At 41.1% G+C, this 144,179-nt stretch overlaps 5 protein-coding genes and 1 long non-coding RNA gene across 6 annotated transcripts in view; 2 read left to right on the forward strand and 4 right to left on the reverse strand.

The window, feature by feature from the left end:
• Positions 1 to 683: 683 nt before the first annotated feature.
• On the reverse strand, positions 684 to 23,639 carry RRAGC (Ras related GTP binding C). Its single transcript, XM_049878862.1, has 7 exons — positions 23,318 to 23,639; positions 20,950 to 21,153; positions 19,782 to 19,981; positions 18,146 to 18,260; positions 15,866 to 16,008; positions 11,247 to 11,395; positions 684 to 2,219 (listed from the first exon to the last, which is right to left on the reverse strand). The coding sequence occupies exons 1-7, from the start codon at positions 23,552 to 23,554 to the stop codon at positions 2,068 to 2,070; spliced, it is 1,200 nt and encodes a 399-aa protein (XP_049734819.1). The 5' UTR covers positions 23,555 to 23,639; the 3' UTR covers positions 684 to 2,067.
• A 155-nt stretch (positions 23,640 to 23,794) lies between these two features.
• LOC126072937 (uncharacterized) lies at positions 23,795 to 55,226 on the forward strand. The gene is made up of 3 exons (XR_007516609.1): positions 23,795 to 24,140; positions 52,095 to 52,230; positions 54,832 to 55,226. It is a non-coding gene; the product is annotated as an uncharacterized LOC126072937 (long non-coding RNA).
• On the reverse strand, positions 26,015 to 36,128 carry MYCBP (MYC binding protein). Its single transcript, XM_049878869.1, has 5 exons — positions 36,021 to 36,128; positions 35,753 to 35,825; positions 31,194 to 31,242; positions 30,692 to 30,821; positions 26,015 to 29,272 (listed from the first exon to the last, which is right to left on the reverse strand). Exons 1-5 carry the CDS (start codon positions 36,102 to 36,104, stop codon positions 29,228 to 29,230), a joined length of 381 nt encoding a protein of 126 aa, XP_049734826.1. The 5' UTR covers positions 36,105 to 36,128; the 3' UTR covers positions 26,015 to 29,227.
• GJA9 (gap junction protein alpha 9) lies at positions 37,727 to 39,456 on the reverse strand. The gene has a single exon (XM_049878859.1). It carries the CDS (start codon positions 39,251 to 39,253, stop codon positions 37,727 to 37,729), a length of 1,527 nt encoding a protein of 508 aa, XP_049734816.1. The 5' UTR covers positions 39,254 to 39,456.
• Positions 41,512 to 107,964, reverse strand: RHBDL2 (rhomboid like 2). The gene is made up of 8 exons (XM_049878863.1): positions 107,844 to 107,964; positions 83,439 to 83,705; positions 80,050 to 80,198; positions 75,895 to 76,007; positions 59,265 to 59,365; positions 55,846 to 55,906; positions 48,564 to 48,625; positions 41,512 to 45,832 (listed from the first exon to the last, which is right to left on the reverse strand). The coding sequence occupies exons 2-8, from the start codon at positions 83,682 to 83,684 to the stop codon at positions 45,653 to 45,655; spliced, it is 912 nt and encodes a 303-aa protein (XP_049734820.1). The 5' UTR covers positions 83,685 to 83,705; positions 107,844 to 107,964; the 3' UTR covers positions 41,512 to 45,652.
• A 31,206-nt stretch (positions 107,965 to 139,170) lies between these two features.
• AKIRIN1 (akirin 1) overlaps positions 139,171 to 144,179 on the forward strand; it is an 18,952-nt gene continuing 13,943 nt past the window's right edge. Inside the window, exon 1 of the mRNA XM_049878868.1 lies at positions 139,171 to 139,518. Coding sequence (XP_049734825.1) covers positions 139,296 to 139,518 — 223 coding nt within the window. The 5' untranslated portion in view covers positions 139,171 to 139,295. The remainder of the gene's footprint in view (positions 139,519 to 144,179) is intronic.

Genomic DNA, 144,179 nt, shown 5'->3' on the forward strand with positions numbered 1-144,179 from the left:
GTGACCCTGAACTTGCAAAATTGGTGTCTGAAGCGAGGGCAGCCTTGTGGAGGACTGTCCCCTTGGTCTGCACATTTGGCAAACTCATTGCAGTAGTCCAATTATGAGATTAAAAATCTTCCAACCTCCACCTACCTCCCCTATTTCAAAAAACTAGTGTATACTTTTCTCCAGTTTAGATCTAACCTAACTGTATAAGGCTTTATACAGATCAACATTGATTTAACTGACATTTAAGGGTCAACAAGGAGTATCAGGAACTAAAAGCAACAAAAAACAAGCTGGAATTGGTATACTTTTATATGGTATTCTACTTAGTTCATCTACTTAATGCCTTCTTAGCTTGGGTATAATGCATCAGTTATGCAAGACCTTTGATATTCCCCCAGCATGAGTGAGATTTGTTGGTATGAAACATCACAACCAAAAATAACATTTTACCTGGGCCTAGACCTCCTACCCTAAAGCAGAAATCAGCCAGAGGGGATGCCTGGACACCAGGCCATGAAATTCCTAAACCAAGAAAGAACTTTTAAGTCCTGAAACATAAGGAATTCTAGCTATATGAGGCAGCAAAAAGAAGGCGGAGGGGGGAACAGATGAGAAAATGATAGGGTGCGGCAATCCAAAGTTCCATCACCCCACCCACCCACACCTTAGGCAAATAGAAAAACTGGTTTTGGAGTAAATACATTTATTGATACCCATTTTATATAGTTCAAGGAAATAATCTATAAATATAAAAGCATTTTTCTTTTGGATATCACCATGGTCCATGTAAATACTCAACAGTCAGGATCATCTGCGGGAAGCACTCCAAGTCACACTGTTAGATTTACAGACCTGAATATACATATTTCATAAAACAGTGGCACTTATGTACTCAAGGGGTCCAGTGGCTTTGGAATATATGACTATTAGGCATGTGGAGTAAAAATAATGTGTAAATTTAAATCAACGGAAAGGGTATCAACCATCAACAAAAAAGAAACAATTAAGAATTAATATCCTAGGCAAAGAAAGTACCACAGTTGACACTTGGTGTCAGAATACTGGAGACAGTATGTGAAACAACACATGTTGTGGCACCATGTGCTCGCTCCAACTCCCAGTGGACAGTTTCACCAGTGCCTTAGGGTCATTCATGGTCAACAAAACAGCAATTCTGAAGGAATCTCAATAGCTTAGAATAAAAGGTATACAGCGGCTGATGACAAGATTAAAGAAGAGTGATCTATATTTCAATGACATAAGGAGTTTCTCCCCTAGAAGGAGAAAACCGGAGTGGGAGGATTCTTTTTAACTTCCTGTTACATTGATAATGATCATTTATCCAACGCAACAGAAAAAACCCGGATAGGAGGTACCCAAAAACACAGGTCCAAGATTTTCTTCAGTTTCGGAGTTTTTTCCTTAACATTTCCAAAGGAACTAACGCAGCCACTGTTGAGCCTTGCCTTCCAGCTGATGCAGCATAAAATTTTCTCTCATTTCTTCAGTAACGAATACAGGAATGTCTTTTGCTGCAGCCAGACTACCTGTCTTCTGAGTTAGCAAGCAAATGCATTTAAAAGGTCTTAGGTGTGCAATGTCCAAAATTGAAATCTGAGAGGCAGTGTTAGAACTTAAGCGAGGCAGGAATTTTAAAGACTACTCAAATGAAAACCTAAGTGAAGCATATAAAAATTCAGTTTTTTCTATTATTCTCAACTGGTAATTGATGGTGACATTCCCTGGCAAAGGTAGGTAACCGGTGTCATCTCCAAGTCCAAAAGAGCCCAACTAGTAAAGCAGGACCCAAAAGAGGGGAAAGACACACTTGAGTTCTGTGGTCTCTAGAATTCTTTTCTGCCATGTAAGAAAAAAAAAAAAGAGAGAGATAGTAGCTTCAGTTGTACACCACCGGTTGAAGGGGGTTTCCATCCAAATGAGAAACTCTACCCCTTGTCTCTAGTGGGACAGGCACCAGGTTCCCACAAGCGGCAGCTCCCTTGTGCTGTAGCACGTGACATCTGACCCTGGAGTGAAGAGCAAGCTGGCACAGAGCCCCAACCACTGGGGTTCAGGCTAGATGGCATTTCGTGGTGTGCCATTGTGTGTCAACGTTTTCAGGCTGGGCGCACTGGTCTGGTGGCCACAGCTCCTGTGAGAAGTCACGCCCACCTCAAAAACTTCATGAATAGCTTTTCGGAAACAGTGGAAGTTGTAGTCTATTAAACCTGTAAGGGAGAAAAAGATCAGGCATCCTGAATGTCAACTGTGGAATTATATATAAGAAACATGTGGTGACAGAAAAAAATTGATGTGTCTACAAAAAAAGATACACCCAATTGAGGAACTCTCTATGTTGGACACACGATAAAGCATATACTCAACATTAGCGACACTGGTTGCTGGGAACTGGCAGGGGACATGGTAGACAATAGGGCAGGAAAGGTGATTAGACAATAACATACACCACTAGATTTCTGCGTATACGCTCTCATACTATTCATTTAATTGTTAACAAACAGCATGTATTACTATCACAATTACAAAAAAGTTGGCAGCAATGACCAGCAGGTAGAAATCGCTAGAACGATCATGTTCATGTATCCACAGAAAAAGACTGGAGAGACTCAGGCAGAAAAACAGAGTCCAGGTATTTTCAGGTCAGGCCCATAAAGGGAAAAGGCCCTGGCAGTGGAGGGTCTCTCAGAGTCAGCATTGTGTCACAGGGTTCTAAGGCGGCATCTGGGGCCTCCAAGATCTGGTGTCTGGGGCCACTGCCCAGAACACACTGAAACAGAAGGATGTCAACAAACTGGGGCCCTGGAAAACCAAAATGGCCCAAGCATTGTTATTGCTTTTGATACTATTTAACAGATGAGGAATTTTTTAAATTTAAACACACTTCTGTATAAACACAAATCATAACAGAATCAACTATCACTAAAAACTTAAGTTTCAGTATGTTTATCTAGTAAAAAAAAAAAAATTCTTTTTTTTTTCTAAACAAACTCCTACTATCTGGACATCTCAACTCCTGGGGGGAAAACGTTCAGGGTAAGAACAGGTAACACATGAATGATTCTTCAGAACCTAGAAATGGATACAAATAAGAGAGGCCCATCTGAATGATGTTACAATTTATCAGAGTTACCTAGTGTTGAGAAGGATTGAAAAACTAGAATCACTCAAGGGGAAAGTAAAACTAAAAAGCCACTTTCCTCCCTGTGGCATCCTTCCGGAACAGTAACTTAGGCACAGGAGTTGGAAGAGGAGATTGGCTTCTTTCTAGCCTGGAGGAAGAGTGCTAGGGCATTCTGGACTGGCAAATCACGCCCCGCCTTTCACTCTGTTCTTGAATCAAGGTGCAGGTATGCTTGATAAGTGAAGGATGAACTGAATAGGTGAGCAGGTTGATAAAGAGCCTATCGAATGGTCAGTTCTGGGTCAAGCGATGGTGGGGTTAGCATAACTATGGGAATGAGCTGAAAATCCAACTCAATTTAAATATGTATACATAATACTTTTATCATCTTTCGGGGAAGAGCGAAGAGGCTTTTCTCTTCCCCCTGCATACCACCAACTACACACACATACACAAGTCTCCCGATCTTTGTTCATTCTCACACTTGACTATCAGCAAAAGCATTCTCCAGACTCAAGTCCTAAACACCCAAAATAAAAATACAATGTTCCTACTTGTTCAAATCCTTGGGGATGTAATGAGGACTTCTGTCCACTCTAAATATTGGCTGTAGTTCTAAAGTAGCACATAAAAATCATTTCCACATACAGGGCATTCCCACAGAGGGAACAGGAAAGCTACCTAAAACTACTCACAACATGGATACTACCTGCCTTATTATCACCAACATCTTTCTTCCTGCCACTTACCACCTATTGTTCAGAATCAAAAAGTTGCTGTCTCCAAAAATGCATCAAAATAGACACCAGAAGAGAAAAAAGAAAGAAATGTTTTAGACTTCCTTCCTTATACTTATTTTATAATTCAATATTGTTTTTACTCTGAATTGTTTGGGGGTGGGGGCCACCTTAATCTTTTCAGTGCTTAGTACAAAAAGTTTTAAATGCACCCTGGCTCCATAAGGAAATACAGACTAACTTCAGTAATTAATCCAAGTAAAGCAATAAGGAAATGTCTTAGTTATCTAGTGCTGCTATAATAGAAATACCAGAAGTGGATGGCATTAACAAAGAGAAATTTATTCTCTCATAGTCTAGGAGGCTAGAAGTCCTAATTCAGGGACACCAGTTTCAGGGAAGCCTGTCTATCAGTTCTGGGGGAAGATCCTTGTCATCAATCTTCCTCTGGTCTAGGAGCTTCTCAGCACAGGAACCCTAGGTCCAAATGACACACTTTGAGCCCAGCGCTGCTTTCTTGGTGGTATGAGGTCCCCCTGACTCTCTGTTTGCTTCTCTTTTTTATATCTCAAAAGAGACTCACTGAAGATACAGACTAATCTTGTAGATCGAGTTCTGCCTCATTAACGTAACTGCCTCTAATCCTCCCTTATTAACATCACAGAAGTAGGATTTACAACACATAGGATAATCGCATCGGATGACAAAATAGTGGACAATCACACAATACCAGGGATCATGACCTAGCCCCCCAGATATTTTGGGGGGACACAATCCAATCCATCATAAGTGCTTACAGGGTGCAAGGCACTGTCCTAGGTTCTGAGGATATGGCAGGGAACAAGATAGCAAAGTCCTTGCCTTCTGACCTGGAACTAAGCCGTTCACGGAGACAACCTTTCAGCCAAATAATAAGCCCAAAAAAACCAAACCCGCTGCTGTTGAGCAGATTCTCACTCATAGCAACCCCACAGGACGAAGCAGAGCCGCCCCATAAGGTTCCCAAGGAGCAGCTGGTAGATTCGAACTGCTGACCTTTTGGTTAGCAGCCAAACGCTTAACCACTGGTGTCACCAGGGCTCCAAACAATAAACAGGCCCATAAAATAACAACACTTGAAAGGAACGTTCTAATGCCCTTAGAACAATTATACAAGATCAAAAGGGCAAAATCTGCCCAAAAACAAAGATGAGAGGGCAGAAGGAAAAGAAAATCAGGACGAAAGGAAATGGGGAACCCAGGGTAGAATTGGGGAGAGTGCTGGCACATTGAGGGGAATGCAATCAATGTCATGGAACACTTTATGTACAAACTATCAAATGGGAAACTAATTTGCTCTGTAAACTTTTATCTAAAACACAAAAAAAATTAAAAAAAAAAAATCATCTCCCAGCCTTCTTTGAAGTTAAGTCTGGCCACGTGACCAATTCTGACCCCTGAGATAAGTGCAAGTGTTGGGGGTCTTCTGTGAGGTCTTCTTCAAAGGAAGAGGATGTACTCTCTCCTCCACCCCTGTCCCTTCTTAATGCTCACAACATGGATGAGATGGCTGGAGCCCGAGGAGAGTCATTTGATCATGCATTGACGTCAAGACTAGAAGCCAGTGCTAAGAGTGACAGAGCAGAAAGAGAAACCCTATGTCCTCAAAGAAACTGGAAAGCTGCGTTAACTGTCCCAGACTTCTTTGATGTGAGATAGAAATAAACTTCCACTGTTATTTAGGTTCGCAGCCAAATCTAATCCAACTGGTAGACACTGCTTGAAATTTTTTAACTAGTTCAGGTGGTGTTGCAGTTAAGAGCTCATCTACTAGGCAAAAGGTCGGCAGTTTCAATCCACCATCTGCTCTTTGGGGGCCCTACAGGGCAGCTCTACCCTGTCCTATAGGGTCGCTATGATTCAGAATAGACTTAATGGCAACCGATTTGATTTCTTTTGTTTGTTTTTCTGCAGGGGGAGGGCCATTCAACTAGAGAGCAGCCTCCTCAGTCGTAACAGCTGGACATCATATACCCATCACAACATTCTGCTAGACCACAAATGTGCAATTTGACTGTCACCCTTGGCCGAATTAACATCTCTGGCATCTAAGTTTTCAAATCACTCAATTCACATTCAGGCCAAAACAAAATATTAAAATACATTGTCTGGCCCTGCTTGAACATGGTGTGATTTTCAAAAATTTATATTTGGTTTGACAAAAATCAGTAAGTCCTTATGGAACAGTACTACACAAAGGCAACGATGGGTCAAAATAAGCAGCACATATGGTTTATCCCTTTAAGGAGATGCTCCTACCCACCAAACTCACTGCCAGTGAGTCGATTCTGACTCACAGTGACCCTCTAGACAGGGTAGAACTAACCCCACAGGGTTTTCAAGGCTGTAAATCTTTACAGACTCAGACTATTATCTTTCTCCTGTGAAGCAGCTGGTGGATCTGAACCACTGACCTTTCAGTTAGCAGATGAGCGCTTAACCATTCCACCACCACTGCTCCTTAAGGAGATGCTAGCTGGGGCATAAACCAACACACCAGAAACAAGTCAGAAACCACTTAATGTCAAATTGACTACAAATGAGAAAGAAGCCCAGCGAAGGGAGAGCCAAGTACAGGACAAATGTATCCAATGGAAGTTTCATGGATGAGGCAGAACTCTGGGATACAGGCAAGATTTGCCCAGACAGGAAAGAGGAGCAAAATTGACTTGACAATGAGAACACAGCACAGGTGGGGGTAGGAAAAACACTGGCCTCACTGGAGCACGGCTTGGAACCAGTTCTTTCTGGCTGAAACGTCTGCCAAGAAGGGGCATTTCTAACAAGTTCCCAGGCGATGCTAAATGCTGCCGATTAAGGACCAATTCTGAGAACCAGCAGTACAGCAGTGGTTCTCAAATTTTATTATACATACAAATCACCTGGAGATCTTGTTAAATGTAGATTCTGATTCAGTACGTCTGGGGTGGAAACGCAAATTCTCTGCAGAGGTTCACACCAGAAGGCACCAGTTCAAAAGCAAAGACTGAAGAGAGAAGCATGGAAGAATTCGCAGTAGGAAGCACTGAGAATCTAGTCTGAGTAACTAGGTTAGAGCCAGATTAAAGTGGTCCTTAATAGTCAGGAAAAAAACAAACTATAAAGAAAAAGTTTTGACAAATTCAACTACACTAAAATTAACTTCTATGAAAACTATGAAATAAAACTGACTATTAGGGAAACATGAACACTGACCAGAAATAATTGCTCATTTTTTTCAAGCTTATTAATGGTAATATTATTTTTGCACTGGGCAAATCTGCTGCAAAAGACCTCCTTAAAGTATTAAAAAGCAAAGATGTCACCTTGAGGATTAAGATGCATCTGACCCAAGCCATGGTATTTTCAACCTCCTCATACGCAAACGAAAGCTGAACAATGAATAAGGAAGAATGAAGGAGAATTGACACCTTTGAGTTATGGTGTTGGCAAAGTATACTGAATATACCATGGACTGCCAGAAGAGCTAACAACTCTGTCTAGGAAGAAGTACAGCCAGAATGCTCCTTAAAAGCAAGGATGGTGAGACTTTGTCTCACATGCTTTGGACAGATTATCAGGACGGACTGGTCCCTAGAGAAGGACATCATGCTTGGTAGAGGGTCAGCAAAAGAGGACCCTCAGCAAGATCTACTGACACAGTGGCTGCAACAATGAGCTCAAACACAGCAACGACTGTGAAGATGGCACAGGACTGGGCAGTGTTTTGTTCTGTTGTACACAGGGTCGCTATGAGTCGTTATGCTTTTAAAAGAGCACCATTTTCTAGAGATACCTATGAAAATCTGCATAGACAAAATGATTTGCTTCAAAATAATACAACAGGCAAAGAGGAATAGAGATGAAATAAGATTGGCTATGACTTAGGTAATCGTTAAATCTAGGTGATGGGTACAAAGGGGTTCATTACACATTTTCTCTACCTTTTTAAAAATATATATTTGACAGTTTCCACAATAAAAGGTTAGAAAGTAATCTATGAGAGAGTGAGCACACATGAAACCAGAGTGAACATGTTAATGACTGCTGAAGCTGGGAGGCAGGTATGTGGACAGTCATTGCGTTGATCTCCCTATACTTTGGTACGTATCTAAAAATTTTCCTAAAAGTCTAAAAAATTTCAAAAAGATTAGAATGAAGAAAAATAAAGAACTCCTAAGAATCAGTAGGATACCCTGGTGGCATAGTGGTTAAGTGCTACTGCGGATGCTAACCAAGACGTCAACAGTTCAAATCCACCAGACGCTCTTTGGAAACTCTATGGGGCAGTTCTACTCTGTCCTATAGAGTCGCTATGATTCGGAATCGACTTGAGAGCAGTGGGCAGTGGGTTAGGAATCAGCAAGAAAAAGATAAAGGTCTATGAACAGGTAAATTACCAAAGAAATCTGAACAGTCATGAAAAGATGCTTGCCCTGACTAGTAGTTAAAGAAGTAAAACTTAAAACCAAATGAAATAACGTTTCACACCTACCAGACTGACAAGAATTAAATGATCTGATAACATCAAGCATTATCAAAGACGTGGTGTGACAAGAACTCTCTCATCCAGTGCTGCTAGGGGTGAAAACAGTAAGCCGCTCTGAAAGCCGTCTGGCAGCATCTGATAAAGTTGAAAACGTATATACGCTATAACCCAGAAATTCCACTCCGGAATACATACCCTAGAGAAAAGTCTCCGCATGTGCAAAGGCAGACTTGTTCACGAATATTCGCTGCAGAACTACTGTTAATTAAAAAAAAGAATCTAAATGTCCAGCAACAAGAAAATAAGCTGTGGAACATTCAACCAATAGAATACTGCATGGCAGCGAAAACGGATGAACTAGAGCTACATGTTCTCAATATGGGTAAGTCTCAAGACCATCTTTGAATGGGAGGAAACAAGCAAGTTGCAGAAAACTTGATTTTGATACCGTTTATATAAAGATACATGACACTTTATATAAAGATATACAATACCCTCGTGGTGCAAAAGAGCTATGGCTGCTAACCAAAAGGTCAGCAGTTCAAATTCACCAGCCACTCCTTGGAAACCCTATGGGACAGTTCTACTCTGTCCTGTAGGGTCACTATGAGTATGAATCAACTTGACGGCAACAGGTTTGGTTTAGGTTTATACGATACTCTACACTGCTCAGGGATAGATATAAAGAGAATAAATTGTGCATGGGAAAAATAAAACACTAAATTCAGCATAGCGTGAAAGAAGGGATTTCAACTGAGAGAAATACACAGAGGACTTCAACTCTATTTGTAACGTTCTATTTCTTGAGCTCGAAAGTGAATACATTTTCGTTTCATCTACAATATTCTGTATACCTGAAATATTCCACTAAGAACTCAGGCAGATGAGAAACTAATTTGCTCTTTAAACCTTCATCTAAAACGCTATATACATATATAAAAATTCAGGCAGAAGAGCTAGGACTTGTTACAGTAAATAACAGAGAGCTACCACAAATCCTTTAGTGATTAAATAACATGATAAAACTAATTTGCTGAAAACCAGTCTGCCTCTGAAATAAAAAATGATACATACTAGACCCTCAATATATACTTGCTGCTACAGAACCAAGTCTACATGAACAACGACATCACATACCTTGAGACTGGATGAACTAGATGATGCCTGGCTACCACTACTGACTGTTCCAACCAGGCACTCAATTAGAATGGGATACAATAGAATGGAGGAAAAATGTGGAACAAAACTCAAATTCCTAAAAAAAAAGGCCAAACTTACTGAACTGGTAGAGACTAGATAAACCCCCTAGACTATCACCCTGAGATCTCTTTAAACTTGGAACTCAAACCACTCCCAGAGGTCACCTTTCAGTCAAAAGACAGACTGGCCCATAAAATAAATAATATCACCCATGAGTACTGTGCACCTCAAAATAATCATCTAAATGAAACCAAATGGTAAACAGTTACCCTAGACCAAACATGAGAAGCCAAGGAGGGGCAGGGAAGGTAGATTAATGGAAACAGAAAAACCAGAATGGAAATAATGAGAATGCTGATATTGTGAAAAATGTGAGCAATGTCACTGAACAATATGTATAGAAATTGTTAAATGAGAACCTAATTTCCTGTGTAAACTTTCACAAAAAACACAATAAAATTATTATCTTTTAATATGTATATATATACTTGCTGAATGCCTGTATAGTATCAAGTAGGAAGTTATTGCAATACCACAGGCCTAGAGAGAAGATGACCTAGACTGGAGCCACTGACAGTAGAAATGGAAAGGAAACCAAAAAAATAGTTCCAAGGGCCCCTTCAGCAATTAACAGGATTACTTGACTATAAGCCATCTCAGCTTGGACACACAAAAAATGGGATCACTAGAGAGAGAAGCAGGTGAGCCAGGAGGGTCATGAAATAGTAAAATAATTAATCAGTTTTTGACACTATGGACAAGACAACAAAACATCTAAGTGAGGATGCTGTACTAATAACTCCAAACATGAGACTGGCACACAGGCCCAAAAGCTGGAAATGTGAATTTTTCTATCAGTCTAATAGAGAAGATTAGCCAAAGCCATGGATTGAATATGCTGACCAGGAGAATGAGAATTAGTAAAGAAGTGAGCAGAAAGATTTGGCTCTGAAGAACACTCATGACTGAGAAAAAGAAAAACAGAAGAGGTGGCCAAAGAAACAAACAAAAAAACACTGAAGGTTCAGCTTTAGGGAAGCAAAGGGAAAAGAAAGCTTCAAGAAAGGAAGAACTGATAGGGTCCCCTGCCTCACAAGACTCAAGGGGTTGTGGAATGAGAAACGGCCACTGAATGCAGCCAGAAGGTAACCTGGTAACCTCTCAAAAAAGGTTCAGTAGATTGGTTCAGAAGGAACCAAAACTGCAGGTGTTAAACAGGTAATGAAAGGATCTGAAGTAAGAAAAACCAGCTGCCACTATGTCGATTCCAACTCATGGCGACCCCATGTGTGCAGAGTAGAACTGCTCCACAGGGTTTTCAAGACTGTGACCTTTTGGATGCAGGTTGCCAGGCCTACCTTCTAAGGTGCCTCTGGGTGGGTTCGAACCACCAATCTGTCAGTTAATAGTCGAGCACACAACTGTTTTTGCCACCCAGGAATTCCTCTGAAGTAAGAGAGGCCAAAATAAAAAAACTTAATTAAGAAAAAAAAAAAAAAGGACAAAAGAAAGAAAGAGTCTGGACTATACAAGGGAAGGGGTAAAAGTAGTTAGAATTTTTTTTTTTTCAAGTAACCATGTGTCTAACACTGCGGTATTATTGCCTGTAGTGTTCAAGGGCCTAAAAAATTATGACAAATTATATAATAATTTTTTTTAATGCCGTTACCTTTTCTTTCAAAGCTTTCTTCTCTAAGAATGCAGACCAGTGCCAAAAATTTAGTCACTTCCTTTAAATAAAGGACAGTTGTATTATTCAGCTTGATAATTGCCATAGATTCTTTGTCATAAGCACTTCCACTTCCATCTTCCTTTAACCTATTTTAAAAGAAAATATTTTTCATTTTAAGTTTCCCAGCTAAGCATTTTGTTACACTTAACTTGCATCTAAACACGTCTTACTACCCAGTTTCCCAAATGAAAAATGAAAAATACCGGCTTAAATCCATTGGAACAGAAGTTGTCGTTTAGGTATAGGGCTGCCAAACAGAGTCTCAGGGATTCACGGTAAAGGCAACAATAGCAAACGACTCCTTACGTATCCTTTCCTACTACAGATAATCAGGCATTTAGGGAAAAAAAGTGAAAACATATGTAGCTCTTAACCAGGGAAATGACAGCATTTCCAACATTCTGCCAGACGGGGCTACTAACCCTCTTAGATCACATTTTGTAGGCCCAGCTGAGGCCTCCTTTCTTTACTTCCTTCAGGTCACAGGTCCCTCTGTGACCTACTATCGCCTAAGTGAGATGCTGCAAGGCATAGTCTATATGCCAGATCCATTGCGTATTTTCTCAGAAAACACATTTTTGCTTCTTCACAAAAGCTGGAAAATTCTTAGACCACGCAAGAACAGTCCCAGCTAGAGACCAGTAGGAACTATGCTGAAATCACCTTTTAAGAGATAACGCACTCTGAGAGTTATTTCTGATGTACTCTTAGTAAAAGTATAAAGGTTAGACTTTTACTAAGAGTACATCAGAAATAACTATTGTTAGGAATAAAAAGTTGTCAGAATTGCCTTTTAAATTCCTTAAAACCCATTGCCGTCGAGTCAATCTCGACTCATAGCAACCCTATAGGACAGAGCAGAACTGACCTGTATGGTTTCCAAGGCTGTAATCTCTATAGAACCAGACTGCCACATCTTTCTGCCAAGGAGCAGCTGGTGGGTTTGAACTGCCAACCTTTTGGTTAGCAGCCAAGCACTTAACTTTTAAATTCCCCTACTCCCAGCAAGAAATACATGGGTTTTGGTGGAGTGGGGGAGGCCAGGATGTTAGCAGTAGTAGTCTTTGGTAGTGAAACAATGGCTTTTTTTTTCCTATTTTCATTTTTCTACATTTTCCTTTTTTTTTTTTTAAATGAATGTGGGTGGGGAGCTCATTTTGAAAACTATTCTCAACCTCCTTACACGTAGTTTGATCCTCACAGCAACCCTGAGAGTAGGAATTATTACTATAGCTCCATTTGTTGTTGTTGTTAGGTGCCGTGGAGTCAGTTCCGACTTATAGTGACCCTATGCACAACAGGAGGAAACACTGCCCTGTCCTGAGCCATCCTTACAATAGTTGTTATGCTTGAGCTCATTGTTGCAGTCACTGTGTCAATCCACCTTGTTGAGAGTCTTCCTCTTTTCTGCTGACCCTGTACTTTGCCAAGCATGATGTCCTTCTCCAGGGACTGATCCCTCCTGACAACACGTCCGAAGTATGTACCATGCAGTCTCACCATCCTTGCTTCTAAGGAGCATTCTGGTTGTGCTTCTTCTAAGACAGATTTGTTCGTTCTTTTGGCAGTCCATGGTATATTCAATATTCTTCGCCAGCACCACAATTCAGAGGCATCAATTCTTCTTCAGTCTTCCTTACTCACTGTCCAGCTTTCACATGCATATGATGTGCTTGAAAATACCATGGCTTGGGTCAGGGGCATCTTAGTCTTCAAGGTGACATCTTTGCTCTTCAACACTTTAAAGAGGTCCTTTGCAGCAGATTTACCCAATGCAATGTGTCTTTTGATTTCCTGACTGCTGTTTCCATGGCTGTTGATTGTGGATACAAGCCCCATTTAACCATTTTAAATCCTTTCTGGAACAAGTCAAAGTATAAGCTAAAAAAATATAAGAGGACTATACCCATTTCAAAGATGTAAAAACAGAAGTTCAATAAAAGCAAAGTAATTCCCTCAAGATCTCACACCCTGCCAAAGTCAGACTCAAACTTTCTAAAGTTGATTTGGTAAGGCTGAGTGGTAGGGAAGGAGGTGTCATCTGCTTTGAGTATGAAAGAAAACTACTTCCTTCTGACTGGAGAAGAGGAAGTTATAAGTGCTATGTGTTCTCAGCCTATAGTTAAAACTCCCCAAGTAGATCCTTGATTCTCTAAGCCAGTGCTCATAGCCAGCAGCTGTAAAGCTTCTAATGTTGAGCCAGCATATGACCTTGAATTGCACACTAACATAAGAAATATGAAAAGTGCATTCTAATTAAAGTTTGGACATTAAATTTGATTTCTCTGTGATTAACAAAATTAGGAATTAAAATATGCTAAGGACCTTAAAAAGCTTGCTCAGAAAGCCTTTCAACTGTAATATTTGCTTTCTATGTTTTAATAATTTTTAAGACTATTAGGAAAACGTACTTTTCTAAACCTCAGCCAAAATATGCCTGACCCAGTGCCGTCGAGTCGATTCTGACTCATAGCGACCCTATACAACAGAGCAGAACTGCCCCATAGAGTTTCCAAGGAGCGCCTGGTGGATTTGAACTGCTGACCCTTTGGTTAGCAGCTGTAGCACTTAACAACTACACCACCAGGGTTTCCCACAATATATGCCCAGGCACCACCATACTTAGTGGTAACCTGTTTCCGTCAATTCGAATCCGACTCACAGTGACCCCACAGTAGCATACACTAATGGCTGCCACCAAGGCAAAATGGAGTATAACATAGTATAACGAGGGACAAAATTTAACCTGGTAAGTCCTGAAACTATAAATCGAAGCATCTGTAGCAAATATTATGGGACAAAAAGTATACCAGTATCAACAAGAGATACCTTCTCTTTCTGTGACCCTGTGATACTCCACACTTTCATCCTGTTTACTAGGACACATGGAATACAGAAGGCTTCAAATCTTCCCTCATACTAATCTGTACTGACATGATCTGCAAATAAACAAGGGCCTAAAATACGAAAATTGCCATTAGTGAAAAAGAAGTATAAAAACTAAAAGAAATAGAGTCTATTAATGATATTAATGGTATTAAAGAATCCTTATACTTACAAAGTGAGTCTTACAGGGTCTGAAGGCTACTTCATGTATTAAATTAGAATTGCTGAAGTTATATGTAGTCTTTACTACATGTGATTATAAGGATCAAGTAAAAAGCAAATCAAACACACAAAAGTGCTTGCACAGATTACGTTAAGAAAAATGAAATAATGGACTTTTTTTCTTCCTTTTTATAATGTGCTTTATAATATATAATGTATCTTATAATATAAGAAAATGAAAATAAATTTTAGAACTAAATTTGGCTTTTTTAATTATAAAAAAGTTTGTAAGATTGTTTCTTTTAAAGAAAATGCAAATATTCTATTCATCCATTTTGTCAAATTAAGAATAGGGTACAGGAAACTTTACTGAATTATATAAAACAAAGACTATGTCTCACTTTCATTTTAGAAAAATTAAACCAAAAACAAAAACCCAAACCTGTTGCCATCGAGTTGCTTCCAACTCACAGCGACCCTGGAGGACAGAATCAAACTGCCCCATAGAGTTTCCAAGGAGCACCTGGTGGATCTGAACCGCCAACCTTTTGGTCAGCAGCCATAGCTCTTAACCACTATACCACCAGGGTTTCCATTAAACCAAAAAGGAGCATATAATCACAAAAGTGAAAACTGAATAGACAGAAGTGGAAGACAGGAAGAGATAGATAAAGAACAGGTAAGACATACCCATTCTCCTACTCAGAGGCAGCTAGAGAAAAAAACACTGACAAATCTGGCAGAGACCAAGGTGAAGTGTAGGGACAGACAGATCAAAGAGGTGAAACTTAGGGACAGACAGATGAAAGAGGTGAAACCATGAGGAAAGTAATGGCAGAGGACACAGGTATTAGAAGGCAAAGGAAAGCAGCTTGGGGATCCTAATGCTAAGGTATTAGGGGAATCAGGACTATTAGGGGATACAGAGGGCATTGCCTTTTGAAATGCCAGTAATTCTCCCAAGCTCTGGACTATTCTACAAAATCACTTGTTTGCTGGTGTTTATACATTTCTGCATAGAGTTTCAATAAATTACATAAAGGAAGAGCTTACATTTTAGAGACTTATTTTTGAACCTTAGATGTATAGATCAAATTTGTAACTTGTTTCCTTGCTTAAGATTAAGGACCCCTCCTTCCACAAAATCTGAAGATTAAATTAGGAATCAGTACTTACTTTGTTACACAAACCATTTTAAGTATCTATTTTCTTGCTTACTTGTTTGTTTTTGTTTTTTTATTTAGAAGGCACACTGCAAACCCCCTAAATACCATAATGGAGGGGAAGAATTTTCAGTGATAAATAAGCCCAGCACTAATACTTTTCAACTGCTCTTATCTATTCTCTCTGAAGGAGTTACATCCAGGAGCCCAACTAAGGAGAAATCACGCTCCCAACTGAAGCACTATGGTCAGGACAAGGCCACTTTATATAATCCTTGCCCCAACAAATTTGGCTTACAGTTTTCCATTTGTCTGAGATCTCACAGAAGTATGTATACAACTTACCCATATATACAAGATACATCAATTACAACATCAATCATGTCACAGCAAAGTTCATAAGACTGCATATCCACAGGAGAACTGTCTGTTGCAATGTAGATTTTGCTGACAACATCGAAAAGAAAAGCTTTCTCGATACCTGAATTCTTGGAAAAACAAAATTAGTGAAGTGTTCAGTTCTTTTAAGAATCATAACATGAAATTTCTCAAGGATCTTGAATCAATGAATAACATCCAAAGTCATTTTTAATTATACAATCCAATACCAAAAAACAAATGGTACTTGGTTGAGACATTTCTATTATCCAAAGAATGAAAGTGGAATTACTTCTCTGCTCTGATTTACTGACAGATGTAATTCCACCAAATTTATTTTTTCCTCCTATTTTATTTTGTTGTTGAGAATATACACAGCAAAATATACACCAGTTCAATAGTTTCTACATGTACCATTTAGTGACACTGATGACATTCTTTGAGTCATACAACCGTTCTCATCCTCCTCTTGAGTTGTTCCTCCCCCATTAATATAAACTCACTGTCCCCTAAGGTTCCCATCTAATCTTTCAAGTGGCTGTTATCGATTTGGTCCCATGTATATAGTTCTTAAAAAAGCTTAAGGCCCAAGGCAGACATCTTTTACTTATTAAGCTAAACTATTTTTGGTTTTAAGATGACTTCAGGGTATATTTTTGGTTTCAGGTTTAAAGATTATCTCAGGGCAATAGTTTCAGGGGTTCATCCAGCTTCCATGGCACCATAAAATCTGGAGAATTTGTAATTCTGTTCTGCACTTCTCCCCCTTTCATCAGGATTCTTCCAAAGAATCTACGATCAAAATGTTCAGTAATGGTAGCCGGACACCATCCAGTTCTTCTGGTCTCCTGGCAAAGGAGGCAGTTGTTCATGGAGGCAATTAGCCACACATTCCACATCCTCTTTCAATTCCTAAGGCTCCTTCTTCCTGTTGCTCCAGCTGAATAGAGACCAACTGGAGTGCCTTGGGTGGCCACTAACAAGCTCTGAAGCCCCCAGGCACTGCACAACAAACTAAGAGGCAGAACAGAAGCACTAAATATGGTATCATGCCAATTCACTAGGATGTTCCATGTAATCATGACCCTAAGCCTCCAAACCAAGAAGCCAAATCCTATAAGGTTTTTGGTTGTATATAAGCAGCCTCAGCAGCTACTTTTTTTCCTTTTTCTGTCATTGTTGTAAATCTATCTATCACCCAACTTTGCCAATCTGACTTTTTACAGGTGTACAACTTACTGACAGTAATTGGCTGTGCAACCCCACCCTCAATCAATGCAATATTTCCATCACTTTTAACCCCCATTTCCCCCTCCCTCCCGCCCCTGGTGGCCACTAATAAACTTTGTACTCTACACATTTGCCTTCTCTTGTCTTTTTACATAAGTGAAATTATTCCTTCTATTTAAATGAATTGCTTTCTAAGACATCACCAAAAAACTTTTAAAATTTTTCTCCAAAAATCAAGCCATGCTACATTTTCAATCATCTTTTCTTTTTAAAATAATCCATCTCTAATTTGAATGACCTTGCCACTAGAAAGGCTTTATATGGCAATTAGCAAAACATAAAGAGTTACAGCTCAACGTCAACATCTACCATAACTCAAAAGCCCAAAAGAGTCTACTTGGGAATAACCACACACTGAATCCTTTTTCAAAGCAATTTTTGGAAAATATAACCACCAAATTTTAAATTTATCGGACGGATGTCTTTTTTATTAAGCTGAATCCTCAAAACAAGAATGTAAAATATGATACAAGATTAAATTTAGCAAAGAAAGAAAAGATCAATTTTTCAACATGACCTCCAATAAGGCAGAGATTCCACCCACTGCTGTCGAGTCAATTCCGACTCATAGCAACCCTACAGGACAGAGTAGAACTGCCCCACAGAGTTTCCAAGGAGTGCCTGGTGGATTCGAACTGCCGACCCTTTGGTTAGCAGCCATAGCACTTAACCACTATGCCACCAGCGACCCTATAGGCAGAGATTAGGCTGAGTCGAATTCCCAAAACCCAGTTTTTCCAGTTACTACTTTCCCTTTAGGAGACAAATGTCAGGGAGATGTTTTCTAGTTAAGAAAACATGAGAAAATTTTTCATCAGTTAATTTTAAGACACAGTGAATACTAAGGAAAGAATTCAGAAAATAATAATTCTGAGCATTTTTTTAAGAACTTGACACCACAAACATATTCAATGGAAATGGAATCAAAAGCTATAACGAATTAAACGGCTCACTTACTGATATAAAGATATTTAATAGGTTTTCCAAGGTCGGCAGCTGTGGAATGAGTTTCTGTACCACCTTACTAAAGGCTTCAAATATTGAATGGTCATAGATACTAGTCAAATAAAAGCTGAAAAACACAACACAGTTTGATTTATTTGAAAAATACCTTTAGTTTAAAAACAACTATAATAATACATAAAATTTTAGGTTTTACAACACTTGACTTCAGTAAATTCAAATAAAGCCTCTTTATCTTGTCCACTATTCCCATCATTCAAGATGACAAAGGCCATTTCCCACCCGGCTTGTGGCTACCCATCCCTTCACTGCATTCCAACTGATGGCAACTGAGATGGTACCTAGGCACACATTTTCAGTTGCAGAAGTTTGACTATTTATCAAAGCCTTTGAAAACAGATCAGAAAAGCTTGGTTTTTCAAGTACATAACTGAACAGAGGCCAAAAATAAAAACCAGGAGAAAGCTCAGAAGAGATGCAAGACATTCATTACATAAGAATATAATTCAGATCTCTACTAAAATGTTACCTCCTCGAAGAGTTCTTTCCAGACCACCCAATCTAAAACAGTCTCCCTTTTCCCCAATTAATTTTTCTTTATAGCACTGATAAATACTTAAATACACAGTGTAACTTAGAATTACATTATATATTTATTCACCAAGTATTTTTCTTATGTCTCCCGCATCAGAATGTAAGCTCCATGAGCACAGAGATTCTATGAGTCTTGCTCATACCTGTAAGCCCGCTGCCCTAAGCAGTGCTAAATAAGCAAATGACTATAACTAATGCTTATAAAATTGATAAGACATATTAAGGTAGATGGGAGCTGATGCCCTATAGAGAATGGAATGCAAGTCTGGAAGCCTAAAACAATATGCAGTGGAGAAGTAACATCTGTGGTTTTAACAAAAGATATACCTGAGAGAGACCTTTAACAATACAAACAGCATGAACAACTCTACCTGCTTTTTTACTCAGTCAGTATGCATACTTTTCAGTACATATTTTACATAGCTGTATCCATTATACATTTATGTGCACATATTACAAAATCAGAAACACGGAATTGTGTATACCACACTTTCAAGGCAATTTTAAGATAACTTTCAAGGAGCTCACTTAAGAACCCGACCGCACGCAAGACAGGGCTTTATTCTAGATGGTAGAACGCTGAAACACGTAAGACCAAGATAACCCCCACAGGTATGAGGGAGAAAGAAGTATTTTAGTGTTTCCTTTAGGCAAAAAAGTTAGCAAAGTAAGAAGGGCCTACAGGACTTGTCAGGCATGGAAGTGGGTGGAAGCAGGAAGAACTCACAAGGCTTTAGGGTGCACAGGACATTTAAATAAGTCAAGCTTCTAGAAAATGGAAGCTGAACGGAGCCTAATCCGTAGGCCTGCTAAGACATCATAAAAGCTTGATGCAAAATTCTCCTGAGGTTAACAAGGCATAGAGACCTGTAGGGAATAAGGGAAAAGAATGGTGTGTACCAATGGGGTAGGATGCCCTGGAAAGGCACACAGATATGGGGTGAAGAGGATCAGGAGGATCCCCGTGAGTACTGGGGAACAGTGTTAGTAATGACACATTTTTCAGGGCTCTCGTATCAAACACACATGTTGTTACCTAAGATGGAGTTTTTCTAGCCCAGCATCTGCAAGGTCATCATTGGCCCTTTGATGAATGTCCCTCTGTGTTTCTATTTTGTGATCATCAGACAGACCATCAACTTTGTGAATAAAAACCTCAAAATTCATGTCTGGGTTAACTTTGTAGGCTTTAGAAACAGTAATGTGAAGTCTTGTTAAAGCCTCCATGTAGTCATCCTGTAAGTCAGAACAAAATAGTTTTTAAAAAGAAATCTTACAACAGGAATGTGTTAAGTAAGCCTCAAACCACCCTTTCCCCAACTACAGCAAACATATTATCCTAAGCATACACAAGCACTCAAACATTCTAATACATTAACTTATACCAATTAACAGCTCTTCAATTTCTCAATCACCAAATTAAATGACTGTAATTTTTAAGACTGATAATATAAAAAGAAAATGGGTATTTCTTCACAACAGAATTTTTTTCAAGTAATCCCAGCTCTGCCATTTATTAGGTATGTGACTTTGAACAAGTTGCTATGATCTCAGTTTACTCATCTGTAAAACTGGAATTACAGTACCAACTTCACAGTATTGTGAAGATCCAGTTAAATTAGATCATATATGTGAAAGCACCCATTACAGAGCCTGTCACTCAGAAAGCTTCCCTAACTAATGTTTAAGTTTATAAAAGGCATGCTTCTTAAGGACAGGGGCCATGTCCCATTCATCTGGGTACCTACTACATCCTAGGCCCTCAATAAATGCCTGTTGGGCTAAACAAAATTTGGGCAATTAAAGAAACTATTTAATATTTACTGACTCCATTCTCATATTCCTCCTTATATTATGGGCACTGATGGGATCTTTTCAGTGAATGATGTCACTACAATACCAGTTAATAACGTTCAGCAACAGCTACTATTCACCAATAAACGTGGAAAGCCAACGTTGGCTGCTTATTAATGAGGACTCTAGGATGTAAACCACATCTCCTAATCATCCGATATTTTATACTTGCACAACGGGCTTCCTGCTCCCAAAGCACCTCTGCAATTACACCCCTCTTGGCTGTTAGGGAATCTACTGGCAAAGAAATAAGCTTCAAGGAGCACATGATAAAGAAGATAAACATTTTCCTTTGTTTCTACATCTTTTGCCACCAAGGAAGAAAAGTAAGCATCATTATTCCTAGCTACCTGCGCATCAATGACATATATCAATGCTCCCGTTCCCCTGAAGATCATCTCATAATCAAAGGTTGGGTCAAAAAAGTCCATTTGCCCAGGAAAATCCCAGATCTGGAAATTCACAAAGGAGCTGTTGGAGATGTCGTCTTTATAAATCTTGTTGGTACTTTCCAAAAAGAGGGTCTCATTGGGTGACATTTTATGAAACACCACCTGTCAAAAGATAAAAAAAAAGACTTTTATTACTTTCTTAAACTTCAGTATCTAAAGTTTAAAATTCTACCCTTGGTTAACAAGATAATTTAAAGAATGATTCCACAGCAAAAATTTTAAAGGAGATAAAAACTTAATAGTGTACCCATTGCTACTCTCACCATCCTTTTAATTGTGACAGGAACGAACACACCAAATTACATTCTATTAAATCCATTTGGAACTGAAACTTATCTGCATTTTCTCTGCAATATATTCTGTATTTACCAACTTCACTGCCTGTCTGTTTTTTGTTAACCTGTATTAATTTTGTCAAAATCTGTTTTAAGATTATAAAAGCTTTATAGCTAAAGCTTAAGAAATTTCATTCATCCAAAAAATAGTCAAAATGGAAACTAACCTGGAATCTGCCCTCACTGAGTTTGCAGCCTTTTGGAAGAAATAAAACAAGGACAGTACTATAATAGCAGGTAGGAAGTGATAAATGTCAAGGCGCAGGGAAAGGAGGGGCACTTTGGGAGCTCACAGAGAAAAGGCAGTGACCATAAGAAGTAAACTATTAAAATCGATTGTTAAGAAACACAATAATCACAACCCATACAATCCTAACATAAAAGTAATTTTATTTGCTGAAAAAGAAAAATAGACAGTTACTCCCAATTTTAGCCAGTGACTAACAGAATTAAATTAAAATCAGTTTTCTAAAAACTTACCACAAATACACCTACATCTTACTGTAAAGGTGAAAAGCAAGGTAAATAGAACACAGTAGTAGCAGTCCAACAAATAAAGAACCAAAAACCAAACCCATCACCGTCAAGTCAATTTTGACTCATGGCGACCCTACAGGACAGAGTAGAACTGCCCCATAGGGTTTCCAAGGCTGTAATCTTTATGGAAGCAGACTGCCACGTCTTTTTCCTGCTAAGCGGCTGGTGGGTTTGAACCACCAACCTTTTGTAAACAGCCTGGCGCTTAACTATTGTGCCACCATGGCTCCTCAAACACAAAAGAGGGCTACTTTTCTAAAACATCGTACCTACGAAATATCACTCAGAGATATATTTTGGAAAGACTTTTGCAAATGAATGGAAAGGGTAAAAGACCAAGTGTCTAACAAGACTAGTTTTACTACCAGGTCACTCCATGTGTAATGGGGGTGGGCTGATGGAGGTCCAACTTGCCTCTATTTCCCCCTTACTAAAAAGTATACAGCCCTCCCTTCTTTCTTGACAGACTCACGTGGAAACAAATGGACTGAAGAACATCTGCAAAATATTCTCAAAGTCTCAAAAGATTTGTTTTTTAACAACACACACAGCGGGAATCACCTGCAGTTACCTTTCACCAGGCCACAAGTACTAAAACGGGTATACCAAAGCTAAACCAAATCCACCCTGAGTGGATTCCGACTCACAGCAACCCACAGGACACACAGAACTGCCCCATAGGGTCTGCAAGGCTGTAAACCTTTACGGAAACCGACTGCCGCATCGGCCCCCCTCCCCCGCAGGGCGGCTGGTGGGTTCGAACCGCTGACCATTCGTTTGCAGCCGAGCGCTTAACCACTGCGCCACCCAGGCTCCTTATAATAAGTATAATAGTACCCAATTCCCAATAAAGTCACAGTAAAGTCTTCTTCATACTAGTAGTAGACCAAGCACTACTGTGACCGGTGACTTTGTCACAACTCTTCCCGACGCTGCTCCCTGGGGGGGCTCAGCTGGGGATCCTTGCACACCCAGGTCACCTGAAGTGAGAGGAACAACAAAAAAAAAAGGGTGGCCGGGGAAGGAGTCCATGAAGTTCTGCAAGTTGGATCTGGAGAGTACATCTCAGTTTCGTAAATGACACAGGGTCTGGGGTCCCAAAAGGCGGAGGTCTCGGGCGGGGCCGCCGGGCACCTGCCTCCCTCCAGCCAGTTTCGCCTTCAGGGACCCACTTCGCCTCAGCTGACTTGGGCGTGTACTCACTCAGAGGTCGGGATCCTCGCACCGGGCCGCGCCTCGGGCTCTGCCCTCCCGAGAGGAGAAGAGAAAGTGCGCTGGGACAGACCTCTAGGCCACCCCCGGCCGCCGACCTCCTCGGGGGCCTCCCCCGCCCGGCGCCCACCTGAGCCCCGGGGAGGGGGAGGGGCGGAGGGGGCCCGCGCGGACCCGCTCACCTTCTGGATGGAAGACTTGCCGCTGCGCCGGAGCCCCATGAGCAGGATCCGCGGCTTGGAGCTGTCAGCGCCCCCCGGGCCACAGCCTCCGCCGGCCCCCGCCCCAACCCCGCCGCCTGCAGCTGCCGCCTCCTCTTCCTCCTCCTCCACACCGTAGCCGAAGTCCTTTGGAAACGAATCCGCTGCGCCGTAACTCCCGGCGAGGGGCGCATCCTCCGTCCCGTACTGCAGGGACATGGTGCTGGAGCCGCCGCCGCCCGCGCCCTGACAGGCCAGGCCGAGCCAGGCCGCCGCCTCCCCTGTCCGCCGCCGCCGCCGCCTCCCCCGGCAGCCGCCAGCACCGTCCGGCCCGCCCCCTAGAGCCGCGCTCTCATAGGCTCCGAGGCGAGGCCCAGCCCCTCATTGGCCGCCAGGGCTGCCACTCGGGAGCAGCAGGGTAGGTGGTGCCGTCACGTGCTCGGAATCACCTGACTGGAAGCGGCGGAGGGGGAGGAGGAGGAGTCACGAGGAGGGTGGCCCCGGCCGGCCGAGCCTCTCGCTCCGGGCTCCCGGCCCTCGGCCCCAGCCCGCGCCTCCGTCCTGCCGGGCCATGCTCTGTGCCCCTCGGCCTTCCCCTGCCTCCGCGCGGGCTCCGGAGATCACCGGAATGGGGACCGCGCTCTGCGCATTTTGAGGGAAGAATTGCGTGGACTCGAGCAAACGTACCCGCCCAACCAGCATGATGCCTGCGATGTCCTGGATACCAAGGGGCACAACACTGGAATCGACTCGGACCCTGCCAGCCCACACGTTGCTCGAAAATTAATAGAGATCGGACCTCTGCGTAAGTAGCCGCGGAACGAGATACGAAGGGGGAAGTTCACAGGTACAGATAAAAATGCTCGGGGAAATCCGGGGTGGAAAGGAGTGCTCGCATTCTAGTGCAACTAAAAAAAGGGTCGCATAACTATGTGTGTATGAATTGTGTATGAGAAACTATCTTGAGCTGTAAACTTTCACTTAAAACACAATTAAAAAAAAAAAAAACAGAGGTCGGGAATTGGCAGTCTATAAAGAGGTAGCGCCAGACCCGGTGTAGGTGGGTGGATATGGTTGGGATAGGCAAAGGGGTGGAGGAGGAGCGAGCTAGATTGAGGGCAAAGCGTCAACCACGGCAGGTTAACTGTGATGCAGACACTTCCTTCTGGTAGGAAAGCAAATGCACCAAGCTAGAACATCTTTCTTTCTAGAGCAAATCGCTGATTGTTGATACTACTGCCGCTTCAAACTCAACACGAACTTCCCCTCCTTCCCAACTAGTCAGTTTCTCCAGTTATTCCATCTTCTGTAACCCCCTTGGAAACCCTGGTGGCATTGTGGTTAACTGCTAGGGCTGCTAGCCACAACGGCAGCAGTTCAAATCCACCAGGCACTCCTTGGAAACTCCATGGGGCAGATCTACTCTGTCCTATAGGGTCACTATGAGTCGGAATCGACTCGAGGGCAACGGGTTTTTTTTTTTTTTATGATGCCCTGTGGATCAGAGGCCAAAGAAATGAATTAATGAAAGCTAAGCTTGTCACCAAATGTGTTTTAACCAAAGCTTGTCACCAAATGTGTTTGAGGAAGCTAGAGAATTTTCAATCTTGTCATGTTCTAGAGTTTAAAATCTGAGAGATCCTCCTCTTAAGTACTGCCCTATATGTTAAAAAAGGGGTAGGGCAAGAGGATTCTGGTCTTCCAATGAGACTGATTTGGCTATGAAGGGAAAGCACGTTAGTGCAGGTTTGGGACTACGTTATATCTAAAAATGGAAGTTAAAGGTAGGACACACCTTTAGAGGCACTTAGTCCAGCCTCTCACCTAAATAAGATTCCACAGTAGTGTCTCTGACTGATAAGACAGGCAGAATACACTTAATTATCCAGGTGATGAAAGCTCACTATCTCACATCTCCACAGTGATAAAGCTTTGTTTAAAAGTTTCTTATTCAACCCAAAAAAAAAAAAAAAAATACTCCCTGGAGCTTATATAAGCCCCATTGGCACAGTGGTTAAGTGCTCGGCTGCTAACCAAAAGGTCAGCAGTTCAAACCCACCAACCACTCCTTAGGAGAAAGATGTGGCAGTCTGCTTCCGTAAAGATGACAGCCTTGGAAACCCTATGGGACAGTTCTCTGTCCTATAGGGTCATTATGAGTTGGAACTGACTGAACGACAATAGATTTGGTTTTTTGTTTTTTGCTTGGGGGGACGCTTATAATGGAACAATACAGGAGCAGTCTTCATCTTTTTCATGGCAGCTCTTCAAATGTTAGATTGCAGTCTTCATCACTCACTAATCTATGTTCCAGGTTAAACGTCCTCAGTTCCTTCAACCATTCCTTCTGTCAGTGTTACATGTACTACAACTTTCTGCAATAGGACGTTCTTTATTTGCACTGTTCAATATGGTAGCCACTTCCCAGTGTGGATTAGCACTTGAAATGTTGCTTGTGTGAATGAGGAACTGAACTTTTATTTAATTGCGACATGGCCAGTGGCTACCATACTGGACAGCACAGCCTTATATTTTCAAAGCCCCTCTCCCTATTGGTCGCTCTCCTTCATATACATTTGAACTTGTCAACATCTATCAAATGTATGACACCTGCAGTACAATACTGCCCAATAACAGGTGACTATTTAGAACCTAGACGGTATTTCTATTAATGCATTCCAAAATGGACTTTTTTTTTAAGTAGCCACAAGTGGTTCACATTGATAATCACTGAAACTAGTACTTTGTCAGCAATTCTAGTGCCCAAACTTGTGTAACTGCTTTTTTGAACCTAAATACAAGACTTGATATCTCAGCCTTTTGATTTAGGCCCAGCAGTTCTTAATCTCCAGGTTGTTGATCATTTTAAAGCTTGTTTCAATGTATCCTACCAACCAGCCCTTCCAACTCTGTGGCACTTACAGATCTGACATTACTGTCTGATCCATACGTAGTCCTTTACATTTTGCAAGGCATTTTTAAATCCATTATGTTTAATTTGATCCTCACAGTAACCTTGTAAGGTAGGCCAGAGATGAAATTCCATTTTACATATAGATAAGCTGAAGCACAGCAGGAACTGAATTTATAGAATGCTTTTTCTTCTCCATTGAGCATCCTCAAGTGTACTGTTTTCATCCAAATCCTTGACATAAATTTTGAAAAGGATGTCCAGAAGCAAGGCTGAACCCAGGAAAGGATTATCCAATAGGCAAGGTAACCACAGTGCTCACCTTGCTTACCAGATCACCTGTAGTCAACAATTTCACATTTTTTCACCACATCAAAGACTCTGCTTCTAGGTATGACTGGCATCTGTCTCTCTCCCAACCCCACAGCACATTCCTACAGAATCAAAGCCTCTTTTCAAATTTACAATCCCTGACAGGGGTGGATGACAAGCAAGGTAAGCATAGGCTTACTTACTACTCTGTAGCAAACAATTTCACTACAGATGATCTGGTAAGCAAGGTAAGCACTGTGCTTACCTTGGCTATGGGATAATCCACCCTTGGCTGATCCTGAACTCTTAAACAGCACTGACTGGTACAGAAGTTTAAGCAGGTCAGTTCCACCTAAGTGTAATTATCCAACCCATATGCTGCCATTCAATTCAAAAACCAAAAAACCAAACCAAACCCAGTGCCCTCGAGTCGATTCCAACTCATAGCGACCCTATAGGACAGAGTAGAACTGCCCCGTAAGAGTTTCCAAGGAGTGCCTGGTGGATTCGAACTGCCAACCCTTTGGTTAGCAGCCGTAGCACTTAACCACTATGCAACCAGGGTTTCCTTCAGTTCAAAGGGATGGTAAAAAAAAAAAAATTACCTGATTTACTGACAGACATAGTACTAATCTCATGGGAAAAAAATCAAATGAGCGTTGACTGCCAAAAATAATTTCTACTTCTGTATCCACAAAGGGAGTGTCATACCAACTGCTTAAAGAAGCCAAATCTCTCTCTCTTTCAAAACTACCATGGGGCCATATTTTATACTTCTTATGGCTCTTAGCACATCCTATCCTATATTGTAATTGCTTATATACATGCCTTTTAACTTTAAGTCATTCGTCTTCATAACACCCAGTGCTGTCAATGTCGGAGGCACTCAAATTAGTAAGACATCGATTCAAGTTAATGTTGTTCCAACAGTATTCGCCACCCCGCAAAAAAACAAAAAGCAAACCTGTGACTAGAAGAGGCACAGATCATTGGCCGCACTCCTGCCAACATGACTGATTAAAAATGCCCTTAAAATTGGTTTGATCACAGTTTCCAGCAGATGCTGAGCCTTTTGCTAGTCAAACCAGCTTTCCTTGGAGTCATTTTGTTTTATATGTTGTGGTTTGACAAAAAAATAGACAGGTTCTCTAACAACTGGGAGAGAATACATGAAATCGGACTTCTTGTTAATGTCAGTCAATCATTGAAGAAAATGAGTGATCAATAAAACAACATCTGGCTGTAGGTCTTCCAAAAGACAAGAAAACAAACAAGTATATAGTGCTTTACCATTTACACATCTTTCACATACATACTCATCTGACCCTCACAACAACCCTGTGAGGTAGGCAGCACAGATATTCTTCTCATTTAACAGATGCAGAAAGTGACTCTCAGAGTGGTTCATTGATATGGCCAAGTTTCTACAGTCAGTAAATGGCTTATGTTAATACAGTCTTTGGCCTGAAATTTCAGCACCCAACATCCCTCCCTCATACTTGCCCTACCTACTTCACAGGTATAGTGAAGATAAAATGAATTCAAAGGCTAGAAAAATACTTTGAGGAAAAAAGCACTATATAATTATACCCCAAAACTATAATCTCCCCCGATATATGGCTCATTCCCCTTCTCATCCCAGCTTAGGCATGAACCCAGAATTTTCTGTTGCCTCTGTTCTCTGCTCACTAACAGCTTTCGTAAGGGTAAAGGACGTTTAAAGTTATAAATTACAGTCAGGGTAACTGCTCTTATAGCAAATTGAAAAATAACACAGAAAGACCAACATGCACGTAGGACCCACTGAAGCACAGAGTGAAGCAAGGCAACATTATCAGATAGGGCATGATTGCATAGAAGAGAAACGTGGTGTCTGACTGGCACACACGATTATCTAAGGCAAAGTGGTGGCAAAGAAGAGTTATTCATTTCGTATTATATAAACAAGAGCAGAGGACTCATGGGAGCCTGTGCAAAAGCATCGTATGTCACACAGATCTCTCCAGCTGCCCACAGGGAATATAAACAACAGCGTCATCTTCATTTAAAGAATGACTATACCCGTGCGCGTGTCCTGAACCTAACCAAGAAATAGCTCCATGCTGAACTTCCTTGATTAAAATCAGGACTTCGAACCTGTTTGTTCTGGCTGAGAATTTGCATTCTAACAAGTTGCCAGGCAATGCTAATGCTATTGGTTAGGGACCAATTCTGAGGACCACTAGTAGAGCAGTGGTTCTCAAAATTTATTATACATAAGAATCCCCTGGGAATCTTGTTAAATGGTAAATTCTGATTCAGTGTATCTGGGGTAGAAATGCGTATCTCAGCAGGGGTTCGAATTGGAACAAACCAGTTCAAAGCTCTGGTTAAAAAACAACTACTACCATCATTCTGAATCAGACTGGCAAACAGAACGTATTTTGGTTATGAAAACTATCTAGATGGCTATATCCGTAGTTTTTTGAGGATATACTTTGGATTCTCCCAAAGAAAGTGATATTGAGTGTTTATTAGTGATTCTAAGTATGTGTTTATAACAAAGTGTGGTAAGTGAATTTAACATATTAAAAGTTTTATATCATCTGTTCAGAAAAGATCATATACTATACAAACTATTCAAGTCATACAAAACCATTTTTCAGTGTCTTTTTCGACTGAGAAGAATCCTATTCAGCACGCTTCTCCTCCTGAGGTGGTTCATATTGAGCAAGCTATGAGGCAAAGAGAGAGGAGTTTAGGTGGATTTTATTCCAAACTGGGTAAAAAAATAGTAAAACAAAATGAGGTAACAATTCAATTATTGAACAAGTTTGTTAATATCACTTTCTATACTTATTTTTTCAAAACCACTCAGTGATTTAAGATTTAATACAATCAACACCGATAAAAGCCCTTTTTATATATAACTTTTAAAATTACTAGGAAACTTAGGGGCATACCAGTTGGGGCAAGGACCAGAAGGCAGGAGGGGACAGGAAAGCTGGTAACAGGGAACCCAAGGTCAAGAAGGGAGACTGTTGACATGTTGTGGGGTTGGTAACCAGTGTCACAAAACAATATGTGTACTGTTTAATGAGAAGCTAGTTAGTTTTGTAAACCTTCATCTAAAGTACAATAAAAAAAAAAAATACTGGGAAACTAAGATTTAACTCCAGTTTATGACTACTGCTCAGATACATCCTATGCAGTAATCTCTATCTTCCCAAAGATTCGAAACTTTTGTGGCTTATAATAAGGAACTTTCGTCCTCTCCACCAAAAATGTACTGAAATTTCCCCGAAAACTTAGAGAAAGGTAACTATGTGACACATATTAATCTAGCCAGTCAAGGAAGAGGAACTAATGCCTTTGACTTAAAAGGTGTCTAAGAGTTAACTGACATTTTTTACATCCTGAATTTTGGATAGTTTGAGATATTGCATTTTCTCATATGCTAAATTGTGGTCCCGAGAGAACACGAGGCTAAGAAAAGATTTGGGTTCTGCCAATTAGCTGTGAGATTTGAGAAGCTCATTTGACTTCATCATGCTTTAGTTTCCTCACCTGTGTACCCCTATGTCCGTTATCTCACAAAGTTGCTGAGGAGATAACAGGCACTGTGAGAAATGCCTAGGATAATGTAAGAATGTGTCATGTGATTCAGAATGTGGTAAAACTTCAAAGATGGAGAGTTAAGTGATATGAAGTTTATGAAGATGCCCAGGGGCACCAGAAAAAAATTAAGTGCAAATAAGTTTATAGAGGTGTATTAACTCAGGGCCACCGCATATGACCATGCAGATTGTATACTAAGCAACTCTAAGAGGAACTATTCACAAAGTAGTGTCTCTGTATTCACCTACTTAAATCAACTGCTTAAGAATCTCAGTTCATTTCCTTATAAGCAGCATTAACCAATATTCTCATCTTTTTGTTGATGCAGGTTCCCAAGAATCTATTCCTTGACCACACTGTGCTAGTCCTATCACAACTGGTCCTTTCTAAAGGGGGCATAAGTTCAGTCTTGCAGTTAATTCAGATTGATATTTACCCTCCCCTTCTTCCCCTACTGTCTGTTTTGGTGAGGTTTTAATTACATAATCATTAAAGGTAAAATGATTTTTAACACGAATGCTTTTTTAGAAGTTTACCTTTGCTTTCAGTTTTTTATTTTCTTCTACAATAGCTTCGTATTTCTCTTTCATTTCTGCCAATTCTAGGCGAAGAAGCTCTATTTCTGGATTTTCTGGGGTTGCAGCTCCTAAGTGATGCTTTAAAAAACTAATACCAATGTTAAGAATTTACTTCTTAAAGTTGAATGAAACTAACAAAATAGCAATTTATCCAGAGATCATCACCCAAAAACTTACTTTCAAATAAGCATTTCTTATTGACTATTGCACGTATCATTGCACATATTAACCCATTGCCATTGAGTCGATTCCAACTCACAGCAACCTGATAAGACAGAGTAGAACTGCCCCAAAGGGTTTCCAAGGAGCAGCTGCTGGATTCGAACTGCCAACCTTTGGTTAGCCGCCGAGCTCTTAACCACTGCACCACCAGGGTTCCATTTCACATATCAGCTATGTGAAAAAAGAAGAGTATCAAAAATAAGGCTCTTTTGTCTGACTTCATATTGGGAAAGGATACTCCAAAGCACTGTTAGGTTTCTCTGGTTCTTCATATAAGGCTACCAACACTGCAAATCAAAAAGCAGAAAAATCAACAAAATCTTAAATTTGATTACATTCCATAACTCAAATGCCCACTACATGCCAAGCACACTGCTAGACACTATCCATACAGTGATGAACAAGGCAGATAAGGTTCCTGCTCTCAATAAATTTAGCCTAGTTCAGAAGATAAACAAGGAACTAGACAAAAAGAGTTCTAAACCACAATGCTGGATTATGGGGTTATGGGAGCACTATGGAGGGCCATGTAAGTTTGGTTGGATTTTGATCCTCAGAACAACAGGCAAATAATTAAACAGGTTTAAGCAGGGCAGTGACAGGATCATGCTTGACTGCAGTGTGGAAGACGGACTGGAATGGGACAAGAATAAAGGCAGGAAGCTCAGTTAAGAGGCTGATGTGGTAATCAAGTTAAAAAAATATATAGTGACCTGTATTAGAGGGATGGAACTAGGTGGATGGATTTGAGAAAAATTTTAGGCGAATCCACGGGTCTGTGGTAAGTATTGGAGAAGCTGTGAATTCAAAAATATTCTTCAAGTACCAAGTTTTATATACAACATGCTAAATAATCACAAACCTTTTACTAGTAATCAACATGGTCAAATCACCATTGACGTATACACTTAGTGGCTTCATATATCCAGGGGTTCATGTCAGCACTACCTTGCTTATGTTCTATTAAACAGATTCCCCGTAGAATCTGCTACTCAGGTAAAAAAAAAAAAATCCCTCTAGACCAGTGGTTAGCCATTTTGTGGGACGTGGAACCCTTGGAATAATCTGATCAAAACCAAGAAAAATCTAATCACACACACAACAAATGTGCCTATTTAGGCCCCCCATTATTAACTCATAAAAATTTAGACAGTATGAAAAAAACAGAGGGAAAACTACTTTTAAACATTGAGTTTTCATAGTTATTCTCCATCTAAATACCCTTAGAACAGTATTTTGTTAGCAGTTGACATTTATAGCACTAATACCCTCTCCTCCCCTCTCCCTTTTCAGCCTCTCACGGTTACAACCAGTAAACCAGTTGCCATCGAGTTGATTCTGGCTCACAGTAGGACTTCGCTCCATAGGGTTTTCAAGGCTGTGACCCTTCAGAAGCAGATTGCCAGGCCCTTCTTCCCAAGCACTTCTGGGTGGGTTCAAACCACCAACCTCTTGGCTAGTACTCAAGTATTTAACCATTTGCACCACCCAAGGGCTCCTTGATAGTTGCAGTACTCTTTAGTTCGTCTATTATTTTTCCTTTAAATTATATGCTCAAACCTGTTTCCTCCTCCATGAATTTCCACTGTCTGTATTGAATCTTAATTTTATAAGACAGATATTAATACTCTACCCTTTCCTCCACATCTTCCCCCACTCCATTTCTTTCAGAGTCTGAATTTTGGCCAATGGTGTTTAAAGAACCTGTTGCAGTCAGTCGTGTCCAACTCAATCAGAGGTGCTTACAAGGTTGATAATTACAGAAGAGAATGTAAATATATAGGGGCCCTTGTGGTGAAACATTTGGAACAGTTAAGCACTCGGCTGCTAACCAAAAGGTTGGCAGTTCAAACCCACCCAGCAGCTCTTCGGGAGAAAGACCTGGTGATCTGCTTCCGTAAAGATTATGGCCAAGAAAGCCCGGTGGGGCAGTTCTGCTCTGTCACATGGGATTGCTATGAATCTAAGTTGATTCAGTGGCACTCAGCAACAACTGTAAATGTTAAGTTTTCTGTGCTCTTCTGTAGATGAAGACGACAAGGAGGACTCTATACCTGGTCATGTTTTCCCTCTTGCCTTAGCAGCCAGAACTTTTGGAAGTTGATGTAGTGCTCAAAATAACTAATCAACTTACGTGCTGCTAAAATGCCTTTTCTTCCAAATGATTTATCATCGAATTTTATGTTTAACCATCCTGTCTGTTATGGATTGAATTATGTCTCCCAAAAATACATGTTGTAAATCCTAACCTCTATGCCTGTGGTTACAATCCCATTTGGGAACAGGTGTGTTTGTTATGTTAATGAGGAAGGATTAGTGTAGGGTGTATCTTGAGTCAATCTCTTGAGATATAAAAGAGATACAAACCAAGCTGATTAGAGAGAGAAGCAAGCAGAAATGGGGGAAGAGAGATATCAAGCCACAAGAAGACTGCCAAGGAGCAGAGGCTTAAAGAGGCAAGGACCTTCCTCTAGAGCGGACAGAGAGAGAAAGCCTTCCCCTAGAGACAGCACCCTGAATTTAAACTTCTAGTCTTCTAAACTGAGAAAATAAATTTGTTTGTTAAAGCCACCCACTTGTGGTATTTCTGTTATAGCAGCACTAGACAACTAAGACACTGTCTTACAGTGTTTTAATGTTATAAGCAATGTCGAATCCTCTTGGAAATAAACTGGATAAAAATTACACATAAAACCTGTACAAAATACCAGTGTTTGGGGTTGAAAATCAAATTTTAGATAGGCCATATCAATGGACACTATGTTAAGTTGCCTGACATTATTTAGGAGACTGGAGATCTAGGGAGATGGAGGGGTTAGATTCCACTGGATGTGAACAAGGGAAAGGAAGCCTCCAGTGGTTTCTGATTTCTTAAAAAGCAAAATCCTTGTATGGCCACAAGGCTGTACATCTGTGCAGTCACCTTCCACAACCATCACTTCTCTTTTACCATTCTATCTTTCACTCACTCTATCCAGCCAGTCTGGCCTCCTTGTTGGAACTCTTGACATGTATTACTTCATTCAGGTCTCTGTTCATACTTCTTGAGAGGCCTTCCCCCACCACCCTGTATGAAATGGCACACACATTCCACCCATCACTCTTCATGCCTTTCTTTACCTTGCTATGTTCTTATTCATAACACTTATCAGCAGCTGACACTATGCATTTATTATCTGTCTCTCCTAACTAGAATATAAACTCCTAAGAGCAGGAACTTTTTTTTCCCACTGCTCTATCCCCAGGTTATTCTGAGTCAAATTCAACTGGAGGGCAGTTGAATATCTGCAGTGCCTGAAACAGAAACTTCAATAAAGTGGTTACTAAATAAATGAAAGAAACGATTTTGTGGAGATTTTCAAGAGGGGGGTGTTGACAGCATTCCAAGCATTTGTGACACTTCCAGAGACAACATAGCGCAACACTTTCACAGACCAAACCTGTTGCTGTGGAGTTGACCCCAACTCGTAGCAACCCTGTAGGACAGAATAGAACTGTCCCATAGGGTTTCCAAGGAGCGAACTGCCGACCTTTTGGTTAGCCGTCGAGCTCTTAACCACTGTGCCACCAGTGTCTCCCCATAATGTTTGCTGAAATTTATTTGCAAAAAGATTGGGAAACTAGCATGTGAGCCCAGGATAGGTAGCAACTCAAAATTTCTAGCCCATGCATGGTAATTAAAAACACTGCTTTCTGCTAAGACTCAGAATTATCTTTCTCCCAGAGTTTTCCCCTAACCTTTGCTTTTGCCCAAGGAACAGTTACCAAATTATTTCTCAAACACTTCCTATTCTTTTCATATGGACCCAGATCCTCATCCCTTCCAGCTCTTCCATTCTATACCTTTGAAAATCCCAGCCAGTGAGTTTAGTGACACATACCAGGCATTCAAATTACTGCTGAGCTAATGAAGTAAGCAGAGTCCCTGAGCGGTGCAAATTGTCAATGGTTGGGGGTTCCAGTCCAATCAGGACACCTCAGAAGACACATCTCCTGATCTACTTTTGAAAAATCAGCCATTGAAAATCCTGTGGAGCACAGTTCTACTCTGACACGTGGGGAGTCAGAATCAACTCGACAGCAACTAGTTGAATGAAGTAAACAGTACCCTATCGTGGAAACCTCCTGTTTCAAGCGCCTTGTCTGCTTAGATTCTGTACGCCTGGACGAAGAGATACAGTGTGAAAGTAAGTTTCCGTTTTTAAGAAGTGAAAACAGTATAACCCATGTTGATGTGCCCTCAAACTCTAAACTTTAATTCTACTTTAATTTTGAAATCTGCACAAAGAATTGATAGAGACTAAGAAATCGGCGTTGAAAAGCCACAACCAAATTGGCTATGAATCGCCTACCATGGGGATTAGGCTCAGCTACTTCATCATAGCTCACTTTAAATCTGCCAATTTTCCCACTTGCCCCTTGGTTCGACGGAAAATGTTTCTCAACAAGATTCTGATACTTCACAAAAACCAAGGCGGGAGGTATCCGGAGTTCGAGGTCTTTTACAATCACGCCCACTGCGGCGCTAGAAGCAAAGCAACGGAAGTTGGAGAGACTTTGCAACAGCTGCAAGAGTTTCACTCCCTGGCCCGGAGAGTGGTAACATGAGCGAGGCTACCCTCACCAGGGCGGCGTCCGGCAGTCGGCGTGTGCTGATCCCCGCGGAACCCCGGAGCCCACCTTGCTGGACCCAGGACGGGTTCCACCTGTTCTCCCTCCTCCACGCCACCGCCCGTCAGGGGCGCAGCGCCACGAGCACGACGAGGGCACGAGGAGCCCTCTCCTAGTTATGCTCACCCTTGGTCAGCGTGTCCAGCACCCCCGACTTCTCCAAGTACCTCCGGAACTGCTCGCGCTTCGAGTCGGCGGCCTGAGAAGACACGGCGGGTCAGTGGCCGAAGCCCACAGGGGCCGGAGGAGGAAGAGGGCGCTGGGAGTCCGGTAACCCCACCTCCGCCTCGCTACTTCAGGCCCCCCAAAATCTGCGCGCGTCCCCACTCCCACCGGTAGCCGACCGGCGGCTGGCTACCGCCCTCACGCCCCCAGCCACGCCGCGCCCCCTCACTTTGTAATGGGCCATAGTGACAGCCGCAGCGGCGTAGCTGGCGCCCGAGACCGTGGCTGGCGGGCTCTGGTCAGCACCGCTCATGCGCGGAAGGGCGCGTGCGCCTGCGCACTTGCGAAACGCGGCGGGGGATCGTCGGGGTGTGGCCTGTTTTCATGGCGACCGGGACGCTCTGAGTTTCCTACAGCGAACTGAGCGGAGGGAGGCTGCGTATGCCCGCCCCTGTCGCTATCAAAGCAGCGCCTCTTCTTCCGGTCCGCACAGCGATTCGGTTGCTTAGCGAGAGACGAGGTTACGGTGACTCCGGACCAGTGTCCGGGTGGGGCTCGAGATGGGCGTGGCGTCCGGGGGCGGTGCCTGCGGAGCCCTCGAGGTTTGGTGCTGGGAGCCGTGGGGGGGGGGGCGCACGGCACCGGGAGTGGGCAGGCTTTTCTCTGTCGGGGTTTTGGAACCCGTGGTAACCTGTGGGCGCGACAGATGCACAGCGACCCTGGGATTTCAGTTGGCTTGAGGGGAGTGGTTAGGATCGTATGCTCTGACGCCTCCTTTACGTTTGGTTTCTCCTTGTTTCTGTGGCTAACTTGATTGGGCCTCTGGAAGGTGAGTAGTAATATGCTAATAATATAGCCAGCAATTTTAATGGCTTACTGTGTGCCAGGCACTGTACTAAACACGTGTTTATTTCAGTCTTCACAACATCCCAGTAAAGGAGGTACTTAGCTCCAGAACTCTCTTTTAATCATGATGCTATATATAGGTGAGCTGGTAAAAGAAAAGCCACCAGTCTTTTTAAGATTTTATTTACTACGTAGGAGCATAATGGTTATTCTCAAGACACATCAGGCTGCAGTCTATAAGGAAACTGAGAAGTCTTAGAGGCAAAGAAAATTTACCCAGTGTTCAGAATTAAAAGATTAATAACTAAAAGGAGCAATTACATTGATCAAGAACAGCCTCCTAAGGCTGTGGTCCTTTCAAGGAGAAAACCTGGTTCCAAACCATTTGGCCTCCATTCGGAACACTGATTTTCCTAAAATCTGTTTTCACACATTCTGATGAGAACCATGCCTGATTTGGTAATTTTAGGTTTTTGAATTTAAACTATCCTTTCACAACTCAGAATTAGAGCTGTTTTTCCCTTCTTGAAGGTCCCTGGGTGGCGTAGTTTGCCCTCAACTGCTAACCTAAAAGTTGGCAATTCGAACCCACCCAGCAGCGGTGCTGTGGAAGAAAAGGCCTGATGATTTCCATTCATAAGACTGAAAACCAAAATTAAACCCGTTGCTATCAAGTCGATTATGTAGTGATCCTAAAGGACACAGTAGAACTGCCCCATTGGGTTTCCAAGGAGCAGCTGGTGGATTCAAACTGCTAGCCTTTTGGTTAGCAGCTGGGCTCTTAACCACTGTACCACCAGGGCGCCTTCATACAACTACAGCTAAGAAAATCCTATTGAACAGTTCTGCTCTGTCCAAGAAAACTCTATTGAACAGTTCTTGTCTGTAACACACGGGGTCACCATGAGTCAGAATCTACTCCTTAGCAACACATTAGGTGGTTTTTTTGTTTCCCTTTTTTAAATGAGTTTACAGTTGTCTTAACAGCTGGTCCTCAGAGCTGTCTTTGTCCCTATATTCTCCCTGCTCCATCCCCACTAGGCCACTTCTGTAATGTAATATGCACAATGTCTAAAAGCCAGAAGCTGTTCATATCTGAAGGTCTGTGGGTGCCCGCCTACCGATGACGTTGTTTGTCAGAGACACTAAATGATTTGAAGGATAAGCACTAGGATTTTTGCAGGTTCTGACAAACTTAGTCTCAAAGGACAACTCTCCCAAAGAGTCAGGAGTGCCTGGAATGTCAAGTGGTTGGGAGTCTCCCTGTAAAGGAGGAAGGGTTCTGATGGTGCCCTCTCCAAACAGGCCCTGGAGGCTACCTTTAGGAGGTAGTCTCTGGTTTTGATCCTCTGTAAAGGGTCTCCATGTAGCACTAAGCCTCTTTGTTTTCCAGTTGCAGTTAGCTGGCAGAGAGAAAACTTTTTGGGGTGACTGTGACACGTGGTTTTCCAAATCTACAGAAACACCTCTAGAGTAATGGCACCTTTCACTGTCTGTGCCAAAGTTTTCTCTTCTTTCCTTTACCTGGTTGTCATCCACATCTTTTCCAGATATTTTATGAGTTCCATCATTATTTGAGCTGATGTGTTGAAGATGACTACCAGTAGTACTAATTGTGTGCATCTCATTAGAAAGTACAGTTTCCTGTTCATCCAAAATGCATTTCTCATTTCCACTATAACTGTCAGGGTCTACCTGCAATGCAGAAGATGAATTGAAACTAGGATACACTGTTTTGTGTGTTTTCTTTTCCACTAACAGGTTATAATCAGGTGCAGAAGGGAGTCCCTTCAGTGAATTTGCAGATACGCTCTTATATTTGGTAGGATTTTGTTTTGATTTGTTTGCAAAGAATTCATTATGTTCATCCTTCAGTTTATATTGTCCCCAAAGCCCTCTTTTAATCTTTTTAAAACCTAGGTGAGCAATTTCTAGAACATTTAAGAAAAGTGAAACAGTGGCTATGGACTGCATAAACAATAGGAATATTGTTTTTTCTGTTGGTCTTGAGATAAAACAATCAATCGTGTTTGGACATGGGTGGCTATGGCATTTAAATAGAGGCTCTAAGTGAAATCCATATAAAAAATACTGTCCAATCATGAACCCAACTTCAACCGCAGAGCGAGTGAAAATGTGTATCACGTAAGTGCAAAGTAACATTCCTCTGAGCGGAGCTTTATTTAGTTTTCTTTGCTCCAACTGACAAAGCTCCTGCTCCAGTCTCCTCCGATGCCCAGTTACTTCAAATTCAACCTCTTCCAGTTCTCTTCTCAACTGAGTTTTCATCTCCTGCCTCTCTTTCTCCAGAACTCTCAGTCGGTACAAAGCATGGCCCATGTAGACCAGAGATGGTGAAGACACAAATATGACCTGTAGAACCCAGTATCTAATGAGGGAGATAGGAAAGGCCTGGTCATAGCATACATTTCTGCAGCCGGGTTGTTCTGTATTGCAGATGAAGCCAGACTGCTCATCATTCCAGACGTCTTCAGCTGCTACACCCAGAACAAGCATTCGAAATATGAACAGGATGGTGAGCCAGATCTTTCCAATCATGGTGGAGTGGATGTGAACTTCCTCCAGAATACCTCCAAGGAAGTTCCAGTCCCCCATGTTTATTTAGTCAGCCATCTTAGGCCTGAACCCCACCAATTAGGAGACAAGTAGATTTCTTCCATTCTAAAGAGAGCGCTGTTCCTTAAAGCAAACCTATGGCCAAAAGATGAATAAAGCATCATTCTTACAGTGTGCTGGTTGCTTACTTTTTCCCTAGATAGCAGTGACAATCTGTTGTTGTTAGTTGCTATAGACTTGGCTCCGACTCATGGCAACCTTATATATGACAGAAAGAAAAGTTGCTCTGTCCTGCACTAATAATGTTACCAGGAATATATTTAAGATAAGCCAGGAATTTAAAATCACTCATGTTTCAACCTAATAATGCAATTAAAAAAAAAAAAAGTGATACCTGGGCGAGGTACGTATACATTCTCTACTAAGAATAGAATTGTAAGATTTTCTGTTAAAAAAAAAAAAAAAGTCTTCTTACTTGGCTGATAGGAAGTTTGTTCTTTGTCTAAGCTGTAGAGTTTTCCTAAAATGACTGGCTTAATCTTACAAACGTATTTACTAAGATTATGTTGTTGTTGTTAGTTGCCATCAGGTCCGTTCCAACTCATGGCAACCTGTGTGTGGAGAGCAGAACTGCCCCACAAGGTTTTCAAGGCTGTGGCCTTTCAGAAGCAGATTGCCAGGCCTTTCTTCCCTGGTGCCTCTGGGTGGGTTTGAACCACTAACCTTTCAGTTAGTAGTCAAGCAGTTAACCAGTTGTGTCACCCAGGGACTATGTTATATAACCAAAGTCAGTGATTTTTAAATCTCATTTATACACAAAGGAAAATGAATTTGATTAATTCAGTAAGAGACAGCATTTAATAAAACCAGAGGAGACAGATCTGGCTCTTGCTGCAGGAATTTTGATTAGTTTTTAAATCCACATTTAAATGTTTAAATTCTGATTTCTTTCTGGCAGATGTTGAGCATTTCCAGAAATCCATTTTAGTAACATTTATGAATATTTATAAAATTCTTATTATACTTTGCAATGAAAATCTTTGGAAAGTTTTACCATGTTAAAACGAATTCCAGAAATTCTAACTATTTTGTTGTAACAGAATGCTATTAGATATTACCTAAAATAAGTGGACCCGGGTGTAGTGGTGGTACTATAGAAATTTTCCTCGTAACAATATTTGATCTACTTAAAACATGTAGCTTTCTATTTTGGAAGGGGCAGTGGGGCAGGTTATAATTTAGCTACGAGGAGGTTCATATTAAAACTGATATCCTAGGCTCTCAAAGAAAAGATGAGAGTGAATGTTTTCATTTAAAAAATAAATGTATGTCCTAGATCCCTTATATAAAGGCAGTATTACACACTCAAACAAAATCCTACAATCGTGTAACTACAAAATTTGTTCATTACAAAAATCCTGCGAAGTAGGTATATTGCTTCCCCATTTGACAGAGGGGGAAACTAAGGCATACTTTAATTAACTTACCCACAGTCACACAGCTGGTGATGGTGGAGCTGGCATTTAAACCCAAGAAGTCTTGTTTTAGAGTCTGCTCTTAACTGTTTAAACTGATACTTTTTCTTTGAGCAAACTTGAAACTTGCATGAAAGACATAATAGATCATCTGTTTTTCTCTTATAAAGTTTAATTATTTGAATAAGAAATGTCAAATAGTGCTATTTTTAGCTTTTAAATGACTGAGTCTAGACTTTTAACTTCTTTGTTAAAGCTTTGTAGAGTTATTAAGACTTGCAAAAGCATCAACCTTCTAAAATTTAGTTGTATTCCTGATATAGAGGAAATTTCTATTTGACTTTATTATGTTAAAAATAGTATACTCTTTGACCCAACAATGCAAGGCACTTTGAAATGTGAGCAAGAATGTTTGTAATAGTCATAAAGTTAAAACATCCAAAATAATTATTAATATAAGAAAGACTGGTTAAATAAATAATGGTACATCCACAGTGTGGTACTATGCAGACAGTAGAAATGATAAATATATACATTTCAGTGAAATTCAAATAATAGAATAGAATGGTCCTCATTTTTGAAAATACATATATTTACATGTAGAGATGCATACAAAAAGTCCAGAAGGTTCACCTAAAGCACAATTAAAAAAAAAAAAAGTCTAGAAGGAAATTAATCAAAATAATTGTATCTCTGGATGGTGGGATTACAATTGATTTAATTTTTATAAGCATTTTTTTATGTATTTTAATTATTTATAATAAGCCTTTGACTTCTATAATCACAAAAGGAAATAAAAGATTGCTCTTTTTGTTGTTGTTTGTTTGCTTTTTCCCTTAAAGGAAAAGAGCATTGTATTTCATAAAAGCAGCAGCAGTATCATTTAGATAGTATTATTTAGAAAATCCTTTCTTTCAAAGCTTTTGTAGCAAAAACATGAAAACTAGCATATATTAATACAGTACTATAGAATGCAAAAGCAAAAGATAAAAACATTTCTAACGACTTTCTTAATTAGCCAAAAGAGAGAGATTAACACAAACCTTTCTTAGTTTAGGTAAATCTGAGAAGCAAATCATGCTTAGGAGAAGTTATATCACGGCCATCTTCAACTTGTTCTCCAAATTTGTCCTTTTGGGCACGTAGAACAGATTGAGTGCAGTTCAGTGCAGTGAGTGAGTCAGCCATCAGCTAAAATCCATTTCTGTTTGCTCATTCTTGCTTCTAGAACGGCAGTGTCCAATAGAACTTTCTGCGATGATGGAAATACTCTGCGTTGTCCAGTCAGGTAGCCACTCACCACATGTCACTATTGAGCCCTTGCAGTGTGCCTTGTGCAACAGAGGAATTGAGTTTTTAATTTTATTTGATTTTAATTAAATTCTGAAGGACTACATGTGCCCAGTGGCTACCTTATTGAACAGCACAGATACAGACTATTTTCAACATTTCTAATAGCACACCCAGTTCTAGAAGACTAGAGATAAAAAATAAAAAATAAAAAATTTTTTTTTTCTTTTTAGGAGCCTCAAATTAAGCTGAATAAATGGTTCTCTATCATTCAGAGATGTCAGATTCAAAATACAAGGAAATACTTGTGTCCTTTTTTTTTAACTGTAATGTCTGCCACCTGGGGCCCCAATAAGCTACCCCTGTTTTTGGTAATGTGAACTATGTTTCTAGTACCATAAATTCAGATTAGGTAACTTCTTAGTCATCAGCCTCATTAGCTGCAGGAATCAATTGGTCATGTCTGATTTCATCGTTAGGTAAATCCTGTTCTTCTGTTTACTTTTGTTATTAACAATTACATTGATATTAAAGGTCTTTCTTCAGAACTTGTGACCTGGTGGGTTGGCATGGCAAGTTCTTCCCTGGGCCTCTTTGCCAACTAATAACTCCTTTTGGATTAAATGCAAACATTTCATCAGGGAAATATGTATGTTGTATATATTCATATTTTTGTATATTATGTATTATGACTATATAAGGAATCCTGGTGGCACAACAGTTAAACACTCAGCTGTTAACCGAAAGGTTGGCAGGTCAAACCCACCCAGCAGCTCTGTGGGAGAAGGACCTGGTAAGCTGCTTCCATAAAGATTACAACCAAGAAAACTTGTGGGGCAGTTCTCCTGTGGCACATGGGGTTGCTATGAGTCAGAATCAACTCGACAGCACCCAATAACAATAACATTATGTGTATGTAAATTATACTATGTAGAATATTTATGAATTACATATAAATTATTAATAACCTTGAAAAATACTCAGCCTCTGTAGTCAGAGAAATACACATTAAAATTGAGGTATTATTTTCTTAATTATCAAAATGCAAAAACTTCAAAGATATATAATACCTTCACTTGGCAAAGGTGTGGGGAAACCGTTATTCTCATATACTGTAGATGAGAATATAAATGGATACAGCTATTTAAATAGCAGTTTAAATCTATAAAATTACCATGGCATTTCTGCTGCTGGGTGCCTGAAATAGTCATACATTCAGCAAACACACTCGAAGGCACACTGCATGTACTAGGATGTTCACGTACTACTGTTGGCAATAGTACAAAATCAGCAATAATTTAAATGTCCAATAGAGAAATAGGTAAATAAACTAAAACCAGTTATCAGCTGCCGTCAAATGTATTCCTACTCATGGTGACCCCATGTGCGTCAGAGTATAACAGCTCCACAGGGTCTTCGGTGGCTGATTTTTCGCAAGTAGATCACTAGGCATTTCTTCCGAGGTGCCTCTAGGTGGACTCAAACCTCCAGCCTTTCAGTTAGCAGCTGAGCACATTGACCGCTTCTACCACATAAGGACTCCAAATAAGCTGTAAACCAAAAAACCAAACCCATTGCCATCGAGTCGATTCTGACTCATAGCAACCCTATAGGATGGAGTAGAACTGCCCCCATAGGGTTTCCAAGGAGCACCTGGTGCATTTAAACTGCTGACCTTTTGGTTAGCAGCCAGGCTCTTAACCACTGCACCACTGGGGTTTCCAAAATAAACTATAGTACATCTAAATCACTCAGCGATTCATGGAATGACGATGTCTAGGAACCAACACAGAAAGATCCTCAAGTCGCAGAACAGTACATGTAAAATGGTCTCATTTATCTTGGTAAAACCTACATTTTATATGTGTATTTATAGATAGAAAAAGGTCTGCAAGAATACACACCGAACTACTGGCAGTGGTTACCTCTAGGAAAAAGCAGGTTTGGGGCAGGAAGGTGAAAGGGGCTTTTTATCTTTTATGTTAAGTTCTTGTTTGAATCTTTGTTTAATGAAGAACATACTCATACTGTATACATTTTTTACACTTAAAAATTATCTAGCAAATCCCAGATCAGTTTTTCTGAAAATGCTAAAATACCACTGTTCTCACTGTAGCTAATTGAATGTATATAATCCTTTCAGAATACAGCAACATGTTTAAATGGGTGTTTAATAAAATATGAGGATGATGAAAAAAGAAAAAAGCTGTATTTCCTGTGTTCAGATGACCTAAACGGCCATTTTGGAAAACAAAATGGCCAGTAGTCTGGGTTCTGCACAGGAAAAAGACAAAGGCTTCTCAGCTTTCAGATATATTTTATCTTTTGTAAATAAATCCTATTTAATGCTAGGAGAGCCACTAGCCACATGAAGGATAAGAGTCTTATAGACAAGAATCCAAAGAGTCCAGGTACATAGTGTGCACGAGAAAGCCAATTACAAGTTCATTGGGATCTTAGACAAACCACTAGAATCTTAAACTAGCAGTTCTGAAAATTCTAAGCCTTCTTCTGTATTTCTTTTTTTTTCATGGTGTACCCACAGAGATGTTTGTCCCTGTACTGTTAATGATGCTCCAATTTTCAGTATTTGGGGAATATAGCATTGCTAGGCCAGTAGAGGAAAGAGTATTTTTTTTTTTTTTTTTAGGCCAGTAGAGGAAAGAGTATAGGTTTTCAGGTCATTACCCAAAAACCCATTGCCATTGAGTCGATTTTGACTCATAGTGACCCTATAGGACAGAGAAGAACTGACTTACAGGGTTTCCATCCAAGGAGCAGCTGATGGATTCATACTGCTGACCTTTTGGTTAGCAGCCAAACACTTAACTACTGCGTCACCAGGGCCCCTTCAGGTCATTACCTACATTTAAATTCTGCCTCATCTTAGACAAGTTACTTGATTTCTTAAGAGTTTCCATGTCCTAGTTTCCGTAAAGATTGTTGTTGTTGTTAGGTGCCGTCGAGTCAGTTCCAACTCATAGCTACCCTCTGTACAACCGAATGAAACACTGATCCTGCGCTATCCTCACAATCGTTGCTGCCCAGGAAATCCTATGGGGCAGTTCTGCTGTGTCATATGGGGCTGCTGTGAGTCAGAATCAACTGGATGGCATCTAACAACAATAGTCTCTAAGATACAGAGTAGTAGTTACCTTTCTGGGTTATGTCTCATCTCTAAGATACAGAGTAGTATCTACCTTTCTGGGTTGTCAAAAAGATCAGCAATAATGTATATAAAGCGCCTGTCACAGTGATCTATCTAAAAGTGATTATCAAGAGCCTGACACAGGCATGGGAAGGTTTAATTACAACATAGTATTCGTGGGTTCTATCAAGCAATGTCTAGAAGGTATCTTCCAGGGAGAACGAGTCTCTTTTATAGAATACATACCTGCATACCGTATGCCTGGAGAAGACCCAATCTCTGGTGTTCACTACCCTCCCTTTCCCTCTTCCATTTCCTTCCCTTTGCTTTCAGAAGCCTCTTCCTTTAGCCCTAAATTTTTTTTTGTATATGGTCCTTGGAACTTACGAGTTCGGTTATGTTTTATCCTCTTTGTAAAATCATTAGCATTTGCTAGAACTTCTTCTATTTCTTGAGTTCTTTATTTTTTGTTTTTTTTTTCCCCCAGATGACTCTTTTTATTAATGGGCTTATATTTGAGATGAATCAGTTTGCTGGTGATAGGAAAATATTGAAAAACACAGCAAATACGAAACAAGCTAAATAAGCAGCAATCGCTATCCAAAACCTTGGATCTTTCAGCAGTGCTGTATCAAAGCAGCTAAACACAGTGTATCCTATGGACATTCCGGCAAATCCACCTGCAATGTGAGCTGCAAAAGACACCTTTGGAGAAAAAGAAAAAATAGAAATTAGTGAAGAAAATGCTAATTGCATATTTCAGTTGCTTCCCTCTTGACTCACACAAATACCATCAGAGCCAAACAAGAGTCTTAAAAGTCTGGAGAACTAAGTAGTAAGGCAAAAGAGAGAAGTCTGTGCACACAGAGAGGTGTTCTAAAACATGCAAAGCCAAAAAAATGTCATTTTCGCCCACTCTCTTGAGTACACAAGATAAGCGAGCCATTGTTGCTTCCTGTTCTTGATCATCATTGCATTTAGAATTGTTCTTTATTAATGCCAACCAAGAGAATAGGAGTTGACTTGTCCAAGGCAAGGTCATGGAAGCTCCACAGCCACTTCCATACTCCCCGAGGAACTGAATTACTGGGCAGAGGGCTGTGGGGACCATGGTCTTGGGAAATATCTAGCTCAATTGGCATAACATAGTTTATAAAGAAAATGTTCTACATTCTGCTTTGATGAGTAGCGTCTTACAAGCTTGTGAGCAGCCATCTAAAATACTCCACTGGTCTCACCCTGTCTGGAGCAAGGGCGAATGAATAAACCAGAGATAAAAGGGAAAGATTAGTCCAGAGGACGAATGGACCACATCTACCGTGGCCTCTACCAGACCGAGTTGAGTACAGCGAGATAGTGCCTGGCTACCACCACTGACTGCTCTGACAGGGATCACAATAGAGGGTCCCAGACAGAGCTGGAGAAAAATGTAGAACAAAATTCTAACTCAAAGACCGAACTTGTTGGCCTGACAGAGACTGGAGAAACCCTAAGAGTATGGCCCCCGGATGCCCTTTTAGCTCAGTAATGAAGTCACTCCTGAGGTTCACCCTTCAGCCAAAAATTAGACAGGCCCATAAAACAAAATGATTCTAAAGGGGTATACTAGCCCAGGGGCAAGGACTAGAAGGCAGGAGGGGACAGGAAAGCTGGTAATAGGGAACCCAAGGTCAAGAAAGGAGAGTGCTGACATGTCATGGGGTTGGTAACCAATGTCACAAAACAACGTGTGTACTAATTGTTTAATGAAAAGCTAGTTCTGTAAACCTTCATCTAAAGTACGATAATAAGAATAAGAAGTAAAATAGGAGTTGAGTTGCCATGAGGGATCTCCATAGGAGTATCATCTGATCCCACATAAATGGCATGTCAGAATCAAAACAAAAGTAATATGTACATACAGATACTCAGCAGAAACTACCAAATTCAAAGACAAATCCCAGCAAAACTAGAAATCTGTGTCAGTTTTCTTTATACACCCACTCCTTATGTACATGGTTAAGTTCCAAAGACCACGTCCTTATGCAAAAATTGGCGTTATGTGAAAATGGAGGATTTTTTTCTTCTCTTTTCAGACCGTCAACTTGTCCAATTTTTTAAATTTAGAAAATACAGTCATTGACATAATAACAACTAAGGTCTACTGTCATCACTGTGATGAGTCCACTCATGGATTATTCCTCTGCAGAAAAGGAGGCTTGAAGGAGACAAAGCTAGATAAAGCTGGGCTGTGTGACTGAAGGGCTCATGGCTTAACCACCTTGCTCCTGTGCTGGGTCAGAGCTTCCCTCACAGAGCCACCTCCAGGGCTCCACTCCCACCCCTGTAAGCCCTGTGTTCACCATCCAGGAGCCTGCTCTGCCCTCCAGACCTGGCAAGTCGCCAAGGCCCAGGGCTTCCTGCAAGAGTGCTGGGAGCCTGGCTGTGCGCCCAGCCCCGCCAAGGCGGAAGCTCCAGGCCCAGTTCGTTCACTTTGAGATGTCAATAAACTCACGTGCATTTCCTTCAAATGCTCCCTCCAATGCCCCTTTCTTTCTCCCCTCCCACCCCACAGCAGTTTTAAGCTGCAGGGCCGCTGGCAGCATGGGAACTGGGAACCCAGAACAGGCACCGGCTAGCTCGGTGCTGCCTGCACGTCCGCCCCGGGCTGTGGCCACAGAGGAGGCCTGCCCTGCGTGGCAGCTAGACTCGGAGCCCTCGTGAGGCAGGAGGGAGTGGAGGCCGTGGGGCAATGCAGAGACCTTCCTGGAAGGAGGGGAGGCTCTTCAGCTGTTGCTGCCATGCCCACTGCCTCCTTAATGCACAAAACAGTCACAGGGTAGATTTTTTTACTATTGTCATAAGGGCAGAATGTCAAATAACAAAATAGTCGATAAATGAGGAGTAGATATAAATTCATCTGGACCCATATTTTCATCACTGTTTTCCAATCTGCTGATTATTCTCTGTGGACAGTGAAACCCTTTCTCTCCTGTTTGGTAAGTTACTAGCGTGGCAGGTGCTGAGAAGTAGAGCCCAGTGTCAGGGCTATAAGAAAATTAAGTGAGAAGAACAATCCAAAAGTCTGATTTTCCTAGGAATTTTCTTAACTTCCAAATGGAAATATGCCCAGAGTAAAATTTTTTAGAGTTTAAAAAAAAAGAAAAAATCACTTGCCATTGAGTAGATTTCATTCAACTCATGGCAACCCCATGTGTCAGAGTAGAACTGTGCTCCACATAGTTTTCAATGGCTGATTTTTCAGAAGGAGATTGCCAGGCCTTTCTTCTAGGGCACCTCTGGGTGGACTCGAACCACCAACCTTTCAGTTAGCAGCCAAGCACATTAACCTTTTACATCACCCAGGAACTCCAAATCACAGAAGATTTGTCCCTATTTGATGACAAATTTTCATTAGAAAACAAACACACACGCACAAAAAAAACAATGAACTCACCGGTGACCCGTTTGCAGGGACAAAGAATCTTCTGTAGAGAGCAAATCCCATATCTGATGCAACTAGAAGGAAAAACAACCTGAAGAATGTTTTTGATTGCTCTCTAATAATAGCTAATATTTATTGAGACTCACTCTGTGCCAGGTGCTGGTCCAACAGTTTTAACAATGTATTAACTCATTAATCCTCATAACAACTCCATGAAATAGGTACTATTGTTATTCCATTTTACAGATGTATTCATCCGACAAGTATTTATTGTTTTTTTATGTGCCAGGCACTATTCTAGGTGGTGGAGATAAAGCAATGAATAGATCAGACAAATAGCCTGGCCTAATGGAGCTAGCTGATGGTGTAGTTGAGGAAGGCAAAGAAATAAGTAAAACATACAGTATGTTAAATGGTGCAAAGTGCTATGGAGAAGATACAAAACTAGGACAGAGAATTGGGAATGCCAGGAGTAGGGCGTCATTTTTAACAGGATGATCCGGGAGGATCTCACTAAGAATATGACATCTGCTGGAGATAAGCAAGAAAAACCCAAACCAAACCAGTTGCCATGGAGTGGATTCCAACTTTTCATTTTTCAGAGGCTGACTTTTCAGAAGTAAATCGCCAGGCCTTTCTTCCAGGCTGCCTCTAGGTGAACTCAAACCTCCAAATTTTGGGCTTGCAGCTGAGCGCATTAACTGTTTGCACCACCCAGGACCTCATATAAGGGAGCAAGCAATGCTGATATTTGAGGTAAGAGTCTTCCAGACAGAGGGAAGAGCAACTGCAAGGTACCTAAGGCAGGAGTGTGCCCGGGGTGTTTGAAGAATACCAGAGCAGTTTCTCTGCCTAGAACAGTGGTTTTCAGAGCATGATCACCCCAAGACCAGCAGCATCAGCATCACCTAGGAACTTAGAGATGAAAATTCTCAAGCCCCACCCCCAAACCTATTGAACCAGAAACTCTGAGGTGGGGTCAGCTTGTTTTAACAAGCCCTCCAGGTAATTCTGGACTGGAGTAAGGGGTGAAATGGTAGGTGATGAGATCAGACAGGTAGCGGGGACAGGTCATGTGGGGACCTTCTGGCCACTATAGGCATTTTGGCTTTTATTCTGCATAGAAGCCTTTGAAGGATTTTGAGCACAGGAGTAACATGATCTGACTTATGTTTTTAAAAAGATCATTCTGGCTGCTCTACAGGAACTAGACTCAAAGGGAGCAAGAATAGGAACAGGGAGACCAGCTAGGATATTATTGCATCAATCCAAATGAGGAATGAGGGTGGCAGCTTATATATAAACCAAGACACAGAGATTAAGTACTTGCCCTAGGCTACACAGCAGAGAGGCAAGGGCAGGATTTAAACTTTAAGTCATCTGGTTGCAAGGGCTAACCACTCTTCATATACCACAGTAACGGCCTCTAACTACTGCCAGGAGCACTGAAGACAGGCCATGAAAGGAAATGAGTCACATGTTCCAGTAGGATGGTGAGAGCCAGAATTCAGGCATTCAAAGAAGCCAGATCTGTGCTGCAAAAGGAGGTTCCGGGGTTCGTGGCCTAGAACTCTGTCCTATGCGTGCAGGCCCCTTGGAAACATCTCATGCAGCCGTGACTTTCCACACCATCCCCCAATTCCCTCTGCTCTACTTAGTGAGCCACAGTATCCTAGTAGAGATAAGGACCTAGTCCTTGCCTTTGGGAAAACAGCATCAGTCCCATGTGCTCTGGCTACTTGACTTGTCAATATTGTATTGATGTTGAAGTCACTGGACAGAAAATGAGGTCGAGGAAGTATTCAATAGTAATTTAATTGTAAATGACTTACACAAAATGTTCAATAAATGTGGCTGTGCCATATTTTAAAACATCACCTGCATTTCCTGGTCCAGTGTACATAGCACACAAATGTAGGACTATGAAAGGAGAAGGAAACCACGGCCAGAGAGCAGGGCTGCCTTACTGGAAGGATTACATTGGTCTAGTCTAGCTGTTCTGCAGTAGGAGGACCTCTCTCAGAAACACTTTGTAACCATGAACACGTCAGTTCCTCTCTTACTTCTCTCTTATCTTGTCTCCCTCCTAAGGATCTCTGCCTGGCTCTTTCTGCTTCCTAGGAGAGCTTGCTTCTCAGTTGTTGCAGCCTCTAGACTGAGAAACAACCTCCCATCTCAAAAGAAGCCCTTATTCCAATAAACCAAATCATTTTCCTCACTAAAAATCTGAGGCCCCCATTACTTGGTTGAGCTTAAAGGTAGCAAGCTTTAATACATACCAAAATAATATAGTGAGTTTTAAACTTTTTTTTCATAATAATGGATATTATTATATAATAAAAGCTATAAAGAAATGGATTTTTAAATTGTCCATTATCCCACCCCATTTTGGCATAGTTCCTTCCATCAGCCCTTTCCTGTGTGTTTTTAAACATTACTCAGATATTACTATATATAAAATTTTCAACATAGCATTATATGTAAGGCATTTTTTTCCTCAGATCAGTAAAAATGCTCTTTGGAAACATTAAAAAAAAAAAAAGGCTCTTCTTTTATGACAGTTACCTTTATGCAGATTTTTTTAAAGAATGAAAATGTGAGATTTCCTACCTTTTTCCAAAGGGAAGCTCAGTTACTTAATTAGAAAATAACATCCAACAAATAATGCTTTGGTGAAAGAAGGTCCTTAAGGCTAATTGTCCTTCAGAATTAAGAACAATATTTACCATTTAAAAAAGAAAAAAAAAACTACATTTTTCCAAGGAAAAGTGGTTAAAATAAAAATATAATTGTATCTCTCAATTTGTTTTTTATTAACCTGGTGTGTATTGTAACTCTTCTCATTTTCAATACGTAAACCAGGTCAAAGAACTTTTAGAAATGACATGTTCCAGGAAGTGGGGATGGTTCATGTTAGCATAGGCTAACTACTCTTTAAGGTGTTTAGAGAATGTAATAAAAGCCTATCATTCGCTGATTTTATCACTTACCTCAAGAATAAAATATTACATAAACTATATTTGGAGATACCCTGTAATGAGAAAAGGGCTTCGCCCCCCCGCCACTCCAATATTGACAATAAAGAAGGGTAGTAAATACATTTCCCCTTTAAGGGTTTGAGACTTATTTTCATCATTACCTAAAAAAAGCAGATTGGCTGAAGACCCAGGTAACATGTGTAACAGTATTTTTTTTTTTTTTGGTCAGAGTACTTGTGCCTTGGTCCTGGTTGTGACTTTCAGCAACTCAGGTGGCAGCTATGATCACACAGCAACTCTCCCACCTCCCTTCTCTGCTGACAATTGTCCCTTACTTTTCTGACTTGTGGAGAAAAAAAGAATTGCATATTGTGTGATATAGTCTAAAAGCAAGTGAATTATTTTCTCTCAGAATGAAATATTGGTGTTTTTACAGTTAAATTGTTCATAAACTAAATTTAGTCTCCTTCCTCAGAGGTAGTAGCTGCTCCTGTTCCCACAATGTGGATAATTGAACTCTGGATACCAATTAGCAGAATCATTTTTTGGCTTATCTTCTGGACAGGCGAAATCTTAGGCTTCATCACATGTCACCTGTGTCTCAGCATGTCATCTCTGTCACCAAGGCCATCCACAGTCTGACCCCAGGAGCTGCCCTTATCCCCACAGCCCTCTGGGTGGACAAGCTTCAGCTGGAGCAGGTAGGTGAGCACACTAAGCTAGTCCTGCCTTTGCTCTCCTTTTCTTCTGCCTTGGATTCAGCTAAAACTCCACGTTCTGTCCAGACTGAACACTCTTCTTAAACTCATTTAGCATGTCACTCTACTTGTAATTCTTGGAGATTTCAAAAGCCACATCAGTCATGTAGCCTGGCCTCTGAGTTCCTTGACCTCCTCTCCCTTGTCTTCAGTCCTCAGCCACCACTCCATGCTTTATCACATATCTTGTCATTACCAGTAATTGTACCATCTTCCAAAAATCTCACATTTCAAGGCCCCTAGTTTGTCTGCTCATTGACTCCCTCTAGTACACCACATGTATCTCGATGCCACTGCAACCTGTGGCCCATTGAGCCCCCCACCTTTTCATCTTCCCTCACCTCCCTCATGTCCTCACTTCTATCTATAACCATGGTCTATCCTTCTGTTTAGTCCCTTGCATACATTCACAGCTCCCATACTCTCCTCTCCATCATAAAAAAACCAAACCAATCGCCATCAAGCCAATCTGATTCATGGCAACCCCATGTGTGTCAGAGTAGAACTGTGCTCCACAGGGTTTTCAATGACTGATTTTTTAGAAATAGATCACCAGGCCTTTCTTCCAAGGTGCCTCTGGGTGGACTCGTACCTCCAACCTTTCAGTTAGCAGCTGAGCACATTTACCATTTGCACAACCCAGTGACTCCATAATTCTCACCTATAAAACCCCAGCAAAAACAAAAAACCCATTGCCATTGAGTCGATTCCTACTCATAGCAACCCTGTAGGACAGAGTAAAGCTTCCCCACAGAGTTTCCAAGGCTGTGAATGTTTACAGAAGGAGACTGCCACATCTTTCTCCTGTGGAACGGCTGGTGGGAAAATCCCAACCCTAGTTAATCACACTCTCCACATATTCCATTCCTACACCCACACAGTTGAATGTGGCTAGAGAGAAACACGCAATCATGCTTACTATCCTCACTTGAAATGTTACCACCAGCTTCAATCCTACTATATTTCCATCATTCATTCTCTTTTTCCACTCTCCTAGATGACTATTTCATACATTTTCTTCTCGTCAAATCTCCCCCATCTTACTCGTTACCAATTTCACTAAGAAACAGAAGCAATGAGAAGACGAATTCCATAAGCTCTTGTCACCATGTATTCTACGTCCTGTATCCATACCATACAATCTACCTTCCCTCCTGATACTATGAATGACTTGAACAAGCTGTTTTGCTCCTGTCTAAGGCTAACCTCTTCTCTTGTGTGTAGGACCATCTCTCTCTCCCACTCAAGGACAGAGCTCCAGCAATTGTCTCCTATATCATCAGTTTTTATCCTCTCTATTGGATCACTGTCATTAGCATACAAGCAAACTAAATTTCTCCAATCTGGAAAAAAAAAAAAAAGCAGAAACAACCCTCTTTTGACCCCCATATCATCCACTGCTTTTCTGGTCCCCTTTATAGTAAAACTCCTTTAAAACTTCCAAAGACTTGTGTCTGTCTGCTCTGTCCAATTCTACTTCTCCTAATCTCTCCTGAACTCACCTCTCCAAGACTGTCCTTGTCATGATCACCAATGATAAGTTTTGAGGCTTCATCTTGGACCATCCTCAGCATAGTTGATCACTCCCTCCCTAAAAAACTTTCTTGACTTTGTGCCTAGGATACCATTGTCTATTGGTTTTTCTGCTACATAGCTGGCTGCTCCTTCTCAGTCTCTTTTGTAGGTACTTCCCCATCTTCCCCAACCTCTAAGTATTGGAGAACTCTAGGACTCAGTCCTCAATCCTCAGACCTTTTATCTTCTATATTCTCATTGTCCAGGAGCTCTCATTCAGTCTCATGACTTTAGATACCATCTATAAGCTGACTATTCCCAATTATACATCTTACCCAGACCTCTCCCCTGAACTCACTGTTCAACATGTGACACCATACCTACTCTTTATCTCCATATTGATCTCTAAGCATCACAGACTCAACCTATTCAAACTTTTGCTTTCCTCCCAAAAACTTTGTTCCTCTCCATCTAAAAAAAAAGGTAACTCTGTGTTTCCAGTTGCTCAGGCCAAAATTCTTAGTCACCCTTAACACCTCTCTTTCTTTCCCACACCACATCTCACCTCATTTGTCACCACTACCACTAACACCCTGTGCCAGGCAACTGTATCTTGCCTGAATTTTTGCAGTATCCTCCTGGCTAGTCTCCCTGCTTCCACTCTTGTTCACCACTACCACTACTACCGCCACACACAGGGGTTGGGCAAGTGTCATATCAGTCAATTTTATTTTTTGATTTCCTTTTTGTGGAAGTCTAATAACTCTTCATTAGCTGGATGAGGGAACATTTGGAGAAAGAAAGTCCCAGAACAAAGGCCCTGGAGATGGAAGTTTCAGCTCTTCTTATCAAATGGATTAGTTGGGCATTTACTTCTCCCTTCTCCTGTTCTATCTCCTGTGATAGATGTTTTAAACTGAATTTTTAAGAACTGGGGTTTTCTTGTGGAAGAGGATAGAAAGGCTCACAGGAGGCTCTTCTTGAGCCAGTGGCATGACTGTTAATCCCTGACCTCATATTCCTCTGCAGCTTAAAACCACCTCAGACCCCCAGGAGTCTGCCTGCAGCCCACCTCTAGATGAGCCTGAAGATGAAACCACTTCTCATGTTTTTTGGTGACAGCAAATGGTGATAATACTGGCATTGCATGACTGCCAGGGAGAGCCACCATACTTTTTGACATTCTGGATTAGTGAGGGCCATCAGCAGGTAGGACTTCCACAGACTCTCTCTGATTTCAGGTTCATGGGAAACCATGGTTAATACGTATGACTGGTCATTAAATTTCAGTTTAGCCCCTAGTCCCACCCTCTAACCTCCTTTCCCACCCAGCCATCACTGATGCTAAAACAAAGTGAATGGTTTAAGTTTTTTCTTTGAATATGAGTAAGATATGGATGAGCCAATAAAATATGAATAAAAAAGTGAGAACTTTGCATTTAGACTTCTTATTCTTATAAAAGTTTACTGTTTTTTTATAAAAGTTTCTCTTATTAAAGAATATTTAAAATGTAAACATTGGGAAAACTTGTCTTTTTTTTTTTTAACTTAAACTAGGAGTAATAGCAGTGAATTGGAAATCGGAATACCTGGTTTCTAGTCCCAATTCAACAGAAATTAGTTGACAAGCTTTTTACTTCATTTTTTTTTAATCTGAAAATTGAGAAATCAAGGAAGAAGACAGATTAAATCAGTGGTTTCCAAGCTTTATCAAATACTGGAACCCCTATAAATTCCTGTATATAAAATATAAGTGAAGCTATTGTGGTTGAAGTGGAAGGGGTGCCTAGAGCTCTATTCTCCTGGCTCCCCCCACTCCAGAAAGAAAAAATAGCAGCATATGTCCACGAAGTACCTCTAAGAGCCACCCATGATGGTCAATGAAAGCACTTCCATTTATGCCTGTTTGCTTGGGGCTGTGGAACCAAAGATTCTTTCTGACTCCGTGCTAGCAGTCATCCTGCAGGTTAGCATTTGGAAATGTGAAAAGGCTCGCTGAAGGCTGAACCTGTAAAACTGAAAGTGGCCATGAAACACACTTACTTATGAGGATGCTGATCAGTAGTCTGGCAATTCCAAAGGCAGGAATCATTTCTTGAAAATTCTAGCAAAGAGATAAATAGTAATAATAATAAGTTATTGGTTGGTAAATGAAACATCTGCTTTTTCGTTTTAAAGTTCGAAGAGTTAAATATTTGTTAAACAGAGCACTGGTGTAACTGCCCAGTTTTCAGGTGTATTTGGAAAGTTCAGAGTGCACTTTGGAGAACAGGTGAAACATGGTGTTTAATTTCATTATAAAAGCCAGATACAATTTTACTAGTCTGATACAATCTAAATATAAATAATACAAAATTAATGCTTCACGTGTCCATAAAAAAAAAAAAAAAGCTGTGAAACTAAGCCTGATAAAATATTTCCAAGTGTTTTGGTTAGTACTTATTTGATCTTCCTTCAACCTCTTTCACAATAGTAGTTAGCAAAGACTTAATGAATATTTGAATATTACCCTAAATTTTTTTTCAAAAACTTTTAAAATGTTGGTCAAAAAACATCGTTTAAACTGAGTCCAGTACAAGGAGATGGTGCCCGGCTACCACCGCTGACTGCTCTGACAGGGATCACAATAGAGGGTCCCAGACAGAGCTGGAGAAAAATGTAGAACAAAATTCTAACTCAAAAAGAAAGGCCAGACTTGCTGGCCTGACAGAGACTGGAGAAACCATGAGAGTATGGCCCCCGGACACCCTTTCAGCTCAGTAATGAAGTCACTCCTGAGGTTCACCCTTCAGCCAAAGACTGAACAGGCCCATAAAACAAAACGATACTAAAGGGGCACACCAGCCCAGGGGCAAGGACTAGCAGGTAGGAGGGGACAGGAAAGCTGGTAATAGGGAACCCAAAGTTGAGAAAGGATAGTGTTGACATGTCGTGGGGTTGTTAATCAATGTCATAAAACAATATGTATACTAACTGTTTAATGAGAAACTAGTTTGTTCTGTAAACCTTCCTCTAAAGTACAATAAAAAATTAAAAATAAATAAAAAATATCTTAATAAAATAATTAACAAGCTTAAAAAGAAAAAAAAATTTTTGATTTTAACTTTGAAGAATCTCAGTCCAGCTTGCAATACCCCCATGTTTCACCAGAGAACTGTTGAGTCAGAAAAACATTTCTACTTCAACTGATTGGGTTACTTCTCCCTTCCCTTTCAATTTATTAACTCTCTTTCTAAGGAATAAAGATGCTAAAATAGCCATGTTTATTCTAAATCAATTATTTTCAAACTTTTATGACCATGACCCATGGTAAGAAATAATTTATATATCACCACACACATAAATCAAGCAGTAGTTACCGTATTATACATGATACACACTGTTTTGTTTTTTTTTTCTTTTACATTTTGGTCACAACCACCTAAACTGAGCTCACAACCACTAATAGGTTGCCCATGGGGTCATCATGGGTCAGGGGCCCACTGGAAGGCAGCTAACAACAACAATAGGTTGCAACCCATAGTTTGAAAGTCACTTTTCTAAGTAACTTCTATATTTGGAACAGTTTCTATACTTGCTTCATATTTTTCCTCCAGAAGTATTTTTAAAGTATACCTAACTGCTAGCTAAAGGGTTAAAACTAGTCAGGATTTTAGCCTGTTTCAAAAAATAGTTGGCACTCTCACTACTATCAGTGGAAGTGTAAAATTGTAGAGAGCAATTTGGCAAATATCTATTAAAATTTAAAGTCTATCTGGTAAATCCATTTCTAGAAATTTGTCCTACAGGAAAAAAAAAATCACACAAATGCGAAAAGATAAATGTAAAGAACATTTTTTGCAGCATTATTTGTAAATGTGAAGAGCTGGAATAACCCCAAATGTCTTTCAGTGAAGGACTGGTTAAATCAATGAGGCAGCTATATAGAGGAAGCTGGGGAGCAGCTGATAGATGGAGGTGCTCCTCCCTGTACTAATACGATTAGATGGTCAGGATACTCTGTTAGGATGCAGAACAGTATAAGGCCAGTCCCATTTTTGTAGTATTAGTAGGATTTTGAATGCATAAAAAAAAGTATTCAAACCATTAACAGATACTATCTTGGGGACTTTGACTTTCTATTTCTTTAATTCAAAATTTTAGTTAATACTCATTACTTTTGAGTTCATAGGAGCCCTGGTGGTACAGGGGTTAGAGCGATTGACTGCTAACCAAAAGGTAGGCGGTTCGAAACCCCCAGTGGCTGTGCTGGGAGAAAGATGTGGCCATCAGCTTTTATAGAGATTTACAGCCTCGGAAACCCTATGGGGTTGCAATGAGACGGAATCAACTCGATGGCAGTGGGCAGTGGGTATTTTTGAGATCAGAAGAAATAAAGATGAAATATGAAAGGAAAATTGAATGTTCGGTGGCCATACAATTCTCATAAAGAAGAGTGGTGCTCTTTCTTGAGTAAATATTGGTAAGTGAAGACTCTGTGAACCAAATACAGTCAATCCTCATTATTTGCGAATTCTGTATTTGTGAATTTGCCTGCTCACTAAAATTTGTGACCCCAAAATCAATCCTTGAGGTACTTTCGTGGCCATTCACAAACACGCACAAAGGGGTGAAAATTTTGTTTTGTCCAACATGCACATTCCCAGCTAGGGTCAAACAAGGTGACACCGCCTTCTTGTTTCAGCTCATTCTACAAACAAGTTCCTTTTCCAGTCTCACTTAGCATCACATTTTTTGGGTTTTTGTGCTTTTTCTTGGTGATTTCAGTGTTTAGAATGGCCCTACAGATAGTGTTGAAGTGCTCCCTAGTGTTCCTAAGCACACTAAGGTTGTGATGTGCCTTATGGCAAAAATACATATGTTAGATGAGCTTCATTCAGGCATGAGTTAGAGTGCCGTTGTTCGTGAGTTCAACGATAATCAATCAACAATATATATTAAATAAAGTGTCTTTAAACAGGAACACACATAAAACAAGGCTATGTATTGATCAGTTGATGAAAATGTTGTGACCAGAGGCTCATAGGAACCTAACTACTTCCTCTAGGAGTAATGGTTCAGAACTTGCTAATACAGTGTTCTGGTGACTTTATAAGAACATAAACCATTGCCATCAAGTCGATTCTGACTCATGGTAACCCCATATGTACAGAGTAGTACTGCTTCATAGGGTTTTCTTGGCTTTTATCTTTATGGAGCAGGTCACATGCTTTTCTTCCATGGTGCCAATGGGTGGATTCTAATCACCAACCTTTAGGACAGTAGGTGAGTGCAAACCATTTGTGCCACCTAGGGGCCTTTTATAGAACCTAACTACCACAAATAACGAGAATCGACTATACCAGTTACTGTTTAAAAAAAAACTTTTTTTTTTTTTTAACTACCACAAATAACGAGAATCGACTATACCAGTTACTGTTTAAAAAAAAACTATAGACTCCATTTCCTGAAGGACTTCTTACCACTAAAACATTCATAAAATAGCCTCCCATCAGAGCATAGACTCCTCCTGAAGCACCCACAAGATATTTGAGTGGATCAAAGATGGAACTGGCAAGGGACCCTAAAGGAATAAAACATAAAAGATCAAGCATAACTATAAGAATCATGAAAGATGAATATTTCTAATCTAGGGTAAGATTTTGTGGTGTTTGGGCCATTTTCATATTAACAAGCAACAAATTCACTGTGTCCCTTCCATACCTTAGAAGTACAGCTAGGTGGGTTAGCTATTCCAATTTTTCTGAAACATTAAATGTTCCTTAGAAAGGCAGTATACCAGTGATAAAGAGCACAGATTCTACAGCCAGACCTACCAGCTGTAGGACTTAAACAAGTTATTTAACCTCTCTGTGCTTCAGTTTCCCTACCCTACAAAATGGGAATATTAATAAAACTTACCACAATGAGTTGTTATAGGAAGAATACGAGTTGACATATGTATATTGCTTAGAATGATGCCTGATGCATCATATACTTATTAGCTATTATTATTTAAGTATCCTACATGCTTAGAAAAAGTATCAAAACATCTGAGACATTCCAACATTTTATTATCTAAATTCATTTCATTCCTAAAGCAGCTCATAAATCATTTTTCAGATCATGATTGCATAATATTTTTATCATATATCTTAAACCAAAAGAGAAAAGCTCTTATCAGTGTTGAAAAATGTATGGCATGCCTATAATCACTTCCTCGTCCCACAACCATGGCAGATATAGCTAAGCAACCATGGCTGCCTTTCTCATGAAGTCAGAATGTAGCCTCAGAATCCTTCTCAACATACATTCGGGCAAATTCGCCAAGCAAGATGAAACCTATTTGCTAAGCTAATCTTACATTGCCTGGACCAAAACAAGGCTCTACCAGCCACGTTATGTAACCCTAAGATGGTCTCTCTATACTGCTTAGTTTTACTACTTGGTCTCTTGTGTTCGAGGCCCTCCTTCATTCCTTAACAAATATTAATTGAATACAGTCCTTACTTTGTACAAGAAAGACAAGGTGTCTGATCTTAGAGATCTTACAAATATATGAGTGAACAACGATCACAAAATGAAGACTATAACTGCTATGGCAAAAATATAAAAAGGAAATTACCATATTTTTTATCAGGAAGCACTTAGGAAGGAATGACTTTCTCTGCAGAGAGGGGAGAGGAGGCCTTATTCCTCTGAGAAGGAGATAGCATTTTGATTAAATTTTCAATCTTTAAGATTTGGACAAGGAAGAAACTATTCAGGACGGGGAACTGAAAAAGGAAAGACGTAGAGAAACAGAGGTATATGGATGACTGAAGATCAGTGGGAAGTAGTCCAGCAGAGTTAGAGCAAAACAAAACACAACAAAAAAACCCTTTGCCATCAAGTCAATTGCAACTCATAGCAAATCTACAGGACAGAGTAGAACTGCCCCATAGGGTTTCCAAGGAGCACCTGGTGGATTCGAAATCCCAGCCTCTTGGTTAGCAGCCAAGCTCTTAACAATTGTGCCACCAGGGCTCCTGGGTTAGAGCAGTGGTTCTCAAATGCTAACCTACAGACCAGGGGTGGGGTAATTGCATCCTAATCATGTAAGAAACTTATTTTAAAAATACAGATATAAACATCCACTTTTTTTTTATCCACTTCTGACCAAAATGGACAAACAAGGATGGGATTTACCATTCCACCTGAAGCAACCAAAGCACTGGATAAAATATATAAAACAATGGTTTTCAAGATACTAGGTATTAGACAAAAAAGGACAATGAAGCCCGAGAGGCAGAAAGTAGATGTGCAATTTCCCAGCCTTAAGTGAGATTACAGTGCACAAAGGGGCAACCCACGCAGAGCCCAGTAAACCTCTAGTTGATGAGATGGAGATGAGGGTCCAGATAGACCTAGGCTGCTAGAGTTTGCAGAACATAATACCAGAGAGGAGAGCACTACAAAGAGAACTCCAGAAAGGAGCATGTATGAAAATTACCCAAACTAGGAAAGAACCACCAAGAAGGAATAAAGGGAAGAGTACCTGTTACTCACACAGGGCCAGAAACTGTTACTTAACAGAGACTTTAAGTAACTTTCCAAACTGTAAAACTTTATAATTCATGGGGTATTGGGTAGCGTACACAGAAGGTCCTGCGCCAGTAATGGGGATCCTTACCACTAAACGTGGCTCTAAACAGTTTGACCTCGTAAGTCTTTCCAGAAAGCATCACACTGTTTTCAATTAACTGAGCCCCACAACAAATCTAAAAAATACCTACAGGTATACAAAAAATATCTACCATTTGACAAGGTAAAATGCATCCAATCAAAAACTATCCGACATGCAAAGAAGCAGGAAAATATGACCAAAATGGAAAGAAAAATCAATCAAATATAAAACCGACCCAGAACTGACAGAGGTGTTAGATTCAGCAGACAAGGGTTTTAAACAGTTATTACAACTGTATTTTATATGTTTAAAAAGCTAAATGGAGATATGTAACATATAAAACAGACCCTAATTGAACTTCTAAAGATGAAAATTCAATGTCTAAGATGAAAGAAAAAACTGATTGAGTTTAGTGGCAGATTAGACATTGCAGAAGAAAAAAACAACAAATTTGAAAACACAGCAATAGAAACTATCCAAATGAAACACGCACAAAGAAAAAGAATATTTGAAAAACTGAATGCAGTATCAGTGAGCTGAGGGAAATTTTCAAGCTGCCTAGTATTTTTTTTAGTAAATGCATAGTTGGAGTTGCCAAAGGAGAAGAGAAGTCACAGAAAAAAATTTGAAGAAATTATGGACAAATTTTTTTTTTCAAATTTGATGAAAACTATAAATGCACAGATCCAAGAATCTCAACAAACCTCAAGCACAAGAAACATGAAGAAAACGACAATGAAGGCACACAAAATCAAATTGCTCAAAACCAGTGAAAATCTTAAAAGCAGCCAGGATAAAAAGACATGTCTCCTAACAAGGAACATGATAACAGATTCCTTGTTGGAAACAATACAATTTTGAAAACAGTGGAGCAACAGCTTTAAAGTAGTAAAAGAAAAACACTGTCAACCTAGAATTCTATACCTAGTAAAGACATATTTCAAAAACAAAGGTGAAATAAAGACTTTTTCAGACATACAAAGGCTGAATGAATTAATTACCAGTAGATTTGCACATAAGAAATGTAAAAGAAAGTCCTTTGGGTAGAAGTAGAAAGAGCCCAGGTAGAATTATGGATTTACACAAAGAATGAAGAGCACTGGAAATGGTAAGAACATGGGCAAATAAACAAAAATTTTTTATTATTTAAATCCCTTTAAAAGACAATTGACTGTTTAAACAAAGATAATAACAGTGTAGTGTGGGGTTTATAGTATACGTAAAACGTATGACAACACCAGCACAAAGGGAAGAAATGCAAGTATGACCAAATCAAAAAACCAATTGCCGTGGAGTCAATTCCGACTGATAGCAACCCTGTAGGACAGAGTAGAACTGCCTCATAAGAGTTTCCAAAGAGCACCTGGTGGATTTGAACTGCTGATCTTTTGGTTAGCCCATGGTAAGATTAGTATACTATATGTAAAGTGATCTTTGCTTTTTAACAAGCAAAGGTGTCACCTTAAAGATTAAGGTGCGTGCACCTGACCCAAGTCATGGTGTTTCAGTTGCCTCATATGCATGTGAAAGCTGGACGATGAATAAGGAAGACAGAAGAAGAACTGACCACTTTGAATTATGGTGTTGGCAAAGAATGTTGAGTATACCATGGGCTGCCAAAAGAACAAAGAAATCTGTCTTGGAAGAAGTACAACTCCAGAATGCTTCTTAGAAGCAAGGATGGAGAGATTATGTCTCATACTTTAGACATGTTATCAGGATGGATCAGTCCCTGGAGAAAGACATCATGCTTGGTAAAGTAAAGGGTCAGCAAAAAAAGAGGAAGACCCTCGATGAGATGGATTGACACAGTGGCTGCAACAATGGGCTCAAGCATAACAACAGTTGTGAGGACGGCACAGGACCGGGCAGTGTTTCATTCTATTGTACATGGGGTCGCTATGAGTCAGGACTGGCTGAACGGCACCTAACAACAACAGCAGTAACGTGTAAAGTGATATAATATCACCTAGAAGTAGAGTATAAGAAGTCGAAGGTGTATACTATACACCCTAAAGAAAACACTGAAATAACAAAACAGAGTTACAGCTAATAAGCCAACAAAGGACATAAAATAGGCTCATAAAAAATACACAATTCAAAAGAAAACAGAAAAGTGGGGGAAAGGGAAGACAGAACAGATTGGACAAAGAGAAGACAAATGCCAAGATGATGGACTGAAACCTAACCGTATCAATAATCTCATTAAAAGATCTAAGCACCCAACTTAAAATGCAGAGATTGTCAGATTGGATAAAAAAGCAAGACCCAACTACATGCTGCCTATAAAAAACATACTTAAATATAAAGGATAAAAAAAAAAAAAAAGGATAGAAAAGATAGATAATGCTAACACTAATTAAAAGAAAGGTGGGGTGTCTACATTAATATTAGACAAAGCAGATTTCATAGCAAAGAATATCAGGAATAAAGAAGGTTATTTCATATTGATAAAGGAGTCAATTCATCAGAAAGACATACCCTAAATGTTTATGCATCTGTCTTAGTTACCTAGTGCTGCTGTAACAGAAATACCAGAAGTAGTAACAAACAGAAATTTATTTTCTCAAAGTTTAGGAAGCTAAAAGCCCAAATTCAGGGCGTCAGCTCTAAGGGGAGGCATTCCTCTCTGTCGGCTCTAAAGGAAGGTCCCTGTCTCTGCAGCTTCTATTCTTTGGCTCCTTGGGGATCTTCATGTGGTATGGCATCTATCTTCCCCACTTCTGCTTACCTTAATCTGCTCCTTTTAGATCTCAAAAGAGATTGACTCAGGACACACCTTATACGAATATCTTCTCATTAACGTAACAAAGAAAACCCATTCCCAAATGGGATTATAACCACAGGTAGAGGAGTTGGGATTTACAATACATATTTTTGGCGGACACAATTGAATCTCTAACAGCGACTGATAACAGAACTTCAAAATACACAAAGCAAAAACTGATAGAACCACTAGGTGAAACAGACAAATCCACAATTTAAGTTGGAGATTTCAAAATCCCTCTCTCAAGAATTTATAGAAAAAGGAAACAAAAAATCAGTAAGGATCTAGAAGACAAACAACATAATCAACCAAATACAACCCAACTGACATTTATACCACAGTCCACCACCAACAGCAGAACACACATTCTTTTTAAATGCACAGAGAACACTTATTACCATAGACCATATTCTGGACCATAAAACAAATCTTAATAATTTAAAAGAATTCAAGTCATACAAAGTGTGTTCTCTAAACACAATGAAATTAAATTAGAAATCAGCAACAGAACATCTCTGGAAAATCCACAAACATTTGGAAACTGAATAACATACCTCTAAATAACCCATGTGTCAAAGAAAAAATAAAAAGGGTAATTAGCAAGTATTTTGAAAGGAATAAAAATGAAAACATAACAAAATTTGAGGGATAATACAAAAGCAGTATCCTGGGGAGAAATTTATAGCATTAAATGCCTATATTAGAAAAAATGAAAGTTCCCAAATCAGTGACCTCACCTACCACCTTAAGGAACTAGAACAGCAAATGAAACACCAAGTAGAAGAAAAAACCTGTCCTGTCTAGTTGATTCTGACTCATAGTGAACCTATAGGACAGAGTAGAACTGCCACATAGGGTTTCCAAGGAGTGGCTGGTGGATGCAAACTGCCAACCTTTTGGTTAGCAGCCGATCTCCTAACCACTGCGCCACCAGGGCTCCAAAGTAGAGGAGAGGAAATAATAAAACTCAGAGGAGAAACCAATGAAACAGAAAACAGAATAAAATCAAAGAAACCAAAAGATACTCATTGAGAAGATCAGTAAAATTAATAAACCTCTAATCAAATGGAATAGAGGGGAAAAAAGAAAATACAAATTACCAATATCAGGAATGAGAAAAGTGATATCATTAAATATTCTACAGATATTAAAAGGATAATAGGGGAATATTATGAATGAGAGCCAAGAAAAACAAAAACATTTGTTCACATAAAAACTTGTACACAAATGTTCATAGCAGCTTTACCCGTAATAGCTCCAAACTGGAAACAATGCAGATTTCCATCCACAGAAAAAAAAAAAAAAAAAGGAGATGGATAAACAGATCGTGGTATATCCTCACAATGAAATACTACTCGGCTATAAAAAGCGAGGAAATATTGACATGCACAATAACATGGATAAAGCTCACAATAATTATGCTGAGTGAAAGAAGCCAGACAAAAAAGAGTAAATACTCTTATGATTGTATAAAATTCTGGAAAAAACAAACTAATGTATAATGACAGCATATCAGTGGTTGCCTTGCGGGGCGTGAAGGAGGCAGAGGCAGAAAGAGATGGGATGAAAGGATTACGAAGAGGCCCAAGGAGATCTGGGGGGTGATGGACATGTTCATTACCTTCATTGTGGTGATAGTTTCACAGTTACAGACACATGCCACAACTTAACAAGTTGTACACTTTAAATGTGTGCACTTTATCACATGTCGGTAATACCTCACTAAACAAATAGAAGGGAGCCCTGATGATGCAGTGTTTAAGCGCTCAGCTGCCAACCAAAAAGTGGGCAGTTCGAACCCACCAGCTATTCCACAGAAGAAAGATGTGGCAGTCTGCTTCTGTAAAGATTACAGCCTTGGAAACCCTATGGAACAGTTCTACCCTGTCCTATAGGGTCGCTGTGAGTCAGAATTGACTCTACAGCAATGGGTTTGTTTTTTTAATTTAAACAAACAGAAAAGCAAAAGCAAAAAAAAAAAAAATACAGATCCCAGGGCCATATCTCCAGAGATTTGATTCAGTAGGTCTGGGGGTGATATGGATAGCTTTATTTGTAACAAGTTCTCCAGGTGATTCTGGGGACCCTGGAACCCCAGACTTTTTTTTTTTTAATAATTTTTATTGTGCTTTAAGTGAAAGTTTACAAATCAAGTCTCTCACATATAAACTTATATACACCTTACTACATACTCCTATTTACTCTCCCCCTAATGAGTCAGCCCACTCCCTCCTTCCAGTCTCTCCTTTCCTTTCCTCTCCGTTTTGCCAGTTTCTAACCCCCTCTACCCTCCCATCTTCCCTCCAGACAGGAGATGCCAACAGTCTTAAGTGTCCACCTGATACAAGTAGCTCACTCATCAGCATCTCTCTCCAACCCATTGTCCAGTCCAATCCATGTCTGATGAGTTGTCTTTGGGAATGGTTCCTGTCCTGGGCCAACAGAAAGTTTGGGGGCCATGACCATCGGGGTCCTTCTAGTCTCGGTCAGACCATTAAGTCTGGTCTTTTTACAAGAATTTGGGGTCTGCATCCCACTGCTCTCCTGCTCCCTCAGGGGTTCTCTGTTGTGCTCCCTGTCAGGGCAGTCATCGGTTGTGGCCAGGCACCATCTAGTTCTTCTGGTCTCAGGATGATGTAAGTCTGTAGGAACCCCAAACTTTAATGTCACCTGTGGATAGTGTTGAATGCAGTTTCTCATTAGGAGGGTGTGGAACCTGACATTCTGCATTTTAACAAGCTCCCAGGTGATACCAAAACTGCTGATCCATGAACCACACTCTGAGGAGCAAGCAGGGAAACTAGAATTATATTACTTATGCAGGAATCTAGGGGGAAAAAAAAAAAAGAGAGGGATTGGGGCCAGATGGAGGAGGATAATGAAGCATTCTTGAATGTTTCAACTTTCTTTTGGCCATTGTAAATGTTTTAGGAAGGGTATAATATCATCTAATCTGTGTTTGAGGAAGGTAACTCAGGCAAAGGTGTGAAGGATACACTGGAATGGCAAAGAAACACCTGCTAGGAGGCTACTGCAAAAATAGGCAGAGGATGTGAACAGGTTATTCACGTTCTCCCTTTTCTGCTCCTCTGAAACTAGGGCAAGACTGAGCCCACAGGTTCAAATCAAGTTGCAGGGGAAACAGGTGTAGATGCGGGAGCCAGGTATATCCTGGCCTTTGCAAAAGACTCCCATAGATGGGAGAAATCAGCGTGTGCAGGAACAGAAGGAGAAGGTGGGAAGACAGAATCCAAAGGTGTAGGAGGTGAGTGAAATGTGGGACTACGTCACCAAGCCTTGCTGATTCTCTTTAACATGGTTCCTGACTGCTGCTTTCTCTCCATCCCCACAGCCACTGCCACCCTGCCAGATTGCAACCCTCTGCTCTCAGACGCTGGCAAGTTTTTGATCAGTAAAAAAAAAAACTGAGCACCCATTACAATACATATATATTCACTTTTTATAAATTATACATAGATATATACTGCTATGCTAATATATTTTAAACACAAAAATAGAATTTAAAAAGGATGAGACATTGATTAAACAATATTTTTAAATTATTTTTTATTTCATTAATGGTATAAAAATCTATGAGTAAGTAGTGTCATTAAATAAGCTTCAATATTTTTTAAAATCTGGTTGAATATGCTTACATTGAAATGCAAATGTGTCATTCTAAGGTTAATTAATTTCTATAGAAATGTGCTCTAAATTGGCAGCCACTGGCAAAAAATAAAGATGCGTATAAAAAGCAAGACCCAACTACATGCTGTCTATAAATATATAGGCTAAAAATAAAAGAACCTAAAAGACACACGGATGAAATGGAAGACTTAAACATCATTAGCTGTAATTCCTCCAATTTTGCAACACTTCTTGTAATTTGGCTATTAATTTCCACCTCCCCTACTGTTAATTGTGTTTTTTTTCTTTCAAACCAATCAGATAGTATCACAATAAATGAAATTAAAACCCACTAAAGTTCTGAACCACCACTTATCTGCCAGTATGTCGTACTGTCGTGGCTTGTTGCTATTATGCTAGAAGGTATGGTGTTTCAAATACCAGCAGGGTCATACATGGTGGACAGGTTTCAGTGGAGCCACCAGACTAAAACAGACGAGGAAGAAGGACCTGGCAGTATACTTCGGAAAGAATTGGCCAGTGAAAACCTTATCAGTACCAGCAGAACATTGTCTGATATAGTGCTGGAAGATGAGCCCCTCAGGTTGGAAGGCACTCAAAATAAGGATAGGGTACTATCCATATGCCTACAAGGGAGACCACTTAATACGACTATTATTCAAATTTACACACTAACCACTAAGGCCAAAGATGAAGAAACTGAAGGTTTTCACCAACTTCTGCAGTCTGAAATTGTATGCAATCAAGACACACTGATAATCAAGATATTGATTACTGGTGATTGTATATGTGAATGTGAAAGTTGGAAACAAAGAAAAACAATCAGTAGTTGGAAAATATGGCCTTGGTGATAGAAATGATGCCAGAGATTGCATGATAGAATTTTGCAAGACCGATGACTTCTTCATTCCAAATACCTTTTTTCAACAATGTAAATGAAGACTATACACATGGACCTCGCCAGAGAGAATACACAGGAATCAAATCGACTATATCTGTGGAAAGAGACAGTGGAGAAGCTCAATATCATCAGCCAGAACAAGGCCAGGAACCAACTGTGGGACAGACCATCAATTGATTATAGCAATTCCAAGCTAAAGCCAGAATACAACCTTGAATATATTCCACCTGAATTTAGAGACCATCTCAAGAATACATTTGATGCATCGAACACTAATGACCGAAGACCAGATGAGTTCTGGAACGACATCAAGGTCACCATATATGAAGAAAGTAAAAGGTCACTTAAAAGACAGGAAAGAAAGAAAAGACGAAAACGGATGTGAGAAGAGACTCTGCAACTTGCTCTAGAACATAGAGTAGCTAAAGCAAACGGAAGAAATTATGAAGTAAAAGAACTGAACTGAAGATTTCTAAGGGTGGCTCGAGAAGACAAAGTGAAGTTTTATAATGAAATGTGCAAAGACCTAGAATTAGAAAACCAAAAGGGAAGAACACACTGTATTTCTCAAGCTGAAAGAATTCAAGCCTTGAGTTGCAATATTGAAGGATTTTACAGGGAAAATATTGCACAACGCAGGAAGCATCAAAAGAAGATGGATGGAATACAGAATCACTGTACCAAAAAGAATTAGTTGATGTTCAACCATTTCAGGAGGTAGCATATGATCAAGAACTGATTATACTAAAGGTTGAAGTCCGGTCTGCACTGAAGGCATTTTAGCAAAAAACAAGGCTCCAGGAATTAATGGAATACCAATTGAGATGTTTCAACAAACAGATGCAATACTGGAGGTGCTCAATGTCTATGCCAAGAAATGTGGAAGACAGCCATCTGGCCAACTGACTGGACGAGATCCGTATTTGTATCCGTTTCAGAGAAAAGTAATCCAAAAGGATGCAGAAATTATCGAACAATATCATTAATATCCACACAAGTAAAATTTTGTTGAAGATCATTCAAAAGCAGCTGCAGCAGTCCATCAACAGGGAACTGCCAGAAGTTCAAGCCGGATTCAGAAGAGGATGTGGAACGAGGGATATGATTGCTGGTGTCAGATGGATTATGGCTGAAAGCAGAGAATATCAGAAAGATGTTTACCTGTGTTTTATTGACTGTCTTAGTTATCTGGTGGTGCTATAACAGAAATACCACAAGTGGATGGCTTTAACAAAGAGAAGTTTATTCTCTCACAGTCTAGTAGGTTACAAGTCCAAATTCAGGGTTTCAGCTCCAGGGGAAGGCTTTCTTTCTCTGTCAGCTCTGGAGAAAGATTCCTTGTCCTCAATCTTCCACTGGTCGAGGAGCTTCTCAGGCACAGGGACCCCATGTCCAAAGGATGCGCTGTGCTCCTGGTGCTGCTTTCTTGCTGGTACGAGGTCCCCCTGTCTCTCTGCTTGCTTCTATCTTTTATATCTCAAGAGATTGCCTCAAGACACAATACAATCCTGTAGGTTGAGTCCTACCTCACTAACACAACTGCCGCCCATCCTCCCTCATTAACATCATAGAGACAGAATTTACAACATATAGGAATATCACACAATACTGGAATCATGGCCCAGCCCAACTGATACACATTTTGGGGGAGACATAATTCAATCCATGACATTGACTAAGCAAAGACATTCGACAGTATGCATCATAAATTATGGATAGCATTCCAAAGAATAGGAATTCCAGAACACTTAATTGTGCTCACGAGGAAACTATACACAGAACAAGAGGCAGCTGTTCAAACAGAACAAGGGGATACTACATGGTTTAAAATCAGGAAAGGTATGTGTCAGGTTATATCCTTTCATCATACTTATTCAGTCTTTATGATGAGCAAATAATCTGAGAAGCTGGACTATATGAGGAAGAGCACATCATCAGAATTGGAGGAAGGCTCATTAACAACCTGCGGCATGTAGGTGACACAACCTTGCTTGCTGAAAGTGAAAAGGACTTGAAGCGCTTACTGATGAAGATCAAAGACTACAGCCTTCAGTATGGATTACACTATAAACATAAAGAAAACAAAAATCCTTACAACTGAACCAATAAGCAATATCATGATAAATGGAGAAAAGATTAAAGTTGTTAAGGATTTCGTTTTACTTGGATCCACAATCAACACCCATGGAAGCAGCAGTCAAGAAATCAAAGAATGCATTGCATTGGCAAATCTGCTATAAAAGACCTCTTTAAAGTCTTAAAAAGCGAAGATGTTACCTTGAGGACTAAGGTGTGCCTGACCCAAACCATGGCATTTTCAATTGCTTCATATGCATGGGAAAGTTGGAAAATGAATTAGGAGGACGGAAGAAGAATTGATGCCTTTGAATTATGGTGTTGGTGAAGAATATTGAATATACCATGGATTGCCAAAAGAATGAATAAATCTGTCTTGGAAGAGGTACAACCAGAATGCTCCTTAAAAGCAAGGGTAGTGAGACTTCATCTCATGTACTTTGGACATGTTATTAGGAGGGACCATTCCCTGGAGAAGGACATCATTCTTCATAAAGTAGACGGTCAGCAAAAGAGAAGAAGACCCTCAACGAGATGAATTGACACAGTGGCTGCAACAATGGTCCCAAACATAACAATTGTGAGGATGGCACAGGACTGAGCAATGTTTCATTCTGTTAAAGGGTCGCTATGAGTTGAAACAGACTCAACAGCACCTAACGACAACAAAAACTCTTCACTGAGAAACTTGAAAACAAATTAGAAAATTGGTTCCCAGTTTTTTAAGTGTGAAATGTAACATACTACATCATTTCAGCAGAAAAATCAGATAATGATGGAACTATTTCCAATTACCAATTCAAAATGCCCTTACCATACTACGGGTATTTTTGGAAAAGCTGTTACTTTCACACTCATGGAGAGAAAAATGTCACCCTGTCTTCAAAGGGATATATATATATTTTTTAAGCAACATCTGTTACATAGCATACTACTGAAAGCCTTTTGTTATCACAGAAAAAAGTCAGCAAATTAGACATTCATCTTTTTATAAAAGAAAAAAGCATAACTAAGTCACCTGGAGCCCTGGTGGCACAGTGGTTAAAGCACTCGGCCGCCAAGCAAAAGGTCAGTGATTGGAATCCACCAGCAGCTGCGCAGGAGGGAGATGTGGCAATCTGCTTCCATTAAAGACTACAGCCTTGGAAACTATGTGGCAGTTCTACTGTGTCCTATAGGGTTGCTATCAATTAGAATCAACTTGATGGCAACGGGTTTGGTTTTTGGTTAATGTAAGTCACAACTCTTCTAACTAATTTACCTTGAAATAATTAGCAAATCTCTGGGAGGTACAGAAGATTTTCATTCATGACCTCCTAATTCTAGACTTCCTTTCGCTCCTTGTAAAGATTCCCACATTTACTTAACCAGGACATAAAGACTGCAATGTGTTCTACTACGTGACAGGGAACAAGCTAGTGAGGACTTTCAGTTCCTGCGTGCTGTAGAGCTCACGCCTGGCCCAGGGAAAGTGCATACGCTTCTGTGATACATAAAGACCAAAGAGAGATCTCTGTCAACCTGTGTATTCCATGTTAGTTGTGCTTGATTATGTGCTTATTTTTTAGATTATGAATAAATAGATAATGAACATCTACACGAAAACCTACAGCTAATATTAAACTTAATGGTGAAAGACTAAATTCTTTCCTCTTAAGACTGGAACAAGGCAAAGATGTCTGCTGTCACCACTCTTATTCAACATAGTGCCAGAAACCCTAGTCAGCACAAGAATGCAAGAAAGAGAAAACGAGGTCTACTGATTAGAAAGGAAAAAATAAAACTGTCCCTATTTGTAGGTGACATGGTGATTTGTAGACAATGCAGAAAACCCCAAGGAGTCTACCAAAAATATCCTAGAACTAATAAGTGAGTTCAGCAAGGTCTCAGAATATAAGATGAACATATAAAAATCAATTGCATTTCTATTTACTAGCAATGAATATATGGACACTGAAATTAAAAATACAGTACTATTTACAATCATTCAAAAAAAACTTAAGTGTAAATCTAATAACACATGTATAGGACTTACATATTGAAAACTACAAAATGCTGATTAAAGAAATCAAAGATCTGAATAAATGGAGAGACATACAGTATTCCAATAAATGGAAGATTCAACATAAAAAGTGTATATTGAGTTCAATTGTGCTCAAACAATGCAATTTCTATCAAAATTTCAGGATGAGTTTTTGTAGATATAGACAAAAATTATTCTAAAATTTATATAGAAAGGCAAAGGAACTAGAATAGCTAAAAACAATTTTGAAACACAGGAATAAAGAGGAATGAATCACTCTACCCAATTTCAAGACTTATTAGATAGCTACAGTAATCAAGTCTGTGTGGGTAAGGGGATAGACACGTAGCTCAATGGAACAGAAAAGAGAACCCAGAGACAGCCCCACTCAGCTATGACCAACTGATTTTTGACAAAAATACAAAAGTAATCAAAGAAGTATAGTCTTTTCAATAAATAGTGCTGGAGTAATTGAATATCCATGAGCATAAAAAGAAAACCAAAAAACCTTAACCTCCCACTTTATACAAAAATTAAGTCAAAATGAAAAAAAAAAAAAAAAACTCACAATGGATCACAGGTTTAAATGTAAAACGTACCATTATAACATTTTTAGAAGACAACATAGGAGAAAATCTTCAGACTCTAGAGCTCAGTAAAGAGTTCTTAGACATGACACCAAAAGCACGATCCATAAAAGGAAAAATTGATAAATTGGACTGCATCAAAATTTGAAACCTTTGTTCTGTGAAAGACCCTGTTAAGAGGATGAAAAGACAAGCTAAAGACTGGGAGAAAATATCTACACACCACATATTCAGTAAAGGACTAGTATCTAGAATATATAAAGAACTCTCAAAACTCAACTGTAAAGTAAACAATTCAATTAGAAATGAACAAAAGACACAACAGGCATCTCACAGAAGAGAATATACAGATGGCAAACGAGCACAGAAAAAAGATGTTCAACATCATTAGCCATTAGCGAAACACAAATTAAAACCACGGTGAGATATCAAGATATCACTACACACTTATCAGAATGGCTAACATAAAAAATAATGACTACACCAAAGTCTGGTGAGAATACAGAGAAACTGGATCACTCAGACATTGCTGATAGGAATGTAAAATGGAAAACAATTCGGCAGTTTCTTAAAAAAAATAAACATGCAGCTACCGTATGACGCAGCAATTGTGCTCTTGGGTATTTATCCCAAAGAAATGAAAGCTTATGTTCACGCAAAAACCCATACACAAATTTTTGTAGCAACTTTATTCATCAGAGGCAAAAACTGGAAACAATCCAGATACCCTTCAATGGGTGAATGGTTAAACAAACCATGGTACATCCACACTACGGAATACTACTCAGCAATAAAAAGGAACGAACTACCGGTATCTGCAACAATGCAGATGACTCTCCAGAGAATTTTGCTGACTGAAGAAAGCCAATTCTAAAAGACTATGTACTGTATGATTCCATTTATATAAGATTTTTGAAATGACAAAATTATAGAAATAGAGAACAGACTAGTGGTTGCCACAGGTTAAGAAGGGGGTGGAGGTGGGACGGAAGTAGGTGTGGCTATAAAACGGCAACATGAGTGATCCTTGTGGCACTAGACATGTTCTGTATCTCGACTGTATCAATGTTGATATCCTGATTGTGATATTATACTATAGGTTTGCAAGAAGTTACCATTGGGAGTAAGTGGTTAAAGGGGATACAGGATCTGTAGGTATTATTTCTTACAAATGCATGTGAAATTTACAATGATCTCAAAATAAAAAGTTTATTTAAACTTCCATAAAAAAATATTTCCAATATATGCACAAACACACACACAAATAGAAGTTCTAGTATTTTCTTCCCACACCATAATGGATCATCTTAGGCACGCTCAGCTTTAGAGATCACAGCCATAGATATGTTTCCAACCCCTACTTGATCTTTGGGCCCTATCTCTACCTACCCCCACCCCCACCCCCAGCTCTTCTCGGCATTCTCCCTAAGTCATCTCCCTTAAAAGCAAATTTTACCACGTTACTTCCAAATCATTAGTCTGACAATCTGGCTTTTGGCTTTTACCTAACATATACACACTTACACCAAACTACTGACAGTTTCCAATTGTATAAAACCCTATCTGACTGTGAGATACCTAAAGACAGATACAAGGGCTTAATCTTTTTACCTCTAATGCTTAGGGTGCTCCCTAGCACATCTGAGCAGTGCAATAAGTCTTGACTTACTGGGGTCATAAACGCTAGCAAGTGGCCATCTAAGATACATCAATTGGTCTCAACCCACCTGGAGCAAAGGAGAATGAAGAACACCAAAGACATATGGTAAAGATGAGCCCAAGAGACAGAAAAGGCCACATAAATCAGAGGCTACATCAGCCTGAGACCAGAAGAACTAGACGGTGCCCGGCTATAACCAATGACTGCCCTGACAGGGAACACAACAGACAATCCCTGATGGAGCAGGAGAACAGTCGGGGAGACCTCAAATTCTCATAAAAAGACCAGACTTAATGGTATGACTGAGACTAGAAGGACCCCAGAGGTCATGGTCCCCAGACCTTCTGTTAGCCCAAGACTGGAACCATTCCCAAAGCCAACTCTTCAGACAGGGGTTGGACTGGACTATAAGATAGAAAATGATACTGGTGAGGAGTGAGCTTTTTGGCTCAGATAGACACATGAGACTATGTGGGCAGCTCCTGTCTGGAGGGGAGATGAGAAGGCAGAGGGGGTCAGAAGCTGGCTGAATGGACACAGAAATACCAGGTGGAGAGAAATAATGTGTTGTCTCATTAGGGGGAGAGCAACTAGGAGTATATAGCAAAGTGTACATAAAGGTTTGTATGAGAAACTGACTTGATTTGTAAACTTTCAGTTAAAGCACAGTAAAAAAAAAAAAGTGAAAAAAAATCTTGACTTAAATAAGAAGCCCACTCTAAATGTTAGCTTTTGTACTTCCGAGCCCAGAGGTTTCACTTCCGTGTTACCCTCAGAACACTGACCTGCAATCACCCCTGCCAGGTACACTAGCCCCACTCGATGGCCTTTGTGGACCATTTCCAAGGGGATGCCCAAAACAAGCTGCATAACAAGATTCCCCAAGATGTGCTGAACTCTGCAAAAGCAAACACATAATGTCAAACATTATGACTAAACCAAGCAACTCTTTCCTTGGGAAGCTAATGGACATCGGTGTGTTTCCAGGTAAGGACTTCCTTCACCAGCATTCCATTTTCTAATCTTTTTTTTTTTAATTTTTTAAGCAGGAGAATCTTTATTTTACATAAAATCTTACATGGAGCCTCAATATATAAAGCAGAAAAAAGGGTATTTTAGAAGTATAAATTTATTTTGTAAGTTATATTTTTATAATACTTATGTCAAACAAATCAATGAGGCTGTTTAAGGAACATAAATGTGAAGTTAGGGGATTGAGATGACAATCGCCATCTTATGGCAGCCTCGGCATCTGATCTTGTTTCCGTTGCATGCTATAGAGAAAATCATAATTCACTCACATCGAGTTCCAATTTTAATAAGTTTTTAAAACAGCCTGTCTCGCAACCTCAGGAGATTCTTCAGTAGACAGAGATGGCAAGAGAAAACCTCATTCCCACTTCTCCACAAAAACATTGACCCAGTAACACTTGCTAAAGTTGGCATCTCCAGTGCACTAAAGTTTAGCGTATAAGATATCTGAGTGCAGGTGGTTCTTATCAGTTTTTAAATAGACAAAATTATATTTTAAAATGAAATACCAGAAGTATATCTGCAGAATCTCAGACCAAAATTGGAAAAATTCTTACATTAGAATAACCCTTAATTTAGTAGCTATGTAACACAATGTTTTAATTTTTAAAGAGATTTCAGATTAAACACAAAACTCAAATAAATAATAAGCATTGCGTCTTCCACAAAGTCCAGCAGCTTTTGTATTAATGTTAAGGTTTGTACTTTTGCATTATAATTTAGTCAACAAATATTCAGCATATCATTGAAGGCTATCGGCGGGAGGGGGGATACCCTTCTGAATGGATTACTTACTTTTTACAGTTGGGTGTGTACCCACCCACAACTATCAGTGTCCAAGCCATCTTCAAAGACATATGAGGGTTTACATGTAATTCAGCACAGAAGTGTCTAGCAAGGACAGTGTTTTGGAGACCTCAGACATAAAGGAGATATGAAATATCTGCTCCTGAATCTGAACAAGAAGATCAAAGAAAACCATCCTGTTTCCTGGGAACTGTTTGAGGACAAGTTGACTGAGTTACCTAGTGCTGCTGTAACAGAAATACACAATTGGTGGCTTTAACAAACAGAAATTTATTTTCTCACACTTTAGAAGGCTAGAAGTCCAAATTCAGGCCACCAGCTCTAGGGGAAGTCTTTCTCTCTCGGTCCTTGTCTCTTCTGAACTTCTACTCCTGGGCAATCTTCATGTGGCTTGGCATCTCTCTTCTCCCAACTCTGTTTATCTCGCTTGCTTGTTTAATCTCTTTTATATCTCAAAAGAGATTGACTCAAGACACACCCTACACTAATCCTGCCTGTTAACAAAGACAACTCATTCTCAAATGGGGTTATAACCATAGGCATAGAGGTTAGGATTTACAACACATATTTTTGGAAGACACAATTCAATCTGTAACAGTGACCAATAGCACAAAACGCCCCTCAAAAATCGCCCTTTTTTGCAATTCTAAGCAATTTTTCCACTGGTCAGTAGCAAGACTGGAGGTGGCAAAAAGCTGGAATCTTTTCATATACCCAAAATAAAAATATTAATTTTTTTCATTCAAATTTTATACACCCAGCAAAATCCAGTTTAAATCCATATTATCCGTGAAGCCATCCCTACTTTGATATTTCCCCCTTCATATGTGGTTGTTGATGGTGTGTACCATCAAATCGATTCTGACCCATAGCGACCCTATAAGAGAAAGGAGAATTCCCCACAGAGTTTCCTAGGCCATAATCTTCACTGGAAGGAGCCTTGGTGGTACTGTGGTTAAGTGCTCAGCTGCTAATCAAAAGGTTGGCAGTTGGAACCCACCAGCTGCTTCTCGGGACAAAGATGTGGCAGTCTGCTTCAGTAAATACTACAGTCTTGGAAACCCTATGAGGCAGTTCTGCTCTATTCTGCAGGGTCACTAGTAGTCAGAATCGACTTGACAGCAATGGATTTTGCTGTCTTTTCTCCTGTGGAGCCACTGGTAGGTTTGAACGGTCGATCTTTCAGGAATCAACAGCTTAACTATTGTGCCACCAACGCTCCCTTCTCTTTATATAACTATAGCTAATCCAACATCTACTTCCTTCATATCTTCTCTACCTCCTCTATCCAGACTGGAAGAACTAATGTCAACTTACCCAACCTCTCTAGCAATGTCACGTGGCTCTGGCCAATGAGATGCAAGTAAAAGCGCTATTGGGAGATTTAAGAAAGTTTTTGCATTGACAAAAGGGATGGATGCACTAGTACCTAGTGCTACTCATTCCTTCTTTTTCCCTTGAATGCAGAGTTACAGCAACCAACTTGCAACCAGGAGAAAAAGGCCAAGTGATGAGAGATGCCAGCATAGTAGCAGACCCTGGCTTTATTAAAGTGTTGAACCAGCCACCTACCTCTGGAGTTACTATACGGGGAAAAAATTAGCCTCTATCTGTTTAAGCCACTGCTGGATTGTTTTTGTTACTTGCATCCAAAAGAATTCCTAATTTATACAACCCCATATGTAACATGTCCTACACAGCCGGCTTTTTGAGTGCTTATCATGGAGCCCTGGTCGCACAGCAGCTAACGGCTTGGCTGCTAACTAAAAGGTCGGCAGTTCAAATCCACTAGCCGCTGCTTGGAAGCCCTATGGGGTAGTTCTACTCTGTCATACAGGGTCACTATGAGTCGGAATCAACTTGACAGGAATGAGTTTGATTTGGGGCTTTTTTTTACCATGTGTCAGACACTGTGAAAATTATAACTACTGTTTCATTTAATCACAGCAACCTTATGAGGTAAGCATATATTGTCCCATTTTACAGATGAGGAAAATGAAGCACAAAGATTAAGTAACTACTGTATACTGTAATACTATGTTGCCTTACGTTTTTATTTAGGGGACTCCTTCCCCCTATAAATTTTGTCTTTGAGCGCAGGAGCCACGTTTGCTCAGAACATACTGATAAATGGAAAACTGAAATGTGGAAGTGTCTACAGAAATTGGTGTTTTTAGTGATTCTGCCCCTGACTTGTCTGAGCCCTGTGTCCTGCTATGGATGCCTGTTTAGCCACTGGCCAAAGGTCCAACCAACCCTTCAGGTCCAGGGCAGGGTAGGTCCCATTGATGAGGATGGCCTCACCTGAAGCTACAGGAGTCCCCCAGAGAGGTGAGGCCAGAAGCAAGCTCCTGACTGTCTGCAGTGGCCATTGTAGGTCATGAATTTTGAGCTAGGTCAAGAAAGACTACTAACATTTAAGAAACTATAAGCAAATTAAAAGGCAGGCCCTTCATTTCCTATCGTCTGTATTATTCCACGTGGATAACAGTATTATAAAAAAAAAAAAATACGTTGTTCATAAAATAGTTTTTTAAAAGGCTGGGATGGGAGAACCGGTGATTCGGTTAAACCATTTCATTACCTAAAGGAACATTTAAAAAGCAGTTGCTGTGGAATCAAACCAACTTACAGTGACCTCAGGTGTGTCAGAGTCGCACTGTGCTCTATAGTGTTTTCAATGGCTGATTTTTGGGGAGTAGGTTGCCAGGCCTTTCTTCCGAGGTAGCTCTGAGTAGATTTGAACTGCCAACCTTTCAGTTAGCAGCCTAGCACATTACCTTCTGCACTACCCAGGGACTCCTAGGGAACATTTAAGAACATCAAAAGACTAGGGAAACATAGCTTTGGTTTTTAAAGGTTTGGTCTCTTCTCATTCATATTCCTATGTAAATACCAATATCAGGAAGTGATAATGCAATATAAAGTACACAGGACTTAGAGTAAGTCACATAGGTTCAGGGCCTAGGGTCGCTATGAGGATCAAACAAGACTGTGGACATGAAGATGATTCATCAATACTAATGTGCTGAACAAACGTTAGGGGTTATAATGACTTAATAGTCCCTTCTGACATCAGTGACTTAACGGTCACTCCTTACCCAGCATGTACTAGCATGTATGAGATAAACCTCCAGGCTTCTTCCCTCTTGTCAGGAGAGTAGATAAAGGGGCTCTCCAAGATGCCGGTGTCCAAGGTAATCCACTGTTTCTGAGGCTTCCACACTGCATAGTAAATAAACACTGCCAGCTGACAGCAAGAGACAAACATAAATGTTAACCCTCCTTCTCCAGGAAAAAAAAAACAAAAAAACAAACCCACTGCCATGCAGTTGATTCCAACTCATGGTGACCCCATGTGTTACAGAGTAAAACTGAACTTGCTAGGGTTTTCTTGGCTGTAATATTTACAGAAGCAGATTGCCAGGCCTTTATGGCACCACTGGGTGGTTTCAAACCACCAACCTTTTGGTTAGTAGATAAGCTAAGACCATTTGTACCACCCAGGGACCTTTCCTTCTCCAGACACTGGCCTAAGTAAGCCCATGGGCAGAACTCTCAAATGGACCACTCATAGCATGTGCTCAGAAGATGATAGGAATATTCTCACCATCCCCCACTGTGGTCATATCTTATCTCCCCCAATAGTTAGGCACAGCCATAGGCCAAAGCGTAAAGGAGACTTTTTTCCAAGCCCTCTCCCCTTCGCTTTTACACCCTGCTCTCTGGCACTGTGTTCTCCAGCTATCCTCCCCCATCTCAAATACCCTCTCCCCTTATCTTCCCCCATCCCCCACCACCACTTGCTCTTTCATTTACAACTTAGTATAAAACTAAGTCAGTGTTCATTTCCAAGGAACAGATTAGGAAAATGGAAAAACAGTAACTTTACAGAGGAGAAACTTGGCAAACACTACACTAATACCCAAGTGAAGGTTATCACCAGTGACATGTGGATATCATGCACCCCTGATATGATATGGTGAGAAGGGCACTTCACCTCCATGGTATTCTTCCCCAAACCCATAATCCCAGCCAAACCCTGAAAAAAACATCAAACTCAGATTGAGAGGCATTCCGCAAGCTACCTGGTCAGTACTCCTCTAGCCTGTCAATGTCATGAAAAACAAAGAAAGACTGAGAAATGGTCACAGATGAGTGGAGGCTGGGGAGACATGACAACTAAATGCTGGATCCTAGAACAGAAAAAGGGCATTAATGGAAAAACTGGTAAAATCCATGTAAAGTAGTAATGTACCAGTGTCCGTTTTTTAGTTTTGACGAACGTAACACTGAAATAAGATGTTACTGATTGGGGAAAGTGGGTGAGGAGTAAACAGGAACTCACTGTATTAGTTTTGCAACTTTTCGGTAAACCTAAAATTATTTCAAAACAAAAAGTTTATTTTTAAAAAGTTAATTTAAAAAAAAGTTAAGCCGATGCATCTCCTTCTGTAAGAGTCAGAGACCTCAGCAGCTGCTCCATGACCCTTCCAAGGAAAACTGCCTTCGCTGTGGCACTCACTGTCTAGACCAGCTTATTTTGTACAATGTGACCTTACCCCATTCTTCTCCAATCCTGGCCTCACCCGCACACCGACTGATTGGACCATGGGCAGGCTAGTTGATCTGTAGCCTTTCATTTTTTTTTCCCAGCGCTGTCGATAGCCTTTCATAGTCAGTTTGAAAAGATAAGCTAGGCAGACCAAAGCAGTTAGCAATGAGAGCAAAATCTGGAAGGATAACATAAAAGCTAGCGTGCTGAGAAGCAGAAAGAATCCAGATACACATCCAGAGCAAATGCTTACCTGAAGTATACTTATCTTTATCTAAGCCAGCAGAGGCTTGGTCCCTGATAAGGAGGTTGAGGCATCAGTGGAAACTAGGAGGATTACATAAGGGTTTTCCTAATGTCCCTGAAATGTCCCTAGGTGGCGCAAACGGTTTGCACTCAGGTACTAACCAAAAGGTGGGTAGTTGGAACCCACTCAGCGGCACCACAGAGAAAGGCCTGGCAATCTGCTTCTGTAAAGATTACAGCCAACACATGAACCAGAGACTTACATCATCCTGAGACCAGAAGAACTAGATGGTGCCCGGCCACAACCGATGACTGCCCTGACAGGGACCACAACAGAGAACCCCTGAGGGAGCAGGAGATCAGTGGGATGCAGACCCCAAATTCTCATAAAAAGACCAGACTTAATGGTCTGACTGAGGCTAGAGGAATCCTGGCGGTCACGGTCCCCAAACCTTCTGTTGGCCCAGGACAGGAACCCTTCTCGAAGACAACTCATCAGACATGGAAGGGACTGGACAATGGGTAGGAGAGAGATGCTGATGAAGAGTGAGCTACTTGTATCAGGGGGACACTTGAGACTGTGTTGGCATCTCCTGTCTGGAGGGGAGATAAGAGGGTAGAGAGGGTTAGAAACTGGCAAAATTGTCACGAAAGGAGAGACTGGAAGGGCTGACTCATTAGGGGGAGAGTAAGTGGGAGTATGGAGTGAGGTGTACATAAGCTTATAAGTGACAGACTGACTTGATTTGTAAACGTTCGCTTAAAGCTCAAAAAAATTATTAAAAAAAAGATTACAGCCAAGAAAATCCTATGGGCAGTTCTACTCTGTAATATATGGGGTCACCATGAGTCTGAATCCACCTGACAGCAATGGGTTTGAGTTAACGCCGCTTAAGTCACACCCCACAAGCAGCCACGCTCTGCCAATTCTCTTATGAGACATCATGATGTGGGACAAAAAGCTGGGTGTAATGAGACTCATGAGCGGCCCAGTCACTAACTATGACTCGGACGACTCATTCCACCTCTCTGGGCCTTGCAGTCTCTCTGGAAAAAAAAAAAGGGTTAACGAGATCAAAGTCTGAAAACACACTTAACATGGAACTCCCCACTTCCTTGCCCAAAGCAGACTTGGTGAGAGGATACCATTTTCTTTACCACTGAAATTTGGAGGCTGTTGTTGTTAAGTGCTGTCAAGTCGGTTCCGACTCATACCAACCTTATAACAGAATGAAACATTGCCTAGTCCTGTGCTATCCTGACAATCGTTGCTACATTTGAGCCCATTGTTGCAGCCACCGTGTCAATCCATCTTCTTCTACACATATGGCTCCAGACAGACCTTACCAATCAATAGAAGTTGACTCATGAGATCAATCCAATTTGCAACCTCAGGATTAGCTGGTCCCCAAGCCTCCCACCAGTTAAATGAAACAAAGCCACTGAAATTAAAATCACTGCTGGTTAAGGGATTCGTTAGAAAAATGAAACTCAACCCTTGGTTGAAAGTGATGGGCAGCATAGGAAAAGATTGAAAAGGGACTCTGGAGAGGGTGAGGTAGAGGTTCTGTGTCTGCTATACTGCCCCCAATAAGCTTTCTTCTTGAATGTTTTCCAGACTATTAACCTCAGAGTTTGTTTGCAACTCCCCGAGGACTTCAGCTAGTGCCCACCACCCAAAACATTTACCTCAGCAAGGCTGATGGAGATGATGAACACAGGGGGTGGGAAGCAGTTAGCTCTGTCCAAGTATGATCTTCGGGCCTTTTCAGGAAGCATCCATTTTGAGACAATCCTGTGGACTTTTTTATCTTTGGAAGGAGCCTTACCTCCCCTGTTCTCCCCCACTTTTTCTTCTTCCTCCAGCTCTTGTTTCATCTCTCTCTCCATATTCAGGTTCATACTTTCCAGCTCCAAATCATGAGCATCGGCCATTGTCCTGGATCCTCCCTCCACCTGAAAGGGACATAAATGTCAGGGAAAAACAAATAACTCTATAGCCTTTGGCCATGGAAACCACAATCATTAGTTTCTAAGCCATGTGTTACTAGAAGGCAGCTTAAGATGATTAAAATGTTCTCTGTGCTCAAGCACTTATATTCAAGCCAGATTTAGAAGAGTACATAGAATCAGGGATATCATTGCTGATGTCAGATGGATTTTGGATGGAAGCAAAGAATACCAGAAATATATTTACCTGTGTTTTATTGACTATACAAAGACATTCGACTATGTGGATCATAAATTATGCATAACATTGCAAAGAATGGAAATTCCAGAACACTTAATTGTGCTCATGCAGAATATATACATAGACCAAGAGGCAGTTGTTTCAACAGAACAAGGGAATACTGAGTGGTTGAAAATCAGGAAACATGTGCATCACGGTTGTATCCTTTCACCACACGTATTCAATCTGTATGCTGAGCAAATCCAATAAACTGGACTATCTGAAGATAAGCACATTATCAGGATTAGAGAAAGGCTTATTAACAACCTGCAATATGCAGATGGAACAACCTTCTTTGCTGAAAGCAAAAATGACTTGAAGCACTTACTAATGAAGATCAAAGACTATAGCCTTCAGTATGATTTACACCTCAACACAAAGAACACAGAAATCCTCACAACTGGACTGATAAGCAACATGATTATAAACAGAGAAAAGATGGAGGTTGTCAAAGACTTCATTTTACTTGGATCCACAATCAACGCCCATGGACATAGCAGTCCAGAAATCAAATGACATATTACATTGGGCAAATCTGCTGCAAAAGATCTATTTGAAGCATTAGAAAACAAAGATGCCACCTTGAGGACTAAGGTGTGCCTGATCCAACCATAATATTTTCAATTGCCTCATATGCATTCAAAAGCTAGACAATGGATAAGGAAGACCAAAGAAGAATTAACCCTTTTGAATTACAGTGTTGGTGAAGAATATTGAATATGCCATGGACTGCCAGAAAAATAAACAAATCTGTTTTGGAAGAAGTACAGCCAGAATGCTCCTTAGAAGCAAGGGTGGTGAGACTTTGTCTCATATACTTTGTACGTGTTATCAGGAGGGTCCCGTCCCTGGAGAAGGACATCATGCTTGGTAAAGTAGACGGTCAGCAAAAAAGAGGAAGACCCGCAACGAGATGGATTGACATAGCAGCTACAACAATTAGCTCAAACATAGCAACAATTGTGAGGATGGTGCAAGACCAGGAGGTGTTTTGTTCTGTTGTACCTAGGGTCGCTATCAGTCAAAACCAACTGGACAGGACCTAACAACAATAAAGTACTGTAGCCTCCCCTAATGAGGGAAAGTTTCCAAGGGCCACTTCTGGTTTTATCTATTGCCACCACCCAAGGGGGTGGACTGGAGCACTGGAATGGCAACCCTACTTCACATGCACCTTTCTTACCCTCTGCCACTGACTTTCACTCCACCATTAGTGTAAAATGGCTTTGCCATGAGGAGATTTATGTCAGAGCCCAAACCATGCACACTGCTTAATTAAACTCAGCTTTTTTTTTGTCTAGCTTAAGTGAGCAGTCTCAATTCCCTTCTTAGTTTCACCTTGCTTCTACTCCCAGGCCAAACATAGGTCTCTTGTTTCTGATTCAGAATAAGATACCATTAATTGAGCATCTACTGTGTGTCAGGCATTGTGCTGGGGCTTTCACCTCCATTGATTCACTGGACCCCACAACAATCCCAGGAGACGGGGAATTTTATCCCCATTTAGAGACGAGGAACCAAGCCCTCCTTCAAAAAATGAAAAGACTAAATTACTTTCTCAGGATTCAAACCCAAGTCTTCTCTTTCTAACTTATCAGTGTTCTTTCTAAAACACCACAGATGCCCATTCTGTATCAGACTTGAGTTAAGAAGGCCATCCCTTACTGGTTCTTCAGGTACAACATCAGCATCCTTGCTAACACACATCTTCCCCACAACTCTCTGACACCCTCAACCCTTGGCTGTGTTCCTACTAACTTCCATACCTATGAATCTTTTCCTCAGCAGTCCCTTGAGCTCAAGTCTTAACATTCAATCATCTAGGCATTTATTCAACAAATATTTATTGAATACCTATTAGGTATCAGGCCACCATCCCTATCCTCAAAGTATTTACAATCTAGTAGAGGAGACAGATGTCAAATAAAGTTTAGACAAACAATTGTATAATTAGAGTTATGCTAGGTGAAACCAAGCAGATGTACAGGATCCTGAGCCAGCATGTATGCAAGAGTGAAGCCTACCTATGCGCACTTCCCTATTCCTGTGCCATTGTACTACCTGGAAGGCCTTTCTCCTTTTTGTTTTGTTTTGTTTTACTCCTAGTAAAACTACTGAAATCACTGTCATAGTCATTGTCTTAGTCGTCTAGTGCTGCTATAACAGAAATACCACAAGTGGATGGCTTTAACAAAGAGAAATTTATTTTCTTACAGTCTAGTAGGCTAGAAGTCCAAATTCAGGGCATCAGCTCCAGAGGAAGGCTTTCTCTCTCTCCGGGGCCAGGCCCTTTTCATCCTTTTTCTCTCAGTCTGGGAGCATCTCAGTACAGGAATCTCATGTCCAAAGGACACGCCCTGCTCCCAGAGCTGCTTTCTTGGTGGTATGAGGCCCCTAACTCTCTGCTTGATTCCCTTTCCTTTTATCTCTTGAAAGATAAAAGGTGGTACAGGCCACACCCCAGGGAAACTCCCTTTACCTTGGATCAAAGAGGTGACCTGACTAAGGGTGGTATTACAATCCCACCCTAATCCTCTCAACATAAAAGTACAATCACGAAATGGAGGACAACCACACACTACTGGGAATCATGGCCTTACCAAGTTGATACACACACTTTTAGGGGAACATAATTCAATCTATGACAGTCATCTAATGCTGCTATAACAGAAATACCACAAGTGCATGGCTTTAACAAAGAAAAATTTATTTTCTCACAGTCTAGGAGGCTAAAAGTCCAAATTCAAGGTGCCACCTCTAGGGGAAGGCTTCTCTCTCTGTCAGCTCTGGAGGAAGGTCTTTGTCATCAATCTTCCCCTGAACTAGGAGCTTCTCAGCGCAGGGATCCCAGGTCCAAAGGATACGCCCTGCTCCTGGCACTGCTTTCTTGGTGGTATGAGGTCCCTATGTCTCTCTCCTTGCTACTCTCTTTTATATCTCAGAAGAGATTGATTTAAAACACAACCTAATCTTGTAGACTGAATCCTGCCTCACTAACATAACTGCTGCTAATCTCACCTCATTAATATCCTAGAGGTAAGATTTACAACATGTAGGAAAATCACATCAGATCACAAAATGGTGGACAATCACACAATACTGGGAATCACAGACTAGCCAAGCTGACACACATTTTTGGGGGGATACAATTCAATCCATAACGATCACTCGATCAAATGTTTTGTGGTCAAAACAAAGCAAAAAAGGGCTGGAATATATGAAGAGAAAAGATCCTGCTGCAGAGTAATACATAGAGTACACTCCATATTTTGTAAATAGTAATGTACTAATATACATAGTGAGCCCTGGTAATACAGTGGTTAAGAGCTCAGCTGCTAACCAAAAGATTAGCAGTTCGAATCCACCAGCTGCTCCTTGGAAACCCCATGGGCAGTTCTACTCTGTCCTATAGGATAACTATGAGTCAGAATCTACTCCAAGCTATGGGTTTTTTGTTTGTTTGTTTTTGGTTTAATACACACAGAGGAAGAAATCTGGAGAATTAACCTGATTATCTCTGTAGGATAGGATTCTGCTGGATTGTTGCCCTTCATGCAGGGGCTGCCAAGAAGTCTGGTAGCATGGTGGTTAAGCACTAGACTGCTAATCTAAAGGTCATGGGTTCAAACTCACCAGCTGCTCCAAAGGTTAAAGATATGGCATTGCTTCCGTAAAGATTCTCCAGCCACCACAGTATGACACACTGATAGACGTGTCCAGATTTTGCTCTGTAACTTGGGTTCTGTCACAGCCGCACCTTGGATTCATGGGCTTCCTTTACTAAGGTTTCCATGATTCCTCATTTGAATGATTCTTGGCTTTCAATAAATCCATTGCATTGGGCAAATCTGCTGCAAAAGACCTCTTTAAAGTGTTAAAAAGCAAAGATACTACTTTAAGGACTGAAGTGTGCTGGACCCAAGCCATGGTGTTTTCAATCACCTCACATGTATGCAAAAGCTAGACAATGAATAAAGAAGATAGAAGAAGAATTGACACCTTTGAATTATGGTGTTGGTGAAGAATACTGAATATACTATGGACTGCCTGAAGAACATACAAATCTGTCTTGGAAGAAGTACAGCCAGAATGCTCCTTACAAGCAAGGATAGCAGGACTTCATCCTTTGGATGTGTTATCAGGAGGGCCCAGTCCCTGGAGAAGGACATCATGCTTGGTAGAGGGTCATTGAAAAAGACGAAGATCCTCAGTGAGATGGATTGACACAATGGCAGCAACAACAGGCTGAAGAATAATAACACTTGTGGGTATGGCACAGGACTGGGCAGTGTTTCCTTTTGTCGTACACAGGGTCACCATGAGTCGTAACTGATTCTACTGCACCTAACAACAACAACGCACAATAATCTGATTGATGGACGATGAGGTAAGAGAATCAAAGGCAGGACAATGAAAAGAGGTGCTTTGGATGTCATTGGTTACATTATTATGGCTGGCTTTTAGAGACTGGATACAGGGCATGATTGTACAGAGCATAATTGAAGAAATCAGTGCTGGGGAGGGGGGTCCTTAGGTGTTCACAGGATGATTACAAAGTACATGTTCTGAGAACAAATTATTAAAATATCCTGAGGACATTTTACACAACCAGTTTTGATTATCATTTGAGTCAAGACGCACCCCCCCACACACACATTGTTTAGCTTAACCTCAAAGAAAAACATTTCCTTAGTGATAGGGCTGAATCTGCATAAAAGATTGACAGCCTATTAGTAAGAAGCAGAAGTTAAGATGGGGTATGATAACAAGGCTGGCATTAATTCCAAAAACCAAAATAATAAATGTTGGGGAGGTTGTGGAAAGACTAGAACACTTATACACTGCTGGTGGGAATGTAAAATGGTACGACCACTTTGGAAATCAATCTGGCACTTCTTAAAAAGCTAGAAATAGAACTACCATATGACCCATCAATTCCATTCCTTGGAATATACCCTAAAGAAATAAGAGCCTTCACATGAACAGATACATGCATGCCCATGTTCACTGTAGCATTGTTTACAATAGCAAAAAGATGGAAGCAACGAAGGCACCCATCAATGGATGCATGGATAAAATAAATTATGGTATATTCACACAAAGGAATACTACACAACAATTAAGAACAACAATGAATCTGTGAAACATTTCATAACATGGATAAATCTGGAAGGCATTATGCTGAGTGAAATTAGTCGATTGCAAAAGGACAAATATTGTATGAGACCATTATTATAAGAACTCTAGATAAAGTTTAAACACAGAAGAAAATATTCTTTGATGGTTACAAGGGTGGGGAGGGAGGGAGAGGGGTATTCACTAACTGGATAGTAGACAAAACACAGGGATAGTCAATAAACTGGACTAAACTAAAAGCAAAGAAGTTTCCTGAATACAACCAAACGCTTCGAAGGCCAGAGTACCAGGGACGGGGGTCTGGGGACCATGGTTTCAGGGGACATCTAGGTCAACTGGCATAACAAAATGTATTAAGAAAATGTTCTGCATCCTACTTTGGTGAGAGGCGTCTGGGGTCTTAAACGTTAGCAAGCGGCCATCTAAGATGCATAAATTGGTCTCAACCCACCTGGAGCAAAGAAGAATGAAGAACACCAAAGACACAAGGTAAATATGAGCCCAAGAGACAGAAAAGGCCACAAAAACCAGAGACTCCATCAGCCAGAGACCTGAAGAATTAGATGGTACCCAGCTACCACTGATCACTGCCATGACAGGGGAACACAACAGGGAATCCCTGGTGGAGCAGGAGAACAGTGGGATGCAGATCTCAAATTCTCGTAAAAAGACCAGGCTTAATGGTCTGACTGAAGCTGGAGGGGCCCTGATGGTCATGGTCCCCAGATCTTTCAATAGCCCAAGATTGGAACCATTCCTGAAACCAACTCTCCAGACAGGGATTGGCCTGGACTATAAGATAGACAACGATGCTGGTAAGGAGTGAACTTCATGGCTAAGTAGACACATGAGACTACGTGGGTGACTCCTGTCTGGCAGTGGGATAAGAAGGAAGAGTGGGACAAGAGCTGGTTGAACGGACACGGGGAATACAGGGTGGAGAGGTAGAATGTGCTGTCTCTTTAAGAGGAGAGCAGCTAGGAGTACACAGCAAGGTGTGTATAATATTTTGTATGAGAGGCTGATTTGATTTGTAAACTTTCACCTAAAGCATAATAAATAAATTTTAAAAAAGATGGGGTATGAGACCAGACTCTGGATCAGTCATTTTACTTCCATGTACTGTCCTATAATTTTGGGGGGCTCCACAGCATACCAGTACTTCATTCCTTTTTATGGCTGAGTAATATTCCATTATATACATATACCATATTTTGTTCATCCATTCTTCTGTTGATGGATACTTGTGTTTTTCTATCTTTTGGCTATCGTGAATAGAACTGCTATGAACATTTACATACACATTTTTGTTTGAACACCTGTTTCAGTTCTCTTGGGTATGTATACCTAGGAATGGAATTGCTGGGTCACATGGTAATTCTATGTTTAACTCATTGAGAAACCATCAAATTACATTTTCAAGTGAGAGTAATGATAGCAATTACCTCACAGCATTGCTTGGAGAATGGACTATAAGATAATGAACTATAAGAACAATATCTGGCATGTAATAAAGACTTCATAATTATTAGTTATTATTGGCTATGGATGGATGGGTGGGTAGATGGATGAATGGATGCATGGAATGATGAAAGGAATCAGGATGGGACCCATTTTCACACTGAAGTTACTGGCAATCAGGTCAATTAAATTTATTTTTACATGAATCTTATTAGGAAAGGTGCCAGGTTACAATAGGTTGTATTTAATAAATTTAGGGAAGAAGAGAATTCTCCTTTTATTTTTCTTTTCCCCAGCAACTCTTCTGAAAATGAAAGTTTATTCCTTACCCTGCATCTTCACTCCTCCTATTCACCCATTCCAGGCTCAGACATTAAGCCTATAAGATATAACTATTTTATCAGTTTTCCTTGAACATTAATGATTATGCCCAGTTTTTGCCACTTCTCATAATTGGCAAAACCATAGTATGGATTTCAAATCAGCAGCTTTCATCCACAAATATTAAAGGATCATAAAAATAAATTCAATTAAAAATGACTAAGATTATATTTATATGCTATATTGTAAACAAATGCTATACATGATCATTTTATGAGAAAATAAAATTCTACCTTGCTAACAATAAACTTCATATCTATAAAAGCATCTAGAAGAATAAGGATCACGTTTTCCCCTAAATTTACTCTTTCCTCCAAATTTCAGTATTTCCAGAAATTTTACAACTTCAAGCCCACTCATTTTAAATATTAAAAATAAATAAATAACCACCAAACCAGTTGCCACTGAGTCAATTCTGACTATGGCGACCCCATGTGTGCAGAGTAGAACTGCTCTATAGGATTTTTAAGGCCGTGCCATCTTTTGGAAAGGAGCCCTGGTGGTGCAATGGTTAAAGCCCTCGGCTGCTAACCAAAAGGTCAGCGGTTTAAACCCACCGACAGCTCCACAGGAGAAAGATGTGGTAGCCTGCTTCTGTAAAGATTTACCACCTTGGTGTCTGGGGTCTTAAAAGCTAGCAAGCAGCCATCTAAGATGCATCAATTGGCCTCAACCCACTTGGAACAAAGGAGAATGAAGAACACCAAAGACACAAGGAAAATAGGAGCCCTAAAGAAAGAAAGGGCCACATAAACCAGAGACTTCATCAGCCTGAGACCAGAAGAACTAGTGACCGCCCTGACAGGGAAAACATCAGAGAATCCCCGATGGAGCAGGAGAAAAGTAGGACGCGGACCTCAAATTCTAGTAAAAGGACCAGACTTAATGGTCGGACTAAGACTGAAGGGACCCCAGAGGTCATGGGCCCCGGACTCTCTGTTAGCCCAAAACTAAAACCATTCTCAAAGCTAACTCTTTGACAAAAATTAGACTGGACTAGAAGACATTAAATGATACTGGTGAGGAGTGTGCTTCTTAGCTCAAGTAGACACATGAGACTATGTGGGCAGCCCATGTCTGGAGGCAAGATGAGAAGGCAGAGGGGGACAGAGGCTGGTTGAATGGACACGGGAAGTACAGGGTGGAGAGAAGGAGTGTGCTGTCACATTGTAGGGAGAGCAACTAGGGTCACATAACAATGTGTGTATAAGTTTTTGTATGAGAAACTGACTTGAATTGTAAACTTTCACTTAAAGCACAACAAAAAAAAGATTTACCACCTTGAAAACCCTATGCAGCAGTTCTACTTTGTCCTATAAGGTCAATACGAGTCGGCATCAACTCGATGGCAATGGATTTTTGGTTTTTGGTTTTGATCTTTCAGAAGCAGGTTGGCAGGCCTTTCTTCCCAGGCTCTTCTGGTTGGGTTTGAACCATCAACCTTTTGGTTAGTAGTCGAGGGCTTAATCGTTTGCACCATCCAGGGTTAGGTATTTTTTAGTGAAACATATTTCCTGTGCTACAAAGATATCTGACCCATTTGGTTTAGCCAAGACTCATTGCTTTCTTCCTTATCTGCTTTGTTGCTTGGCGAGTACAGTAAAGAGATCTGACATGTAGTTCTAGCTACCGGAGCCCTGGTGGTACAGTGGTTAAGAGCTATGGCTGCTACATCAACCGTTTGAATCCACCAGCTGCTGCTGGGAAACCCTATAAGGCAGTTCTACTCTATCCTATAGGGTCGCTATGCGTCGGAACTACCTTGATGGCACCTAACAACAACAACAACACGTAAGCACAGTGTACTGCCATGCCTATCCCTTAAAGACAGGGGTAGTAATTGCAGCATTTGATTTCAACCACTAACACATTATCAATACCTGTCTGTCTGCCCTGTTCCCTGAGGGGAGGGGCCTCTCTCTGAGTCATCCTCTCTCCAGCACCTGGTGCTGTGATGCTCACAGGGGCTCCTTCCAGTCTCTGACATTCTCCATTCTTCCCACTCCTGTTCTTCTTCTGCCCCCACATCTAAATTTCTGAGCTTAGTTAACCCCATTGGAAATATTACCAATCGGATTGGCAAAAATGAAGGAGATTGATAATATTCCATACTTAGGAGGCTATGTGGAAATAGGCGCAGCTGATAGGGCGTAAATTGATGCAGCCTTTTTGGAAGGCAATTGGGCAGCATCTCTGAAATATAAAAGTATATTCCCTCCAACACAACAGTCCTACTTTTAGAAATCTATCCCACAAATGCATTTGAACAAGTACACAATGTCTATTTTAGGGATGTCCAGTGCAGAACTATTTATCATAGTGAAAAATTATAAACTACCTAAATGTACTTCATGTTGTTGTTAAGTGCCATCAAGTCGGTTCCGACCCACAGGGACCCTATGCACAACAGAACAAAACACTGCCCAGTCCAGTGCCATCCTCACAATTGTTGCTGTGTTTGAGCCCATTGTTGCAGCCACTGTGTCAATCCATCTCATTGAGGGTCTTGCCTTTTTTCTCTGACCCTCTACTTTACCAAGCATGATGTCCTCCTCCAGGGGCTGATTCTTCCTGATATCATGTCCAAAGTACATAAGACGAAGTCTCGCCATCCTCGCTTCTAAGGAGCATTCTGGTTGTACTTCTTCCAAGACAGATTTGTTCATTCTTCTGGCAGTCCATGTGTAAAAATGGCAAGCCAGGAGTGTCTGACCTCCTCTAACCATGAGGGAGAAGGAGAAGTAAGATCAACAGCCCAAGGCTGATTCCTATGAACTGGAGGTCAGACAGGCTTCCACCCTCCAATCTTTTTACCAATTCTGATTCTGACCATCCCTCTCACAGCACTCTACTTCTTTGCTGGGTTCAATAATTCATTGCAATGGCCACATAGAACTCACAGAGCATACTCACAGTTACGGGGTTTATTAGGGAAGTAACAGTGTCATAGACTGGTCTCCCAAAAATATGTGTCAACTTAGTTAGGCCATGATTCCCAGTATTGTGTGGTTGTCCTCCATTTCGTGATTGTAATTTTATGATGAGAGGATTAGGGTGGGATTGTAACACCACCCTTGCTCAGGTCACCTCCCTGATCCAAGGTAAAGGAAGTTTCCCTGGGGTGTAGCCTGCACCACCTTTTATCTCTCAAGAGATAAAAGGAAAAGGAAGCAAGCAGAGAGTTAGGGACCTCATACCACCAAGAAAGCAGCAAAAGCTGCAGAGCACGTCCTTTGAACCTGGGATCCCTGCGCCTGAGAAGCTCCTCGACCAGGGGAAGACTGAGGACAAGGACCTTCCTCCAGAGCCCACAGAGAGAAAGTCTTTCCCTGGAACTGACGCCCTGAATTTGGACTTATATTCTACTAGACTGTGAGAAAATAAATTTCTCTTTGTTAAAGCCATCCACTTGTGGCATTTCTGTTAAAGCAGCACTAGATGACTAAGACAAACAGGTTACAGTTCAGGTTCAGAGACACTCAGGATACAGTTCTTAAATCAGGACAGTCTCTTCTCAGTCGTGCTGATAAGCAGGCCTCTCTCAAGCCCTCGGCCTCTCAGCTCCTCCGCACAGCCTCTGCCCTGCTCGGGCAAATGTTACAAATCTGTTTTAGCTCTGCAGATAAGTACCCAGAGGCACCGCATTCAGCCAGCAAGCCTCAGCCCGAAGGCACTCAGCTCTAGCTCCATGGGTCAGCAAACCTAGCTCCACCAAGTCCCAGGAGGCACCCTACTCTGCCAGTATGCCTCCTGCCAGTAGGCACTCAGCTTTCTCACTCTGGGCCAGAAAGCCTACAGACTGTCTCCTGCCAGTCTCCTGCCTCTACTGCCGGCGCTTCTCACTATCTTCAGTGTTACGGCTCTTTCCCTTGGTCTCCCGGTTCCAGGAGCTTCTCAGCTCCACTCCTGGCTCTTCTTTCTTGGTGGTGGTGTGATCCTCTCTTCCAGCCTCTGGGATAACTCATTTTAAGCTGAGTGGGATGGCAAAACTGACCAATCCCCTCATTACGGTTCCATGCACCTTACTTGCATGGTCCCACCAAATCATTGTGTGGGACTCACAAAGACTATGGCTAAAAAAAAAAATTATGGCTAGAAGGGCCATATTAAGTAATTCACTGTACCACACCGTGGTATATTTAATATTCTTTGCCAATACCATAGTTCAAATGCATCAATTCCTCAGTCTTCCTTATTCATTGTCCAGCTTTCAAATGCGTATGAGGTGGTTGAAAATACTATGGCTTGGATCAGGTGCATCTTAGTCTTCAAGGTGACATCTTTGCTTTTTAACACTTTAAAGAAGTCTTTTGCAGCAGATTTGCCAAATGCAATACATTGTTTGATTTCTTGACTGCTACTTCCATGGGCATTGATTGTGGATCCAAGTAAAATAAAATAAAATCCTTGACAACTTCATTATTTTCTCCATTTATCATGATGTTGCTTATTGGTCCAGTTGTTAAGGATTGGTCCAGTTGATGAAGATCAAAGACTACAGCCCTCAGTATGGATTATACCTCAAACATAATGAAAACAAAAGTTCTCTGGACCAATAAGCAGAATTGTGTACCTCAATAGGGGTCACGTATTTTTTGATAGTTCTAATTCTTAGGTAGTTCTTTCATACACTGTGCTGAAATCTCTCAAATAGCTGCTCCTGGGTCCAAGGTTCCCCTCCATGCTGTTGTTCTTAGGTGCCATTGAGTCAGTTTCGACTCACAGTGACCCTATGTACAACATAACGAAACACTGCCCTGTCCTGCACCATCCTCACAATCGGTGTTATGCTTGAGTCCCTTGTTGCAGCCACTGTATCAATCCATCTCGTTGAGGGTCTTCCTCTTTTTTGCTGACCCTGTACTTTACCAAGCATGATGGTCTTCTCCAGGGACTGGTCCCTCCCAATAACATGTCCAAAGTACATGAGATGAAGTCTCTCCATCCTTGTTTCTAAGGAGCAGTCTGGCTGTACTTCTTTCAAGACAGATTTGTTTGTTCTTCTGGCACTCTGTGGTATGTATATTCAATATTCTTTGCCAACACCTTAATCCAAAGGCATCGATTCTTCTTAGGTCTTACTTATTCATTGCCCACCTTTTGTATGCATATGAGACAACTGAAAATACCTCCCTAGAGCCTCTCAAAGCAAGTCTAATCGAAGGTCATGTTGTCATTAATTTTGACCTTACTTGGGTGTGGCCTGTATAAACTTTATGGGCTATAGGTCAAAGTTGGGATACAGTATCTGGAAGTACACTATTGATTACCAGAACCTTTGGAAGCCCAAATGAATATATCCAAAAAAAAAAAAAAAACACCCGTTGCTGTCGAGTTGGTTCCAACTCATAATGACCATATAGGACAGAGTAGAACTGCCCCATAGGGTTTCCAAGGAGCTCCTGGTGGATTCAAACTGCTGACCTTTTGATTAGCAGCTCTAGCTCTTAATCACTACACCACCAGGGTTTCCACTGAATATATTAGGAGCCTCAAAATAAATCAGCAATAATTACAACACATTATAGTCTCAAGGAGATATATAAGCACTCATAGCTATCAAATTATTTACTTGGTCACCATGGTTCATTGTGTCACTTGTTGAGTGAAATGATATATTTCACTGGCTGCTTTCTTACACATTCACTAAGCAGAGATCATTCATGCTTGTCGAGCTTTCTTTAGTGTTGACTTGATATGCTTCACCTCCCACCTCTTAATCTGCAGCAAGTTGCTGCTTGCTAACTCTTTGCTGAAATGCTATACACTGATCAAAATTGGGCAACACTGCTATAAAATGTTCTCATTCTACCAGTAGGGACCAACTGTGGTAGGTTGTCAGGAAGAATGCCTCTAGCCTTCTGGTTAAAAATGGAGATGTCTCCCCTATACACCAAGAACCAAAGACCTTCTCTTCAAGGTTGACAAGTATTCCTAGGAAGAGAAATATGTAAAGAACTTCCCTGCTTCCTGACTGTACCTGGAATAAGAATTGCTGTTGGTATGAATCACGTAACTAGTATGTTGGCCAAGGAATGAAGGCAGGACTATGCTCATTCACCCATAATAGTCGTCTATCCTTAACTAAACTTTAGAAAAGGTATTTTCATAAGGAAATTTACATAGTAGACCCTTGACAATGGCAAGGGATTTTTTCCAAAGATCTTTCAGATGCCCCAACTCACTATAAACCACATAATGTTCCCCCCAAATTACATTGTAAGCTATAGCCAAACAAATCTAAGTGATTCAATTTCACAGCCTAAATGAGTCTAAAAATGCAGAATTAAAGTTATTTATAAAATTAACAATTCAAGGAGTATTAACCATATTCAACACTTTGCACCCAAGCTCTCAAAAATTTGTACCTCTTTTCATCTTTTTGTGAATTTTAATCTCTCTCTTGAGGAGCAGTTTTTACCCTGGCTGAAGCACTCACTAGATCAACTTCCCAAAGCACTTTTCCTGATATCTCCATGATACACATGGTGAATCTATGGCTATCAGAGATCCCAAATACCACTGAACTTGACATTCTACACAAATTAATCCCAAACTTCTGTTTGTAGCCAAGAAAAAAATCACTTTCTCAGGCCTCTTTCTCTTCATTTCCATCACTGGCACAACCAAGTGATTTATGAGTCTCTTGTACTCTCCCACCAAGAAACAAAGTTTGTAATCACTGCAGGCAAGTCACATATACAGGTAATAAGTAGTGGAGAATAATAAAGTCAGGTGCGATGTCAAGGTGGGGCAGCAGGCCTGGTTCACTAAATAGTAAATGACTGGCTCCAGCAGAAGCCAATCATTCAACTCATATTCATTTTTTACAACGTGGCTTGAGGGCAGCTAATGACATATAAAAATTATTGAGTTGAATTTGCAAATGCAAAGGACTAGACCGTGAGGAATGAAAAAGGGAGCGTCCAAATAGAAGCTGTGGGAAAAATGGCAGGTGGCCACCCTGAGGGAGAGGGTAGGAATCCCACCATCCCCGCTGCCACCACAGGAAGCCAGGATGGAAAGATGTGTCTGGAAAAGGAATTGGCCTCTCTGAGAACCCAAAGGGCTAAGTCAGGCTCACCTTCCATTCTTCACCTCACCCAGGAGAGCACTGGCCGGGCCACCACCCTTAGGATAACTCCTCTTTGGTGGAAGAGACCTTTGGTCACGAGCTTGTGCGGCTTTCCTAGCTGCATTCAAATCAGTAGGCTTTGAATATCTGAATTGTCTTTTTGAACGGCTGGCCCCACCCATTCATCAGTACCAGGCGGGCCCCTGCCGGGGCTGAGTCTAGCCTTGATGTGGTCTGGGAGCCCAGGAGCTGGGCAGCAGGCTGGGCTGAGTATGCCCGATTGCTCCCCAGTGGGGCCTGGTGGGGAGGCTTTTTGGTGGCGTTGCTAAGCAACCTGGGTAATTGGGGAGGCCACGGATTGGGCTTCTGGGCCACAGAGATTAACAGACTTCTTCATCACACTGCAAACCATCATTATGCCCAGTTCCAGAGCCCTGCACCAATCACTCTGTGGTTATAGCTTGAAAGGAAGCCTTTTTAGTTACAGAAATTAGGAACTGGCTTTTCAATATTATGGGTTTATAGTTATGGTTGTTTTCTTTTTTGCTACCTCCCTGAGAATACACTTGGAATAAATAGGCCAAAGATTTAAAAACCAAAAATTGCCTTCACAAACCCTTGTTTCCAAAAGTGTTTTTTCCTGAAGCAAACCACACTTGCCCTCCATTGTGAGGACAACTGAGGTAAGGACACTGTGCTTCCTGAGGTCATTGTGTGACCCACCACAGCTGTGGTGGTGGTTCCTGGTAGGGGGACCAAGGCCTGGGTCATGTGCAGGGCGTCTCAGCAGGAGAGACAGACAGAATAATTTCTTTGTCTTCCTCGCATTCAAAGGCAATCATGATACCTCACCCTTCCCAGTCTACAGAATCACTTCCACTTTTATTATTTCAGTGGATCCTCCCTGTTGCCCTGTGAAAGACATCATTATTCCCATTTTACAGATGAACAACAAGGCAAAAAAAGGCACCCATAATTACATATCTAGCAACAGCAAAGCCAGGGCACAAATCTTATTCTTCGAGGCCAGATCTTGGGCATCTCCGCTATTCCACACTGAGCTATTTAAGGTATTACATATATTTGTGGTTAACACCCTCCTCAGCTACTAACCAAATATTGAGGTTTAAGTTTACCCAGAGGCACCTCAGAAAAAAAAGCCTGGCAATCTACTTCTGAAAATGCAGCCATTGAAAACCCTATGGACTCAACTTGACAGTAACTGGTTTGTATATTATAATATTAATGCTAGTGATAATACCAGTAAAAAACCAGATGCCATCGTGTCAAGTCCAACCTATGGCAACCCTATGTGTCAGAGTAGAACTGTGCTCCACAGGTTTTCGATGACTGAGTTTTTGAAATTAGATTGCCAGGCCTTTATTCCGAGGTGTCTCTGGGTGGACCCAAAACTCCAAGCTTTCGGTTAGCTGCAGAGCACATTAAACATTGGCACCACCCAGGGACCGGTATATAAGGCCAGAAATTTCACACTTGACCGTCCTTAACACATCATCCTTGTTGACTGTAGTCAGGCTTTCAAAGCTGTCTCACTTTCACCAGGGAATACAGTTTGGAAGAATTCACAAAGACACTGTTTAACCTTGAGTTCACAGACTCAGCACACAGGTGAGGGGTGAGGTGGAGCCCTGACCCTGGGCCATTCCCTCCTTATCCAAGAAATTGGCTCCATTTGATAATATTATGATAGTGAGTCAATCCCCTAAGGAGTAAAAAGGCTTTTACTGCTTCTAATAGGGTGGTCCACTGATAGTGTGGCCAACTGTGCCAGTTTGTGCAGGACTAAGGGGTTTCTGGGGATGAGGGACTTTCACTGCTAAAGTCGGGATAGTCCTGGGCAAACCAGGATGGTTAGTCACCTTATCATGGACCACCTGCATCAGAATTATCTGAGAGGTAGGTAAACATGGCTGGTTCTTACCCTAAGGCAATGGTTCTTAACCCGGGCTACACATCAGAACTGTCTGAGAAGATTTTAAAAAGTATGGATGTCTGAACCTCACCCCAAATAATGGAATCAGAGTCTGTGGGGCTAAAGCCTGGTCACTGGTTTCTTTTTTTTTTTTTTTTTAATACTTTATTGTGTTTTTGGCAAAAGTTTACATAGCAAATTAGGTACTCATTCAACAATTTCTGTACATATTGATCAGAAACCCTTGTGGCATAGTGGTTAAGAGCTATGGCTGCTAATTGAAAGGTCGGCAGTTCAAATCCACCAGGTGCTCCTTGGAAACCATATGGGGCAGTTCTACTGTCCTGTAGGGTCACTATGAGTCAGAATCGACTCAAGAGCAACGGGTTTTTTTAATACACATTGTTCAGTGACATTGGTGACATTTTTCATAACATATCAGCATTCTCATTATTTCTATTCTGGTTGTCCTGTTTCAATTACTCTAGCTTCCCTGTCCCCCTTTACCTTCTCATCTTTGGTCTAGGGTAAATGTTTACCATTTGGTTTTATTTAGATGATTATTTAGAGGAGCACAGTACTCACGGGTGATATTATTTGTTTTATGGATCAGTCTGTCATTTGGCTGAAAGGTGGCCCTGGGAGCGGTATGAGTTTCAAGTTTAAAGGGTATCCAGGGCAATAATCTCAGGAGTTCATCTAGTCTGTACCAGTCCAGTAAGTCTGACCTTTTTTTAGGAATTTGAGTTTTGTTCTACATTTTTCTCCCGTTCTATCTGGGACCATCTATTGAGTTCCCGGTCTGAACAGTCGGTAGTGGTAGCCAGGCACCATCTAGTTCTGGTTTCAAGGTAGGTGAGGGTGTTGTTTGTATAGGCTGTTGTTTCTGTAGATTAGATTTTTTGTTAGTTTTGGTTTCCTTCTTTCTCTTTTGCTCCAGATGAGTAGAGACCAATATCTTATATGGCCGTTTGCAAGCTTTTAAGACCCCAGACACTACTCACCATACCAGGATGTAGAACATTGTCATTATGGACTATATTGTGCCAATTGACTGAGTTGCCCTATGAGACTATAATCCTAAACCCTCAAATGCAGTAAGCCAATCCCGTGAAGTGTTTGGTTATGTCTGGGCACTGGTATTTTTTAATGTGCAGTTAGGACTGAGAATTCCTGCCCTAGAGATTTAGATTCAGAGGGTCTGGGCTAGGGTCCTGTCCAGGAATCTGCATTTTTAACAGCTCCCCGGGGAATCCTATGTACACCAGGGTTTGATAACCACTGAATTTTTACATGATATGTGCATTATTTGGACAAGCACTTCCTGAATGCTTTGTTTGTGGTAGGCATGGAAATACAAAGACAATTAGGGAAAAAAAAAAAAAAAACCAACTTCTATTCTCCAGATCCCCTTATTCAGTGGGGGAGAAAGACATAAAAATTGTTCCCAGTCAGTGCACTGTGATTAATAAATAGATTAAAGGGTAGGTCAGCACCACCAGGGTCATTATGATTATTCAGTTTCCAGATGCCTACTGTTGTGGATCAAAGAGAGCACATATTATTTGCCATTCCTCCCACTAAGAGGTAAAATCAGTTTTCCCTCCCCTTGAATCTTGGCTGCCCCTGTGACTGGTTTGACCAATAGAACACAGCAGAAATATTGCTGTGAAACTTCCAAAGCTAGCCTTAAGAGGTCTGCAGCCCCCACTGTTGTGCCTCTTAGAATGCTCTATCTTGGTAGCCTCCCACCACAAAAGATGGTCAAATACCCTGAGGCTACCATTCTGTGAGGAAGCCCAAAGTCCTCACATGGAGAGAGAGACCATATATATGAACACCAAGGTGCCAGACCTAAGGGTGAAGTCTTCTTGGACCTTCTAGCCCAGTCCATTCACCAGCTGAATACAATCAAATAAATGACTGCAGCTGATACCATATGGAGCAGAACTACCCAGCTGAACCTTGCCCAAATTCCTGACCACAGAACCATGAAAAAATGAAATGGTTGTTGCTTCTAGCAACGAAGTTTTGAGGTAATTTGCTGTACAGCAATAGATACCAACACACCTCATCAAAACTAGAAGATAAGACTGCCATCCCATGCCATTCTACTTTCCGATTAACTCAGCCATCAAGAGGTACAGCTTTTCCAGAATGGTTGTACAACTTTAAGAATGTAATCAATGTCACTGAATTATACACGCAGAAATTGTTGAATCTGTGTGTTTTATTGTATATATTTTTACCACAATTAAAAAAAAAAAAAGAGGTACAGCTTCTCAATATTCTCCAAACAAGAAATAAGGAGGCTAGATCATATGCTTGCTGCCTGAGGGCACGGATCATGCATTGTTCATCTGTGTAACCCCCATAGAGCAGACTGCAGTCATCTCACCTGAAAGAGCCTCCCAACTAGTCTACATCTGTTTCCACTCCTGTTCCCTCCAGTCAATAAACAAACAAACAAACCGGGTATATAGACTTAAAAACCCTTCAATGGCTTCCGGTTATCTTCAGGACAAATACAAGATCCTTATCATGGCCATGACCCAGCTCCTGCCTTCCTTATGGAATTCAAATTCTACCACTCTTTCCCATCCCTGTACTGCAGCCACAGGGCCTTCTTTCTGTTCCTGAAATACACCAAGCTTTCTCCTGCCTCAGTGTCTTTGCACTTGCTGTTCCCTCTACCTGGTCATTTCTTTCCTCTCCTCTTCTCTTCCTCCCTCCCCTGCACGCGCGCACACACACACACACACAGAGGGACACACACACACACACACACAAAGGCTGGCTCCTTCATAATGAGTAGCACCTCCCTAGGAAGTCTTTCGTGTCCTGTCTGGAGTGGCAGCCCCCTACTCCCTCCACCACCATGTACTCAATCGCATTGCCCAGAATATTTGCTTCCAGCTTTTATCATCATCTAAAAATATCTGGTTTATTTATTTATTGTCTGTCTCTTTCCACTAGAATACAAGCTCCAGAAAAGGAAACGCTTATCTTATAACCCATCTGTACCCCCCCAAAAAAACAAAAACTGAACCCATTGCTGCCGAGTTGATTCCAACTCATAGTGACCCTAAAAGACAGAGTAGAGCTGCACCATAGGGTTTCCAAGGAGCGCCTGGTGGGTTCGAACTGCCCATCTTTTGGTTAGCAGCCGTAGCTCTTAATCACTACACCACAAGTGTACCCTCCAGCACCTAGAATATTCCCTAGCACAGAACAGATGCTCAGTAAGTGTTTGCTGAATAAACCATGGGGGGAAGGAAGGAGGGAATGGAGGAAAGGAGAGTGAGAGGGAGGGAGGGAAGAACGGAAGAGAGGGAGGGAGGAAGGGAGGGAGGAAGGAAACCACCGTTCTAGTTCCAGCTCTGCCCCTGCTTACCTGGCAGCCTGTGGACAAGCCACTTCACCTCACCTGATCAGGAAAAGGGGTTCTCTACCTCATCCCCACCATGATACACATGGCTAGTGATGTTTGTGCCACACACCAGAGGTCTTCACAATTTTTTGTTCATAAATACCCATAAGAATTTTGAAAAAGCTATGTCTCCTCTCACACATTTTTAACAACTAAATTTATTTTTCATAAGTTAAAACTGTTTCCAAGACTGAATTTTCTGACATAGTCTTTATCAGAGACATGCTTTAAATACATTTTCATCAAAACTTTGGAGCTACAGATTTAGCTTGTTTGGTTTATGCAAAAATTCTGCTGTATAATCCAATTGGCAAAGCAAGTCCTCACTGTCAAACCAATCAACCAAATCAGACTGACTTGCTGACCCTAAAATCCACCTTCAGTTTTAAAAATTTCCGTAAATGTGTTCATTTGCATCCCGTGACAACCATCTCATGTCTCAATTCTAATTTTCCAGTACATAGATAAATAGCTAAAGCAGTTAATCTTAATACAGAGTAGCATAATGGCTAAGGGCACAAACTCTAGAGGGAAGCTGCCCACGTTTGTATCCTGATTTCACCACTAAATAACTCTGTGACCTTAGACAACTTATTAAACCTCTTACTGTCTTGGGAACCTCATGAAAGGAGACTAGTAAGTCTCTGTAGATTTGATATAAGCAATAAGGTCCTTAAAACAGTGCCTGGCACATAATAAGCATTAAACAGGTGTTTTTAAATAAAATATATACCATGAGTCTATAAATAAGGCACCCACTCTCTTTCCTTATTCTCTTTCAGGAGCAAAGCATTCTCCAAAGGTGTCTTGTTTTTTATACCTCTGGGCAATGTACCCTAGAAAGACTCAGGATGGAGGAGAGGTGTGACTTTCTTTTGTAATGCCAGAGAAGGGCAACAACGAAGTCGAGTGGAAAAGAAAAGCTTAAAGAATGCATCACACAGATTGCTTTTAGAAAAGAATACCTGTGGAAGTTGAGGGTCTGGAAACTGTTTCCCTAAAGCTATCCATGGCCATAAACTCCCAGTTCCAGGACAACTGCCATATTGGACACACCCTCCCTGGGCACTTTCAGAGCTGAGAGTAATTCCTGGTGCCCAATCTATAAACCCTCATCCTTTTCTCTCCTTCTTAAGACAGCACAAGGGATTTCAAGTTAGCAATCAGGGTAACCTTGCATTTGCTCAAAATTATACAAACGTAGATCATTCAGTACTTTTATTAGGAGGAACAGATTAGCTGTGACCCAAGGCACAGCTGAGGGCAACGCACTTAGGGAACAGACCCTTCACGTTCAAGCACCCTAAAATGTTCCTGATCCAAATCCTAAAAAGGAAAGCTCATTTCCTCAGGCAAGGAGGGGCCCTATCAGGCCTGGAGACTTTGAGGTTATCAAGGGCCCCACCCTTGAGCCACACTTCTGAATGCTAATCAGGTGGTGTCTCTCCCTTCACTGAATCCCTTTCCTGGGGACTCATTGCCCTTGGGATAAAGTACTCCCACTTTCCTGCCATTCCCTCCATATACACCCTACATACACTCCAGCCATACTGAGTCTCAAACAATACCAGCACCCAGCCTCCACTAGGCCTTCTCATGAGCTCCTCTCTCTGTTAGGACATCTTCCCTCCCCAGTTTGTTCTCCTGGTGAAATCTTAACACCCTCTTCAAGGCTGTCCTTTACACCTCCTCTGCAAAGTCATATTGAGCCTTCTGGTAGCCACTGAGAACCCAGAAGAGAATGGCAGACATAGTAGAATTAAGGGACTTTCTGAGTTTCCTCAGCAACCTTGCTCATGTCTAGGATATCAATGACCTCTTTGTATTATACCTATCTCCTCCACAAGGCTGTGGGGATCCTGAAGACTGTGTTTTATCCATCTTTGAATTCCCATTATTCAGCCCATGGAATGCATCAATAAATGTTTGTTGGAATCATTTACTCACCAAGAATTCATCTAACATCTCCGTACCAGGGATCTTACATGGAGCTGGTTATATAATTGTGAACCAACAGACATGATCCTTTGCCATCTCATGGGCCAAATAGAGCACTTGACTGAATGAATGATATATGAATGAATGAATGAACGAACGAGGGAAGGAGTGTGCTCTTCCTCACCCTAGATGAAGCAGCCCAGAGCAGGAAATGTACAGAAAAGGAAATGCTGGTGTCTAGGTTGTTTTCTTTTTTGGGGGGGGATGTATCTTAGTTATCAAGTGCTGCTATAACAGAAATACCACAAGTGGATGGCTTTAACACAGAGGAATTTATTATCTCACAGTCTAGGAGGCTAGAAGTCTAAATTCAGCTCTGGGGAAAGGCTTCTTGTCTCTTTTGGCTCTGGAGGAAGGTCCTTGTCATCTGTCTTCCCCAGTCAAAGGAGCTTCTCAGCAAAGGGACCTCATATCACCAAGAAACATGAACTAGGAGAATAGCTCATCCTTTGGGCCCAGGGCCTCTGCGCCGAGAAGCTCCTCTACTGGGGAAGATTGATGACCTTCCCCCAGAACTGACAGAGAAAGCCTACCCTTGGAGCTGGCACCCTGAATTCAGACTTCTATCCTCCTAAACTGAGAGAATAAATTTCTCTTTGTTAAAGCTATTCACTTGTGGCATTTCTGTTATAACAGCCCTGGATAACTAAAACACGGTGTACTGATGTATCTTTGGCCTTTCTGTACAGAGAAATTTGAAAAACAGCAAGGAGTCAAAGAAAGAGCTTGGGGTCTAGAGATTGACCTAGATTTGAATCTGAATGCACTTCTTATTAGCCATGTGACTTTACACAAGTCCCTTAGCCTGTTTGTATCTTCATTTCCTCATCTGTAAAATGGGGATAATAATAATAATAGCATCATAACAGGATTATGATTACACAAGATAATGCATTTAAAAGCCCTTAGCCAGGGCTAGAGCCCTGGTGGCGAAGTGGTTAAGAGTTTGGCTGCTAATCAAAAGGATGGCAGTTCAAATTCACCAGCGGCTCCTTCGAAACCCTATGGGGCAGTTCTACTCTAACCTATATGGCCACTGTGAGTCGGAATTGACTCAACAGCGATGGGTTTGGTTTTTGGCTTTAGCCAGGGCCAGACAGAGTTGGTTTTAGAAACTGGCAGTTCCTATCTCTGGCTCACACAGGAGAGCCACCAAGCCTGTGGTCCCAGCCCTGGTCCAGTTTTCTTACCTCAAACCTGTAGCTGGCACCTTCCCTACCCAGCTCCACACTTACCCTGTCTTGGCCTCCCTTCTCCCTTCACCACCTCCCCTTTCACTGCCCAGCTCTACGTATTTACAAGTCTAAGTGTTTCCAAGGGGAAGGGTGGTCTTACATATCTTTACAAGCCCATGGGGGGTGAGGGTGAGGGGGGTAGTGGGGAAGGAGGTGGAGTGGTGGGAAGCCTCACTATGTGCCTAGAGGCCTCACTATGTGCCTGGCAGCGGGCTTGGTGCTTGACATGCATTGTCTCATGCCATCTTCCTAACAATACCATTTTACAGATGAGGAAACTGAAGCTCAGGAAGTAAACAGGAGAGGTGTGATATGAATCTATGTTTCTCCGTGAGTCCAAAATAATTTTCCACTATGCAACACTGCCTGCCAGCTTGTAGAGGACCATTAAAAGTCTGTTGAACAAATTTCTGTTTTCTGGTTCCCAGTAAGGGCAGTAATTGTGCGTCCTTCTTTCCTGAGGATCCAGTCACACACTCAAACAATAATGATAAACGAATGACTAATAAATGAATAAACCAAACCCACTGCGGTGGAGCTGGTTCTGAGTCATAGCAACCCTATAGGGCAGAGTAGAACTGCCCCATAGAGTCTCCAAGGAGCGCCTGGTGGATTCAAACTGCTGACCTTTTGGTTAGCACTTAACCACTACACCACTAGGGTTTCCATACCTATACCAAGAAGGAAGAAACCACTTTGGGGCAGCTGCCTTGCAGGAAGAAGCTGTGAGACTGCCGCCTGGGCTGTGGTCTGCGTGCCCAGGGCAGGGGCAGAGACTCTGCAAGGCAGGAGGGCTAACAGCAGGCTCCCTTGGAGGTTGAAAAAAATTGGAGGAGTGTGGAGGTGCTGGGAGGAGTGTGATGGTGGGAGAGAAGGCCAAGGATTGGCCAAGGGTGGGAGGAGGAATGGTGTTACCTGGTTCCCCCACCATGTCCCTGGGGCAAGAAGCCAGCGACAGCCCCCTGGCCCCTGGCCCCTGGCCCAACATGCTGCCAACTTTTGAACAGAAGGCGCAGGATCCCAACGCGGCCACTCCAGGAGGTTACTCATAAGGGAGGTTACCAAGGGAGCACCAAAACTTCCCCCAGCTTCCCGCCTCCTTCCGGCACCAACCCTGGGCCTCGGGCTTTTATGCCGGGCGGGCGCTTCCTGCACCGCCTCGGTTCTCCGACGGCCGGGCTCCGTCCACCCGGCTCCCGGCTCCCCGCCCCTTACCTTGGGAGGCCGGGCAGGGATGTCCGATGCAGAACCGGCTGGTCCCGGTGGTCCCGGCGTTCCGGGCCAAGGGGCTGCCTTTGCTGCCCTGGAGCTCGAGCCCTACCAGGAAGACGGTCCTCGGTCCCTCCCAGAACAGAAATCATCCAGACAGGTTCCTGACCCGCCCGGTCCAGGGGGAGGGAGCCTGAGGAAATCCCCTCCCAGCCCTGAGGCAGGCCTGGGCCGGGCAAGCTGGCTCTCAGTCTCATTCTTGGCTGGCCCTGGATGAGTGAGTCTTCCCCGTCACCTGCCTGGATCTAAGCCAGGGTGCCTGCTACAGCCTCTCTGCTCTCTCTCCAAGGCACTGATCGCCATTCCTGCTCCAAGTCCTGCCCTCCTGCATTATGGCTGTGTCCCCTGAGCTCTGTTGGACTGCCTGCCTTCAACCCTCAGCTCTCTGGGAACAGCCAGTGTCAGGATGGTCTCTTGCCCTCTGCCTTTGGTTGTGCTGTGGTGAGTCACTCCAGGTCCCTGAAGTCAGGCCTGGTACTGGGCATCAGGGTATGATGACCTGATGACCCTTGGCAAAGGTTTGGTCATAAAGCCCATGGGCTCTGTACACCCAACTGGTTGTACCTTGGCCCATGGTGAAACAGGTTTGCCAGTTCCTGATCATTCATTCAATGCCTTTTGAAAATAAGTAGTCTTGTGCTAGGCCCTGAGGATGAAGAAATGACTTAACTTGGTCCCTGCCCACATGTTCTGCTAGGAATGAAGCACTACAGTAGATGCCCACAATTCAGGCCACAGGGACCAGGAAGGACTCACCCTGGGTGGAGGGTTCTGGAAAGCCTCTTAGAGAAGATGACATACAAGATAGGTTTTGAATGATGAACAGAAGTTCTCCAAAATCATAAGGGGCAGGAGACAGCACAGGCAGAAAGAAGAGGCCATCCAATGGGGTGGAGTCTGGTGGGAAGCTCAAAATTGTCAGTGAGGAGTAGATTAGGAGGCTGGGGAGGCTGATAGCGCCAAGTCCGGAAGGTCCTTGGTGTGTTGCAAAAGAGCTTGGACTTTGTAGATAATGGGGTTTTAAACAAAGGAGAAATACTTTCAGATTGCATATTAAATAGATCACTGGGGCCTGCAATGTCAAGAATGGTTTGGAAGGGGCAAGGCTGGAGGCAAAAAGCCCAATCGGGCTGCTGCAAGAGTCAAGACAATCAATAATGTGGACTTAAACCAAGGCACTGGAAACCCTGGTGGTATAGTGGTTAAGTGCTACGGCTGCTAACCAGAAGGTCAGCAGTTGAAGTCCTGCAGGCGCTCCTTGGGAACTCTATGGGGCAGTTCTACTCTGACCTATAAGTTCACTTTGAGTTGGAATCGACTCTATGGCAACAGGTTTGTTTTGTTTTGTTTTTAAACCAGGGCACTGTTAGGGGAATGGAGAGAAAGGGGCAGATTCAGGAGATGTTAAGGGGCTAGCACTGATGAGACTTAATGAGTAAGAGAGGAGTCTAGGATGCATCTCAGGTTTCCAATGTGAACAATAAACTAGGTTGCTAGTGGAGCCTACAGCATGGTGGAGAAATCTGAAGGAAGAGTTAGTTTGAGGGAAATGATTAATTCAGTTCCTGACTTGTTGAGTCTGGGCACACAGAGATGTCCAGGAAGCAGTTAGATAAATAAGTCGTAACTCTAGGGAGAGACGTGAGCTAGTAGTGTATCAGTCAGGGTCCTAGCAGGAAGGAGAAGGAACATTCAGCTAGAATCTGAAGAAAATTTAATGAAAGGACTCTTAACAGAGACCTGGGAAGGGTAAGGGAAGAGATAAGGGATATTGAACAATCAGGGATAGCAATAATGGGAAGCTGTTATAATTCCTACGCTCAAAGGGATGCAGAGAGGAAATGGTGTTAACTGAGCCCAATAACATCTGGAGCCCAGGAAAAGGGGTCCCTGACAGGACCTGTGTTGTAAAGGGAAACATTGTTGGAACCAAGAGGAAGCAGGGAAACACCCTACCACTTTCTTCTCCCACCTTCCTATTTCCTGCTTCCTCTCATTGGCTGAACTTTACCAGCAGCCAGAGGGTAAGGGAGCCCATTGGTGCAGCCCATAGGGGTCAGCAACCCACAGTACAGAGAAAGGCCGCGAATGGATGGTGGCTGGGGAAGTAAAGAGCTGGAAAAAAAAAGAGTTTTAAGATTCATCAGCACAGAAATGGCAACTGAAGCCATGGGAGTAGATGAGGTCACTCAGGAGAGAAATTAGAGAAAGAAGAAAAGAGGGTCTAGGACAGAACTCTAGGAAATGCCAGCAAGGAACATGCAGAACACGGAGCAAGAGAAAAGGCCAAAACCGAGATTCGAGCATTCTGTCCTCCGAAGGGGTTGAACAGGGGTTTAAGACTCAGATGCCAAAAAACTAGATAAGAACAAGAGAACAGAGCAAGGAAGTGCATAATAGGCTGGAGAGGGGGCCTAGATAGAGCCCTGAGGCACTAGTGACGGCAGCTGAGGATTTTGAGAATTTCACCCTGCACCTATTTTTTGCTAGAAGTTAGGAGGATAGAGGTTGGGCGGAAGATTTTAGGAAATTGTCAAGTGTTTGAAAAAACAGCTGAGAGGAGAGAGAAGTGATCAAAGTAATGGAGAAGAACACAGAGGGATTCCAAGAACCCAATCAGGAGGGCACAGATTAACAAGGGGTCAAGAGTAAGGGGCTCCCAAGAATTCAGAAACTAGGGACAGCAGGTCCAGTTCTGAGTAATGACAGTAAGATCAGTGCAAAATGGATGAGACCCAAGGTGGGTGCCACCAACACCAATTGGCTTTCTGAGCTTAAGACTGAGCTTTCACATCAGATGAAAAACATCTACAGAAAGAAGGTACTGCCCAGATGGGCTATCAGCAGCCGTGAAAGTACAAGCAAAGAGCATCAATGAGGCAAATGCTGGCAGTGCCCTGTCTCAGAATTTTACAGGGGAAGTGGCCATGCCAGGTCAATACCAGTAACTAGTTCTCCCTGGCAAATAGAGACTGCTACCACTGACCGTTCCAACCCTCCAGCCAACCACCCCTCTTATTTCATACCTTCTGATTGTGATTTGGCATCCTAAGCTGTATGAATTCAGAGAGAGGTGTCTGCCCATACCCAACACACACACAAATTAATGAAATTTTACAGAGAAAAGCTTGTGTTTTTTTTATCTCTGTACCCCCAGTATCCAGCACAGGGTTTGGTACAGGTTTGAACAGGGGTTCAAAAAACTATTAGCAACATAGGTCTGGGGAGGGTTGATTGCCCTTAAATATTTTTGTAAATTAATTTATTAGATGTACACCAGTGTTCTTTGCAGCACCATTGACAATAGCCAATAGATGGAAAACAGCCTAAATGTCCATCAACAGATGAATGGATAAATAAAATGTGGTACATATATACAATGGACTGTAAAGAGAAATGAAGTCCTGACCCATGCTACAACATGGATGAACTTTGAAAACATTATGCTAAGTGAAATAAGTCTATCACAAAAGGGCAAATATTGTATGACTCGCTTGTATGAAATGTCTAGAATAGGCAAATGTATAGAGATCAAAGTTAGTTGGCGGTTACCGGGAGTTGGAGGGAGGGGGAAGAAGGAGTCCTTGATCAGGGTGCACTCAGCTTCTGTAAAGGTGATAAAAATTTGGAAACAGATAGCAATGTGGTTTCACAACAGAATAAACATAATTAACGTCACTGAATAATACATGTAAAAAATTAAAATGGCAAATATTTTGATATATATACACCATGATGAAAAATTAAAATAAAATAAAAGCATATAAAGAAAAAGCAAATTCTCACTTAGGATTTGTACATCAGTTTATTGTGAATCTTGTTAATGGTAATCAGTATTTACAAATCACATCAGTTCTGAAACATTGACCAGCTTCCACTTCTAAGTATGCAAAATTCAGAGCCTGACCCTAAACTGTGGTGAATTCAGCAAGACCATACCCCTTTGGGGCCAGCTCACTGGTCTTCTCCTTTGCAATGCTATCTCACCTAGCACCATCTCTGTCTACCCCATCACCATCATGATGAGCCCGGTGGGCCTACTCCCATGTGAAATTTTTACCATTGTTTTTGTGGCTTCTTTTCTCCAGCAGCCCTTAGCTGCTCAAGCAAAGAGCAGAGAAGGAGGATGATTGGATCTATTCAGGTTTGGATCTGGCAGACAAGGGCCAGTTATCCTTCCAGCTCTTCACTGAGAACTGCCCTTATCCATACCATCCCTCGGGACTTTGACTGTCATATGCGTGTTCTGTCATCAGCATTGCTGTTATGGATTGAATTGTGTCGCCCTCAAAATATGTGTCAGCTTGGTTAGATCATGATTCCCAGTAGTGTGTGGTTGTCCTCCATTTCATGATTGATGTAATTTTCCTATGTGTTGTAAAGCCTAATCTCTGCCTGTGGTTAATGAGGCAAAATTGGGTTATGTTAAAGTGGATTAGGGTGGCATATAACACCCTTACTCAGGTCATGCCCCTGATCCAATGTACAGAGTTTCCCTGGGGTGCGGCCTGCATCACTTTTTATCTTACAAGACATAAAAGGATAGAAAAGTGAGCAGAGAGTGGGGGACCTTGCACCACCAAGAAAGCAGCTCTGGGAGCAGAGCACGTCCTTTGGACCCAGGGTTCCTTCATGGAAAACCTCCTAGTCCAAGGCAAGATTGATGACAAGGACCTTCCTAAAGCCAACAGAGAAAGCCTAACTTACCTGGAGCTGATGCCCTGAATTTGAGCTTCTAGCCTCCCAGTCTGTAAGAGAATACACTTCTGTTTCCTGAAGCCACCCACTTGTGGTATTTCTGTTATAGCAGCACTAGATAACAAAGACAATTGGTCACAGTGATTACACCAGAAAAGGGGGACATTTGGCCCAGGCTGAGTCACGTAGCTTCCCTTTCCTAAGAATTTGCAGTTGAGGTATTAAGACCCTCTCTCAGTCTCTGCTCGCAGCTGAAACTAAAAGTTGTAAATCTGAGAACTACAAAGGGTCCCTCGCGTGGAGATACAGAGTAAACTAGTCTTCTGGATGGTGCTCTGAGATTCCCACCTTCATCACACCTGCCACAATGTATTTACATTATCTTTTTATGTATAAAGAGCATGACCCAGACTGCAAATTCTTCAGGGGCAGTAACCTTGCAATTGTGCCCAAAATCTGACACAAAGTATGAAACGCTCAACAGATGTTTGTTGAACTTTTGAACTGAGGTGTGTAGATGGTCTTGACTCCAAGGTTCCCACCTTTGGCAGAATGGAGCCTCCCTCAGGCCCCAGCAGGTGTCAAAGTGTCAGGGTCTCTGTGGCCTCTGGTCATTAAGCTCCTTGTCTGAATCCTGCTCTGTAATGATAAAACTACGAGGAGTCATTGGAGGTGTGCAGAGTGACCACAGGGTGCCAGGCCACTCAACAGGAAGCAGTGTAACCTAGGTTGCATGAAGATTGCCTGGAGCATGTTTCCCAAATGCTGAGTTTTTTTCCTAAATGTGTTTAGATGAATTGCAAGTATAAGTATCTCAATATGTTAGCTTTCTTTCTGGGTTTTAGCAGTCTAAAACAGACCAGAAAATTTTAAAATGTGCTCTGTTTATGAAATACAGCATAATTATATGCTAACAATTCATAGAAAATCCAGTATAAATTTTTTTTTTTTTTTAGTATAGGAGAGCTAAAATTAAAAAGAAACGAAACCATGTTTATATATGACTGACCTTAGCAAGAATGTAAAGAAACGGCTAGGAGAAAATAGTGTGACTCCACAGGATTAAGTAATTGTGAGAGCCATATTTTCCCTGGAGGTATATTTGGAGCCCTGATGGCACAGTGTTTAAGAGTTACAGCTGCTAACCAAATGGTCAGCAGTTCAAAGCCACCAGCTGCTCTTTGGAAAAGCAGCTCTACTCTATCCTGTAGGGTTGCTGTGAGTTGAAATCGACTCAACAGCAACAGGTTTGGTTTGTTTTTTTTGTTTTTGTTTTTGGTAGCATATTACCTGTGTTTTCATGGACCACATAGACCAAGAGGACCAGGAGGCAAAGCCTGGCCCTGAAAGAACAGGAACTAGAATCAGAGCACAAAGCTCAGCCTCCCTACTCCTAAATGAATATCTTCAGTGAAGAAAAAAAAAAACCTGGCATACTAGGGGGACAGTAGGGATGCAGGTTTATCTTAGCCTTGGATTAAAGAAAAAAAAAAAAGGCAAACAAAAAACAACTGTATATCCTGAGAATTCTCTACCACTTACCTGTACTCACAAGTGTTTAGGAACAGACTCACATTATCTGTGTGATCCAAAATACTCCAAGGTTAAAATGTAATCTAAAGTGTTTTTGGATTGGTAGTGCCTATAGGCACCTGGGATAAGCAAGCCAAAGTCTTTCTGGAAGAACGTCATTAAGCGCAGGTCACGAAGACTTCCTATAAAGTTTCAAGTAACGTGATTGAAAAAATAAATAAATAAAAGTCTCTTAAAAACACAAAGAAGCAAGCTTCTGCAAGTAGAAGCACCCAACTGCAGAATCATACCCACAAAAATTAGAGAGATTGTTATTAGCAGATACAGAATATAATTTAAGTATGTTTAATATGTTGAAATAAATCCAAGAGGGAATAAAAAGTGCGACAAAGAAAAGATTATCAAAGTTAATCAAGCAGATCTGAAAAGAATCAAATCAAATTTTTAGAAAGGAAAAAAATACAATAATTAATACCAGAAACCATTGTTTGGGTTAATCCACAGATCAAAATTGAAAGAAAGAATTAGCGTATCAAAAGCTGGGTATAAAGAAGTCAAAAGAAGCCCTGGTGGTACAATGGTTAAGTACTCCGCTCCCAATCAAAAGATTGGCAGTTTGAACCCACCCAGCGACTCCAAGGGAGAAAGACCTGGCCACCAGCTCCCGTAAAGATTATCCCAAGAAAATGCTATGATACAGTTAAATGCTCTGTCACGTGGGGTCACTATGAGTCAGAATTGACTTCAGGGCACCTAACTACAACAAGGAAACCCTGGTGGCATAGTGATTAAGTGCTACAGCTGCTAACCAAAAGGTTGGCAGTTGGAATCCACCAGGTGCTCCTTGGAAACTCTAGGGGGCAGTTCTACTCTGTCCTATAGGGTTGCTATGAGTCAGAATCAACTGGGAGGCAATGGGTTTTGGTCTTTTTTTTTTTTTTTGGTTTAACTGCAACGACAGTGTTCTTTGATCCAAGGCTAAAACAGGCCTACATCCCCATTGTTCCCATAGTGTGGCAGGCTTGTTCTTTTCGTTTAAAGGCAGTCTTTCGAACAGAACAAGGGGCTACTGCATGGTTTAAAGTAAAGAAAGGTGTGTGTCAGGATTGTATCCTTTCACCATATCTAGTCAATCTGTACACTGAGCAAAGACTCGGAGAAGTTAGACTATATGAAGAAGAACGGGGCATCAGGATTGGAAGAAGACTCATTAACAATCTGTGATGTGCAGATGACACAATCTTGCTTGCTGGAAGTGAAGAGGACTTGAAGTACTTACTGATAAAGATCAAAGACCACAGCCTTCAGTATGGATTACACCTTAACATAAAGAAAACAAAAATCCTCACAACTGGACTAATAAGCAACATCATGATAAATGGAGAAAAGATTGAGGTTAACAAGGATTTCATTTTCCTTGGATCCACAATCAACACCCAGGGAAGCAGCAGTCAAGAAATCAAAGGACGCATTATATTGGACAAATCTGCTGCAAAAGATCTCTCTAAAGCGCTAAAAAGCAAAGATGTCACCTTAAGGACTAAGAGATGCCTGACCCAAGATGTGTTTTCAGTCGCCTCATATGCATGTGAAAGCTGGACAATGAATGAGGAAGACCAAAGAAGAATTGATGCCTTTGAATTACAGTCTTGGTGAAGAATGTTGACTATACCATAGTCTGCCAGAAGAACAGGGAACCCTGGTGGTGTAGTGGTTATGTGCTACCACTGCAAACCAGAAGGCTGGTAGTTCGAGCCTATCCAGTGCTCTTTGGAAACTCTATGGGGCAGTACTACTCTGTCCTAAAGGGTCGCTATGAGTCGGAATCGACTCAACGGCAGTGGGTTTTGGTTTGGGCCAGAAGAATGAACACATCTGTCTTAGAAGTACAACCAGAATGCTCCTCAGAAGCAAGGATAGCTAGACTTTGTCTCACATATTTTGGACATATAATCAAGCAGGGACCAGTGGCTGGAAAAGGACATCATGCTTGGTAGAGTAGAGGGTCAGCGAAAAAGAGGAAAGCCCTCAACGAGACGGACTGACACAGTGACTGCAACAATGGGCTCAAGCATAGCAACAATTGTGAGGATGGCCCAGATTCTGTTGTGTATAGGGTCGCTATGAGTCAGAACCTATGAGTTGGAATCAACTCGACAACATGTAACAACAACGACATGAAGAAGTTGCATATGGTATAGCCCAGAAACAAAAAGATGGAAAATATAAAAGATAGGTTAAAAAGGCACAGAGGAAACAATAAAACCAAAAAGAAAAAAACCAACCTGTTGCTGTAGAGTCAATAACAACTCATAGAGACCTTATAGAACAGAGTAGAACTGCCCCATGGATTTCCAAGGAGCGACTGGTAGATTCGAACTGCTGACCTTTTGGTTAGCAGCCAAGCTCTTAACCCCAAACCACTAGGGCTTGATCAGACTTCCAGAGAGAGATAATAAAGATATTAAAAAAGATAATTATAAGAATATTCCAGAATCTACTTTTTGTCTCAGTAGATTTGCCTATTCTGGACATTTCAAGTAAATGGAATCATGCAACATGTATGCTTCCTGTGTCATTCAATATTTATCCATAGAATCCTTCAAAATGGCAACTCAAGGCTTGAATTTTTTCTTCAGTTCTTTCAGCTTGAGGAATGCCCAGAGTGTTCTTCCCTTTTGGTTTTCTAACTCCAGGTCTTTGCACATATCATCGTAATAGTTTACTTTGTCTTCTCAAGGCAACCTTTAAAATCAGCTTTTTTATTCCATCATTTCTTCCATTAGCTTTAGCTACTCTACATTCAAATGCAAGTTTCAGAGACTCATCTGACCATCCATTCTGGTCTTTTCTTTCTTTCCTGTCTTTTCAATGATCTTTTGCTTTCTTTATGTATGAATGATGTCTTTGATAGCATGATAGACCAGGGAAGCCAACGCTATCACTTCCTGCCATACTTCTTCTACTGTGAAATCAGTTCTTTCGAGTGCCAATGTTTCTGGCAAAAGCCTTTCCCAACTAGGATTTCCCTTCTCCATTGTATCCATATAGATTCCCTTTTTTTTTTTTTGGTTTTTCCTTGTAAATTATATTATAATGTTTTGTTGTCTTTTTATTGTTACAAAAATATGTGTAACACAATATTTGCCAATTCAGCATTTTTCAGTTGTACAATTTAGTGATATCCGTTGCTTCAATCATATTATGCAACTGTGATGGTTAAGATTGTGTGTCACCTTGGCTGGGCCATGATTCTCAGTGTTTCTATGTGATTACCCGCATGATGGGATCTGCTGTGAGTAGCCAATCAGTTGAAAGGGGGTTTCCTTGGGCGTGTAGCCTGCATTCAATATAAGTGGATGTTCTGCCTTTTGCCCTCTCTGGGTCCTGTAGCTGCCTCTTTTTCATCGGACCTTGGTCCTTGGGACTTGACCTTGCAGCTTACCTGCCGATCTTGGAATTTGTCGATCTTTAGAGCCTGTGAGCAAGAGTCCTGCTCATCGACTTGCCGATCTTGGGTTCGTCAGCCCCTGCAGCTACATGAATCAGGAGAAGCCTTGTGGTATGGCCTGCCGATCTTAGGATTCGTCGACCTTCACAGCCTGTGAGCGAGTGCCCTGTTCTCCAACCTGCCATCTTGGGTTCACCAGCCCCAGCAGCTACGTGAGTCAGGAGAAGCCTCTATCCTGATCCACGGACTTGGGATGTTTCAAGCTCTACAATTGCATGAGCTGTTTCCTTGATATCAACATCTCTCTCTCTCTTTCCATATATATATATATATATGCTTTACTGATTTTGCTTCTCTAGAGAATCCAGCCTAAGACAGCAACCACTACCCATAACAAAGATTCTTAATTGCAAGCAACAGAAAACAACTCTGAGTGTTTTAAGCAGAAAAGAATTTTAATAAAAAGATATTAAGTAGCTCACAGAATCAGTGAGAGAACTGAAGAACCATAATTCTTGGCTGCACAATGAGAACCCAGCCTGTTTGCATCGAGTCAGTTCCAACTCTTAGCAGCAATATAGGACAGAGTAGAACTGCACCATAGGGTTTCCAAGGTTATAACCTTTATGGAAGCAGACTGCCACATCTTTTTCCTGCAGAGCAGCTGATGGTTTCGAACCGAAGAAATTTTGGTTAGCAGCCAAGTGCTTTACCCACTGTGCAACCAGGGCTCCTTTACACAGTGAGAAATAGCCAAAATCAGGATGCAGAACTGGTCTGGTGATAGGACATCACTGCCGTGGCTGCTGAACTCTGGATAGTGCGGCTTATGCCAATGGTCCCACTAGCATCAGATACTGGACTGATCACTAGCCCTGCACTACTTTTCCAGGAATAGATTTTCCTGAAACCAACTTTGCTAGTAACCTTTGGGGCAGGTGTGTCTGGCTGGCAAAGCCCAGGCCACACGCCTGTGCACTAGCTGCAAGAGAAGTAAGAAGGGAAGTGCTTAGCACTTTTAGCTTCTATAGAGGATGATAGGCCCTGTCTCGAGAGATTTATAACCTGAGGGAACGCCCTAAATGCAGGAAATGGGGTTCTGATGGTAGGAGCCCAAAAGAAATGTCAAACATCTACTACACCCTTAATCTTCAAGACCATCCTTACTAGGGACTTAACTATGAACTGGTGTCAGTATACCTCACACAGCCTGCTGCAAACAAGGCTGACAAATTTTAATGCCCCGTACCTAGAGCTGGTTATAGAATGAGGGGTGATTAAAGTAGGCACAAGTTTTCACCTAGAAAACTGTTACCTCTGCCACATCAGAAAACTAGGAAATTAGAAAACCATTGTCCTAAATATTGGCCCAGGAACACACCACCTTACCCAAGGTCTGGGGAACAAGATGCCACTGCCAGAGCTGTTGGCACCAGAGCCATGACATACTAAATCCTCACATGCTGACTCATTTCTCCCCAACTTAACTCAATTCCAAGGAGCCCTGGTGGCGCACTGGTTAAGCCCTTGGTTGCTAAACGACATGTTGGTGGTTCAAACCCACCAGCTGCTCCATGGAAGAAAGAGGTAGCAGTCTGCTGCAAATCTGTAAAAAATTTACAGCCTTGGAAACCTTATGGGGCAGTTCTACTCTGTCCTATAGGGTCACTATGAGTCAGAATTGACTCAATGGTAATGGGTTCAAGTTTTGGGTAACTCATTTTTAGATTCGAGCCCTTTGCTTTGAGCAAATCTGCTGCAAAAGACGCCTTTAAAGTGTTGGAAGTTAAAAAGCGAAGATGCCCCTTTGAGGACTGAGGTGTGCCTAACCCAACCCATGGTATTTTCAATCACCTCATATGCGAAAGCTCGACAATGAATAAGAAAGGCCAAAGAAGAATTGATGTCTTTGAATTATGGTGTTGGTGAAGTATATTAAATGTGCCATGGACTGCCGGAAGAATAAACAAATTTGTCTTGGAAGAAGTACAGCCAGAATGCCCTTTAGAAGTGAGAATGGCAAGACTTCGTCCCAAGTATTTTGGACATGTTATCAGGAAGGACGAGTCCCTGGAGAAGGACATCATGCTTGGTAAAGTAGAGGGTCATCAAAAAAGAGGAAGACCCTCAATGAGATGAACTGACACAGTGGCAGCAACAATGGCTCAAACGTAGCAGTGATTGTCAGGATGGTGTAGGACCGGGCAGTGTTTTGTTCTGTTGTACATAGGGTCACTATGAGTTCGAACCAACTCAAGGGCACCTAACTATATATATATATATATATATATATATATACACACACACACATACATATGTATACTTTTTATAGCTTTTCATTTCTTCCTCCACCTTCCCACTTTCCAAATTCTTCATTGGCTAATGTTTATTAACACAGTTCAAATTTGTCTTCCAGCTCTGTAAGCTATTAAGGCTAAGGCCACTACCTTAATTAATTTCTGCCAAAATCCTCTAGGCAATTTCTGCAATTTATTCTGCATGTATTCCCTAATGCTTGGAACCCTTTGTTTTTGTCCTCCCAGGCTCCTGCCTCTCTTCTGACACAGACTGCACTCCCTGGGCCACAGAGATGAGTGCACAACCCACTCCAGGTTAATCAGTGCTTTCCCCAAGATTTTTTAAACAGAGTTGGGAGAATGATTCTCCTTTCCTTTCTGATTACAAAATTGTGATTATGGGAGTCGGGAACCGCTGGTGGCCGTAGGTCCACCCTCGTGATGAGGTCTGATTCAGAGAATGAATTGGACATGCAGAGAAGTAGGGAGGGAACTAGAAATGATGAGACCTGATGGCACTACAGTTCCCATTTCCAGTCATCCTTAGGGCTATCTTTCCTATAGTTGGTTTATAATTAATATAGTAACATTTTATATTAATAAATTAATGTTATATTAATATGTTTTTATCCTGTCAAGCTATGATTTTTTTGTTGTTTGTTTTTCTTAAGAATGTTGGGGTTGGGTTTCAATCACTTGCAATCAAAAGTTCTGATTAATACCAGTACTGTAATTTGCTTTTGTATATCTATGTCCATGCAAAAGTTGGACCCAGTCTTGGAGCAATTCTCATAAAGGCAAATTTTCATGTTTGTTCAGAAAAGGATGTAGGACTCAAGGGGAAGTGTCTTAGTCTGGGTTTTCAAAAATATAAACCAAAGATTTTGAGTAGTTTGTGAGTAGCAGGCACCAGCAGAAGAGTGAACAAATGACACAGGGATGAAAAGGCAGAGAAAAAAAGGGTGTCTTATTTAGCTAGCTTCCACAGGGACAAGTGGAACTTAATCCCTGAGGAATACCTGGGAAACAGCATAAAACACAAACCTCAGAAGTATTGCACCTGAGGAGTGACAGAGCTGGGATATTTTTGCGCCAAGTCCAAGGGTCATTGGTTGAAGGCTGCTCCCAGGAGGGAGCAGCCTTGACACTTCTGACCAGCTGGTTTGGCAAAGTGACCTTCTACAGTCGCAGAAAAACAAAACAAAACAAAAAAGAGGTACAGAGATGTAAATATTGGAGGGTAGAATTCAGCTGGAACACTCCGAGAAGTCCAAGAGATGTGGGTGGGGCACACACAGCATCTGCTACATGGAATGTTTCAGAGTTCCCCGGGATTACGCACACCCAATTTCACAGGCCTTTCTGAGTATGCTCAGATGGCCCTATTACAAATTCCAGGATCCTAATCAGAACCCAAGCTTTGACTGTGGAAATCTGGCACACTGTGGACAATTCATAGCAACTCTAAAAAATCCCAAAACTCTACCATGTATTAATAAATGTTTCTAATAGCTTCATTGAGGTATAAAGTACACAGCATACAACACATCCATTTAAAACATGCAAGCCGATTTTTTTTTTTAGTGTATTCACAGGGTTGTGCAACCATCACCACAATCTAATTTTAGAATCTTTTCATTCCTTCCCCCCTAAAAAAGAAACCTCATACCCACTAGCTGTCACTTCCCACTCCCTACTACCCCTTACTCCCATCCCAGCCTAGGGAACCACTAATCTACTTCCTGTCTCTATATATTTGCCCATCCTGGACATTTCATATAAATGGAAACATGCAACATGTGGTGTTTGTGACTGTCTTCTTTCACTTAACATAATGCTTTCAAGGTCCATCCATGTTGCAGGTTTCAGTACCTTATTTCTTTTTATTGCTGAATGATGTTCCACTGTATATATATACCACATTTTATTTACCCATTCATCAGTTGACCATTTGAGCTGTTTTTACTTTTTGTCTATTATAACTAATGCCACAAAAAAATTCATGTATAAATTTTTACATGCACATATATTTTCTTTTGGATACATGCCTATGTTAAACTTTTCGCGGAACCTCCAAACTCTTTTCCAAAGTGGCTGCACCATTTTACATTCCTGCCAGCAATGTATGAGATTTCCAGTTTCTCCACATTCTTGTTAACACTTGCTATTGTCTGTCTCTATGAGTCAATATTAACTGGACATCTAACAACAACAAAGTGGGAGTGAAGTGGCATCTCATTGTGGTTTTGATTTGCATTCTTTTCATGTGCATACTGGCCATTTGTATAGCTTCCTTGAAAAAATGTGTATTCAAATCCTATGCTCATTTTGGGATATTTGTCTTTTTACTATGGAGTTGTAAGAGTCTTTTATATATTCTGAATACTAGACCCTTATCAGAGAAATGATTTTGCAAATATTTTCTCCCATTCTGAGGATTGTCTTTTCCCTTTCTTGATGGTATTTTTTGCAGCACATTTTTAATTTTGACATAATTCACTTTATTTTTTCTTTTGTCATTTGTACTTTTGGTGTCATGTTTAAGAAACTATTGCCTAATCCAAGATTATGAAGATTTACTTCTATGCTTTTTTCTAAGAAGTTCGTAGTTTTAGCTTTTACATTTAAGCCTATAATCCATTTTTAGCTCATATTGTGGTGTGAGGTAGGGGTCCAACTTCATTCTTTTGCATATGAATATCCAGTTTCCCCAGCACCATTTGTTGAAAATTAGTAAATTTTTGAACCAGGTGTTCAACAGGTCCAGAGTGCTAGATACAAGCAGAAGGGCTTCCTGCCACATTTTATGACTCTTCTGAATTTTTACATTTGCTTTTGTTATGGATTGAGTTGTGGCCTCCAAAAATATGTAACATAAATCTTAACTCCTATACCTGTGGATGTAATCCCATTTAAAAATAGAATTTCTTTGTTATGTTAATGAGGCCTGTCTTGGTTTCTTAGTGCTGCTGTAACAGAAAGTCCCAAGTGAGTGCCTTTAATGAACAGAGATTTATTTTCTCACAGTTTAGGAGGCTAGAAGCTCAAATTCAGGGCACCAGCACTAGGGAAAGGCTTTCTCTCTCTCTTAGCCAACTCTTCAGACAGGGAATGGACTAGACTATGGGACAGACAATAACTGTCTTGGGCTAAAAGAAGGTCTGGGGACCCTGACTTTCGGGGTCCTTCTAGTCTCAGTCAGACCATTAAATCTGGTCTTTTTATGAGAATTTGAGGTCGGCATCCCACAGCTCTCCTGCTCCCTCAGGGGTTCTTTGTTGTGTTCCCTGTCAGGGCAGTCATCAGTTGTAGCTGGGCACCATCTAGTTCTTCCAGTCTCAGGCTGACATAGTCTCTGGTTTATGTGGCCCTTTCTGTCTCCTGGGCTCCTAATTACCTTTTGTCCGTGGTGTTCTTCATTCTCCTTTGCTCCAGGTGGGTTGAGACCAACTGATGCATCTTAGATGACCACTTGCTAGTGTTTAAGACCCCAGACGCCACTCTCCAAAGTGGGATGCAGAATGTTTTCTTAAGAGGTTTTATTATGCCAATTGACTTAGATGTACTCAAAACCCATGGCCCCCAAACCCCCACACCTGCTATGCTGGTCTTCAAAATGTTCCGTTTATTCAGGAAACTTCTTTGCTTTTGGTTTAGTCCAGTTGTGCTGACCTCTCCTGTATTGTGTGTTGTCTTTCACTTCACCTAAAATAGTTCTTATCTACTATCTACTTGGAAACCCTGGTGGCGTCTAATTAGTGAAAACTTCTCTTCCTCCTCCCTCCCTCCCTCACCTCTCTCTTAACCATCAAAGAATATTTTCTTCTCTGTTTGAGCTCTCTCTCAAGTTCTTACAATAGTGGTCTTATATACTATTTGTCCTTTTGCAGCTGACTAATTTCACTCAGCATGATACCTTCCAGATTCCTCCATGTTATGAAATATTTCACAGATTCATCATTGCTCTTTATTGATGCATAATATTCCACTGTGTGAATATACCATAATTTATTTATTCATTCATCCGTTGATGGGCACTTGGTTGCTTTCAACTTTTTGCTATTGTAAACAGTGCTGCAAGGAACATGGGTGTGCATATATCTGTTCATGTAAAGGCTCTTACTTCTCTAGGGTATATTCCAAGGTAAACATCCTTCTGGCATTCTCTGTTTACCTGTGCTTTATTGACTATGCAAAGGCATTTGACTGTGTGGATCATAACAAATTATGGATAACATTGCAAAGAATGGGAATTCCAGAATACTTAATTGTGCTCATGAGGAACCTTTACATAGATCAAGAGGCAGTTGTTCAGCAGAACAAGGGGATACTGATTGTTTTAAAGTCAGGAAAGGTGTGCATCAGGATTGTATTCTTTTGCCATACCAATTCAATGTGTATGCTGAGCAAATAATACAAGAAGCTGGACTATATGAAGAAGAACGGGGCATCAGGATTGGAGAAAGACTCATTAACAACCTGCGTTATGCAGTTCACACAACCTTGCTTGGTGGAAGTGAAGAGGACTTGAAACACTTACTAATGAAGATCAAAGACCACAGCCTTCAGTATGGATTACACCTCAACATAAAGAAAACAAAAATCCTCACAACTGGACCAATGAGCAACATCATGATAAATGGAGAAAAGATTGAAGTTGTCAAGGATTTCATTTTACTTGGATCCACAATCAACAGCCATAGAAGCAGCAGTCAAGAAATCAAAAGACGCATTGCATTGGGCAAAGGACCTCTTTAAAGTATTGAAGAGCAAAGATGTCACCTTGAAGACTAAGGTGCCCCTGACCCAAGCCATGGTATTTTCAATCACGTCATACGCATGTGAAAGCTGGACAATGAATAAGGAAGACCAGAGAAGAATTGACGCCTTTGAATTGTGGCGTTGGCGAAGAATATAGAATATACCACGGACTGCCAAAAGAACGAACAAGTCTGTCTTAGAAGAAGCACAATCAGAATTCTCCCTAGAAGCAAGGATGGCGAGACTGCGTCTTACACACTTTGGACATGTTGTAAGGAGGGATCAGTCCCTGGAGAAGGACATCATGCTTGGCAGAGTACGGTGTCAGCGGAAAAGAGGAAGACCCTCAACAAGGTGGATTGACACAGTGGCTGCAACAATGAGCTCAAGCATTACAACGATTGTAAGGATGGCTCAGTGTTTTGTTCTGTTGTGTATAGGGTCGCTATGAGTCAGAACCACCTCGACGGCACCTAACAACAACAACATATTCCAAGGAGTGTGGCTGCTGGATCGTATGGTAGTTCTATTTCTAGTTTTTTAAGGAAGCGCCAAATCGATTTCCAAAGTGGTTGTGCCATTTTACATTCCCACCAGCAGTGTAGAAGTGTTCCAGTCTCTGCACAACCTCTCCAACACTTATTAGTTTGTGTTTTTTGGATTAATGCCACCCTTGTTGGAGTGAGATGGAATCTCACTGTAGTTTTGATTTGCATTTCTCTAATGGCTGATGATCGTGAGCATTTCCTCATGTATCTGTTAGACACCTAAATGTCTTCTTTAGTGAAGTGCCTGTTCATATCCTTTGCCCATTTTTTAATTGGGTTATTTGTCTTTTTGTAGTTGAGTTTTTGCAGTATCATGTAGATTTTAGAGATCAGATGTTGATCGGAAATGTCATAGCTAAAAACTTTTTCCCAGCCTGTAGGTAATCTTTTTACTTTTTTGGTGAGGCCTTTGGGTGAGCATAGGTGTTTGACTTTTAGGAGCTCCCAGTTATCTAGTTCCTCTTCTGCATTGTTAGTAATGTTTTGTATACTGTTTATGCCATGTTTTAGGGCTCCTAGCATTGTTCCTTTTTTTTCTTCTATGATCTTTATTGTTTTAGATTTTATATTTAGGTCTTTGATACATTCTGAGTTAGTTTTTGTGCATGGTGTGAGGTACGGGTCTTGTTTCATTTTTTTGCAGATGGATATCTAGTCTAACACATATTTTGAGGGAATACAATTCAAACCATAGCCGTTGGTCAAGCCCTATCTGCTACAGTAGGCTTAATGTCCTGAGCTCTCATTCTAGGTCACCCTGTGGCATTTAGATTCCATTCAATATATTCAAAATAATGGAGTCACTAGGGGGATGCAGGGGTGTGAACCAAACTGGGTGACATCAAAATAATTGTCTATAAAAATATACCAGTAGTTAGTAATAACAACTAAAACATTTTTCTTAAGCCCAAGTTACATGTATAAATATACCTACAAGGCTAAAACTCTATGGTGATTTACTTTTTGAACCTTCTAATGTGCCCTGGTCAGAGCTGTCATTACTACCCAATTACAGTGATGTTTCAAATCACATGGTTTCATCTGCACACACTGTTGTTTTTGTTATTGCCAGTGTTTTTATAGTCACAAATTTTCTGGCCTTTTAGCTACAATATTGTGGTAATTCAGTATTTGTGAATCTTTATCAATAACTTTTTGAGGCTGAAGTAGTAATTAAAGGAAAAGGAGTGATATAAGGGAATTATAATTTATGAATAACATTAGTACAAAAACATTACTAAGTATCCTGTATGGTTTGGTACAGGAGGAGGTCCAAGCCACATGGGAGAGGTAGGAGGCTGATGCCATGGGTTGCTACACTGGGTGACACCAACTCTAGTGACTCCACTGATTCAAAGGAGTTACCTAATAGTTTTATTTTAAAATGATGATATTTCCAATATGCTGGAAATCCTGTCTTTCACAATATTTAATTTTTGAATTAAAAATTTAAATGTCAACTTAAAAACATATAGGGCTGTCCATGATTTTTGCAGATTGTTTTAGAGGGCACGCAAGCAGAAAGTTTGCTCTTTTCCCAGCTTCTTTCTTTGTTGAAGAGCCATGGCAAATAATGGGAAGACAGTCTGTGACCCAAAATGTTAAGGAGAATTAACCAGATTCAAACCACTGGAGAAACTTGCTGACTTTATTAATAATAAGAACTATGCAAAGCATTTGAGATACATTAGCTCAGTTAATTCTGACAACTAACCTATGATGTAGGTTCGTGTTACAGGTGAGAAAACTGAGGCCCAAAGAGGTTGTGACTGGATGAGGCTAACACAAAGTTATAAGTAACAAAACTGGGATTTGAACTCACATCTGCCTGATTCCAGCCTCTGTGCCTTAATCATATCACTGTGCTATTTTATTTGCATAGAGAAGAGAGCCTGCCCTGGCTTCCATCTCTGGGAATGGTAGTAGCTTCAGCTACAGCAGGCAGTAGCAGAGGCAATAGAGGGGAGGCCCAGGAGCAGCTCAGGCAGGGATGGCAAGAAGACCCAAAGCACCTTGATACCTGTTGCCAAGGCTTCATGGGTTCTGTGACCCAGCAAAGCAAGCCAGAGTGACCTCTGGTGGCCTAAGCAAGCTACCACCCCAATACCATGCTGAACTAGGAAAGGAGTTGAATGAAATAGACTAGGGAGGCCTCTGGTGTCTTGTCCTGTCTTAGTGGGTATAATCGTGGGTGATGGGGGAGGCAAATTTTTTGTTTTATGATTACATTTAAATGTAAAAATTTAAACCAGATTATTTATAATATTTAAATCTCTTCCATATGGAAATCATTACACCTCCACTGGTGTGGATCAATCCACGCTCCTTTGACACCCATGGCATTTAGTTATACCTCTCTTTTCCTCCCTTTTAGTTGTCATCTACTGACTTTCTATTTACTCTACTTCAAAAAGTAACATAGTGTAGCAACTAAGTTTGCAGAGTCTGGACCTAGGCATTTTGAATCCTGGCCCTGCCCCTTACCAGCTGTGTAACACTGGAGGCCTTACATAAACTCTCAGTACCTTAGCTAATGCAGTCCCCGCTTAGCATAAATGGTTAAGCAGTTAATCACTAGCCATGAAGATTCGTGGTTCAGACCCACCCAGAGGCACCTCAGCAGACATACCTGGAGATTTGCTTCACAAAGATGGTAGCCTTGAAAACCCTGTGAAGCAGTTCTATTCTGCATGTGTGGAGTCGCTCCATGAGTCAGAATGGACTTGATAGCAGCTTACAGCAATACCACCTTAGTTGAAAATTCTACCACATAAACTTATATACCTCTGACTCACTCCTTTTAGTAGCTGCATTAAATGTACCATAGTTTGTTCAGTCACTGCCTGAATGATAAACATTCTCTTTAATTTCGGTGTTGAGCCACTGTGAACAATGTCGCAATAACTTCCTTATGTATATATATTCTGGGGCTTTTCTTTCACAGGATGTCTACGCAAAAGTGGGATTACAGATGTTGTGGGAACGCTTCCCAAAAAGGCTATAACAATTTCTGCAACATATGAGGCCTCTTTTTCAGCAACCACATCAGCAATAAATGTTGTTTGAATTTTTAAAGGTTCACAGTCTGATGACAAGTGTAAAGTGATATCTCACTGTTACATTAATTTGTATTTCCCTGGCTATTAGTGAGTCTGCACACTCCACATCTGCTTCTTGCCCCTTAGATTTGTTCTTCCGTGAATTACTTCTTCATGTCCTTTATTCATTTTCTATTGGGTTGGTAGTTCCCTTCTCAGTTTGTAAAAATTCTTCTTATATTGTAAATATTAACTTTCTATTCTCTGTATGGCACATTTTTTTCCCAGATTTGTTACTTGTTTATAAATCTATTTAAAAGGTTTCATTTAGTGAAATAGGTCTTTATCTTCTTTTATGACTACTTCTGGATTTGCTGCATTGTTTAAGGTTTATCCCATGCCTTATTATTTCATTTCATGTTTACTTTTAAATGTATTTAGTTAAACTGAGTTATTTGGTATATTTAAATCAAACTATTTTCTTCCATATGGAGAACAGCATCATTTACTAAATAAACCATCTTTTGCAGCAAGTATGACAAATGATTCCGTTGTCATCTGCTGAACTCTTTTAGATACTGGAATCTACTTCTAGATTTTCTATTTAGTGCCACTGATCTATTCCTACTCCAATAATTATATTAATATGTATAGTATAATTAATATAATTATATTAATATTATATATATTAATTTGATGATAGCAGTCTGATGGATAGATAACTAGCTGCAATCAAGTCAATTCCAACTCATGGCAACGTTATGCACAACAAAATGAAGCATTGCCCAGTTCTGTGTCGTCGTCACGACTGGCATCATATTCGAGTCCATCATCACGGCTATCGTGCTAATCCAACTCACCTCACCGACCTTCTCCAAACATGATATCTGAAGCTCCAATGAAACCTGTCCACCATGGGTGACCCTGCTGGTATTTTAAATACCAGTGGCATAGCTTCCAGCATCACAGCAATATGCAAGCCGCTACAGTACAACAAACTGACAGATGGGTGGTGGCACTCTTCTGGTAGCTTTTAGTATTTCATTTGATTCATATAACAAATCTGCAAGATACTCAGTGTAGAGATGACCTCCATTTTATAGTCGAGGAAACTAAGGCCAGATGGAAAAAGTATATCCTGGGAATTAACTCAGTGCCAAGCACAAGGAATGGTTTTCTCAAAGGCAGGTAAAAAATTGGTGGTTGCAGTTTTAGGGATGACGTGCTATCCAGCTAAGAAAGTACTCCCCCTTCACTGTATTTTATCTTCATACTTTTCTTGATTGATTATTCTAGGGTATATATTCTTTATATGGGCTTAAGGTCATTTCAACTATTTCCAAAAAACTGCCGGTCAGAATTTTAATTGGAATTGTATTAAATATAAATAATTTAAAAATAGTTTTTGTTTTGGTAATGTTAAGTTTTCCTATCCAAGAATAAGTTTCCTTTTGTTTAGCTATTTTGTGTCAGTCAGTAAAATATATATATATATTTTATTGACTTTTTCAATTTATTCCTAGGTATTTTATAATGTTATTGAATTTTTTATATTTACCTTATATCCACCTGCCTTACCAAATTCTGTTATTAATTTTACTAGCTTTTTTATTATTGTTAAGGTTAGTAAAATTAGTATCTCTTCTTTTCCAATGCTTATGCCAATTTCTCACCTTGTCTTAATCCATACAGTAATATCTTCAAGGCAAAATCTACTAACATTAGTGATTGTTGTCATCCCTGTCTGGCTTTAATTGGAATGGTTTTAGAATTTTGCCATTTTAAATGCTATTCTATGTTGATTAGATGTAGAGAGTCCTTTCATGTTTAAGTAATTTCTGTCTCCTCATTTCTTAACATTAAAATGTTTTTTTTTTACCAAACCCGTTGCCGTCAAGTTGATCCAACTCATAGTGACCCTGTAGGACAGAGTAGAACTGCCCCATAGAGTTTCCAAGGAGTGGTTGGTGGATTCAAACCACCAAACGTTTGGTTAGCAGCCGTAGCACTTAACCACTATACCACCAGGGCACCTCATGTAAATTAAAGGACTTGAATTTGCCTATGTCCCTAAATGATACAGTGAGCTCACTTTTGGCATGTAATTAGAGCAAACTGCACATTAGAAGAAAATTATTTATGAATGACTATTGAATTTTATCAAATGGTTTTTCAGAATCTATTGATTTGATTTTACAGCATTTCTTCTTTAATTCATGAAGCTTATTAATTATATTGAAACATTTCCTGGTATTTCTGAACCATTCTCATATGTTTGGAATAACTCAATTTGGTTGCAGTGTGCTACTCTTTTGATACATTGTTGGGTGTGGTGTGCTAATACACAGTTTATTTGTAACATTTGCATTTATTCGTTAGTAAAGTTGGGCTGTCTTTCTTCCTAGTCTGTCTTAGTCTGGAAGCTCAGACTAGGAAGAAGGACCCGGCAGTCTACTTCTGAAAAACATTAGCCAGTGAAAACTTTATGAATAGCAGTGGAACATTGTCTGATATAGTGCTGGAAGATGAGCCCCCCAGGTTGGAAGACACTCAAAAGATGACTGGGGAAGAGCTGCCGCCTCAAAGTAGAGTCGACCTTAATGACCTGGATGGAGTAAAGCTTTCAGGAACTTCATTTCCTGATATGGCACGACTCAAAATGAGAAGAAACAGCTGCAAACATACATTAACAATTGGAACCTGGAATGTACGAAGTATGAATCTAGGAAAATTGGAAATCGTCAAAAATGAAATGGAACACATAAACATCCATATCCTAGGCATTAGTGAGCTGAAATGGACTGGTATTGGCCATTTTGAATCCGACAATCATATAGTCTACTCTGCTGGGAACAACAACTTGAAGAGGAATGGTGTTGTATTCATTGTCAAAAAGAACGTTTCAAGATCTATCCTGAAGTACAACACTGTCAGTGATAGGATAATATCCATATGCCTACAAGGAAGACCAGTTAATACAATTATTATTCAAATTTACACACCAACCACTAGGGCCAAAGATGAAGACATAGAAGATTTTTATCAGCTGCTACAGTCTGAAATTGATCGAACATGCAATCGAGATGTGTTGATAATTACTGGCAATTGGAATGTGAAAGTAGGAAACAAAGAAGAAGGATCAGTAGTTGGAAAATATGGCCTTGATACAGAAACAATGCCGGAGATCGAATGACAGAATTTTGCAAGACTGACAAATTCTTAATGCCAAATACCTTCTTTCACCAACATAAATGGTAACTATACACATAGACCTTACCAGATGGAACACGCAGGAATCAAATTGACTACACCTGTGGAAAGAGACAATGGAAAAGCTCAATATCATCAGTCAGAACAAGGCCAGGGACCGACTGTGGAACAGACCATCAATTGCTCATATGCAAGTTCAAGCTGAAACTGAAGAAAATCAGAGCAAGTCCACAAGAGCCAAAATATGACCTTGAGTATATCCCACCTGAATTTAGAGACCATCTCGAGAATAGATTTGACGCATTGAACACTAGTGACAGAAGACCAGACGAGTCGTGGAATGACATCAAGGACATCATCCATGAAGAAGGCAAGAGGTCACTGAAAAGACAGGAAAGAAAGAAAAGACCAAGGTGAATGTCAGAGGAGACTCTGAAACTTGCTCTTGAGCGTCGATTAGCTAAACCAAAAGGAAGAATTGATGAAGTAAAAGTACTGAACAGAAGGTTTCAAAGGGCCTCTCAAGAACACAAAGTAAAGTATTATAATGACATGTGCAAAGAGCTGGAGATGGAAAACCAAAAGGGAAGAACACCCTTGGCATTTCTCAAGCTGAAAGAACTGAAGAAAAAATTCAAGCCTCGAGTTGCAATAGTGAAGGATTCTATGGGGAAAATATTAAACGACGCAGGAAGCATCAAAAGAAGGTGGAAGAAATACACAGGGTCATTATACCAAAAAGAACTAGTCGATAGTCAACCATTTCAAGAGGTGGCACATGATTAAGAACCGATGGTACTGAAGGAAGAAGTCCAAGCTGCTCTGAAGGCATTGGCGAAAAACAAAGCTCCAGGAATTGATGGAATATCGATTGAGATGCTTCAACAAACAGAGGCAACGCTGGAGGTGCTCACTCGTCTATGCCAAGAAACATGGAAGACAGCTTCCTGGCCAACTGACTGGAAGAGATCCATATTTATGCCTATTCCCAAGAAAGGTGATCCAATCAAATGTGGAAATTATAGAAAAATATCATTAATATCACACGCAAGCAAAATTTTGCTGAAGATCATTCAAAAACGGCTGCAGCAGTATATTGACAAGGAACTGCCAGAAATTCAGGCCAGTTTCAGAAGAGTATGTGGAACCAGGGATATCATTGCTGATGTCAGATGGACCCTGGCTGAAAGCAGAGAATACCAGAAGGATGTTTACCTGTGTTTTATTGACTATGCAAAGGTATTTGACTGTGTGGATCATAACAAACTATGGATAATGTTGCAAAGAATGGGAATTCCAGGACACATCATGGCAAAAGTCTTAAATCAAGAGGCAGTCATTTGGACAGAACAAGGGGATACTGATTGGTTTAAAGTCAGGAAAGGTGTGCGTCAGGGTTGTATTCTTTCACCATACCTATTTAATCTGCATGCTGAGCAAATAATCTGAGAAACTGGACTATATGAAGAAGAACGGGGCATCAGGAAGACTCATTAACAACCTGCGTCATGCAGATGACACAACCTTGCTTGCTGAAAGTGAAGAGGACTTGAAGCACTTACTAATGAAGATCAAAGACCACAGCCTTCAGTATGGATTACACCTCAACATAAAGAAAACAAAAATCCTCACAACTGGACCAATGAGCAACATCATGATAAATGGAGAAAAGATTGAAGTTGTCAAGGATTTCATTTTACTTGGATCCACAATCAACAGCCATAGAAGCAGCAGTTGAGAAATCAAAAGACACATTGTATTGGGCAAATCTGCTGCAAAGGACCTATCAAAGTGTTGAAGAGCAAAGATGTCACCCTGAAGACTAAGATGCGCCTGACCCAAGCCATGGTATTTTCAATCACATCATATGCCTGTGAAAGCTGGACAATGAATAAGGAAGACTGAAGAAGAGTTGACGCCTTTGAATTGTGGTGTTGGCGAAGAATATAGAATATACCATGGACTGCCAAAAGAACAAACAAATCTGTCTTGGAAGAAGTGCGGCCAGAATGCTCCTTAGAAGCAATGATGGCGAGACCGCATCTTACATACTTTGGACGTGTTGTCAGAAGGGATCGGTCCCTGGAGAAGGAATCATGCTTGGCAGAGTACAGGGTCAGCAGAAAAGAGGAAGACCCTCAACAAGGTGGATTGACACAGTGGCTGCAATAATGAGCTCAAGCATAACAACGATTGTAAGGGTGGCTCAGGACCGGGCAGTGGTTCGTTCTGTTGTGCGTAGGGTCGCTATGAGTCGGAACCAACTCAACGGCATCTAACAACAACAGCAAAGTTGGGCTGTAGTTCTTTTTGGCACTATCTTTACGAGAGTTTAGTTTTAAAATTATGTCAGCTTCTACCCAATAAAATAGAGAAGCTTTCCAAGTTTTAGTTGGACTAGACTCGACGGCACTGGGTATGGTAGTTGTTCAAATAACAGTACAATTGTATGTTCTTTCAAGGTTAAGTGGAACCTAGCTGGAAAACCATCTGGTCTTCTTCCTTTTTTATGGTAGATCTTTAATCACCTTTCAAATCTCTTTTATGATGATTGCTATATTTTTAGTTTTTCTCTTCTTTTTTGGTTAATTTGAATAATTTATAATCTCACTGGAAATTACCCACAACTGCTAACTTTTTACATGTGTTGCCATCAAGCCTCGAGTAGTATTCTCTTACATTCTTTCATCTCTTTTGTATCTATAATTATGTCTCCTTTCTCATTTTTAAGCTTTTTTTTAAATCTCTTTTTTTTACTAGTGAGGCTTTTAAGGAGTTTATCCTAGTTCATCTATTTTATTATCTTTTTCAACAAAGCAGCTTTAGGGTTTATTCTTTTTTTTTATTACTATTTTTGTACACTATTTTATTAATTTCAGCTTTATCTTTTTAAATAACCTCTTCCTACTTCTCTTAGCTTGTTTTTTCTCACTTCTTAAGATGAATTTTAAGTTCATGTATCTCTTGACTATCTAGCGCTGCTGTAACAGAAACGCCACAAGTGCATGGCTTTAACAAAGAGAAATTTATTCTCTCACAGTCTAGTAGGCTACAAGTCCGAATTCAGGGCATCTGCTCCAGGGGAGGCTTTCTCACTCTGTCAGCTCTGGAGGAAGGTTCATATTATCAGTCTTCCTCTGGTAAAGGAGCTTCTCAGGTCCAAAGGATGCACTCTCCTCCTGGTGTTGCCTTCTTGGTAGTATGAGTTCACCCTGTCTGCTCCCTTCTTCTCTCTTTTACATCTCAAAAGATGTTGGCTTAAGACACCATCTAATCTTGTAGATCTCACCAATATAACTGCCACTAATCCATCTCATTCACTTCATAGTGATAGGATTTACAACACATAAGGGAATCATATCAGATGACAAAATGGCAGACAATCATATAATACTGGGAATCATGACTTAAGCAAGTAGGCCCATATTTTGGGGGTACACAATTCAATCCATGACAATGTATTTTTTTAATTTTTCTTTTTTAATAATGAAGGCATTAAGGCTATAAAACTTCCTCTGAATATAGGTTTTGCTGTGTTCTATAGGTTTTAATTTCAAGTGTTCTCTTTTTCATTGCTTTCTAATTTATAATTTCAGTTTTATTTCCTCTTTGATCCCTGTCTTAGTTATCTAGTGCTGCTATAACAGAAATACCGCAAATGGGTGGTTTTAACAAACAGAAATTTACTTTCTCATACTTTAGGAGGATAGAAGTCTGACTTCAGGGCACCAGCTCTAGAAGGCTTTCCTTCTCTGTCGGCTCTGGAGGAAGGTCCTTGACTCTTCTGCACTTCTGCTCCTGGGCAATCTTCACATGGCTTGGCATCTCTCTTTCCCCATCTCTGCTTCTTGCTTGCTTGCTTAATCTCTTTTACATCTCAAAAGCGATTGAGTCAAGATACACCCTAGACTAATCCTGCCTCATTAACATAACAGAGACAACCCACTCCCAAATGGGATTATAACCATAGGCATAGAGGTTAGGGTTTACAGCACATATTTTTGGGAGACACAATTCAATCCATAACATTCTACCCTTTGGTCCCCCAAAATTCATGTCCTTGCCACATGCACACATTCACCATATCACATCATGGCAAAAGTCTTAAATCAACTCCAGGTCCAAAGTCTCATCTTCTGAAGCATCTAAGTCAAATATAGGTGAGACTTTAGGCTTATTCCATCCTGCTGTAAAATTCCCCTTCATCTGTGAACCTGTGAAATCTAGAATACAAGTTATCTGCTTCCAAAGTACAATGGTAGAATGAGCACAAGGTAGACTTTTCCATTACGAACGGGAGAAATTGGAGGGAAAGAAGGGATAACAAGCACCAAGCAGGTCCAAAACCCTGCAGAACAAATTTCATTAGCTCTCAAGGCTTGAAAATAATCCTCTGTTCTGTGAGAGCACCTGGCAATGGCCCTGCCCTCCAGACTCTGCGTATTGGCCATGACCTCTAAATTCTTTTCTGAATTCTGGGTGGAGACCCCTCAGCCCTGTGCTTCAACTCTGCCTTCCAAGCCCACTGGGAAGGCAACTCTGAACAGATCTTTACTGATCTCCATCTACCTCCTGTCCCCCAACCTGTTGTCTATACCACAGCCAGGAATTTTTTCAAATATAAATCTGATTATATTTAAACTCTTTAGCACCATCTTAAACCTTGAAGAGTCTTCCCACTGCTCTTAAGATAATGGTAAAAAATTTCATGGCGGCTAACAGGGCAATAAATGATGGGGTCCCCTGTCTTCCTCACCAGACTCTCCCCCTTGTTTTATACCCCAGTCACCTGGAACTTCTTTTGACTTCTCAAATACACTATGGTCTCTTCCATCACCAAAAACCAAAAAACCAAGCCCATTGCCTTTGAGTTAATTCCAACTCACAGCAACCCTTTAGGACAGAGCAGAACTGCCCCGTAGGATTTCTAAGGAGTGGCTGGTGGGTTCAAACCGCCTACCTTTTGGTTAGTAGCCTGACACTTAACCACTGTACCGCCAGGGCCCCTCTTCTATCACAGGCATCTATATATGCTGTGTCCTCTGCTTGGGCTGTTCCCACCATCTCTTTGCTTAGTTAACTCTTACCTATTTGTTAGCTCTTAACTTAAATGTCACTTCTTCAGGGAAGCCTTCATAGTTCTCCAGAAAGGTTAATACCTCAGTTGTACTCTTTCATAACACCCTGTCCTTTTCCTTCATGGTACTTGTCACAGTTTGTAATTATATATTTGTTGTTGCGATTATTTTATTAATGTCTGTCTCCTTAACAGACTGGAAGACCGAGGAGGGCAGGAACTACACCTCTTTTCATAACATAGTATCCTCAACTCTGATAGTATAGTACCTGACACATAAAAGGTACTCTATGATGTGTGTGTGTGCACGTGTGTGCGCACGTGTGTGTGCGCGTGTGTGTGCGCGCGTGTGTGTGTGTGTGCACATGTGTGTGTGTGCGTGAGTGGTTAAGTGTTGGGAACTGCAAAGTAAAACCAGAACTAGCCCTGGACTGTGGTGACCACACCGAATGGCCCTGTCAGAGCAACCCATCTGCCTCCCCCAGGGATGACTCTATGGCTGAGCCACTGTCAACTGCAATGTGTCGTAAGATATATCATCTACCTGTTTGGGTTCTGAATCATCAAATCCACCCTCATTCAGCAATGCGGACTATCAGCTTTCAGGGACAGAGCAAACATTGAAAAAATTACCATTTATTCATGCTACCAATATTTATTCTATGCCTACCCTCACTCTATTCCAGGCACTGTGCTGGGGACAGGGAAACACAAATGAATGAAGCCTGGTTATTATTCTCGAGGAATTTATAGTATTGAAGCAGAGCCAAATGTCAATAAATAAACTATAACTTCCTCTTTTAAAACACTAACATTGCAAGGCACGTTTAATGTTTTAAAGGGTCACAGAGAACAGAGTGACTATCAAAGCACTTGGCGAAGCCATAGCTAGAAGTGCTGTTTAGAGATGACTGCCCAAGGGACACACTTTCCAAACCCTCTACACTCTAACTATGGACCAGTTTAGACTATAAGAATGCAGTTTACTTGGACCACATTAGACAAGACTCTCAAAGAATAACCATCAATAGGTTGCTTTTTGCATTTTTATGTCCTTGGCTTTTACTGGACAATATAAATATTGGTATGAATTTTACTTTTGCATTCATCGTTCATATCTTCTTGATTTATTACATCATTCCCTATTCTCTAATAAGGTCACTGAGAAACTACCTTTAGAATTTAGTGCTATGCAAAAGAAAAAAAATCTATAGTCTGTCTCCTTTGATGAACTGATTCCTTTCAAATTACAAGAACTATTCCACATATTATGTTTTCATTTTTTGCCCTGGCAGCCAGGAATCTCAGAACTAAGTTTCAAATTCAGTCACAGTCATATTTAATGCTGGGATAATTGTGATCTCCTTTTTCTCTGGCCCTAATGTTCTACTTCTAGATTTCTAGGTTACTGTAAATCTTCTTGATATCATTATGAAGAGATGGGGTGAAATAAATTTAACATCTGATATGCTCAGCTCTTTTAGAATTATTTCTGCTATTTGTCAGATAAGTGCAAAAATACATGACCAGTGTTTTAAAGAAATCTTTAAAGAATTTGGAGAAACTGGGGAAGACCCAGGAAAAAAAAACAGAGAAGGGACAAAGGATGGGGCTGGAGTATTATGCTCATATTCTCCAATTCAAATATGGCGGCACCTTGATCTGGCATATGGCCTATTAGAAGACAGTATCTGAAACTTGGAACTGTTCTGGCAAATCCCAGAGGTATGTTGAAGAAGGCAGATCCCAGAAGGCATCTATTTAATACATATGAATAGTTACAGAAGTTTAGTTTCTATTTAATACATATGAATAGTTACAGAAGTTTAGTTTCTTAAGATCACAGACCCCTTTGATTGTCCATTGTTGGACCTGCTCCCTAGTCAAACACAGTACAATTTCTAAAAGTAAAACCCTCCTGTTATTTATTCATGTTTTCGGAACATCAAAAGCATTTTAGAGCCAGCACTGCTGGAAAGAATTCGGATAGACCTGAGGTAAAACCTGAGCAGCTATCAGCTGAAGTTCTTAAGACTCAGGCAGCATTTTTTAATGATTTAAGCCAATGTAGGGTTTTTTTGTTTGTTTGAACTTTTTGGGATAACAGACCCCTTTCAGAAGCTAATAAACGCGTGGGCCATCTATCCCCCAAAATACACCCACAAACACGCAAAATTTTGTACATGATTTTATGGGGTTCACAGACTTCCTAAAGCCCATCCTCGGATCTCCGGTTATATTAAGTGAAGACTTCCCTGTATGACCTTTTAGAATCAACCTCTTTTTCACTGCGGGGCCAAGAACGGCCTCAAGGGAGGTTTAGGGACCGGGAAGGCTCCCGACCCCTCACGGCTTGTCACCAAGGTCCCCCAGACACCCCTCCCCCACGCCCATGCCGCGCAGGTGCGAAAACCGAAGGGCCACCCAGGCGCGACGGCTCAGGACGGGGGGAAGAGATCCTGGGAGGGGCAGAGGCGGGGGTGGGGGCCTTCCCAATGTTGCTTGGTGACCACGCTCTCCGCCCAGACCGTTCCATTTCCTCAGCAGGTGGTACGGCGGGCCGGAGAGTTGCCGGTGGACTTCCCAGAGCGGCCCTCTTCCGGCTTCTCCCCCCCGTACCGGGCGGTGGCGCGGGCCCGTGATGTCACAGGAGGCGGGGCCAGCGCCGCTGCCGGGTGCTGGAGGCGCCATTGGAGCCGGCTTGGCTTGCGAGCCCCGCTGAGGCGGCGCAGGTCGGGCTGCAGTTACCGCCGAGTCCGCTCCTGGTTCTTGACCCCTAAGCGGCATGGCGTGCGGGGCGACGTTGAAGCGGCCCATGGAGTTCGAGGCGGCGCTGCTGAGCCCCGGCTCCCCGAAGCGGCGGCGCTGCGCCCCTCTGCCCGGCTCCACTCCGGGCCTCAGGCCCCCGGACGCCGAGCCGCCACCGCCGCTGCTTCAGACGCAGACCCCAGCGCCGACTGTGCAGCAGTCCGCCCCGCCCGGCAGCGAGCGGCGCCTTCCAACGCCGGGTAACCTACGCTGCGGGTTTGGCAGGAAGCCAGGCCCAGGCTTTGGGGGGGGGGCATGGACGCTAGGCCAGTTAACCCAAGTACCCTTCTTCGCCTCGAGAAAAGGGAACTGGGGTGCCGCTTCCGGGGGTAGGAGACATCCGGGAGGAGTAGTGGGGCCACAGTGTCGGTTTTCGGTTTTCCTGGAGCTGGAGAGCCTGGAGGGCTGGGCCCCAAGGGGAAGATGGGAATATCCCTGGCCGCCCAGGGCTCCCCGTCCGCGAAGCACCCCCTGCCTCCGCTGCCCGGGCCTGCACTGAGCCGCCCTGTAGACCCAGTGGGCCATGGAAAATTGGATTCTAGTCACGAACCAGGCCTTGGAGGGGGGTGGGGCGGATTAGTGGGAAGGGGCGTTTAAGTGTATGCAGTTCCGCTCTGTACTGTAGTCTGTGGGGTGAGCTGATTTCCAGAGACCGCCGCAGGAGTCACTGGTTCCGATCTCCACCTGACCATTTCATTTCGAAGAGACCAGTCATGGTTTTTTTGTTTTGTTTTGTTTAATGTATGGCTATTGTCTTGTGCCTTATCTGGCTTGAAATCTGTAGGTGGTTTCCTGTGAGTTGGGAATCCTTCAATATACGGAGGCTGTGAGAGCAGGAGTGTATCAATAACAGAGGGACTCTCTCAAGGGATTCCACATTGACCAAGGAAGGGGAAGAGCTGATGTGACAATAAAGCAAAGGAACCTAACCTTAGAGCAGAGGACAGAGGAAAGTGCCTCAGCGTTGATAGTCATTGTAAAGGGCTTTGGGAAGACATTTCTTTGTGGGTCCCCCCCTCCCCTATTTGTCAAGCATCGTCTTAAAAATTATTCTTTCCTTACCCCTTTAAATACCAATGTCTTCAGGCTGTATTTCCCTTTTCCTGTTTGTATCCACGGTGCTGATTTCAGGCCCTGATCCTCTCACACAAGTTGCCGGGCAGTTGCCAGCTAAACTGGTCTATCCTTACTCAAGTTCACCTCTTCTTTATCATGGCATTCAAAGGGTTTATCAGCTATAACCCTATCTTACCTAGTCAGTCTTAGCTGTTTTCTCAATTATTTCTCTGCTCTTTCCCCCAGACCCACCTTATGTTTATATCCTTGCCTCCCATGGTGATGTTTTTACCCTTCTCTTTGCTGATCCAAATAGTCACTTTTTCAAGTCCCCACCCATTACCTGACTAACCCTGTCTCCATTCTGCTTTAAAATTCCCTGATGACTTAATGTTGTATGGCCTTATGTGCGTAATGTACAGAATGCAGTAACATCTGCGAAAGTTCTTTGTAAAGAGCCCTTCAAAAGTAGAGGGCATAGGTATCCACTTGGAATTATGGTTTATTTTTCTAGTGCTCCTACAAATACCCAAGGATAGTCACATAATCTTTTTGGATCTCTTTTCTGCAAAATGTGGTTAATAGTTGCCCAACCTTTCTATTGTTGAGGACTAATTGAGATATCTGCAAAAAGCATTTTGAAAAATACAAAGTGATGGGTTTTATGTAACTATCATCTCTTCCAGTACTATCCTCTAGATCCATTCTGTTGTAGTTCACATTAAAACAAGTGCTTAAAAAATTATTATTTAATGGATTTGGAAGCCTGAATATGGCACACTGCTATAAATCAAGTCACTATTTTTTTTTTAATCTTAAAATTTAATTTTTACATACATTCATGCAAGCTAGCCTCTTGCTCATTTTGTGTTAAAATATTTTATTTAAAATAAAATGTTTATTTGTAAAGATTGATCGGTATAATTCCTTAATGCTTATTGGAATATAGTTATTCCAGGAAAGAAGTATAAAATATTAATGATTTATTGTTTGATGCTTTGGCTTAAGTGAAAGGTGCCAAAGATCTTTGTATTAAAAAAGAAGAATCAAGGAGAGCAGAGGGGGGCATTGTTGCTATATAATTAAGAAGAATAAAGCTAATTAAAGGAAAGTGAATTTAAAAATCAGTGACTTCATCTAATAACATCCTAGGGTTCTTTACAATTGATGGAGAAGGTATGTTTTTACTTCACTTAAAAATAAAAATTAAAAAAATCAAAAAATGATGTGTCATGTAACACTTCTGGTGGGAAAGGCCTATAAAATGAAGCTTTTTATCACTGAAATTTTTGTTGAGTGCTAGGTGGATACTAGGCACGGAAGGGTGTTGCTGACCTCAGGGAGGTGTTTAAGTGTGAAGTGAGTCTAAATGCAAAGCAATTGATCATGATTTGGAGGTTGGGGAATAACTTCTGGATTGAGGTAGCTGGGTCTTGAATAATGTGGAGGGAGAGGCACAGCCCCATTTCAGGCAAACGAAAATTGCTTGAACAAAGGTTAGAAAACCCCAAAATTAAGGAAGGAATAGTTTAAGGAAACTGGGTGATAGTGGGAGATGAAACTGCGTGATAGTGGGAGATGAAACTGGAAAAATAATTCAGAGTCATGTCTTGGAAGGCACTGAATTCAAGAGTTTCAGCTTTGGTCTGTAGCAGCTAGGGGCCGTTGCATAGCTTTGAAGGATGAGTTTAGCCACACATAACCTGGAAGCACAACCTCAAATAATAGTAACCAGCAAGGGTTAAAATTATTATTACCCATTGTTAAATTAAGAAGAAATTTGCATTTTTCTTTGTTAAAAAATGCTATTTTGTTTTATGTACCCTTCTTGAGAAGAAAGTCAGGTCTACTTCCTTGTTTTTCTCTTGTGAATGCCATGTTTAGATTCTTGCACTTACTAGTCCTTCTACCAGCCCTGAAGTTGTATCTTTCCATCTGTTCACTTGGCCACACAGGAGGCAGTTAGAGGTTTATCAAAGACCTTCTGTTCTCGTGAGTATTGTACTCATACCTGTCCTTTCTTGTTTTCAGTCTTTGCAGTTCCTTACATCTTTGTATTGAATCTGGCGAGTATTTGCTTGGGGAATAATACATTTTAAAGGTGAAGTGAAGACTTCATAAATTCAGGGATCTAAAATACGGACTTCATAGCACTCTTAAAGAAAAGTTTTCTAATCCTCCGTTGTTCCAGTAGGCTGATAGTTACCAAGTTTAGGTATATTTGGAGCTACTTTGAGTTCATGGGAGTTCCTCAGCTGTACCTCCCTTCTTAAGGCAATGTTAAGTGCTTTGATTTTGATCCTCACAACTTTATTAGGTAGACATGCAATATTTATATTGAAGAGCTAGGCCAAAGATCCTGAATGACTTCTAAAGGTCACAGTCAAACAACTAGTAAGTAGCAAAGTGGCATTATTAATACCTCCCCCATTAGAAAAATAGGGCTGTAACAAAGAGTACACTAGAATAAGGTGATTTTGGGGAGGGGTGATATAATTTTCTGGTTTTTATTTTTTATAAGGAGCCTTTATTATCTGCGAAGTGAATATGTATTATAACACAAACATGGAAAATTTGAAAACCTCATCCTTTCAGATTCTGTGTTGTATCTAGGAGTATACTCAGGGTGTGGTTAGTGATTTGTGTGTCCTTGACTCCCTTTAAACAGTGTTAGCAAATTCGTTTTGTTCGTACCTTCTCGCAGAAAAGTAATCTGAATCCTACCAAATACTGCCTGTTATAGGATCAGAAGATTCTTTTCTAAGCCCTGACCATCAATTCCAAGTAGTATATCACAGCTCTTCCCCTGGTCAAGGTCCAGGCAGTATACATAATGGTCCTTGCTGTCCTTTTCCCCCCAAATCACAAGAGTCCCAGAGGGGACAAGAGCTTTATTATCAGAAGGTCTCTGCAGGGGCAGATAAACCAGTAAGCAGGGTAAGCACAGGCTTACATTAAGCAAGCTACATGTGGTAAAACCCATGTGAAATTGTGCACTACAGATTAGTAAGTAAACACGGGTAAACCCATGCGTGCCTTGCTTATTGGGTAATCCATCCCTGCTGGCGGGGGGTAAGAAACTGGCCCCTTAATACCCTGATTTATGAAGTCGTAAAACTTAAAGGAAATCAAAAGTAGCTCCCTGTTAGGTAAAGGGCAGTTTATTTTGCTGAAAGTTGTACTGATTAATCATCCAGCAAATGGCAGATCTAGTCTTCATTGCCACAGGGAAACAAATGGAAGTATAGCCTATGCCAAAATAGTCTATTCTCTGCATTGTTGAAATAGAGGCAATAAGAGAGCACACTGTCTTTGAGACTATAGAGGAGTGTTTTTTTGTTTTTTTTCTTTTTGTGCTTTAAGTGAAAGTTTACAAATCAGGTCAGTCTCTCATACAAAAAGTTATACACACCATGCTATGTACCCCTAGCTGCTCTCCCTCTGAGACAGCACACTCCTCCTGTCCATCCTGTATTCCCCATGTCCATTCACCCAGCGTCTGTGCCCCCCTGCCTTATCATCTTGCCTCCAGACAGGAGCTGCCCACATAGTCTCATGTGTCTACTTCAGCCAAGAAGCTCACTCCTCACCAGTATCATTTTCTATCTTATAGTCCAGTCCAATCCCTGTCTGAAGAGTTGGCTTTGGGAATGGTTCCAGTCCTGGGCTAACAAAGGGTCTGGGGACTGTAACCTCCAGGGTTCCTCTAGTCTCAGTCAGACCATTAAGCCTAGTCTTTTTATGAAACTTTGAGATCTGCATCCCACTGTTCTGCTCCATCAGGGATTCTCTGTTGTGTTCCCCG

This window comes from Elephas maximus, chromosome 3 (assembly GCF_024166365.1).
Source record: "Elephas maximus indicus isolate mEleMax1 chromosome 3, mEleMax1 primary haplotype, whole genome shotgun sequence".
In the NCBI taxonomy this organism is placed as follows: Eukaryota; Metazoa; Chordata; class Mammalia; order Proboscidea; family Elephantidae; genus Elephas; species Elephas maximus.

Coding starts and splice junctions, on each gene's coding strand:
- RRAGC (XM_049878862.1), bottom strand. CDS start 23,554: ATGTCCCTGCAGTACGGGACGGAGGATGCGCCCCTCGCCGGGAGTTAC. Junction 18,261..19,781: donor CTAGAAAAACTCCATCTTAG/GTAACAACATGT, acceptor TGTGTTTTTCAG/CTTTTATTTGACTAGTATCT. Junction 16,009..18,145: donor TATTAAATATCTTTATATCA/GTAAGTGAGCCG, acceptor TGTTTTTCCAAG/AATTCAGGTATCGAGAAAGC.
- MYCBP (XM_049878869.1), bottom strand. CDS start 36,104: ATGAGCGGTGCTGACCAGAGCCCGCCAGCCACGGTCTCGGGCGCCAGC. Junction 30,822..31,193: donor AAACCTAACAGTGCTTTGGA/GTATCCTTTCCC, acceptor CATTGGTATTAG/TTTTTTAAAGCATCACTTAG. Junction 29,273..30,691: donor ATAAAAAACTGAAAGCAAAG/GTAAACTTCTAA, acceptor TTTGCCTCATAG/CTTGCTCAATATGAACCACC.
- GJA9 (XM_049878859.1), bottom strand. CDS start 39,253: ATGGGGGACTGGAACTTCCTTGGAGGTATTCTGGAGGAAGTTCACATC.
- RHBDL2 (XM_049878863.1), bottom strand. CDS start 83,684: ATGGCCGATGCTCATGATTTGGAGCTGGAAAGTATGAACCTGAATATG. Junction 59,366..75,894: donor CCTGGCAGGGGTGATTGCAG/GTCAGTGTTCTG, acceptor TTATTCCTTTAG/GGTCCCTTGCCAGTTCCATC. Junction 55,907..59,264: donor ATTTTATGAATGTTTTAGTG/GTAAGAAGTCCT, acceptor TCTCTTTGCTAG/AATTTTCAAGAAATGATTCC.